We start from the raw sequence: 144179 nt of genomic DNA, 5'->3' as shown, positions 1-144179 counted from the left end.
GGAATCAAAGTCTCCTCATTCACAGATCATTTCACCCCACGCTGGTTCTCTTCGGAGCCACGTCAGGACGAGATTCTCCTAGGTTTCCCTTCAGAGTGAAGACACAGACAACAGCGGTTGCCTTGGAAACTCTGCCTGGTGAGCTGGTATCATGGGATTTCACTCGCCCTACCCTGTGGCTGACATCCAACCCTGACTAATTTAAGTTCTGGTTGGTTATGTCTTTGCTAAGGGGACACAGTGATGGGACCGGGGGAGAGAACAGGGGGACAAGCAAAAGTGAAACGACTACAGAAGGAGGTGTAGTTTTTTCACTGAAAGCAACTCAAGTAGTGACAAAAGAAATCACTAATGTATTTTAATAATTAAGATTCTCAATCAAACATTGGTGACCAGAGACGCTGTTAAATGCTCACACACCCATGTGTGAATCCTATTCAGGATTCCGTGAGCTGATTCAAGAATAGCTTCAAGACGCGCCAGCTGCCAGCCACCTACGACTGTCGATGCCCATCAGATTACAGACGCTTGGTATGGTTCTCTACCAGCTATTGATAGAGATAGCTGATAGCTATCAGTTTTCGATTTCAAATCAAGGCTTAATTAAAACAACAAAACTTCTGATTGCTTTCACTGGATTAATTAAAGGAGGAGACATATAGACCATTCTAGTTCTGCCTCCTCATTATACAGTTGAGGAAACCGAGGCTGGGAGATAGGAAGCCGAGGTCGCGAATTGCTCTGCTAGTTAGAGCACAGCAGGACCCACGCCCTAAGGCACCAGGCTTCCTAGTCTGGTCCGACCTCACAGCATTATTTGTTTGCCTCAGCTATATTCTGTTGAGCAAAATAATTTAATGCACGAGTATAAAAGAAACAATCTTCTGCTTCAGTGAATAGAAGTCTGATTCAAAATGGAATTGTCTGAATTTATTTAAGATGTTGGGAAATGTTTTAATATGAATAAAATGCTTTTGATGCCTCATCCTATAAAGAAATAATAGTGTCCCTTAATGTTTCCAAATGAATAAATGGTACTGATAGAGGCGAGGATTCCTGGGAAGTCTTGTGAGTCAGACACATGGGCCAGGTGATCAGAAATGTGCTTCCTTGGGAAGGCTGACACCCCTCTTGGCAATTCCAAAGGGAGCTGGCAAACACAGCATTAAGGTCTCAGAAGCACTGGGGGAGGGGACCTAGTAATGAACCTGAGTCATGGAAACATAAGAAATGACTGAAAGAGAAAACATCATTAACTTCCCAGTGTAAAATGTAAATCTCTTGGGGGAAAGCTTGTGGGAGTGTAGGTGTAGACAATTTCAGAATGAATGCTGCGTAACCCAAGCCCTTGGCACTGGTCGGGGGCTGGCGGGGAGAAGCCTTGCCCGTTACTTTAATTAAGGAGCTTGGTTACGAGAGCTGAGATGGATGGACTCCAGGTTGAGGCTCAGGGGCCTACTTCTGGGAAGCGGCTTCTGCAGCAACTCCGACTGCCGCTGTGGATGTGATCAGGCTGGACGCGATGAGTATTTATGTGGTGAAATGCGGCCCCTTGTGGTCTGATTAAGAAAAAAAAAAACCTCAAAGGCCGGAGAGTAATACTAACCTACTTTACAAGTGTCAAATGAGGCACTGAAAACATGACTATGGTGTTCAGAGGCATTAATAATCGTGACCAAACAGATGAGCCTACGAAAGGGGCGTTTATTCCCTGTCCTCTAAGCAGCGCATCTCAAATGTGAACGTGCATGTGGATTACCGGGGGTTTTGTTGAATTCGGGTTCTGGTTCATAGTGGGCCTGGTGGGGTCTGGGAAGCGATGCCCGTGCTGGGAGTGGCCAGGGGCTCGCGGGAAGGCCCCTTCCCTCTGGGTGAGCCAGGGCTGCTCCAACAGAGCCCTGCACTGTGGACCACAGGCGCCCTGGAGAGCAACCCCAGGGGTTACAACTCCTTCCCACACCCAGACACTAAGGAACCCAAATAACCACTTTTCTTTTGCCTCTTCAAGCTTAAGGGCCTCTCTCCCCAAGCTCTGAGACATCCTTTACTACCCGCAAAAAGAGTGTCTTGAGAAGGCAAAGGCCCTGACACCTTCCTACCCTATCAAGTACCTTCTCATGAGAGGAAGCAACAATTTCAGGTAACCATAGGGTGGATTTCCACGTTATTAAGAGCTGTGGTTTTCTCTCATGGCTTTCCTGATAGCTAAAAGCAGCAAGATATTTCCAATGCCATTTATTTCCAAACCTCCTCTTGCATATTTGAATGTGGCTTAAATGTCTATCTGCTTAGCTTCTGTCCCACACTGACTGCCCACGTGAGGCCCGTTTGCATCTTGCTTCAAGTGGCAGAGTTGCATCCACACCCCACCCCCAATTCCAAGAATTCATTGTATTTGGTTAGGGAAAAAAAATGATACAAAGTATTTTTAACTGGATGTGGGAGGAGAAAGATGGAATACATAAGACAGTGGAGTGATCACAGGTGGGTAATTACACACGTAAATGAGTTCAACTTGGTATTTTTCCCTTGAATTCCTATTTACATTGGTTAACAATGAATTTTCTAACCCCACACCACCACTGCATTTTGGGGCAGTTTCGTTTTAGTCTTATATGTCAGTTCTGAAATATTAAAAGCAATTCAGAAGGCTTGGGTATAAAATTTTTTCTCAGCTTAGACATTTTTCACATTTTTCCGTTTATCATCGTAACTGTACAAAGTAGACAAGGGATTAAAATTCTTCTCTTATTTAACAAGTATTAATTATCTCCAGCACACAAAGTCTCGTAACACATTGGGTCATGGGGGAAAAAAAAATCCTAGTCTTGCAGGAAAGTTTCCCACAAAATTATTATATGAAATCATATGAGGCAAGAAGAACATCCTGAAGTGATTCAGGAATGGTGAGGTGGGAGAAGTTACTTCTGACTGAGAAATCAGCAAGGGCTTCCTGGAAGAAGTGGCATTCAAGGAGGACCCCGAAGGACAGTAAGAACTCTATATAGAGAGAAAAAGGGCAGGGGTGAGACACAAGCGTGTTCTGGTTGACAAAAGCTTAGAGTGCCAGATAGGAAAAGTGGGCGATATAGCTGGGAAGCCATCTGGGGCCAGATCAGGAGAACTGGAGTCTCAGATTAAGAGAACTGTATTCCGTGTGCTATGATGTAATACCGAACGTGAGAAGATTCATTTGACAATGGTGAGTTCATTGGATCAGGGGGTAGGAATTAAAGCATGAAGACCAACTAAGCAATAATTCAGGCAAGAAATAATGAAGCCTGAATAAGGAGAAATGGTAACGGAGAAATGGGCAGGGAGGGGAAGAAGAGGCTTTGGGAAAGAAGAGAGGGCACCTGACAGTTGACTGGAGGAGGGGCAAGGAATGGCGAAGAGGCTGTGTGACTCTAGGGTTTTGCGACCAGGGCACAAGGAGGAGGACAATGTCACTGAGAACTCAGGAGGCATGGGAAGGGGACAGGGGTGTGCAGGGCCTTGAGAAAAAACGGCAGTTCCCATCAGAGCAAACATGCTGCATGCATCTGGAGGGCATGGGGCTAGGGTGGTGGAGGGATTCGGGTCATTGGGAATTCAGAGCAGGGCCTGGGGAGACAGTTCAGGGCTGTAGGAGTTAGAGACCCAGCACTGGCCACTGAGGTCATGGCAGGGTGGGAAGTATCCAAGAGAGGCTAGAGAGAGAAACAAAGGCAAGGGCAGAGGCAAGGGCAGAAGCAAAGGGAGGCAACAGGAAGGAGAGCGGCCGGAAAGGGCAGCAAGGAGGGCAGGTCAGATGCCGCTAAGGACGGAGCACGAGAGCATTTGTTTTTTGGTCTGACAAAAACTTTCACACAGGGACTTCCCTGGGGGCTCAGTAGTTAAGAATCCGCCTGCCAATGCAGGGGACAAGGGTTCGAGCCCTGGTCCGGGAAGATCCCACATGCCGCAGAGCAACTAAGCCCGTGCACCACAACTACTGAGCCTGCACTCTAGAGCCCGTGAGCCACAACCACTGAGCCCACGCGCCACAACTACTGAAGCCCGTATGCCTAGAGCCCGTGCTCCGCAACAAGAGAAGCCACCGCAATGAGATGCCTGCACACCACAACGAAGAGTAGCCCCTGCTCGATGCAACTAGAGAAAGCCCGCGCACAGCAACGAAGACCCAGTGCAGCCAAAAATAAATAAATAAATAAATTTATTTTAAAAACTTGCACACACACACAACAATAAAGATATAATGAAGCCCGATAGCCATGCAACCATGACCAGTGATCAAGCCATGCCCATGCGATCCCTCCCTCTTGCTGTATAGTTACTTTACTGAAAAGTTTTACAGTAAATCCCAGGCCTCATGGCATCTTGCCCCTGCATATTTCATCATGTGTCACTGACAAATACGGACAACTGAGAAGAGAATTTTAAAGGGGAGGACAATTTTAAATTGTTGGAAGTTTTAGGGCTTTCAGAGACAGTAGCACTTTGAAGGAGCTCCTTGGTGGCTTTCAAAAGAGTGGATTCAGTAATGCCCAGAGTGGAATACCACACAGGGTGGCGTGGGTACAGTTACAAGTAGGATAGCAGGGTCACAGGGAGGATGTTTGTCACCAAGAAGAGACCTGGGCATGCTTGCAGGGTGAGATTTGAGAAACCAGAGTGGACGGAGGCTGACAATGTGAGAAAATAGGTACGTATGCAGCAATATTCATGCAGTCCATTGAATAATAAATGAGCATTTACCACGTGGCTGCATTCCTTGCAGCACAAGCCAAAAGACAGATAAAATCACTGCCCTCATGGAGATAACACTCCAATAGAGAGACAGACATTAAACATACAAACATAAAATATGATGTTCGGTGTGTAAGTGCAGTAACATCAATGACACACAGAAGGTGGCTGCAAGGGAGACGTAAGATACATGGAAAGGTGAGAGCCTGAAACAGGCCAGCCAGCACCTCTGGGCAGAGCAGGGGAGAGGCCGGGAGATACAACAGCCAGAGAATCTCAACGTAGGGACAAAGGAAGGGAAGGCAACTCACATCAAGGGGGCTCAATCAGCTTCAATTATAAGAAAAAAACAAGGGAGAAGCTCATGACTTCTAAACCCTCTGGACACTAAATTGCTAACACTACAGTAACGGATATAGTTTCCCTTTATGTGTTTTACTGCTAGGAAGCAAGGAAGCACCACAAATGCACCCAGTGTAAAGAAGCAGCAGCATTGCACAGGAGGAAAGCCCAGGCTCCGTTCAGCAGCCGAGCAGGACTTCGGGCACTTTATTTAACTTCTCTGAGCCTCAGTTTCTGCATCTATAAAATGGGAATAAGGATTTCTATGAAAGACGGTTTTGTGAGAATGGGGTGAGACAAGCTAGGTGGAGCTCCGAGCACAGCCCTTGGTACACAGTAAATGATCACTAAATGCTGCCTAAGAACAGAAAGGTGACCCCCGGGGAGGCAACTGTGACAGTGAAAAGCAGCTGCCTGTCCCCTTCAGGGAAAACTCTTTGATGGCTTCATAAGATTTCTCTTCAAAATGGTCACACACTCTTGTATTTGCTTTGGAAAGTGTTACTCAATGGAACATACATCCTACTTTTGCAAAATTTCTATGATTCTCAAGAAGCCTCCGAAATTACAAGCCTGCAGCTGAGACACAAAGGTGACGGCGTTAAGAGAACTAAATTATCCTCAAGTCTTCGAACAGCTCCTGGATTCTCATTTCCTTCCTTTATTTCTGGTTTCCTTTCAGCTTACATGAGTTGTAAGGTCGAAAGGGCCCTTGATAAATTACCTTGTCCCCCTCTCCGCCTTAAAATTAAATAGAGGATCTAAAAACCACGGTGGTCATTGTTTAGGGGAAAAAAGTTATCGAGTTAATTAAATTTTGTCAAGCTCGCAGAAGTCAAGAGGGGGCTGATTTGAATGAAATGAGGCCAGTTCTCTTTGAAATCACATTTGGGCCAATAAAACTCCAGACTCCTGAACATCCCTTCCTCAGATCCCCTCACTTCACACTCTCTGCCTCTCAGATTATCATCACAAGATTTTTAGGCAAGTGTAAACACTCCAAAGAGACTACAGTTATATAGACTGGCCTTGACTGCACTCGGACCGTCGTGATCAGAGGCCTGGATAACAAAACACCCTACAGACGGAACCCAGCTCTCATTAAACAAAATTAACCATCAGTACCCAGAACATGTCTGGGTTGAAGAGTAAATTATCTTCCCTCAGTTCAAAAGTGATGGCAAACGAACTTTCTTTCCATGTTCCCAGGCAAGCAACTGCCCAGTAATTTATCTTATTCAGGAAGAACCAAAAAATGTGTGCAACATTGACTATATAAAATCTTAAGTCATTTGCTTTCAGGTATCTTACTTTTTCCTCAGAAGAGGTCAAGACTGTGACTACTGAATCACTGAGGCCTAAAGATACAGCATTTCATTTTAGATTTATTTAATAAAAAGATCTTAGGACTTGGTCTTCTGGGTGTTGAATAGAGAAGTCATTTTCTCTTCTCCAACTTCAAGTCAAACAGTATAGAGGGAGGTTCAAAATATACAGTAATGTGCTGGGAAACCAGCTCTTTGGGGGGAAGAAATCCTGATTTTTTTTAGCACTTGCAAAGTTCTCTGGTGTAAATATTCCTAATCGTGGCCAATTTGAAGCTACCAAGGATTGAACAACGGGCTCACAAATTCCTGAAATTTTAACCATTGGCTCTCAGCTCCTGCACACCCTGGCGTCAGACAAAGAGGTGACTGGTTGAAGATTTCTTTCATGTCTCCTCTCTTATTTGACAAGTAAACTCAATTGTTAAGCCACTAAACAGTGTGAATTTCATACCATAGGATCACTTTTAAACAGGTTTTAAAGTAGATATCTCATCCTAGGTAGTCATTAAAAATCAGGTTATAAAGGAATGTTTAATGATGCAGAAATGTTCAAAATATTTTTATTAAAAACAATATGACAAGAACAATTCCAAATTTGCATATAAAACAAGGATATACTCCAAAAAGTGAATAATTATTCTAGTTGTGAGATTGTGTGGGTTTTATTTTGTTCTTTGTACTATTGTTCTACTTTTCAAATTTTCTGCAATGTTCATGTATTTGTAATTAGAGAAAGAACTAAATCCAGTGTGTGTTTGTATATATATATATATATATATATATATATACATATACATATTTTAATATGGTGTTTCAGATTTTTTTCTTTTACATCCATACAATCTTATGGGTAGACTGGCTAGAAGACTAAACCAGATCCACCCTATTTAAACAAGGCTAAATCTTTGTCAGTTGTTTTTGGACGCTTTACAGTTTTCAAAGTACCATCATAAGCATTGTCTAATTTATCTGATGCAAGGGAAGCAGGTTATTATACTTCATTTTACAGAAGAGGAAAGAGGCTCAAAATGACTAAATGATTTGCCCAAGGTCACATGGCTAATAAAGCAATTAAAGGGGGGACTCTAGCCCAGGATTTCTGCTACCCCTGAGATTTCCCTCAGAATCTCATCACGTTGCTCATCAGGGGCCCCTCTCTCGAGAAGTTCCTACTGAACACCCAGACCCATCTCTGCAAGGAGGCACTCTCCTGGTTTTGCCCATTTTAAATTCCGGAAGCCTGACTAGAATCACCAGGGAGGGCGCGCTCCATTCAGGTATCAATCCTACACAAGCAACCCCCAGAGCAAGCGCTTCAGCTTGGAAGTTTATGAACATAACAGGATAGCTTGCTGAGAACAGCAGAACCCACGCTCTGGGATGAAAACCACGTACAATGTTCGACACACATGCATTTACAACGATCTGTAAATGTCATGTAACAGATCCTGATACTAGCCTCCACAGCTTCTCCCTAAAGGACTGGGTAGTACCCTTTCACAGAGATGGCTGAAGAAACAAATTCTGGGTAGATCCTATCTGAAGCCTCTTTGGTGAGTCCTGTGCAATTTGCACTGGAATGTCCATGTCTAGCTTCAGGACGCTTACTCCTGCTCATGGGCAGTGCTTTGCCAGGGCTTAGTAACCAGAAACAACAGCGCACAGCATTATTCAGTGATAAGGAATAGAAACAACTCATTCCTCAGGTCGTAGGTTTTAGTATGTGGCTATATAAGGCAAGTTTAAAAAAAAAAAAAAAGCATTCTGATGAGAGATCATGCAAAGCCAGAAAAGCCAGGCCACCAGCCTTCAGGGAACAGGTGGCCTCAGGAGAGGCTGGCCCGGAGTGTGGGAAAGGCCCGTCTCCTCCTAAGTGCCACAGAGCAGCACACAGGGAGGATGAAGCAGTCTCACGTGGACCCCTCGAGTAAGCAGTGTGGGAGCCTCAGAGCTCTCTCTCCCATGGTGATGGCAAGACCATCCCTTCAGTGACATCACAGGCAGAAGCCAGATACGGACTGTGCCTTACAAGGAGATATATATTTTATAAATATATATTATATATATATATATATATTTCCTGGGATTTGCTTTTAGATGCTTCAGCAAAGACCCTGTGATACGAACGTGTGCGATCTCTCCACCTGCACCCCAGGGACGGGTAGTTAACTTCATCTGAAGGACCCCAACTGGAGATAAAATTCCAGGGGTGGCGAATTTGCAGGGAAACACTAATGAAAGGCCCACACTTGGAGAAGCCACAAAGGCACTTGGGCTGTTTATTTCCCAAACCACCACAGAGGCTTGGTTAGCACTGTGGATATTAGAAATTACTCTTCATTGGTGAAATGAGTAGTTTTCAAGAGGTACGGATTAGCTAGAAATTCTGCCCCAGAATGAACAGGGTAAAAGGAATTAGGGAGCCAAACTGCCTACCTCTTTGGAATGGCCCTGAAAGTGACTGTTGGAGAATTCTGTTACCCGTGCAAGCAGAAAGTTAGCTGAATCTCGCTGTTAAAATACTCTCCCATCTGTTCTAAATGAACATCCACGCAAGTGCCACCGAAGCACCTAAAAGGACAGGCCCCTGGGACTTCCTCAAGCTTACTGAGGCAGGATGACTGTTTTGTTGCCAGCAGGTGTTGAGAAGAGACCTGGACGGCTCCCTAATTTCAAATTATTAGAGGCTGCTGACAGATACATCAAAAAAGAGCTCAATAATTGTGAATGATCAATGATCGAGTCAATTTGACTTGGGAACTTTTATATGACAACTTTAAGTCTCCTCAGACATAATCAGGGCAGTTCTCAAACATGCTGAGTACTAACATTATGTGGCCTCATGTCCACTCGAAAGCAGAGACGGCCTGGGGAAACGTGGGGTTACCCTGACGGTCCTAAGCTGGACCCTCACACTGCCATGCCCAGTAAATGTGTAGAGTTCATGACACCAGGATTTCTGAGCTCAGGTAAATAACTGTTTTGGAAAAATCAACTGTAAAGCACTTTGTTTTAATCTTTATTTTCTCCCTCATTATAAAAACAACATGTGCTTACTCTACGTCTTACATTATAGAAAACTGAAAACTTCCCCAGAACCCCACCCTCAGAAATGATTACTACTCTTTTTGGTAGATATTCTGCCAGGTTTTTTTGGCATATAGTAGTAAATAAACAGGATCAAGTGGAATTCTACCGCCACTAGAATACATGTTATTCTGCTCTTGTGTAAGGTTTTGAATAGTTCTGACAAATAACTCAACTAACCAGTTTCTCCACAGAGCAGTACGCATTAGTTTTCAGAGGAGATTCAACCACACAGTGGGTGGGAAAACTTCTAAGATTTTCTTACCACTCAATATTAAATATTGTTCGAAGTATTAAAGGTGAAATAAAGTTTTAAAAAAATAAGAAATAAAGAATAACAAATTTGGTACTGAGGAGAAAACCGTTCAGAAAATTACGGCGGTTTATCAAAATAAAAACTACTAAATTTCACTTCCAGGAAGTATCACGACTTTAAAATTGGAATTTAGGAAACAATCATCTTTTTACCATCAAATACAGCTGGAAAAGTAATTCTACAATTCTTCTCATTTGATCAGTTGATCAGTTCAAGAGAATGTAAAGTACATGACCATTTTGAATTCTTTCAGTTCTAAGTGAAGTAAGTTATAACAAGAATTGCTACATATGAAACAACTGTCCATCAGCGAAGGACTCCAGAATGGGAGACTTGGAACAGATTTCAGCTTTTGCAGCTGGTAAAGGGCAATTTTGATTCAACCTCCCAAAGCTTTGTTTGCAATGCTGTCAAAACATCTTCCATCTATTGAATTGAAATAAGAATATAAAAAAAAATACATGATTAAAATCATACATGGTTAAATATGATTAAAATATTCATCATTAATACAATTTCTGAATATGTTATGCATTACACACAGATAGTAAGTATTTAACAGAATTCCATTTAAATAAGACATAAGTTTATTAACAGTAGTTCTCAACCTCTAATCTGTAGCTTTTTTATACATTCATCACTATCTTGCCTATCTGTGAGAGGATGCTAACATTCAAAAACAAGGCTATTTTTACCGTGAAATAATGATTTAAGAAGATATATTTCTATTTTAATAGTTTTAGAATATATACTACTTTGATTTTAGTATGAAATGTCTTCTTTATTATTTTTTTGATATAGCTTTAGCTTAATTTGTAGTTTGGCTCCCCCCAAAATCAACTTTACTAACAACAGAAATAAATAAGTAAGAATAAAATAAAATAAGCACTCTCTTCCCATGAAAGTGCTAAGGTCAAAACAGAAAACACATTAAGGATTATTCGCGGAGGAGCACTTGATCACTGACTGGAAGTTGTTCATACAAAGATACAAAAAGTGCAGAACAAGATTACCTGCTTCAGAGATTTTTCTATTTCAACTCGGCTTTCAAGATTAAAAAGCTCTTTATCTTCTGACACAATTTGCTTTTCAGAGGACCCTAAAACATAACTGAAGTATAATAACAGTACAGAGTTAAAACATGAAAAGGGAGTAAATATAAAATTTACATGAATAATATTAAGGGAATTCCCTGGTGGTCCAATGGTTAGGGCTCTGCGCTTCCACTGTAGGGGACACAGGTTCGATCCCTGGTCGGGGAACTATGATCCCACATGCAGTGCAGCGCAGCCATAAGTAAGTAAGTAAATAAATAAATACAAAAAATAATGATATTAAAACTTGAATATGTATATCAAACTATATATTAGTACCAAGTAAACACATAAAACAACTACTTTTGTTAATAGCAACCTACATAGGAAGCTGAACTACATGAAATCATGTTTTTCTCCATAACAGCTTTGTCCGAGAGCCCTACATATTTCCCAATGTTATAAGTATTTTGTTATTGGAAATCAACTTGCTCTGTAGTAAGCTGGGTGGCAAAACATTACCACTCATGGTTCAAAATTCTATTTTAAAGTTTTAAAAGATCCTGAAGAAGCCACTGCTTTATATCACTTTTTTTTTTTTTTAATGTAACTTCTCAGGAACGTGTGCATTTTCAAGTTTGACTTTTAGTATATAATTTGTGTAGTCAACTCTTGATTACCTAGATTTGGGCAGCTTCAACAGTTATCCTGTAACTTATGTTTTGCTCCACTCTCTGGGGTGATGAGATGCTGTGGTTTAGAAAATACAAAGAACAGAAAAATTGGCCTGGTAATGGAAGGAAAAGAGGCCCAGCTTTGGTAACAAATAAATCTAAACAGTAGGGAAGGAGGTGCTGGTATTTCTCAAAGAAAGAAACTTGACTCTTTTTCGTTTCTTTAGTAGAAGTCTTTCCTTACATGTTAACAACTTCAATATGTCCCTTCTTTTGTCAAATAAGAACAGTCTTCTCTTGGAAACCCAAGATTAAATTGATTAAATTTCTGAAAAATGACATGGGAGGCAAAATTGCAGAAGGCAATTAATATCCTGTTTAGAAAAGAAAAATGAGATGGGGGGAAAAAATTAAACGGTATTGAGTAATTTATAACACTGTAAATAAACATTACAGAGGGCATCCACTTCTAAAACAAACCAGATTCCTCGTCATTAAAATTCTGCCCCAAGAGGTATTCAACTGCTCAGGAAAAAACAGCTTCAGTACTATGACCCTCTATGGAGAAATCTTCCACACATTTTCTCTTATACAGATATGCATCACTTTTAAAGTTTTGTACCAACCGTACTGAAGAGTTCACGTTGTTTATACCTGTACTCTCCCCCACATAATTCTCACAAATCTTAGTAGAGCTCTCATGGAGATTAAGGGAGCAGTTGTTTGGGCCTGGGTCTTCTATTTAAAACCAAAACAGATCAGATCCCTCTCTAGGCAGGCCTGCAAGCTTTACATCAATGAGCAGTGCTTGCTATACTATTCTCTTGTGTAAGGAATATAAAAAGTTTGCAGATTTTATCATTTTGACCTAAACCTGTCTAGTTTCAAAGAAGGTGGCAAAACTGCAGTCATCAAAAATAATTAAATGAAAAATTATAATTATAAGAAGAAGAATACTGTTTTAAATTCTTTAAAGAGAAACTCTAAGAAATTCAACCGGAGTGACGAAATACCTTGAGTAATGAAAGTGTAGGCATTTTTTTTTTTCTTCTTAAATTGTTCTTCTTTCCTGATACTTAAGGTTTCCTAGGCATCTTTAAAATCTTAAGGGTTACATCTTTTCCAGGATAAGTGAAAATACACTGGGGTCAACTGATTAATTGTTTCCTGTTTTAAAAAGGCTAGTGAATTAGAGGGCCATTAAGATATCTGTCATCAGACCCTAATTCACCTGGTCTCCTCACGCTTTTTAGAAGTCTTGAAAAATGAAGGTACTTCCTTGCATCTCTCAAAACAAGCAGACAATTATTTACCACCCTCAAGGAAATAGTTGGACTTTGTATTTCTACTTTTCCAGAACACCAAAGGGACTTCTTTCCTGACCATTTCTGTCCTATTTCTTTATGATATTCTAGGAGACTAAAAACTAGAGGGAAAAATAAAATGGACAAAATATATTGATCCACACAATGGCTTTTAAAAAAAATCCTATTAAACTAAATTCGATTGTTAAGAAAAACAACGTATTTTTACTCTGAAAAATGTTCTCAGTGTTTTCTCCTACAATTTAGAATGACAGATTTTTCCAATAGCAAATAAATCGGGTCCAAACAAAAAATCACTAGCGGGGCTTCCCTGGTGGTGCAGTGGTTGAGAGTCCGCCTGCCGATGCAGGGGACACGGGTTCGTGCCCCGGTCCGGGAAGATCCCACATGCCGCGGAGCGGCTGGGCCCGTGAGCCATGGCCGTTGAGCCTGCGCGTCCGGAGCCTGTGCTCCGTAACGGAAGAGGCCACAGCAGTGAGAGGCCCGCGTACCGCAAAAAAAAAAAAAAAAAAAAAAAAATCACTAGCTTTATTGTCAGAAGTTACTTAAAAATATATTTTAACCAGTGTTGATTTAGTTTCGATGTTTTCATACCAATTTCTCTGGAAGCAAGTTTCTGAGAATTCATTTATGAGCTATTCATTTATACATCAAACTTACCTTTCAATGGCTTCGACACTGAGACAGAACAAGTCCCTCTTGTAGTCTAGATTCTTGGGTGTGCACCTGTATACGTAGCCGAGGTTGAGGGAACATCCTGCGCAGTACAGAGTCTCCAGGATGCTGCAACAAGAAATGCCACTGCTTTAGCAACTGGTTATAACAAAAATCCCATTGTTGAGATCCATAAACACCTAAACATTTAAGTTGCTAAAGTATGTTATTCTGACCCTACTAAGTCATATGTACAGAAGAAGGAAAAAAATGATAGTAAGATGCTTACATCAGAAATGTAGACAGTCGCCTCCAGGCGGCACTGCCTTAAGTATCCAGTGACAAAGGGCATGTACAAAAGTGACGAGAACAGGGTGTACTAAGGTAGTGTTTTCCTAGAATGCAAATGCCTCAATTCAGTATTAAGAAAAATTAACTAAAATTTTGAAATAAGACAAAAAGATTCTACATGTCCTTGTAATGTTATATTGTCCACCAAGGATCATTAGCATTCTGGGGAAGGGATAGGCAAATTTTTTTCTGTAATGATCCAGAAAACAAATATTTTAGGCTCTCAGGCCATATGGTGTCTGTTGCAACTACCTGCCTCTACCACTGTTCGCACAGAAGCCGCCACAGATAATACATAACCGATCTGTGTTCCAATAACAATGTATTTACAAAAACAGGCGCTTGGGACTTCCCTGGCAGTCCAGTGGTTGAGACTTCGCCTTCCAGTGCAGGGGCTGCGGGTTTGATCCCTGGTGGGGGAACTAAGATCCCACATGCCTCGGGGCCAGAAAACCAAAACATAAAACACAAGCAATATTGTAACAAATTCAATAAAGACTTTAAAAATGGTCCACATCAAAAAAAAAAATCTTAAAAATAAAAACAAACAAACTGGTGGTTGGCCCATGGGCCATAGTTTGGCATAAAGGATGGGTTCAGGTGATACAAGTAAATAGGACTTAGAAACACTGGTTCAGAGCGAGAGTCAATTCCCTTTTCAATTCTCTAACAATCCTGATTATATATAAAGAGAAGAAAGTCTCAGTCTGCTGCTAGAATGTCTTTAACCTGCATCTCACAGTTGCAAATCTTTTAACAGTAGGAGAACAGACCTCAGGCTCAGAACCAGCCAGGCAATACTATCTCAGCTAGAATTTAATAACATGTGTTTTCAGTGTAATTATCTTCACAGTTACTTTCCAGTTACAGCAAATGACACATTTACGGCAGTAATATAAAGATTCCTTTTTAAATAAATTTAAATAAAAATTAGGAGTCAGTTTAATGAAAAATATTAAGTACATGATAGCACAGCTGTTACACGGATATGGCAAAAATGGTAAAGCTGACGTCAAAATGACCAGAGCTGGGAAGTAGAGTACACTCTGCAGGAAACAAAGAGAAATAACGAAGCATCATCCTCGCCCTTACTAATCAGTCCTGCATCCTGAGTGAAGCTGGAACCTCCTCAGGCCTTGCTTTCTTCATCTACAGAATGAGAAATGATCTAAGGCTGGGTTCTCCAAATTTTAATCACCAGAATGCCAACAGTACAATTTTTGTTATATCCACATACTACCTGTCCTATTATGAATTTAATTCTCCTTAAATAGAGTCATTTTTTAAATAAAAATACACTTCATTTGAATGGGACAATCTAACGTTACTAAAATTAAAAGCTAACATTTTAAAATAAAAAATATATATGATCATTAATTTCTGTTCAACTGCCTGTGTCCCACGTATTCATATACATCAGTATGACACGTTTCGGGCAACAATACTAGAAGGCAGAGCTTCCCATTCAGTTTGCTGAGGACGCCACTTGCAGCAGATGCGTGGCAGGTATAGCAAGATTCTGACCACTTCAACCATTGGAGTGGCAGCACAGGGCCTGCCAGTGCTGGAGGCCCCATGCTGCTGTTTCTGCAGCCCTGTCTGTTTACCTCAATAGGCCGTATATGTGTGTATGCATGACCTTAGCATTTTCTATGGGCGCCATGGCATGAAAAAGGTAGGGAGCGTTCATCTAAAGCATCCTTTGGCTTGGAGATTCCATGATACAGATATTTTCCTTTTCTATTTTTATTTTCGATTTTCTTCACAACAAGCGCAAACACCCAAAAAGGGAGTGTCAGAATGTGCCCTGAGAGGTTTAGAAACTCTTCCATCTCATGTCTAAAGGAGACCACCAGCACTCAAGAATTGGTATATTAGAATGACTGATTTTATACTGATTACCATGAAAAAAGTTTTATCCCAAATCTTACTGCTGATGGTCTCCTTAAAGACTTTTATTTGAAAAATAAACATTTTCGCTAATGTACATATTCACATAGATATAGCCTTACTCACCAACCATTTTCATTTTTACGTTTGGATAGTATCTGTTCCTTATCCACAGAAACATTACAGGAAACACCTAGAAAGAAGAAAGTAACAATAATTTCTTAATGCCGTTTGTTACAATACACACGCAGACATTGAGAGAACTTCTAATTCAACTTTTATTTTAGAACCCAGAAGGCCAGAAAAAAAAAAAAGGCTCAAAAGTCCCACACACGGGGTAGTTTAAGACTAAATGTACAGGGTCTTCTGGAAAAAGAGAGCAGAATAAGAGTTATTTCCTTCCATTCCCAGAAAACTCTGAAATTAACAAAGTGAATAAAATTAGGAAGAAAAAAATTCAACTGACAGTAAAATTTGGGACAATTAGAACCTCAAATCATGGACTATCAAGAATATCTGCCAGACACAGTAAAACTGGGATCAACCCAAGGAAGAGGATAAAAGCCTGTGCGTACATCTCCAGATCTCACACGCAGAGCTCGTTTCTCTAGAAGTAACTGAGAGGGTCCTCAGGAGCTCAGCCCAAAACCTTTTAGACCACAGCCCGGACAGGGGTCACAGCTGAACCCTAGAAGCAGCAGGAAACATTCCCGTTTCCCAAGTTCAGAACACACTAAAGGCGGCGGAATCGGGAGCAGAGGGACATGAAGAAAGGACATCAGACCTACAATGGCCAGAACAGACTCTCGATTTCACCTCCTCTACAGTCTACCTTAACTCAGTAAATTCCACTTCCATCTACCCATCGCTCAAATCAGAAACCGGTATCACCCCTGATTCACTGTCTCCTTGCACTTCTCCCCACAGAGACAGTCCACAGATAAACCCTGTCAGTTCTACCTCACAACCCTCACTCCAGCCCCCAGACCACCTCCACCTCCTCTGGCTGGACGGCTGCACTAGCTCCTCACTGACCTGCCCACTTCCATGCTGCTTCTTCTCTTCAGTGCATCCTCCAAAGAAAAGACTGGGTCATATCACTCTCCTGCTTAAACAACAACTCATGCACTAGAATAGATTCTCATTCCATAGAACAGCCTACAAGGCCCTAAATTTTCTGGCCCCTTCCTTCCTCCCTAAATCTTATCTTTAATCTACCATTCGGTCTCGCTAGCCTCAAGGCCCTTGCACTAGCTGCTCCCTGTGCCTGGAAAAAGCAAAGATCATGACACCAGAACTGAACATGCAGCCAAGTTGACATTCCTGTATAAAGACAACAGAAAGACATTCTCAAGCGCTCAAACTTGAAGTTTTCTTGGGGATGGGAAAACCACTGGTGAAGATTAATCAAATAAACAACACAGGAATGAGAAAGCTATTAATAAGCCTTCTCATTATTAATAAGAGTCCTGGACTTGAGAAATAAGTTCATAGAAACATTGTATTAAAGCTAAAGGACGATGCCATGGCTATGGAACAGTATGTAAATGTTATAAACCTTGACAAAGTAAAAACAATTAAACTAACTCCAATTGGAGCGGGGAGGGGAATGGAAATTAATCCAACGTTCATTTTCTAATCTTTCACTGGGAGGAAGGGGGGAGGGTGTTAAATCAATTTGTCTAAAGCTGATAAAAAAGGATATTTATATATACTTTTTAAATTTTAAAAACTACTGGTATAGACAAACTAAATAACAGAATAGTGTTTTCATAGATAATACAAAAGCGCCCACGTGATAAAGGAGAGAAAAGACGTAAAAACAGAAAGGATGGTAAAGATTTAGCACCAAACATATCAATATTATTTCTTAAAAATAACATAAATGTCAATGACATTTATGTCAATGACATAAACTCACCTACTAAAAGGAAGAGCTTCTCCTACTGTATCAAAATCAACCCAAATACATACATGTTGTTCTAATGGTGGCAACACTGGGAAAAAACCCAGACCTCTGTCAACAGGGGCAGACTGGGAGGATGAATGGCATCTCCATTAAAGATATCACTTACGTGGCGCTTCCTATGTCTTCTGAGCACATGACACACATCAACTCACTTAATCCTCCTAATCACCCCATTAAGTATTATCCCCATTTTTACAGAGGAGAAAACTGAGGCACAGAGAGACTAAGTAGCTTGCCCAAAAAGACACAGCTAGTAAGTGGCAGGCCAGGATTCAAACCCATGCAGTTGAGGGCCATGATCTATACTGCCTCTCAGCAGGGGTACAACAAGAAGCTATTAAAAACGTGAAGTATATCTATATGCACTAATATGGAAAAATACTCAGAATATATGTGCAGAATAAAAAAGTAAGGATGCTTAACAGTATAAATAATATAATCTCAAGTATGTTTTGAAAAATTTACATCTTTAGGGAATTCCAAAAAATTTACATATTTAAACATGCTCATACATGCACGGAGAGTATCTGGAAGTATAAATGAGAATAAAGCATGTTGAACTCTGGGGACATGAGAGTGTCAGCATTGGGGGATAAATCCTTTTGCATTGATTTTAATAGCTGCAAAGGGTTAATCTCAATGAATTGTATGGGAAATGTATGTTCTTAGGCTTTTGTTTAACAACTGAAAGGGACTATCGTTAATTGCATCCTTAAGGAAAAGAGGTTCCAAAAAGTTTCAGGTTAACAGGTGGACACTGCTGTCCTCCTTTCTTCCCAATATATCCCAGGAAGGAAAACATTCCACAAATGTCAACGAATCGGTGGTGAATTTCTGCCATAAAATATTTACAGAATTCAAATAGAGCATAAATTTCATCTTGAAAACCACAAGTCCAAAAAGAACATACATTTTTACACCAACTCAGAAAAAATATGTGAACCACTCCCCTATACAAATACTATGAAAACAACAAAACCAGGAAACGTTGGGGAAACATAAAGGTTTCAAAAGATACTGGCTCTACCAGTTACCTGTATGTTTACCACATCCTCCTTCCTCTCCAATTTTGATAGGATTGTTGGTGCTTTTACTGCAAGTCTCCTTTAATTTTTTTGATACCATTATGTTCTGTCAACTCTACGGTTGTTAACACTTCAGACGGTAAAGGTGTCCGCTGATACAACTATGAAAACTTGAGAAATCAACCCTGACATCCCCCGAAGGAAGCACGCAGCTGAAAAGCTTAATGTCCTAAACCATTAACAATACTATTTACCGATTAACAGCCCGCTAATTTCTATGAGGAGTAACACAGAATATCTACACCCTAAATGCTTACAACCTAGCTGGTCATTTTTTTCTAAGTAATGCTCACGACGACACTGATTCATCCACTGCTCTTCCGGGACGGGGGAACCTCAGAAAAGAACCTGTCACTCGTGAGTCCAAGGTGCAGGGATGACTCTCCTCCTCCCCTTTTTCTGGGACAGCTCACCGTCTCAGATTTTTCTGCTTTTAAAGACCCTGGGAGGGTCTTCCGTGGTGGCGCAGCGGTTAAGAATCTGCCTGCCAATGCAAGGGACTCGGGTTCGAGCCCTTGTCCGGGAAGATCCCACGTGCCGCGGAGCAACTAAGCCTGTGTGCCACAACTACTGAGCCTGCGCTCTGGAGCCCGCGAGCCACAACTACTGAACCCATATGCCACAACTACTGAAGACCGCGCGCCTAGAGCCCGTGCTCCGCAACAAGAGAAGCCCCTGCAATGAGAAGCCCGCGCACCGCAACAAAGAGTAGCCCCCGCTCGCCCCAACTAGAGAAAGCCCACGTGCAGCAACGAAAAACCCAACGCGGCCAAAAATAAATAAATTTATTAAAAATAAACAAATAAATATAAATAAAGACCCTGGGAGGCCCCGAAACACCTCCGCCTCCTCCGGGGCCGCCCAGGTGCGGCACACCCGGGAAGAAGGCGGTCCTAAGTCCTAAGGCCCCCGCCCGAACTGACAGCGCAGCAGGATGCAATTGGTGTCTTCCTGGCTCGTCACCCAGCTCAGCGAGTCGCCCAGCGGCCGCCGGCAACCAGAACACAGAAACACCAGCGGCCTGTCCTCCTCCTCCGCCGGCTCCGCAGCCTCCTCGCGCCGCGTCCTTTCCGTGCTGGCCACCGACGCGTCCCCGCTCACGCAGCTCCACATGCTCGCCCACTTCTGCAGCAGCTGGTGGCGGCTCGAGTCTTCTGAGAGCCGCTTGCCTAAGAGCGAGGAGTTGCTCCACTTGCCCTTGTCGCCACACGCACAGCTAGTAGAGGAGCATGTTTTGCAACAAGCCTGAGACCAAGGACCCGCCATTAGCTACAAATTGCCTGCGCCGCGGAGGGTCACGGGAAAAACGCCGTTGCGCGTGCGCGAGGCGGGGCGAGGCGGCGCAGGGGGAGGGGGGAGGGGCGGCAGGCAGCCTGGGAGCGCGCTTGCTCGCGGTGGAGCGGGGCCTGGCGGGGGAGTCACTGCGCCTGCGTCGCGCTTTCCAGCCTCAGGAAATTGAGGCTGACCGAGATCCGCTCGCTAGGCTGCCTGGGGAGAGAGTGCAGCCTCTCACATAGGAGGGGAAGCGTCTTTGAAAAAGTTAGTCCCACCGAACTACATTACCAGCCCTTCACGGAGACCTTGGCAATGGTTACGAAAGAGAATATGCCGTCTATACACCACTCAGAGATAGAGGAGTTGGGGCGCAGTCCTGCTTTCTCCGGCCTCCTCCCTCTATGTTTCTGTGGCTACAACCCCTCAAATTTAGCGTGCCTGAGAGTCACCTGGGAGCTGGATGGGACACAGATTTCTGAGCCCCACTGTGGACTGAAAAAACAATGCACGACTTAAAAGTTGAGAATTATGTTTTATGTGGTGGACTCGCTGAGGACTTCAGCCCAGGAGGCAGCCTGTCAGATAGTTGGGAGGGACTGCTCCAAAGAGGTAAGGAAGGAGCCAGGATACACGGGAGATTTTGGAAAAACAAACAAATCAACAACAACAACAAAAACAGGTAGTTGGAACATCAGACGATGTTGTCTTTTTAAATTTTTTTATTTTTTTATTATTTATTTTGGCTCTGCCGGGTCTTAGTTGCGGCACGCGGCACATGGGATCTTTAGTTGTGGCCTGAGACTGACCTTCATGGTTGTGGCTTTAGTTGTGGCATACGGACTCTTAAGTTGCGGCATGCGAACACTCAGTTGCGGCATGCATGCGGGATCTGGTTCCCTGACCAGGGATCAAACCCGGGCCCCCTGCACTGGGAGCGTGGAGTCTTACACACTGGACCACGAGGGAAGTCCCAAATGATCACTGTTAATTAAAGAAAACCAGACATCTGAAGTTAATGAATTTAGCGCTTTTTTGTATATGGGAAGATGCAAGAATCTGGGCTCATTGAAATCAGGGCTGCTACAGTGGCTGATGGCTCGATAGCCAAAACATCCTTTGTTTACTCATATGGCAGGCACCATTCTTTGTCCACACCCCCTTCACAGATTCTCCATCAATAGGTCAGGATGGGCCTGAGAATTTGCTTAACAGGCTCCTGGGTGATGCAGATGCTGTCAGTCGGGGCACCTCCACTTTTGGTTGCCACTGCTTTAGTTTGCCTAACTTCCTTGAGGTGGAGGAAGCAAGGGTTGTTGGGGAGCCACCCTGTCACATGTTCCTTTTATGCATTGTTATTGCTCTAACGAGACCCCGGAAAGGGCCCCAGATCACTCAGGCTAGCACTGCAAGGACAAGCTGGAAAGGTGGGTGTGGGCAGCAGTGGTGTCGCTGGAAAGCATGGAAGTGCCTCTGCTGTCTGGATCTGCGAGCCCCTCGCCCCTTGCACCAAGTGAGCATTCCTTCTGTCTGGTAAGGACAGCCTTCCTCAGCTGCCCCAGAAAGCCGGCCTCTGACTTTAAAGCACCACAGGTTAGGACAGGAAAGGATGGTGGGAAATGGACAGGCTGCATCATGGACAACCTGGCGGCATATCTGGGAAGAAAGGAACCCCCAAGGTCCTACGTCTGTTCTTAGAATCCTTTGGGTGTGTCCTAAGTCACTGCCCACTTTGCTTGGTCAGGTCAACTATCTACCAAAAAATTTGCTTCCAACTTTAGTGCCTCTGGCCACCAGCAACAAGCAAAAACTTTGGAGTCAAAAGCCTTGGGTTGACCTAACCCTTCAGGAGGTATAACCGTGTAGGAAACCGGAAAGGCTACTTGCCTTCCCTGAGTCTAATTTTTCATGGTTTACGTGGGTCAGTACTGCAGTGGGGTTGTTATGGGGATCGTGATATAATATGCATGAAAATACTTTATCTCTAGCAAACTGTGCCCATGTTCATTAGTCTCCAAGTGGGAGAAAATTCTTCAGATATTTTAGGCTTTTATTTCACCCGTGGAATTGCCTTCCCTCCTCTGCTTCTTTTGTGGAGGCAAGCCTGACCTCGCAGGACTGCTGTTTTCAAGCACAATATCTCTGGTACAAGTAAATGGGTAATAACCTTGGAATTCAAGGGATAATCTCTTTGCCTCAGACTTTGGGTTCCTACTGGCAACATTAAATACTGTGGGATATCCCAGTAAGGAAGGAATGCAGAGCAGGGCTGCCTGACGACTTTCAGCGGTCCTAGGAACTTGTGCCTTGCTGGGCCCATTCCTCCATTTAAATTTTAAAAACATTGTTTTAAAATAAATCATCATAATAATAATAGTTTACAACAGTATTGCTATAAAGATACATATGCAAATATTATACTTTAAAATATTTTCTTTGACCTAAAAGTTCATTTGTTTCCTGCTGACTTCAAAATTCAAACATTTTCATGGGGCCCTAAAAATATCACAGGCCCTCAGCTTTGTGTCTAATGGAAAAGTCGTCCCCAAGGCAAAATAAACGCCTTTTAGAGTCATGAGTATGTTTGTATTACGAATGTAAAATATTTAGATACCCACAAAATCACGTTTTATGTAGGGACAAAAAGAGATGCTTGGGTACGATGACCTTGCACTGGGTGGGTGTAATTTTTTTTTGTGTGTGTGTGTGGTATGCGGGCCTCTTACTGCTGTGGCCTCTCCCGTTGCGGAGCACAGGCTCCGGACGCGCAGGCTCAGCGGCCATGGCTCACGGCCCCAGCCGCTCCACGGCATGTGGGATCCTCCCGGACCGGGGCACGAACCCATGTCCCCTGCATCGGCAGGCAGACTCTCAACCACTGCGCCCCCAGGGAAGCCCTACCACCCTTCTTCTTAATTACACAACTAGGAGATGTGGATAAGGCTGAGTCTAAGCCCCATCACCACCATGACCATCACCACCAATTCCAAGAATGGGTCCCCAGAGGTTTAACCCAATGGGGAGAACCCACGTCTCTCCCACAGTTACTGAGCAGGGATGGCTCCTACCCCAGGCTTAAGCCAATTGGCACACGGTGCTCCCCTGGCTTTAGGAATTGACTCGGGATAAGAACTTGACCTACGTTGTCAAATTTTATCCAGTCAGAGTAAATCTCAAGACTCTTGTTTAGTGGTTGAGGGAAGAGATATCCTCTTTGTTCGCTGGAAGCACATACCCATGTTGTATGGCAACCACCTTGTAAACACAGATGGGCGGAACTGAGAGAATTACAGAGAAATGGAGCACATGATGGCAGGACTTCTTCAATTATGTGAACCAATAAATTCTCTTTATTGTGGAAGCCAGTCTGAACTGTTTTGTATCTTTTTACTACTAACTAAGAGCATGTGTAACAGTCTCTTACAGCCTGTTAAAATTGAGGTTTCGATGAGAGTCCAAGATGAGGTAAAGATGACTTACCAGAATGTGTGAGACCCATTGCTTCTCTCACCCCACGCCCTGGAGGAATGTTCAGAGCGGATATTGGAGAGCTAATTCACTCCTGCCCTTAAACCTCCTCCCACATTTGGGGAATATTAGAGACTGGAGTAAGTGGTGACAGGGATGACTTCCTGAGCGTTTCTTTGGAGACTGGCTGGGTTGTAAGCTCCAGTCCTCTTCCCCAGTAGACAGGGTGAAGGGTATCTGCCCACTTGCTTCAGTCTGGCTGAGAGGAGACTTCAAGGAACCATTCCCAGAGCCTGTGTGTCCCCAGATGTTTGCAGACACAGTGGCCCGCAGGAGAATTCGGCTGTTGAGTTGTTTTGGGGGCGTGGGGGGGGGCACACAACAAAGGTGAGCCAGATAGGGACTTCCCTGATGGCACAGTGGTTAGGAATCTGCCTGCCAATGCAGGGGTCACGGGTTCGAGCCCTGGTCCGGGAAGATCCTACATGCCACGGAGCAACTAAGCCCATGCGCCACAACTACTGAGACTGCGCTCTAGAGCCCGCAAGCCACAGCTACTGAGCCTGCGTGCCACAACTACTGAGCCCGCGCGCCTAGAGCCCGTGCTCCGCAACAAGAGAAGCCTCCGCACTGAGAAGCCTGCGCACTGCAGCAAAGAGTAGCGCCCGCTCGCCACAACTAGAGAAAGCCTGCGTGCAGCAACGAAGACCCAACGTGGCCAAAAATAAATTAATTAAATTAATTAAACATTAAACAAAAAAAAGGTGAGCCAGATAGATTGTCAACTAGATACGAATTTTGCTGGTGGGAAGGTCACCTAGAATTTTAAGTTCTGCCCAAGAAGATGACCTGGAAGGATGAAGATTCTCCAACAGGGAGCATTCACGTGTGAAAGGGCCCCTGGAGAACCAGGGGGGCAGCAGCCCAAGGGGAGACTCCCCGCTCATGGGTGTGCAGCTGGGGGGTGGGGTACAGGGAGTTTCTGAGGGACCAGGAGAGAGAGCTTGTTCTAATCATGCCAGGCCAGAGGGTGCAAAACCAGGTTATGACAGAACCAGTTCAAGTGAAACTGCCCTGTCCCCTTTGTCCCCCACTTCAATCTAGGAATGGGATCAGCAGGGGCCAGATGAGGTGTAAAAAGGAGCAGAGCCAGCCACGTGCCCTTCCCCCACTAGAGGCAGGAGCCCACTTGCACATCCTACCTGGGGGAGGGGGATGATTCTTATGCTAGAGTGAGGATTGCAGTGTTGATTAATATCTTGGACTGAATGCTGTCATTTCATCATTGAGATTCTGTTTGCAGCTAAAGTGGCTGCAGAATTGTTTACTCCCTAAGTGGGAGGGTGGGGGAGTACTCAAATTCCAACAACTTGGGGAGGGTTGCTTTACAAAGTGTCAAATAACAAAGGTGGAGACTGCATGGCAGGAGAAAACCTCAGGGATAGAAGGAACCTCGGTTAATAGCATTGGAACTGACACCACCCCTCCCTCAACCCACAGGTATGCAGGGAGGGAAACAGAGTTAGGAAGAGCAGACCACCTTGAGAGGCTCACCCTTCCATCAAGGGATACAGCCAGCTGGGCTGACCTCCCAGGGAGGGAGACTGGAAATGAAATTCCTTGACCATGTTCTCATCCCGCCCTCCAGTTTCCTGCTGGAGCTCCCCATTGCCCAAATCCAACTGGAACCCAGAGGGCACAAAGCATATTGATGTGATCCGTACACATCAAGGTAGAGTGGATCTGGAGGGGCAACTGGAAGGAAACCCACACACAGCCCACCTTTGCTCAGGAGCACGGGAAGTCCATCCTCGCCAGATAAGTTCTTAGGGCATAATAGGAAGCAAAGTTCAAAATAAGGTCTGTCTTGATTCTATCCTTCAGTCCATCTTTTTTTTTAAAAAAAATAATAAATTTATTTATTTTTACTGTATTTTTGCTGCGTTGTGTCTTTGTTGCTGCACACGGGCTTTCTCTCTTTGCTGTGAGCGGGGGCTACTCTTCGTTGTGGTGTGTGTGGGCTCCTCATTGCGGTGGCTTCTGTTGTTGCAAAGCATGGGCTCTAGGTGCGCAGGCTCAGTAGTTGTGGCTTGCGGGCTCTAGAGCGCAGGCTCAGTAACTGTGGTGCACAGGCTTAGTTGCTCTGCAACATGTGGGATCTTCCCAGACCAGGGCTCAAACCCATGTCCCCTGCATTGGCAGGCAGATTCTTAACCAATGTGCCACCAGGGAAGTCCCTATCCTTCAGTCCATCTTGCCCAACATACCAGTTACTTGGACTATCTGATTCAACCCTCATTTCTGGCTGGGTTTAAAAGACTTGGTGTAATTAACAGTCAAATGCTAGTCTAATTTAATATCTATGGCTAACATTAGAGAAAGAGAAAGAGGTGAAGCAAGAAACTATAACTGGGGTAGAGAAGGAGGAACAGGAAAAGTGGGAGAAGAAATGCATGAGACCTTGACAGTTTTGATGGAAAAAATTTGACTTTTTAAAAGTGCTCTGGCAATGGGGAAAATCAGAAATTAATGGCGTCTGATTACGATCAGAGACTAGATGTTAATTGCATGCACTTCCTTACACTTACACATAGAATGACAATGAGGTGTGTATTGTGAGATGATCACGGAAAAAAGAAAAAAAAAAAAGAATGATAAAGAGGTGTGATTACAGGTCATCCGAGTCAGCCAGCTAGCCCCGTTAGTATTTAGGGAACTGGCTGCAGCTGCATTTGAAGAGTGTTTGGTCCAGGTCTTACCGGTAGAGAGGTGTCTGGGAGCCAACTTGTACTGCCCTCCCCGACTGGCACCAAGAGAAAGCCATGCCACGTAGTCAGCCCCCAGGGACCTTCTGCCACAATCAGAGCCTCCTTAGGGCGATCAAATACACTGTGGGAAAAGGGTGGTTAGATATTTATATCTGTGTTCCAGGGGTGAAACAATAACTACAGGAATATGCTTCACCTTCTGAAAAATTCTCAGAGGCAGGATGTTCTTTAAATAGTTCTGTTTCCCTCTCCTAGTAAATGTGTGGAATCACGATTTTCCGGTCTTTAACAGAGATATTTAATTCTCATGCAAGTTAAAAAGGAATAAGGAGAAGAACTTGTGACTTTTCAGCAAAATCATGTGTTTGAGCTGGAAAAGAATCACAGAGATACTTCATCCTCATGAAGTATCCACAAATAGAAGAGTGAGATCTGGTTTGTCTCAGAAGTCATGGGTCTGGCTGGTGGAAGAGAACGGTAGACACCCGGGCTGTTAGATGTCCAGTGCTCTTCCCCTTTCTCGGGAAAACTGTTTCCCCTTCCCCCCCCAACAGCATGGTTGTGGTAGGGCTTCCCATCTTGAGGGTCTTACCCGACTCCTGCCCCATCCCAGAGGTGGGCTCTCACCGGTCTCAGCCACCACCTTCCTGGCCACAGAGATTGGCTCTCGGTGAGCAGGTGTGAGAGCTAGAGCCTGTCCAAGTCCATCCCTGGAACTTTTCATGTCAAAGCTTGAAGGGAGAGTCCTTTGCTCACCCTTTCCTCTTGACTCATGATCCCAGAACTGTCATCAGCCATGTCCCCAGCTAGGTGGAACAGCCTGGCACGACACTGACCGTCAGAGAGAAGCAAGGTGTGAGGTGGAGATCAAGAGTAACAGCAGTATCCCGGTTCCCACCACACTCCCCCCCAGTTCTACAGGCACCCCTCACAAAGTGTTCCCGTTAAAACCCACTGGTGTTTAAGCTAGTTAGAATCAGCTTTCTGTTGCTTACTACCAAGAGTTGTGACTAATACACAGATTCCAGTCTAGAACCTCAGTCTCTTGACCCTAAATACAGTGGTCATACCACTACACCAAATCGTTGAAATTCAACACCATACATTTGATAATGCCTTGTAGTTTTCAAAATATAGTCCCTCAAGGGGGCTAACTCTGGAGAATTACAATATCAGGTAAGGGAAGAATATATTTCCAGTATCAAATTCTTAAGTCAGTCCCTACTTTCTTTCCAAGCACCCCTTTGTTTCCCCCTAGTGCTTTTCATCTTTTTTTGTGTATAACCAGAGGAAGGTCTCAATTAGGGAACAGTTTATAACACCCATACCAAACACCTAAACTCAACACAGACTGATCCAAAAGTAAAGATTGTAACTCCTGGATCGGGAATAATACTAGAGAGACCTTAAGTATCAAAGATATAAATTATGTATCTCTAAAGAGATTTGAGGCAATGTTGCATCCATGGTAGAAGGACTGGAAGATAACATTGAAGAAAATTCACAGAAAATATAGTAAAATAACTAAGAAATATAAAAAGTGGGGAAAAAAGATGAGAGGCATAAGCTATCAGTCCAAGAGATCCAGCATCTGACTAACAGGTTGTTCAAACAGACAGGAAAGACAAAATAAAGGAGAACAAATAATCAAAGGAATAATACAATATAATTTCTCAGAGCTAAAAGATATCACTCTTCAGATAGAAAGGATATACCAACTGCCCAGCACAAAGAATGAAATAATCTCACACCCGGACTTAGCATTGTAAAATACCAGAACTCCGACCTTCAGAAAAGATTCCAAAGTTTCACAGAAAAAAGAGGTGCAAGAATCAGAATGGTGTTAGACTTCTCATCAGCAACTCAATTTCAGAAGCTAGAAAGTTCAAAGTTCAGAGGTCAAATAATATTTACATGGGAATTACCCACTTGAATCATGATCCATGTACTGTTGACATTTTCAGACATAACTGGACTTCAAAAATATTTCTTAAACATATCCTTTCTTATTCAAAAATGTGTTGCAACAGGAAATGTGAGAGCAAGGTCACAGTTAAAGAAAAGCAAATATTTAACATGTGAAGGGATTCTCCACCACCCTGATTTTTAAACTATACTGAAAACCAACAGCTCACCTATCAGTTTGATAAAATCCGCAAGTTTGACAACATAATCCGTTGCCCAGACTATTGTCCGGGAAAACAGGTAGTTTCCTACCTGATGAGAATGCAAGATATTATAACTTCTACAGAAAGGAATTGTCAATGTCTAACACAATTACATATGTATGTATCCCTTGAATTCTCACTTTCCGGAATCGATTCCAAAAATGCAATGACAAAAATATGATAAAAACATGAACCCAAGGTATCACAGCACTATCTGCAATAACAAAGACTGAAAACAACCCAAACAGCCACCAGCTGGAAACTGGATGGGTAAGTTGTCATATATCTACACAAGGGCAGCATTATGTATCTGTAAAAAAGAAAAAGTATCTCTACGTGCCACGGAGAGATAAATTAAGTGAAAAAAAAGCAAGATAAACAAAATGTAGTTTGCTACTGCACATCTAAAAAGGGAGAAAGGGAAAGGATGAATATATATACATATTTATTTATTTATTTTTAATTGAAGGATAAACCAAAAACAGTTTTTTCTAAAGTGCTTACTTGGGTGGAAAGTAACAGGAAGAGAGAAGAATAGAAGCTAGAGCTCTGTAGATACACCTTATTTTGTATATTTGATTTTGGAATCAGGTAAAAATTTTATAAATATTACATAATTATAAAACAAAATAAAAATTTAAAGTGATCTCTAAATATTGCAATATTTAATATATTTAGTGGTAGCATAACTTCATACAGAAGAACAATTTCAAGTGACTAAAACATGAAGTTGACTATACATATCTTGTAGGAGATACTCCAAGAACAGCAGCAACAGCAAAAAAAACCCTGCCCCGGGCTTCCCTGGTGGCGCAGTGGTTGAGAGTCCGCCTGCCGATGCAGGGGACGCAGATTCGTGCCCCGGTCCAGGAAGATCCCACATGCCGCAGAGTGGCTGGGCCCGTGAGCCATGACCGCTGGGCCTGCGCGTCCGGAGCCTGTGCTCCGCAACGGGAGAGGCCACGGCAGTGAGAGGCCCGCGTACCACAAAAAAAAAAAAAAAATACAACCCTGCCCCAATCCCCAAAAAGAGATCTAAAACTTTTCAGTAATCATGTTGTTGATATTAATATTATTATTCTGAGATTGTATGTGTATTGTATATTGAGTGATTATAATTATTTAGGGGAATAGGATTTGAAATTTTGGAAAAAAGAGATGCAGCTAAGAAAGTTAAAGTTAATTAAACCTCCATGGTGATGATTTTGAATTTAAAAGTATCAGTATGAGAGAAAAGAAAATAATTAAAAACAGGAAAACAAGCACAACAAACAAACAAAATATAAGTATGAACTCATGATATTTTTACCTTAAAAAATAAATGTTTCCTAGCTCTGTACATTGACTCGGCCTGAGCATTGTAACCAGTTCAGTAGCAATAAGCACCCTTAGCACCCAGATTATGATAGCTAAATATTTCCTACTGAAAGAAACCAGGAGTCCTTGCAGAAATGGCTGAATCCATAATCTGGGGTAAGAAATGAGCCTGGAACATCTTGTCATTCCAGAAAGCAAAGAAGCTATAAAAACCAAAACAAAGCAAACGACTAATGTAACCAACATGAAGAGGCTCTCACTGTCCAAATACTGTATGAGGTAATCTGTGCATCCGTAAAGATAATAGCTGTAATGGATTGGAACACACAGGTTTAATTGCACGAGTTCACAGTGATTCAGAATAAAAACGAAAACAAACAAACAAACAAAACCTCTCACTGTTCACTGCTAGAAGATGCTAGAAAATCCAACTATTATTTTGAAAACTGGCAAAATGAAAAAAAAGGAAAGAAGGAAACAAACAAGTAAATCAAATATTTGTCCCACCTTGATATGAACTGTACCTCGAGTAACCAAATAGTTCGTAAAGGAAGGGTTTCTTTGTTTGTTTTCTTTTTTGTTGTTGTTTCGTTTTGTTTTGTTTTTTTCAGAAGGATGGTAGCTAATAAGTGAAGAAGGAATAAAGAAATCACCATTTTTACAATGCTTAATGCGTTAAAGGATCTCACTGGCTGATCACATCACACAAAAAGACACAACTGGACACTGTGTCTCCTGAGTGTAGGACACCACACCACATATGACGTATTCTTGCCAAAAAAAAAAAAAAAATTGAACGTAAATCTGATCCAGCCTCCAGATCTAACTTCACTTTCCAGGAAATACAGGGAATGGGGAACATGACTAAACCCACATGGGATCCAACTGGCAAACTCTTCAGGGCAAATAACTCATTTCCTCAACAAATAAATTCCAAATTAAATTTTAAAAAGTAGGAGGGAGAGGAAGCCTACAAATTTAGCAAGAGACTTCAGAGTCATTTCAACCAATTGCAACACATGCAACTTATTTGCTCCTGATTTGAACAAATTAACTATAAAGAAATTATAAGACAAACTGGGAAAATCTTAACATTGACTAGATATTTGATGCAATTAACTACTATTCATTTTTAGTGGGATAACAGTATTACGGTTTTACTTAAAAAAAAATCCTCCTTCAGAGATACATACTAAAATATTTACAGATGAAATGATGTATTTAGGATTTGCTACACAATAGTCCAGAATCGGGGGAGTGGATGGAGCTACAGATGAAACTAAATTACCCACGACTTGATGGTTGTTGAAGTTGAGTGATGGTTCCACGGAGTTTTATAATACTATTCTTGCTGCTTTTGCAAAAGTTTGAAATTGTCTATGATAAAAATTTATTTCTTCAAAAAAGTCATGCAAAGTTTGTATTTACTCTGTTATATATCTATGCTTGTTTCAATATTAAAATGTAACTTTTTACCAGAAATCTTTGACAGCAATGGATACCCCAGAGAGAAGTGCTGTGTTTACCTTAAGAATTTGTACACCCACAACATGACATTCTCTGCCCCACGTGGCAGGCTGAATAATAGCCCCCCAAAACATCCACACCTAATGCCTGGAACCATGTGAATACTACTCTTTATGGCAAAAGGGACTTTGCAGATGTGACTGAATTAAGGATTTTGAGATGGAGAGATTATCCTGGATTGTCTGGGTGGACGCAATGTCATATGCATCTTCATAAGTAGGAAAAGAGAGATTTGACTACATGAGAAGAAGGTGATGTGACAAAGGAATCAAGAGGAAAAACTGTATGGCGGGAACACAAGCTGAGGAATGAGAACAGCCTCCAGAAGCTGAAAAAAGCAAGGAAACAGATTTCTCCAGAAAGGCCAGCAGAAGGAACCAGTCTTGGCAACACCTTGATTTTAGCCCCAGAACTCATTTTGAATTTCTGACTCCCAGGACTGTAAGGTAATAAATCTGTGTTGTTTTCAGCCACCATGTCTGTGGTAATCTGTCATGGCAGCCGTAGGACATGAATACACCCAGTTTGCAAGTCCAAGGTGTCCTGGGCAGAGCTTGCAGGCTGCCCTACCTGCCTGTATCCCAGAAAATGGGGCTCCCAACACCTGAGTAGTGTATTGTGAGAATCGCAGAAAACACGGAACACAGCGGCCAGCTTAGGTCATTGTCCAGTAAATGTTTGTTCCCTCCTTTCTTCTCTTCCTTTACCTTCTCCCCTGTACTCGATCTGTAATCAATCACAAGATAGTTAACAAGAATGCGCATTTCCTGTAAGAGAAAACATTGAAGGAGAAACAACTTTACCTTCAAGTTTGGGGTTATAAATTAAAGTGAGAAGAAAAACAATACCAAATGTCAAGGTCTTCGAGGTATTTGTTAATATAAACATGTCATTATTATCTCGGAGAGCTGACCTTGATGGGAGTATTAGTTCCTACTTATGTCAAAGGGGAAAAAAAATTTTTTTAATCTGTTTTTCTACCAGGGCACTTTCATGGGTGTTTAAAAGTCAAGATTATTACCAGACCAATAAATTCGTTTTTAACAATCTGAAGTGTGAATTCCAGTAATTTACAGATGTGATTCCTTTAGACAGAGGAAATTGACTTAAGTGGGTTTTCTTTTGTTGTTGTTGCTGTTGTTTTGAAATGGTCCTTTTAAAGATAATTTATTTTATTTACAGATCAGGTAAATTTTACGTACAGTGAAAAAGCATATATTATATCTTAAGTGCACAATTCAATGTTTTGAAAAGTGCATATGCTCATGTAACACATCTGTGTCAACAGAAAACAATCCTATCACACCCAGAAAGTTCCTTTGTGCCTCTTCCCAATCTCTCCCCAACTGCCATCCCCAGAAGCAACTAAAAAGATTTTTGGCATAGTTTTGCCCTTTTTTAGCATTTCACATATATGAAATATACTGGTTTTATTCGCATTTCCCTGATAGCTAATTCTATTAAGCACTTTTTAATGTGCTTATTGGCTATTCGCATATCTTTGTGCAATTCAAGTCTATTGCCAATTTTTTAATTGGTTTTTTTTTTATTATTGAGTATATATTCTGTATATAAATTCTTTATCAGATATATAACTTGTAAATGTTTTCTTCCAGTATGTGGCTTGCCTATTCATTTTCTGAATGGTCTTTTTTTTTTTTTTTTTTTTTTGCGGTATGCGGGCCTCTCCCGTTGCGGAGCACAGGCTCCGGACGCTCAGGCCCAGCGGCCATGGCTCACGGGCCCAGCCGCTCCGCGGCATGTGGGATCCTCCCGAACCGGGGCACGAACCCGTGTCCCCTGCATTGGCAGGCGGACTCTCAAGCACTGCGTCACCAGGGAAGCCCTGAATGGTCTTTTTTGATAAGTAGAATTTTTAAATTTTGGCAAAATACAATTTATCACTATGCCAATTTCTAGTTTTAAAAAAGCTACTGAGATTATGATTGGGATTGCATTGAATATATAAATCAATTTGGGGTCCATTGACATCTTAACAACACCAATGGGTGTGGTTTCCCCCGTAAGCATGGTTTCTGTCTCTAAGTTTTAGGTCTTATTTAATTTCTCTCAGCAATATTTTGCAGTTTTCAGCCTTGCCCATCTTCTGTTAATTTTATTCCTATGTAGTTATAGGGCTTATTTTTACATAACAGCAGACATTTTTAATAGTATCAGAAAGGATAAATTATACTTGAAAAGATGTATATTCTGCAACTGGAGGGTATAGTGTTCTATACAAACAATAAGGTCTAGATGATTGATCATTGTATGAGTTTGCTAGGGCTACCATAACAAAGTACCAAAGACTGGGTGGCTTAAGCAACAGAAATTTATTTTCTCACAATTTCAGAGGCAAGAAATCTGAGATCAAGGTGTCAGTAGTGTTGGTTTCATTCTGGGGCCTCTCTCCTTGGCTGTAGACAACCACCTTCTCGCTGTACCCTCACGTGGTCTTTCCTCTGTGTGTGTCTGTCCTACTCTCCTCTTTTTATGAGGTCACCAGTACATTGGACTAGGGCCCATTTTAACGGCCTCATTTGAACTTAATTACCTCTTTAAAGACCCTAACTTAAATCCCTAAATTTATGCTTTTTACTTGATTTAGGGAATTTTCAGCCATTACATTGTCAATATTATTTTTTTCTGTCCCATTCTCTCATTCTTGCTTTTTGGGGTACGATTTACCCATATGAAAGAATGCTTTACACTATCCCACATATCACAGAGTCTATTTTCTAAAATCTCTTTTCTCTTTGTTTTTCAGATAGAAAAAGTCCTGATTATCATTCCTCAAGCTCCCCAGCCTTGCCCACTACCATCTCCATTCTGTGTGAAGCCCATCCAGAGAATTTTTCATCACACATGGCGTACTTTTTCAGGTCTGGACTTTCCATTTGTGTTTTGTTTTTCTTTTCAGTTTCCCTTTCTTTGCTCAGATTCCCCCATTTGTTCATTCATTTTGGTTATATTTTCTTTTTAGACATTTGGACATATTTGTAATAGTTGCTTTAAGGTCCTTACCTGCTAATTCCAATATCTAGATGATCTCAGTGCTGGTTTCAATTGACTTCCTTTTCTTCAGACTAGAGAGAAGTTACGTCTTTCCTATGTCTTTGTAATTCTAGTGTTTCTATTGTATACTGAACATTGTGAATGACATGTTACGGAGACTCTGGATTCTATTATCAAACTCTACAGTGTTGATTTTTTTATCTACAGGCAGTTAACTTTGCTGGATTCAGACTCCAGACTCTGCTTCTCCTGAAATGAGAGGTAGCTGAAATCTCCATTCCGTTCTTTCAGCTTTTCAGTTGTTACTTGCCACCGGGCTCCTTTGACTCTCCCCTTGCACATATACAGCTCAGGAGTGACCCAAGGATTTTTTGTTAATTTATATTTTGAAATAATGTAAGACACACAGAGGTGTTCAAAAATAGTACAAAGAGCTCCCAGCATCAGCAAAACCAAGAAATTAACATTGGTGGAATACTATTAACGAAGCTATCGATTTTATATTGATCTCACCAGATTTCCCACTAATGTCCTTTTTAATTTTTAAAATATTTTTTTCCAGTTTTACCAAGATATATTTGACATACAACATGTGTACGTTTAAGGGGTACAACATAATAATGTCTTTTTTCTGATCCAGGAGCCAATTCAGAATGTTATGTCGCATTACTTGTTACGTCGCATTACTTGTTACGTTTCTTTAGTCTGCACCAATTTGTGATAGTTCCTCAATTTTTCCTTGACCTTCATCACCTTGACCGTTTTGAAGAAGACTGGTCAGTTATTTTGTAGAATGTCCTTCAATGTGGTGTTTCCTGTCATTTAATCATGATTAGATTGAGCTTAGATTGAGCTTATGCATTTTAGCAAGAATACTGCAGAGGTGATGTGCTCTCCTCAGTGGGTACATGATGTCCCTGTATCTTATAACTGATGATGGTAACTTGATCACTTGTGTAAGGTGTTATCTGCTGGATTTCTCATTGTAAAGTTATCGTTTTTATCTGTGTAACTAATAAATAATTTGGAGTACATATGTTTTAAACTATGCAACTGTAGTTTTTCTTCCAATACTTTCACCCACTAACTTCAGCATCCATCAGTGCATCTTGCCTGCCAACAGTTGCTACCATGGTGTTCTAGTGGTGGTTTTCTATTCCCATCCTTACTTCTCCATTTATTTATTATAATTCTTCTGTTAGGAAGGGCCATTCTTTCTCTACCATTTATTAAGTCATTTATTTATATCAGTGTGGGTTCATGGATATTTCGTTTATCCTATGGGTTATAATCCAACACTGTTGTTAACTATAGATTTTGCTCAAGTTGTTCCAGATTTGGCTATCATGATCGCTTTCAGGTTGGTTCTGTACCATAGCCAAGGATATGAGCAATGTTTACACACAGATTTGAGGGTTTATTCTTCTGTGACCCTGTACTTTCCTGGACTCCCCTCTTCCCACTTTCTGTAATATTTTTTTTAACTCTTTATTGGAGTATCATTGCTTTACAATGGTGTGTTAGTTTCTGCTTTATAACAAAGTGAATCAGTTATACATCTACATATGTTCCCATATCTCTTCCCTCTTGCGTCTCCCTCCCTCCCACCCTCCCTATCCCACCCCTCCAGGCGGTCACAAAGCACCGAGCTGATCTCCCTGTGCTATGCGGCTGCTTCCCACTAGCTATCTACCTTACATTTGGTAGTGTATATATGTCCATGCCACTCTCCCGCTTTGTCACAGCTTACCACTTTCCAATTACTCAGTCTGTTGCCCCAAGCTCTGTCCTCTGACTCCTCGAGCCAATGAAACTTTCATTTTCTGTTTGAGTTCAAGCTATTCCATGCTATGAGGAATGAGGAAACATACAAGCAGAGAAACTGCTGTATAAATACAAACGTCACCCAGTGCAGTTCCCTTTTTCAAGAGTTGGCTTCCCTTCAGTTTCTGCCTGCTCTCAGTCACTCTCCAGTGCCTCCAAATAGCTGCTTTATCATATCTCATCCAGATTTTATAATTGTTATCTGTGGGCTGGTTAGTGTGACACGCACCATGCCACAATCATTGAAAACTATTTGATTGGGTTTTAATTTCATAATTTCCTACTTCAAGAACCTGAATTGGCTGACAGCTGTTACATCGTTCTTTGCAGCCTTAAGATCTCTGGTTGTTAGGGATAAGTTTTGTTTATTTCATGGAAAGCTTTTAGTATGATTGATGCTATCAACAAATACTGATATTATAGTTATTGTGTAAAGCATGGTCTTTGTCTTCAAAAACTTTAAAAAGCAGTTAAGCAAGTAAGGGCATGTACGGAAGTGAATTTTAAAATGTGGTAGGTCCTTACCAGAGTATTTAAGCATTTGACACTAACAAAAGTTGGTGAAGATGTGGAGCAACTGGAAATCTCATATTTTATCAGTTACCTTTTTCTGTGTAACAAATCACCCCGAAATTAAAGGCTTAAAGGACAACCATTCACTTATGGTTACCAAAAGGGAGAGGGGCGGGAGGAGAGGGATAAATTAGAAGTTTGGGATTAACAGATACACACTATCTATATAAAATAGATAACCTACAAGGACCTACTGTATAGTACAGGGAACTATAGTCAATATCTTGTAATAACCTATAATGGAAAAGAACCTGAAAAATATACGTATTTTTTATATACAGTTATATATATATATATATGTATGTATGTATAACTGAATCACTTTTCTGTACACCTGAAACTACACAACATTGTAAATTAACTATACGTCAATAAAAAATTAAAAACAAACAAACAAAAAAGAACAACCGGGACTTCCCTGGTGGTTCAGTGGTTGGGAATCCGCCTGCCACTGCGGAGGACACGGGTTCGAGCCCTGGTCCGGGAGGATCCCACATGCTGTGGAGCGACTGGGCCCGTGTGCCACGGCTACTGAGCCTGCGCTCTAGAGTCCGCGAGCCACAGCTACTGAGTCCGCGCGCCTAGAGCCCGTGCTCTGCAACGGGAGAAGACACCACAAGGAGTGGCCCGCGCACCGCGACAAAGTGGCCCCCGCTCGCCGCAACCAGAGAAAGCCCGCGAGCAACAACAAAGACCCAATGCAGCCAAAAATAAATTAATTAAAAAAAAAAAAAAGAGCAACCATTCAACTAGCTCAAACACTCATGATTCTATTGATCGTCCATCTAAGTCAGGCTCAGCTGGGTGTTCTTTGGATTTTGGCTGTGCTCACCCAGGGGTCTGCAGTCAGCGGCTGGTCAGCTGGAGTGCTCCAGTCCTAGGCCTTAGCTGGCTGTTGACTGGGCAACATGTCTCTGATCACCCAGCAGGCTGGCTTCTGCTTATTCACAGAGTAACTGGGCAGGGGTCCGGGACAGTGGGCACATGGCCTTAAGGCCTAATATGTTGGCCTGAAACTTACAAAACTTAATAGTCCTATTTATTGGTCAAAGCCAAAACAAGTCACAAAATCAAAAAATGGAGAAATGTGCTTCATTTTTTGATGTGAAGAGAATATACAGTCACTGGGTGTATAAGGAAGAGGATTGTAGGCATTTTTGCAATACTCCATATATATACTTGTGAGCGTGTAAACTGGTATTGACACTTTTGAAAAATGTTTAGCTATACGTAGTAAAGCTATCCCCATCAGCTCCACTCCTGATATATACCTGATATATAAATTAGTACTTATGTCCACCACATATGTGAAAAAGAATGATGTTAGGGGCCTTCCCTGGTGGTGAAGTGGATAAGACTCCATGCTCCCAATGCAGGGGGCCCAGGTTCGATCCCTGGTCAGGGTACTAGATCCCATGTGCAGGCTGCAACTAAGAGTTCCATTGCCATAAGCAAGGAGACTGCATGCCGCAACCAAGGAGCCGGTGAGCTTCAACTTAGGAGCCCACCTCCTGCAACTAAGACCCGGTGCAACCAAATTAAATAAATAAATAAAATACTTTTTAAAAAAAGGAATGTTCATAGCCCATTTATTCATAATAGCCAAAAAAGCGAAAAGAACTCAAATGTTCATCAAGAGGAGAATGGATAAATAAATTACAGAATATTCATACAATGGAATACCACAGAGGAAAAAAAAGAACATGGTGAATAAAAGAAGTGAGACACAAAAGAGTCATGTTGTAGTGCATGATTAGATTTATATGAGGTTTGAAATGAAGCAAAACTAATCTGTGATGATAGAAATCAGAATAGCAGTTTCCTTGGTGTGTATGAAGAGTGGAGGCTGGTCATCCACCAGGAAGGATCCCGAGGGAACCTGCTGGGGCACTGGAAACCTTCTGTATCTTGATCTAGAGGACCCTCACGTGTGTGTATGTTTCTGTGTGTATAATAGTCCTCAAGATATATACATAAGGTGTTTGCATTTAATTATACATCAATTTTAAAATAGTCTTTTAAAGGGTGGTAGTGATGCCAAATACATGTGATTAGCGTTGAGGGGAGGAAAGTCACTGGGGCCCGGCAGGATCAGAGAAGTTGTCTTGCGCCGTGGGGAACTTGCACTTGAAGGAACCGAATAGGAGGAAGATCCAGGGATTGGCCGAGAAAGGGGCAAGCGCTCCCTCTTGACTCAGCTATTCTCACACTCTGCATCAGTCCACCTGCCAATTTTGCAAATCCCCTTGACTCCAACCTTCCAACCTCCTCAGTTTAAAATGAGAAAAGAAAAAATTATAGTGACTTGGACAGGTACGTGTTAAATTGCTTAAAAGTGTAAAAACATGTACGACCCCAATTAAGGTAGAGCTGGTAGCATAATTGTTTGTTTCAACACATCCTTAAAAGTCAGATATCCTCTTATTTACAAAGCAGAAATAGAGACACAGACATAGAGAACAAACGTATGGATACCAAAGGGGAAAGGTGGGGGTGGGATGAATTGGGAGATTAGGAGTGACATATATACACTATTGATACTATGTATAAAATAGATCACTGGACTTCCCTGGTGGCGCAGTGGTTAAGAATCCGCCTGCCAATGCAGGGGACACGGGTTCGAGCCCTGATCTGGGAAGATCCCACATGCCGTGGAGCAACTAAGCCCGTGCGCCACAACTACTGAGCCTGCGTTCTAGAGCCTGCAAGCCAAAACTACTGAGCCCACGTGCTGCAACTACTGAAGCCCGCGTGCCTAGAGCCCATGCTCTGCAATAAGAGAAGCCGCGGCAATGAGAAGCCCGCGTGCCGCAACAAAGACCCAATGCAGCTATAAATAAATAAACAAACAAACAAATAAATAAATTTACCCCAAAAAATCACTAATGAGAACCTACTGTATAGCACAGGGAACTCTACTCAGTGCTCTGTGGTGGCCTAAATGAGAATGAAATCCAAAAAAGAGGGGATATATGTACACATACAGCTGATTCACTTTGCTGTACAGTAGAAACTAACACAATATTGTAAAGCAACTATACTACAATAAAAAAGTAATTTAAAAAAAAGTCAGAGATCCTTTATCTTTATCTTTTTATCAACAAGATCTCACTCAGCCTTGAAATTGAACCGCTCTTTGGTCACATTTCTTTGCTGCTAATAGCCTAGGTCACCTCATTTGACCTTCAATTCCCAGCGGAGGAGTCCCTGTCTCTTCTCCCTCCCTGTATCCATGCCTGTGTCTTAAGAGCATGACGTTCTTTGTCAATTGCTTTTTGTAAGTCACGTCCATGAAGACTGCCTAGTGCCAAGGGGCGCTCAGCACACTGGGAGTTGGGAGACTCAGGTTCTTATCTAGACTCAATCACTAATTGGCTGGGTAAGCCTGAACATGTCACTTAACTTTCTGGAAAATACTATGTGTGTGTGTGTGTGTGTGTGCATGTGTGTATGTGTGTGCACGCGCGTGCACATGGGTGCGTGCTGGTGGATGATGATGGTAACCTGAGGTTGGGAAACTTTTTACCAGAGGTTCTCCTTAAAGGACAGGCAGAGAGCTGGAGACCGTGACTAGTTAAGGCAAGAAATAGAAGGAGTTCATCTGTATCCAAGGTTGGTGTTGTACACAGAAAGAGATGGACGGATTATGAGAGAGGGGGGTGAGAGTAGAGATGAAGAGGAGATGGACTCAATGGAGGATGAGAAATGAGAAAAGAAGCATGGTGGGGTGGGAGGAAAGGCCACATTCGCTGGCAGGTGACAACAACAGCTTATATTTACGGGCGCCTCCTACCGACAAGGCTGCTTAAGTCCCATGCCTGGCTGTGCCCATTCATACTTCCCAGCCCCGCCCCCCCCCCCCCCCGCCGCCGCCCCCTGCCCGGGAGACACATGCTGTGGTCATGCCCATTTCACGGATGAGGAAAGCCAGCTGCAGAGAGGTTAAGTCACTCATCCAGGGCCACACTGCTGGGAAGAGCTAGAGCTAGGATGCAAAGTGGGCAGCCTGGCTCCAGAATCCATGCTTGTGTCCCCTACACTCTACTGTCCCTTTAAGCAAGGACTCCCAGGAGGCACGTGCACAGCCGCGCGCACAGCAGCAGCTGGACGTACGTGCACAAGGACGTGCACGCTGTACGGAGTGTCTTTTCAAGTGGATCTTTCATCTCCTCACTTTGGAAACGCAGGAGCTCACTTCTCCCTTTCTAATCGACTGAACCACCGCGGTTCAGTTCAGGAGGAGGGGTCCCCGTGGAATGCTGCAGGCCCCCCAGGTGGGCCTGAAGTTATCCGGGTTCACCGTCTACACCATTAGTGCCCAGCTTTCCTCTGGCAGTGTAGACCTGAATCAAGAAGACTGGAAAGTTCATATACTGGAGGGAAAGTCCCCACCGTTCTGTGCATTTTGATTTTGTATCTAATTCTAGGGATCCTCTCACATTTAGAGCTTCTCATTCCCAGTACTTGGAATGAGAGAAAGAATGTTCCTTTTGACTGCATCTGTGCTCCTAGAAAAGTGAGTGTACAACTTGGAGTCAGGCCCTGACCAGCAGCATCCTTGTCCCATGTGTCGTCAGCAGAGGGCTGGTGAACCCTATTCACCCTGGGGCCCTATTTCCCAAGAGCACAGTCCATGTGGGATCTTGACACGAAAAACAGCCTGTCTGAACAGAGGCAATGTTTCTTGGGGGCTCAGATGCAAGCTGGGAAGTGTGCTCAATTGGAGAGGAGTGTTCTTTTCGTTTAATTAATTGCTGACGTGGACACGAGAGGTTGCAAGTTCAGGGTTGACATTACTCAGGCCCTCGGATAAGGAATCTAAGCCAGTGATTTGCTGGTTGCTTAATAGCACCAAGCACGGCCTTAATGCAAGTCAAGGGCACTGACAGGCTTTTGATTTGCTGATTAACTTTTTAGGTACTTAAGGTAGAAAGTGACTGTCCTTTCCAATCGTAGACCACATCTTGCCTTTCAAGGGGCCCTGGGGGATCTGTTTTCCTGTCCTGACGCTGAGGGCCAACCTGGAACTGCACTGGGACTGCAGGCTCCAGCCTTGTAGCTCTGTTTGTCTTGGAGTTCCGTCAAGCAGGGCAGGATGGAACGCTCTACTTGAACACTGAAGATGTCAGGCCCACCCCTCTGACCTTCCTCTGAGCCCAACGGCTCTGATAAGTGGGCAGGCCTTGAGCCTGGAGACCCACAGACACACTTGGATGATTTTACAGAAATCAGCCGGGCAACCTCCTGGTAGAGCTCTGAGCAGCTCCGGAGGGGCCACCTGCCAGCGCTGCAGGCATGGCCAACCGGACCAATGCCTCTACCGCATACGACAGCTACGAATACTACCTGGACTACTTGGACCTCATTCCCGTGGATGAGAAGAAGCTGAAGGCCAGCAAACGTGAGTCCCGAACTGGGAAAGCTGGCCAGGCAGAGGCTGGGGGTGAGTCCCGAACTGGGAAAGCTGGCCAGGCAGAGGCTGGGGGTGAGTCCCGAACTGGGAAAGCTGGCCGGGCAGAGGCTGGGGGTTGGCCCAAATGACTTTTCTCCGTTCACTTAAGAACTACAGCAGATGCCCCCGGGAAGCCAGAACATGACTTGAGCTCGTGGATATAAGGGAATGGCGGGGGGTGGCGGGTGTACCTGTTATCTTCTGTAATAAGTTTGGAACTAACCTCCTGAGAAGCTAAGACACTTTGGGAGCAGAATCTACTGGTAGGATAGATTTCTTGATAGAGTTAGATTTGTCTGGGGTTCCAATAAGCTAGATGAGTTTCTTCAAATTGCAGATTTCACGTTTTCTGTTGTCTCTATACAGATGTGGGAGAGAGTTACTGTGTCCACTCCTAAGATGTGTGACTTCCTAATTCTTATTAAAATACCCACCAGTGCTTCATCTTCACAGTCTCAGGAAGGACAACCAGACAAGTAAACATCCTTTTCCTCCTTGCCCAGCCTTTATCTCTTGCGTAACTTGGTACTTTGTCAGCGATCTCCTCTGATTATTCCAGCTAGTCAGTCAAGATAATGAGTTGACTGAGTGAATGAACATGAAAAACAAAACAAAACAAAAACAAAGTCTCAGTTTCAGGAGCCCATCCTCTCTGCCTATTCTGAAGTCCCTTGGGGTCCTTGGGATTTCACTACCATCACACACTATGTCCTTCAAAAAATGAACGCAGTCCTTCGAAGGAACCGGATGCTTCTCGTATGAAAAGAAAGATAGTCTGTTACACACCAGCTCGAAACTGAAATTCACTCGGATGGTATCATTTAATGAAAGGAGGCAGATCCCTGGCAGGGCCCTTGGGGGAAGTCCTATAGAATGTCTGGTTAGGAAGTGTTCCTGTTTCCTGTTTCATTTACAACTTGCAGAAGCTGAGGACTTCTGTTTCATGTTTGCTGAGGACATCCTGTATCCCTGGCACTGTAGCAGAACATTTGGGGGGAAAATGATTTGGCGTGTGTTTTCTGATACAAGGTATATAATCATGACATTAAAATGCAGATTTTTTTTCACCTACGACTCACAATAAGGAAGACATATAGTAATAGGGAGAAAGTGGCAGATTTGAAATCAAAGCCCACATAAGTATATTATCAAAAGTTCAGAGCTTCGGGATACATATTGATCTGGACAACATGTAGATCTGCATTCAGGAAAGACTTTTTAAAATTAACACAAATTAAATAAAATTCTGGCTCAGCTTCAGACACTCCTGTCCTCTCGTGTGCCAGACACCCCTCTCAGCCACCACGTGGGCTCCAAAGAGTCGCCCAGCTGCTTTGGGTGGGAGGACCGTTTGCAACTCTAGAATCTTAGAACACATGATCTCAGTCCTCTGCCCTTCCCCCCTTACCCACAAACAACTTCCATTTCTGATGAAAACGGCTGGTGTTCTCTAAATTGTGTATGAAGTTTGAGATGTTCTTTCTTGCACACTTGAACTAGAGTTGGAAGTTTACAGCCTGGGGAGCTAGAAATGAGATCAAATAAGAAATTCCTCCTCAAACTCCCAAACCCAGTAAAGTTTATCTCAGTGAGGAATCTCACCAGAGAGACAAGTCACCGCCTTGCCACCCCCCAGACAAGCTAGATGTTGGGGGCTTTTGACTCCTACAGGGGGAAGCCAGTTGCTGGGTCATCTCTCCCATGAAGAGTAAACATCGATTGGTATTTTCATAGCAAGGATTCAAGTTATGCATCTTAGGGGACTGACAAAATAACTCTCCCATATCTGCATACAGACAATAGGAAACATGATATCTACAATGTGAAGAAACTCACCCAGCTTATTGGAACCCCAAACAAATAAATTAAACTCTATCAAGAAATCCATCTTAAGGAAATTCCCTGGCGGTCCAGTGGTTAGGACTCGGCGCTTTCACTGCTGAGGGCGCCAGGTTCGATCCCTGGTCGGGGAACTAAGATCCCACAAGCCATGTGGTGGTGTGGCCAAAAATTAATTAACTAATTAAAAAAATAAAATAAGAAAAATTTTAAATCTCATTTATTTTTTTAAAAATCCATCTTAAAAGAATATTCTGTCTCAAAAGTATCCTAGTGTCTTAGAATGTTAACTCCAGATTTATTACAATGGATATCAGATACCATTTTATACCCAACCCCTAGATATCAGGAATCTTTGACACCCACAGGGAGAGGTGCTCCTTCTGGGATCCTTTATTCCTGTTTGCAGGTGGATTCCCAACCACTGCGCCACCAGGGAAGCCCTGACCACATTTTTTAAATGTATTTTTTAAAGGTTGATATGCTCCTTAGTAAATGACTTCACTCTACCAGTCAGAAAAAAATCAGTGTTAACGTTTTGGTGCCCAGCCAATTAGGGTTGTTCTGTGTCCGTATCCTCATGTGCACACAGGCACATACACATGTGCATGCCTGGACATACACACACACCTACACACCCACGTACAATTGCACTCCTACTTTGTGTGCTGTTTGGTAATGACTCCTGCCTGGAGCTGCTGAGGGGAAACCGAGAACTCCCTTGGGTGCCCTCTCTCCTCCCTGGGCCTGTCTGTAACTGTATGAGGCTGGGTCCAGTGGGTGCTCAGCAGAGCTCAGGTGGGAAGGACAGGCCACTGAGCTTGTGGGAAGTTGTGTTATCAGCTGGCGACAATGACTCCATTTTCTGGTCCCTTTGGAAAACATCAACCTACAAGCTTATCTCCTTCTGCCTCCTGGTTTCAGTCTCTCTCCATCTTCACTTCCATCTCCTCAATCTCTTCTTTCTCTTGCTGCCATACTGAGGGCAACCAACCTTCTAGGTTTGCCCAGGACTGTCCCATGGATGCATATTGAGAAACCCAGGCACATCGGATGGTCACCTTAATTCTCCTCTCCTTCCTCAAGCCCCACAAACATAGGAACAGGGCTGCCACTAACCCCCATGGTAGAGAAAAATTAGAAAAAAGCCTCCTCCTTTGGGCACACAGCTAATCACAACACATTCAGGTGGGGTCCCTTGAGCAGTGTGCAGCCTGTGTAACTGTTCACGGCGTCCCTGCATAGGAGGGACTCCAGGCTCAACCACGTGCCCTTTGCTCATTTCCCTGCCCCTGCCCTCCCCAATAGGTCTAAGCCCCCTTTTCCTCCTGGTAGTCCCTCTGAAATTAGGAACTGTCAATTTTGTTTTCAATCTTTTCAAAGACATCCACTTCCGCACCAGAAACACTCCATACCTTTTCCCACCTTCTGGCCATTGCTCATGATTAATTCAACAATCAAAATTCTGTACCATCCATTACGTGTCAGACAGTTGCACTGGGAGCTGGAGGTATAAAAGCAAATGGACTAAATCCATGTCCTCGATTATTTTTTTAACAACTTTTTTTTTTTTTTTTCCCGGTACGCAGGCCTCTCACTGTTGTGGCCTCTCCCGTTGTGGAGCATAGGCTCCGGACGCACAGGCTCAGCGGCCATGGCTCACAGGCCCAGCCACTCCGTAGCATGTGGGATCTTCCCGGACCGGGGCACAAACCCGTGTCCCCTGCGTCGGCAGGAGGACTCTCAACCACTGCGCCACCAGGGAAGCCCCACAACTATTTTATTTTATTACCATGTTGATCTATTTTGTGATGATGTATTTCCAAGTAGGTTACAGACCTCATGACACTCCTCCAGCAAATTTAGGAAACTATTAAAAGTTAGGACATCACAATACATCTAAACTCTTCAACAATTATTTCTTAGTATCATCTAATCTCCGGTCTATATTCAAATTTTCCCAGTTCCCCCCAAATGTGCATGAGAGCTATTTTGTCCACTCCATGCTGATGAGCTGCATCTGGTCCCTGGAGTCTCTCTTAGTCTAGACCAGACCCTTTTTGTAGATGACACTGGCTCGAGGAAGAGATCAAGCAGGTTACTCTGTTGATCCTCAACTGTCCCGTCAAGTGGGAGATACTGATCAGTAATAAACGTTTATTCAGTTAACAGTGTTAGGCTGGAGATTTGCGAAAGTTGCCCACAGAGCACAGGGAAGGACACCCCTGGGGAGAAGTAAGAGGTGAAGGAAGGCTTCCCAGGGAAGATGTGGCAAAGCTGAGTCCAAAAAATCGATTAGAATTTGCCTGCTACTCAGGGGGCTGGCGCGGGGTAGAGAACAGTTACACTCCTGTAGGTAAAAGATGTGTTTCCGGGACGGTGTTTTGGCAAGGGTGACAAAGGATGAGCTCCGGATCCCAGGGGGCCAGGTTCTTGCAGGCCAGCCTTGGAGGATCCCTGTAAACTGCAGGGAGTCATTTAAAATTGTAAGCAGGGAAGAGACAAGGGCCGATTTGCTTGCTAAGAAAATGGCTCTGGTGAACATATAAATGTGAGGGTCGGTAGGGTAGTGGTGACACGTGGGCAGGAAACAGCCATGTGCTGGGGCTGGAAGCATAAAGTTGAAAAGATCCCTACCCTTAGGAGTTCACAGTAGAGGAGGGAGCGGCCGCATAAATGAACGAATGAGCGTGCTCCGGTGTTACAGCCATGGGAATAGAAGGATGTGAGGCTCAGAGAGGCCAAGTGACTTACTTAATGTCACGCAGCTGACTAGTCACAGAGCCACGACCTAAATTCCAGCTCTGATGCCTCAGGACTCTTCCCAGGACACTCTTCATGATCAGGGGGCAGATTCTCACCAGGATGTCAGATCCAGCAGAGCAGGAACCTTTGTCCACCTCTCTCTCTCTCTCTCTCTCTCTTTCTCCCCCACGAGCTCCTAAATAGTGCCTAGCACACAGTAGGCACACAATAGCTGTTTGCTGAATAAATGAATAAACTAATGTGAAGTAGGCTGCTCTTGCACACATTATTAATTTTTATGATGAATATTTGCACCAATTATCAATTTATTGCCTCTCAGCTCTGAATGCGCCCTTCAAAATAAGCTCTGTGATCAACGATGGAATTTTCTTTAAAGTGAGCACGTGTTAGGCTTTCTCAGGAGAGGGCTCTGGAGGGCACCGCTGGAGCACCGGGGTTGGGGGTTCAGCAGTGAGGGCGTGGGGACGTCTGGGGGAACTAGCCCCGGTCCCTGGCCCAGAACACCGTCTCCCTGAGATCTTGCAGCCTCCGTGTGGCAATAACCTCTCTGCAGCCATGTAGACAAAGAAACCAAAGCCCCCGGGCAACCTGTGGTCGGTGGGGGAGGTGCCACAACTCCTCCATCTTCCTCTCTTCCCCCTCAACACCCCCACCCACCCACCAGGCCTCCAGAGGGCTCTCCATGGTGTGTCCAGCAGCTCCAGGCAAACTCAGGCCTGGCTGAATGACCCAACCCCTCTGCCATCCAGTGGCCAAACCACATCTCCTCCAGGGAGGTCTGAACCCCTTCCAAGTTTGTCCTTCCTGGGTGTTATAGGCTGAATTGTGTCCCCCGGCCCCCCACCAAATTCTTATGTTGAGGTTCTAACTCCCAGTACCCCAGAAGGTGACTGTATTTGGAGATAAGACCTTTACAGAGGTGATTAAGTTAAAATGAGGTCATTAGGCTGGGCCGTAATCCAGAGCAACTGGTGTCCTTGTAAGAAGAGATTAGAACACAGACACACACAGGGGGATGACCATGAGAGGACCCAGTGAAAGACAGGCCAAGGAGAGAGGCCCCAGAAGAAACCAACCCTGCTGACACTTTGGTCTTGGACCTCCAACCTCCGGAACTGTGAGAAAATTAATGTCTGTAGTTTAAGTTACCCCAGACATGGTACTTTGTTACAGCAGCCTGTATTAGTCCTTTCAGTCTGCTATAACAAAGTACTATAGACTGGGTGGATTATAAACAAAATAAATTTATTTCCCACAGATCTGCAGGCTGGGAAGTATGCAACAGACACATAGGGAATGCCCTGGCTCGTCTCCATGGACTCGAGGGCAGGGCACCCTCTCCTACAAGACGAGGGTCTTGGGGGACTCCTAATACTATCTACTGTCTCTGAAGAAAATTCCTCAGAGCTAAGCATCACCAAGTCAGATTTTAAGTAGTCAAGCCCTGTCTCAGTCTCCTTGGGCTGCTATAACAAAATATCACAGGCTGGGTGGCTTAAATAACAGATATTTATTTCTCACAGTTCTGGAGGCTGGAAGTCCAAGATCAATGTGGCAGTAGATTCTCTGTCTGGTGAGCACTTGCTTCCTGGCTTGTAGATGGCCACCTTCTCTTTGTCTGCTCACAAGGCCTTTCCTTGGTGCAAATGGTGAAAGAGTGTACGTGTGTCTCTTTCTCTTCTTATGAGGTCACTAATCCTAATAAGGGCTCCACCCTCATGACCTCATCTAACCCTAATTACCTCTCAAAGGCCCCACGTCCAAAAATCATCGCACTGGGGATTAGGGCTTCCACATATGAATGGTGGGTAGGAGACACAAACATTTAGTCTATAGTGACACCTTTGTCTTTGCCATCAGCTGAAGCAGACAGAGAGAATTCACTATGCACATCCTGTCTCCTAGATATATTTCAAATCAGATCTGGCTGTGTATGCTATTTTGTACCCTGCTCTTACTGACCTCACAGTATTTTCTTTTCCCATGTTGTTAAATATTCTTTCACAAAAATTTTGCAAATAACTGCATGGTGTTCTAGAAATATGTATCTTTGAACATATAGAATGTTTCCAGAATTTTGCTCTTATAAGCAGTGGCCTTGGGGAGAGAAGAACTTCTTCCACTGTTGTGTGTTAAGTAAAGATGTCTCGCCTATTTCTGTCCTTAGTATTTGAATTCAAAAAAGTTCACTAGAAAAGAAAAAGCCTAAAAAATGCAAAAGCAGCAATGTCCCTCGTCCAATCTCTGTGCTCCCGTTATCACTGTGTCACTTTTGTTTTCTGTGATGATCAGCAAAAGGCAGCATTGGGCAGTCTCAGGGATGCTCTGTTACTTGGCTTCGAAGGTACAGTAAGCTAAGCGTGAGTCCAGGTGAGGGTGGACAGAGGTCAACCACAGCAAGCAGGTGACCTCCTTTACTGACAGATGTGACTTTCTCTCCCTGCCAGTTCCTCTGGGCTGGATCGCCAACCCAGTCAAACAAATCAGAAGGCATCATATCCCAGGTCTCTGCAGGGGTACGCATCAAAGACAGAAAGATGCTGGGAATGCTTTGGGCAAAGAGGCAAAGCTCTCGCTCAGATCGTCTCACTAGAAGGTCACCTAGGGCAGCTGGTCGACATGGTGAAGTCCAGGCTGGGTTCAACTCCTGTGTCAAGTAGAGAAGACAAAAATAGAAGACAAAATCCCCGAGCTCATGTGTTAACCTAACAAGCAGGAAGGATTTTAAGATTTTTGTGTTCATGCCCAGACAGTGCAATTTATTCCATCATGGTTGGGCAGATAATTGGAAACGTCTAGGGATTTAGATATACTTTTATGAGCATTCAGTGCTGACTTGAAGGCTGTGGGTTGCCCTTTCCCAGGATGGCTTAAAATCTGGTGTGATTCTGTTACAGGGACGCCACAAGGATTGTTACCCTTGTGATTTTTCAGACGTGGCTTCTGTTTCACGGAAAGGTTAAGAATCTTCCCAACACTGTCAGAAAGGTGGAAGATGCAAATCTGTTTCCTGAGACCCTGCCTGAACAGACTGATTACACGTTTGATCTTCTATTTGTTCCCTTTTCAGCGGCTAAGCTTAGGAGAAAAAAACAGTCCCATATTCCAGTCTTATAGCAACCATACAGATTATTTTAATACCATGAGTCTCCAGATGCTACTCAAGTACTCCCTTGCAGGGAGGAGTGAGATGAGTTGATTTTCCTTGGGTAGTGTCTGGCTTTACGGCTGTATTATTTACCTCTCAGGTCAATATGTCTTCTTCCTTTAATTAGAGGTTAGGAAGAACTCGTCATGGCCCATATTGAGGTCTGCTGATGCACTGCTTCTGCCTTCAATAATAAGGCAGTCTGGTAAGCTGGGATGAAGTGAGAGAGTGGCATGGACATATAGACATCACCAAATGTAAAATAGGTAGCTAGTGGGAAGCAGCCTCATAGCAGAGGGAGATCAGCTCGGAGCTTTGTGACCACCTAGAGGGGTGGGATAGGGAGGGTGGGAGGGAGACGCAAGAGGGAGGAGATATGGGGATATATGAATATGTATAGCTGATTCACTTTGTTATACAGCAGAAACGAACACACCACTGTAAAGCAATTATACCCCAATAAAGATGTTAAAAAATAAATAATAATAAGGCAGTCTATTCATCTGCTTCTCTGACAGCTAGGAGAGGAAAAACACACCACTAACCAATCTCTTCTGAACACAATGCATAGACTTCAGGGTAAAGATTGAACAAAGGACCTCTATATAACTCTTCTCTTTGGGTCGCAGGGATCAAGTTCAGGTTACAACTTTAAGTATGACATTTAAGTCTTCAGCGAATGGTCAGTCCCATGGACATGATGTAAGCAGTGCAAGTGATTTTTAAACAAAGATATGAATATGTTCACCTTGGAACAAATTTCCCATCTGGCCAGCCCCATGTGGGGCTGCCAAACCTGAACGGATCTGTCATTGCTCAAAAACGGCTCGGAACTCTTACTTCGGAAATGACTCTGGTGGCCATGACACATTCTATGAAATGTCCACAGAGATAAATTAGGTATGTCTTTGGAGAGTGGATTTGCTTCTGAGAAATAGTTAAGAATCACCCAGAAACCAGTCAGGTGAATGGACTTAAGCTGATTGATACCAGCTGGGTGTCAAAAATAAAATATCTCATAAAGTAGCAAAATTGGTGTGTGTGGGTGTGTGTGTGTGTGTCCTTCAAGGTAATTGCAAAAGAAGGATTTATAAATGTTTGATCATCGTATGTATTTTAGGAAAATTTAGATGACTGTGGAAGAGAGCAGATGATTATTTTGAAGGTCCGCATTCATTTGGATTTGTCAGTTTTGATATGTTCATTTAAAAAGTCAATTTTTTTACAGATTCAATAGAGAAAATTGGTTAAATTAACAGAGTTCCAGATAAAACAGATGTTGATTTCTCTTTCATGTACAAGTTTGAAGGATGGGATGGTATGTCAGCTCCATGAAATCTTCAAGAAGTAGCTTTGTTCTAGCTCATATCTCTGCCATCCCTGCCATCCAAGCCTGGCTCTAGCCATCACATCCATGTTCTGGGCAACAAAATGGAGTAAGGGCATAAGAAGGGACATGGGTTTTAGAAATCCAGCCATCTCTGCAGAAGGACTCCTAGAAGCTGTCCTGTAACTGCTCCACTCACATCTCATTGGCCAGAACCTTGTCTCATGACCCTACTAACTGAAAGGGAGGCTGGGAAATGTAGTCTTCATGCCAGGAAGCCATGTGACCTGCTAAAGGAGGGGTTCTATTACTATGGAAGCATGTGAAAGCAAACATTAGGATTGACAGCCAGCAGTCTATGCTACAATTACCTTCACTCATAGCTTACATTTTAGTGAGCTTGACGGATACTGTGATATTACTTGCCACAAAGCCCTCGTAACTGAAATATTAGTTCTATTTATACATTGGTTCACGACCATTAAACAAGGAATCGTGCCGTGTACATTGCATATACATATTATTTTATTTAATTTGCCTAACAGCCAAAAAACACATACTATTATCCCCATTTAACAGATAAGGAGTTTATCTGTTAATAAATTTAGAGATGTAAAAAAGATTGCCTGAGATCAAACAGCTAGGAAATGACCAAGTCAGAATTTGTTAGCCTCCAGAGCCTAGGCCCTTAACCCCGTTATTATTCCCCAAGAAGGGAAAAACCTTGGGGTTAATTTTATTCTAGGGCCTTGGAGAAGAGGGAAGGGAAGGGGAGTTTTCCGCGGCTGGACCAGTTTCATTGTCAAGCCAGCCTAGTGCTCCTTGTGGTAAAGACAAGCCCATGGATGTTTAAACATTTCCAACACTGGGGAATGACAGCTCTCACCCTTGGTACAAAACGTTCTCTCAAGCACTTAGGCTGAACCTTCAGGAAGAAGAGGAAAAAACCCTATTTTCTTGGTTGTGTTTTTCAACAGAACACGATGAAATAGAATGTAGTACAGGAAACAGCTAGTGGCTACTGTTCGCCTTTTTGGTCTGGCGAAATGAAAATTTCACTTCTCTGAAGACGCTGTGTTCTGGGAGCGGTAACATCTCATTTCCTGCTCAGCGTCTGGAGATAATGACCAAGGGCTGGGACAGACAGCGTGAGCCTGGGGGAGGGGAGCCTGGGAGAGGGGAGGGGGCGTCTCAACTGCTCAGCTTTGGGGGCTGTTTTCTTAGAGGCTCTGACGGAACTTACGTAGGTGCCAAAGACCTCGAATCCTGCATTACTTTTATGAAAGTAAAAGAGCGTTAGTGTCTGCAGAAATCTGAAACTTCCTTATACAATAAAAATCCCAAACCGTATTTTCTGCAAACATACATACTCTTATACTTTGAGGGTTATACAATAAATTGGGACTCTTTGGGACAGGGTTGAACCGAAGCAGGTATTGTGGAATAATACACAGTGAGCCGGCAAGGAATACTAAGAAAGTCAGAGGCTTCTTTTTTTTTTTTTTTTTTGCGGTACGCGGGCCTCTCACTGTTGTGGCCTCTCCCGTTGCGGAGCACAGGCTCCGGACGCGCAGGCTCAGCGGCCATGGCTCACGTGCCCAGCCGCTCCGCGGCATGTGGGATCTTCCCGGACCGGGGCACGAACCCGTGTCCCCTGCATCGGCAGGCGGGCTCTCAACCACTGCGCCACCAGGGAAGCCCCAGAGGCTTCTTTTGATTGACGTATACACACTACTGTATATGAAATAGATAACTAATAAGAACCTACCGTACAGCACAGGAAACTCTACTCAATACTCTGTAATGGCCTATATGGGAAAAGAGTCTAAAAAAAAGAGTGGATATATGTATACGTATAACTGATTCACTTTGTTGTATACCTGAAACTAACACAACATTGTAAATCAACTATACTCCAATAAAAATTAAAAAAAAAATGTCCTTAAGCTTAAGACAGATGGCAACAACCTCATTTCCTGTTTCCCAGGAGCCCATACGTCCCCTACAGCAGTTTGTTGCTCTAGGGCACCCCCATCGGTTTCTCAGGTCAGGGACAGAAAGCAGAGAGGATGTGAGAGTCAGCCTGGGGGCTTTGCTGTCCTTGCAAAGCTTTGCTGTCCTTGTCCTCTCTTCAGCGTGAGTGCCAAGTTGCTGATGCGTTACTAGGTGGTGGAGGTCCATGATTCTTTTTGCAAATACTGCATCTGTTCCTTATTACCTGTTTTTGACACTTTTAGGACCTAAAATCGACTCTTTCAAAGTCTCAGTTTCTCCCTCTACCTGTCTTGGATCATAGAGGGCAGTGGTAACGATCTTTACTAAATTACTATTATTTACCCCACAAATGACTCATAGATCTCTAATCCTCCATTCAGTTATTTGTTCATTTGTTCACCCATTTATAAACATCTTTTCATTTGAATCCATCACAAAAACAGCTTTTGTTTGAACAGAACCCAACAGAAGGCAGGGCACGGCTGGCACAGGCAGTGCAGCAGGAGTGCCGAGGATGCTGGGGGAGAGATGCAGCATCCTGAAGGGGGTCAGCGATTTCTGGTGGGCAGGTTGGCCCCCTCTGAATCCTTAACAGCCCCCAGCAAAGCCTGGCTCCTGTACGTGCTTAATACATGCCTGTTGATTACTATCCTTCAGTGGCTTCCTTTGGTCACACATGTAGGTGCCTAGCATATCCTGGTCTGGGGCATCTTGTCCTGGGGGCATGAGTGTGTCTGGGAGAAGATACTTGCAGACACTAATTATGAGCCTGGTCCTCTGTGCCCAGAGCCAAAGACAACCCCCAGGAGAAACTATACCCCTGCAGTTCCCTAGCAACTTGCCGAAAGTTCCAGACCCAGAGTCTCAGAGAAAGGAACCTCCTGACCTGCCAGGATCTACCCAGGGCCCAGAAGAGACTAAGCATCTTTCCCATTTTCCCCGCGTCCTTTCACCTCCGGCCACAGATACAGCCAGAGTAGTGGCTGCAGTAGTGCTCTTTCCTCCTGCCACTGCCCCGCAGCTGGGCCTGTCCCTCGGAAAGAAAGGGACCGGCTCTTTCCACCTCTAGCAGGCTGGCCGTGGCAGGCCTCGGGTGACAACTCCACAGCGGGAAGGGCCTGGCCCTTCCTGCGGCAGGCTGGCACAGTTGCCTAGCGCACATCTTTTTTTCTAAGTCTCTGATCTTGGGGTCTTTGAAGCTGTCCCTAACCAGGCTGGTAGGGGCTGCAGCCCTCACAGGGGAGGGGAGGCCGTCTTGCCACGAGAAGTTGCTCACAGCTCTTTCTTCTCCCTCCCGAGAGGAAGGGAGGAGGGGAAATCCATTCTCTGATCATCAGTAGCAGCTGAAAAAGCAAACCCATGAGGTGTCACCCAACTTCATTTACTGTTTTTTCCCCTCAATAAGCCCCCTAAACTCACCCAGAGGCACGTGGCCCTGGGAAAAGCGTCAGGTCCCTGCTGCTGCCCGTTTCCTTCCCAAGGTTATCATTAATGGAAAAATCTGCCCCCGTACCTCCACCCCCCATCACAGCCGAGAAGACTTAGCCCCAGAGCCCCATCCCCACAGCACATGGGGACCCTCGCTTCCCAGCCGTGGGCCCTGTGACATCACACTGACGTGGAGACACGTGTCTGCCTCCCACAGATTCGATCGTCATCGCCTTCTGGGTGAGCCTGGCAGCTTTCGTGGTCTTCCTGTTCCTGCTGCTTCTGTCCATGTCCTGGCCAGCCTCCCCGCAGACGAGGAAAGTAAGGACAGGCGGAGGTATGTGGTAAGTGGCCACGTGAGGGGCTAAATAGGGGGTACCCGTATGTCCCCGGTAGAATATTATTTGGCCATAAAAAGGAATAAAGCCCTGATTCATGCCACAACGTGGATGACCCCTGGAAACACTGTGCTACGTGAAAGAGGTGAGGCACTGAAGACCACACGTGGTGTGATTCCCTGGATGTGAAATGTCTAGAAGAGGCAAACCCACAGACAGGAAGCAGATTAGCGGTTGCCCAGGGCTGGGAGAAGGCAGAGTAAGTGGGGCTGACTGCTAAGGGGCACAGGGTTTCTTTGGGGCACGAGGTAACTATTCCAACATAGATTGTGGTGATGGTCGCACAACTCAGGGAACGTACTAAAGACCATTGAATTATAAACTTTAGACGGGTGAACTTTGTGGTGTGTAGACCATAACTCAGTGAAGCTGTTGCAGACCACGAAGCGGAAGTTAAATTGGAGGCACAATCCATGCGTTCCAAGTAGCAACTAGAGGCGAGCTCGTTGTATGTTAATTCTCCTGTGCTACGCAACTGGCCTCCCGCACCCAACTTTCCCTTCCAGCTGAATCCGCCCAACACAGCCACCGCTGTCCCAAGGACGATGCTTACAAGGGGCCCTATACCCCCTCTCTCCCTGCCATAGCTCCTGGGACCAGGGGTGGGCAACCAACCCCGAGAGGGCTGGTCCAGGGCTGGCCACTGCCCCTAGAAACACATGGCCTGGCAGGCGAGCTGGGGCCACGAGGCACTGAGGGGGCCAGAGGAAGATGGTGGCTGGGTACCATGATGGACCAAGAACTCCTGGGATGTGGGAACCGTGAGTCAGCACAGGCAGCTGGGAGCAGGGAGAGGTGGGCAGAGCTGTTCTGAGAGGAGGGCAAGAGGAGCCTCCCAGCCCCTGAAAGAATCAGAGGGCAGCCCCCCTGCCTGATGGGGTCCCCCTGCCAGTTCCCCGAGGGCCTGTGATCTGCGGATTCACAGACCTGCCTGGAGGGCCTCTGTCTCTCCTACCCCCTCGTCCACCCGCCCTGTCCATAGTGTCTCATGCACCGGGTCTACACACACCAGGTCATTCTTGTTCCCTTGGTCACATGTGGGAGGCGGGGACCAGCTTTCGAGCAATGAAGAAATCCATTCTTTCAGTTTTCAGAACTCACGTTGAAGCTAAGCAGATTTTTACCCCCAAGAGATCCCCGAGGGACAAACTAATGAAATTGACTTTCTTTTCTACTCTTCTGCGGTGACTTGGAGCGAGCCCTGTGCTAGGGACAGTTTGCGAGGATACTCAGCTACCTCCCAGCGGAAGGTTCCCCAGCCTGGTGGGCACAGGGGTTTTGCGCATCTTCTGGGCTACAGTTTTACCACAGGGCAAAATAATGACGCTCTTTGTCCTGACTGGCCGCATACCTTACTACAGAAAATGCTCTCCAGGAACTTTGTGACAAGGAATGCTCAGGACTGCCAAATAGATCCTTAGTTAGACTTAGGAAAGAGAATGCTGAGCTGCTTCCCAAAGAGTCGTTCTTTCCATGATGGAAAAAAAAAAAAAGGATTGTGCTAGCATCATTTGAGTCATCTGGAAGGAGGGCTTAGCTCCCTCGTGCTCCCTTCCTGGCCTTCTTCATTCACGTTCCAATTATAACCACATTTGAACTAGTTCTCTAGCTTAGACAGCTATCGGTACATGGCCTCATCCCATCCTGATACCCACAAGGCAGTTATCATCCCACTTCACTAATGAAACTAAAGGCAGGCGGGATGTGTCCTGTGCCCCTAGCACCTCGAGTGCAGGAGGGTCCATCCAGGGAGGATGGATTTCTGGCTCAGATACAAGTTGGCATGAGGTACGGACACGAGATGAGCTACACTCAAACACGTGGATGGACGGAAGGTCAACCTCCCCCCCTCCCATCCCCCCACCCCTGCCTCCACCAGCTGTGAATCTGTGACATGAGGTCAGAGGGAAAGCCCCAAGGTCAGGGTCACCATCGAGCACTTCCTCTTCTCTTCCATTTCTCCACTGTGGTAGCCTTGGTGAGCCAGGCTGAGCCCCACCCCCAGCCCTGGGCCTGCTTCCCCAGCAGAGGGGCTCTCGCCCTGTGACTCTCCCCTGCAGGCTTTGGCCAGGCAGGAGGGTGCAGCAGGGAGTCCCCTCCCCAACCCGGGGAAGGACAGTTCTCTGGGCAGCTTGGACGCTTCCTTCCCTCTGCTCTGTCCGCAGGAACAATGCCCAGCACCACCCAACGTGCCCCTGGAGTCTCGGCCTCAACCTCCCCTTCTGTGTCTGGAAGCAACCCCAGCACCATGGGGCCCCCCAGGGGACCCCGCTGCCTCTACCGAGCTCGGTCGAGGAACCAGGTGGCAGAGCGTCGGGCCCCGTCCAGCAGCTGCAGCAGGAGAGTCCCTCCACCTCGGCCCCCTTCCACCCCCCAGGGCCACCCTGCTCTCCTCTGGGAACTGGCCCTCGATGGGGACCCGCATGGCACCAGCTGATGTCAGGAACTTCAAGCCCAGTGAGCCTCCCCTGCAGACAGAACCTCTCGATGGTAGAACCAACAACCCAAACCAGGGCCATTGCTGAGTGAGCCGGGGAACTCAAACCAACCTGGACACACACGTGCCCTCTGAAAGCCTGGTTACAGGTAGCACGATGTGCAACTAGGTCAAGAATGACTGTACAAGGGGGCGCATGTATGCATTTACCCAAGGCTGGCAACAGCCCATCTGGCCGAGGGAGGAGGCCCCAAATATTGCTCATTTCCTTTAGTGCACTTAACCTGCCTATTTACTGCTCATGCTTCTTTGGGAAGGATAGAAAAGTAAACTATGTATGAATTAAGATTAAAAAATATTCACTGATCTCTACCATGTCACTTCATAGTTTCCGCTATTACTTCTGCAATGTTTTTTAATCAACTCTGAGTTCGCTGGCTGATCTGCACCTTCTTTAGGACGCCCAGGGAGTGCCTGCCAGGTCCCCCTCCATCCCCTGCTGACATCCACTGTCACTAAGATGGGGCAGTGTGTGCCCGGCCAGACTCGCTGACTGTGGTCAGGGGAACTGAGCCACACCTCCGACCTCCCCCAGGCCTTTCACAGACAGAGCCCAGGGCGGCGTCCCCCCGGACAGGGCAGTCGGGCGCAGCAGGCAAGGCTTAAGCCCGAGTGGCAGGAGGATCCCGTGCTGTGTGACTTCGTGTGACGTCTGATCCGAGACCCCCGATGGACCTAGTTCTCTAGTGCCCGACAGCCTGCCCCTGGCAGGGTGCCAGCACCATACCACAAAGCCCATACACCTCACCGCCCCCCCATCCCAGGTGACTGAAAAATAATCCTGTAAGGTGAGGGCCAGGCCTGGCCTCGCCAGCCCGGGGGACAGCGGGTTAGAAGGGAAGATGGGCGAAGGGAGACTGATGGGCTCCAGAGATGCAGAAAGAGGGCAGAAAGGACCACATGGGCTTTCCAACTTGAATCTAAACGTAGGATTCTGGCTTCACGACATTCTAAGAATACTGTTGTGGGTGTTTTGCAGGCGAGGGAATAGGGGAGGCAAATGCTCCTTGTCTTCTAGACGATGAGCCCCACCGTGGGAAGGGGGCAAATGCACAGAAGCGTCACTCTTGACTTGGTAAAAATCTTCAGTCATTAAAAAACCAGAAAAGGGCTTCCCTGGCGGCGCAGTGGCTGAGAGTCCGCCTGCCGATGCAGGGGACACGGGTTCGTGCCCCGGTCCGGGAGGATCCCGCGTGCCGCGGAGCGGCTGGGCCCGTGAGCCGTGGCCGCTGAGCCTGCGCGTCCGGAGCCCGTGCTCTGCAGTGGGAGAGGCCACAACAGTGAGAGGCCCGCGTACCGCAAAAAACAAACAAACAAACCTGAAAAGAGTCTAAACAACACTGGAAGGAGACAAAAGTGTAAATGTTTAAGCTGAAACCAAGCCATTGCCAGTGCAATAAACATCATATGGGCAAATAAGCAGCCACCTCCCAGGCGGCAGACAGGGAATGCGTGTGCTGACGTGGCACGAGGGCCCAGCAGACCCCTGGGCACCTACCTGGGTGTGCAGGAGGGTACATGCAGAGCTTTAAATGATCAGCACCAAATTTTATCTGGGAAACCATGAAACGTCATATTCAACGTTCGTCAGCTACAATATCAGTTAATGTAGGAATCTTACAAGTCAAATCCTGACCTCTGAAATGCAGGTCTCTGTAGAATAAAAATAGCCTGTGATCAAATCAATTAAACAAAACACAAAAACCTAACAAAAATAGACGTTTATTAACAAGTTATAAAATTCTAAATCCCCCTTTGAAGCAGAAGTTTAAAAAATATAGGCTGTCTTTCCAAAGCAGAAGTCAAAACAATTCCATACTTTAAGGATTTAGTGTAACATCCTTTTTATTTACTAAAATAACTTAACACAACACTGGCAGGGCTTATTTATTCAGAAAGTTCCACAGCTTTGTTTTAAAGCCTTAAGGCAACTTTACGCGTCTCTCTTCTTGCTCTTCTGCCTGATATATCTCTGGACACTTCGGCTTTAAAGCCCACGAATCCCTTACGCACTCAGAAGCGCCACCTCGATTTGTGGTATTTCTTTGAGGAACAATGAGCCCCTAAGAGGAAGGGGCTTCGCTGACTGGGGCTCACGGCCCGAAGGTCCCCAAGCCCACTGTAACCCTGACCGCTTCGCACACGTGGTCCCTTGAGCTTATTATTTATCAGTCAGTTAAATGAAGCCAACTTTTCCTGTCAGGACACCTGGTCAACATTCAGAGCTCGTCATCTCGCAGGCCTTCCATGGAAACCCTTGACTCAACCTGACTCCTAGAGCCTGGAGCCGGAAGCGCCAGCCGCAGGGGGTTAAGTGTCAGGGATCGCGGCCGCGATGTCCTTGCAGAGCCTGACGACGGCCTCCTCGTCACCACCTTCCACGTCCTCCGAGGCGTCGAGGACCATCCGGACGTGGGTCAAGAGGGTGTCTGGCCGCTGGGCCCCCAGCCAGACGTCCTTAATGTACAGAGACACCAGGAACGCAGCAGTGGCTGAGGAAAGGGACGAGGCCATTAGAACGCAATCCGGTCAGTCGGAAAACAAGTCACCCGCCCACACGCACAGGGGCCCAGGGCTGTGCGAAGCCCCAGACGGCAGTGAGCGCGCACTGCCATAAATTAACTCCACCTTGCTTGACTAAGTCGACCTCTCTTGTTCATTTTAAAATTATCTTTTCATGCGATGAATGAATGTGTGTGAAATGTAAAAAAAAGTTACTACAAGTCAAGCCTCTTCCTTGGTGCTGACCGCCCAGGCCAAGAACCACAACGGAAGTTGGGGAGGAGCGGCCCGGAGTCACTTCCCATCATCCCCTCAGTGGCACAGGTGAGAAGGTTTACAGGCCCAGATTCAATTCCCCGACTGCGGCCACGGGAGAGGGCAGGGCACCCCGGCTACCAGGTGAGCTCACCTGCTGTGCTATGAGCCCGCCCCCCTCCCTGCTCCCCCTCGTGTCCCTCATCCCCCAGTGAAGGGTCCACCCTCCCGGATGGAGGAGTCACCTGCACATGGTCACAGCCTCCCTCCTGTCCTCCTACAGCCTCTGCTGTGCCCTCGTCTGTACAGTCACACCTTTATTAAGAACCTGCTAAGCGCCAAGCACATAAATTGTGTGACTTGTGTGTTTGTGTGCGCATGTGTGTGCTCTTGTGCACGTGTGCTCGAATGTACACACACACACACACACACCTGGCCGTGACATGAAACGTAACTCTTCACGTGGGTAATAACGATAGAAACTTAGGGAAGCCGCTGCTCTGCAATAGCGCGTCCCGGTGGGACACGAGGCTGTGATGTGAGCACCTTTCTCCACTGTAAGCAAAACCATCACTAAAGGTTTCTTTCACCTGAAGACAAAGGCAGAGATTTCCTCTCCCCCTGCACTCAGGGCCCCGTCGCCCTCTCCGCGATCCTCAGAACCGTGGAGAGGGGCCCCCAAAGGCTTACGACAGGCTCTAAGGAACAGGAGATGCTCCCCACCCCAGGCCCACTCCCGCGTTTCTTCAGCCTCCGACCTGAGCACCAGGCTTACCTCGCGTGGCTGCATCCTCCGCGTTCAGAGAAGAGAGGTGGACGGCCTCGAGTATCGGCCGGTAGGGGCTCCCGGCGGGGCCGCGGGCCGCCCCCAGCTGCAGCATGACGGCGTTGAAGAGGCTGGCCGCGCTCTGCTCGGGCCCCGCCAGCCCCTCGGCGCCGCAGAACCTGCTATACAGCCTGAACATGCCGCTCGCCACAGCGCTGTCCTGAAGGAGGTCGGCCACTACCGCTGGCCGCGGCAAGACGCGGTTCCTGAGCCAGCCCAGGAGGCCCGCCGTCTCCACCCGGCCGAGCGGGCTCGCGGCCGCGGAGCGCAGCACCCAGCCGGCCACCAGGACGGTGACGGCGCCCACGGGGCCTAGGCCTTCGCTCTCAGGTTCGGGGTCAGGAAACACGGGCCCCCAGTGGGTCAGGATGGACCTCAGGAGGCCCCTGCACGCCTCCAAGGTGGACGCCGGCAGCTCGGGGTCCACCGCCTCCTCGGCCTCCCCAGGCCTCCGCTTCCGGCCCCGGAGGCCTTTGGCTCGGGCTGGCCCAGCTGGCTTGTTCTTATCCTTGAGCATTTCTGTCTCACACACACACACGCACGCACACACACATACATACACACACACCACACACACCACACACATACATGCACACACACACACCACACACACGCACACACACACACCACACACACACCACACACGCACACACACCACACACACGCACAACACGCACACACACCACACACACCACACACGCGCACACACACACATACACAACACACACCACACACACATACACGTACACACATATACGCGTGCACACACGGACACATACACACACATACACACACATACACACACAACACACACACGTACACACATACGCGCGCACACACGGACACATACACGCACACACACACGTACAACACACACATACACACACACACACACACACACACACACACACACACAGGAAAGAGAAAAGGCAGTGAGACTCGTGTTCTGCCCACCCCCTAACACACACACAGATGCAGATGGTGGGGCGGCCCACGGGCTATGCCCTCCCGGGACGCGTCCCCACGCTTGGAGCACAGCGAGTGCTCAGTGCTTCCCTGTGACCCGTCGTTACTGCTATCGTAGCAGCTGAGCGCTGGTTAGCGGCAGAGCTGGGACTCAAAGCCGGCCCCCTGCTCCCTCTCGGGCTATGAAGACGGACAGGCCCTGTCTCTAAGCTGCAGACATGCCGCTCAGGGACGGTAAGACGCCGGCTGCTCCGCGGGGCAGCGAGCACAGCTTGGGGAGCGGTTCCGACTCACTCAGCAGCTCCCTGACTTGGCATCTCTCCGCGGCTGCTCTCAGGTCCTCCTGGAGCCTGACGTCTCTCTCGACGAGGCTCCACTGGTGCAGGAGGACGAGGGCATCCCTGGTGGACAGCACAGTCTCGTTCACGGTGAAGCGGTTCATGTCCCTGAAGGCCTGCAGCACGGTGGCCCGGTACCTCAGCACGGAGTCGAGTGCCCCGAAGAAGCTGGTGAGCTGGGTGGAGGCCAAGGCGGGCCTGTGGGAGCCAACGCCACAGACTGAGCCAGGGCCACCTCCTTGTCTGGCAGCCCAGGACCTCGTCCTGCAGCTCAGCACACCGTCCACTCACAGCCCGGGCGACCCTTCACAACAGACAAGAGCGTGGAGCCCAGCACACAGCGCAGTAAACAGGGAGCCCCTCCAGGGGAGGCAGAATGGGGCCCGGAGTCTGAGCTCCACCCTGGAGGCACAGAAAGCGCTCTGGAAACCGGGAGAGCTGGGCAGAAACCCTGCGGTGAGGGTGCCCGCTGCCACGCTAAACAGCTCCAGGACCGCCAGTTCCTCTCCGACTCAGGAACTCTCAGCCTTGAGGGAAAAGGCTCGGCAAAGCCCGGGGACGGCACCACCCACGGCCAAACCTGACGGTGGGTGCTGCGGGGACGCACGTCCCTCCGAGTTCTAAGGAATTTAAAATTCAAAACCATCTGCCTTCCACAATTTTAACATTTACGATCAGTATTCTGAATAACAATCGGTTCTCAGAGACCAACGTGTCTCGGGACAACCTCAAAATAAGAAACGGGCGCTCTGGCATGAATCCAACAATTGAATTCCGAACAACAGAAAATCAAATGCCCGGTTCTTTATCAAGAAAGTTTCATTCTGAGATGACAGTCCATTGGCTATCGATCCTCTGGTTTCAATCAGCATACTCCTGTTCCCAAGTCAGAAATCTGAGGGCACACAGTGTATTTTCTCTAACACAGTAGAATCTGAGAAGAACTGAGCTCTCCTGAGGAAACCAAGAGTGTAATTCCAAGGGGAAAATACTGAAATTTTCAAGGAATTCATGGATAAGGGAGCCCATAGGCTAATGAAAGCGGAGGTGAGTTTGGGAGCAGCTTAACTTTCCTAGGCCTAGATCATGGAAAATATGTTCCTTCTATAAAACATTTTGAGTGCTTCGATCCAAAAGTCCACTAGATGGTTTGCTGCTAAAAATGATCTGGAATGACAGGCTTTTCGAGTGTGCTAAGTTCTCAGGGCCTTGAAAGGAACCTCCTGAAGTTGACGTGGAAAGAAGAGCAGCTGAAGTAGGTTTCCTGACGTCACCGAAGGGATGGCAGCCTCCGCCCAGAGCCTACCTGTGGAGCCGTGACCTCCAAGGGGTCATGGCCAGTGGGGAGGGGCTTACCTCAGGTGCTTCGTGAGCACAAGGAGAACGTAGAGGAACTCGTCGACCAAGTGCAGGGCGAGCAGCTTCGGGGGCTCCTGGGACCCAGGCTTGCAAGGAGGCTGCTCCCCTGCCTCCACGCCTCTGTCCCCCAGGGTGGTCACCCACAGCGTGTGCAGCAGGGAGATGAGGTTGGAGAGCAGCCGAGTCTCCAGGAACCTGAAATCAAATGTGGGAAAGTCTGTCACATCCTCTCCTCCCAGTGACATCTCCTGGAGGGAGTGGGCGGCAACCATGGAAGACACTGCGACGGTGGTGACCATCCCAAGTGGCAGACTCCTCCCCTCTCCCCCAACCATCTATCCTCACACCTCCCGCTGCAGCCCCCAAAGAGGGGGACACAGCATCTAAGTGAACACAGGATGTCTGCTACAGAAACGCAGCTCCACCCCAGGGCGAGGCCCCAACCCTCCTTTCTAGACAGCCAACCACCTCAGTCCCCACTGAGGGACATTCTGGAGCCGCTGCGGCACCGTAAGAAGAGGCTTCCCGCCCACGAGAACAACTCAACCCTAAAGCATAAAGGACAGCCAGGAACAGGTAATCAGCCAATGCTGCCTTCAGATATAAGACATTACTTTCTTTCAGAGAAAAATCTTTTAATTCTTTTTAAAAAATGCACAAAAGGAAAAAAAAATGCATGAAAGAGCCTGGATATCCCCAGGCTTATCATCATAGGTAGCTGTTTGAAAGAAAGATCCCTGCCACCAAGGGCTGTCTGCTGAGACAAGGTCTTCATCTTTTCACACAGCCGCAAACTTAGGAGAGTGTAAGGAATCAAACAGGTCACACTATGGACTGAACCGTGTCCCCCGCCCCATTCAGATGCTGAAGCCCTAACCCCAGTGGGACTATATTTGGAGGTGGGGCCTTTGGGAAGCCATTAGGTTTAGAAGTCATGAGGATGGAGCCCCCATGATGGGATTAATGTCCTGTAAGAAGAGAAAGAGACCAGAGCTCTCTCATTCTCTCTCCCTGGTCATGTGAGGACACAGTCGGCAGTGTGTTTGCCAGGAAACGAGCTCCCACCAAACCCAACCATGCTGGCCCCCTGATCTCAGACTTCCAGCCTCCAGAAGGCGAGAAAATGAAACTGTGTCATTTGAGCCACCTGGTGACAGCAGCCCCAGTAACAAGACAAACACCCACTCCAGCCCTCGACGCTGCTCTGGCACCGGCTCTTCGCCGAGCACCTTGACCCTGGGCGGGAGTGGAGTGCGAACCCACATCACCGCATGAGCGTTCCTGAAACAGGAGCTCCCTGTTTCTGCCTCAGGAAGGGCAGAGATCTTGAAACCTCAGATGGGGGACCCCACTCCAGGGGAGGAGCCTGGACCTGGCACAAGAGACGGAAAGGTGGTGTAGAGGATGCTGTTTCGGGAACACAGATTCTCCGGGACACTTCCAGCAGACACGAGAGATGGCAGGAGGTGCCACGGTCTCCATGTCACCTCCTTCTGCTTGACGCACAGCACACACACTCTCTCGCTCTCACACACACACAGACACAGACACACACACAGACACAGTCACACACACACACAGACACACACACAGATACACAGACACAGACATACAGACACACACAAAGACACAGACAGTCACACACACACAGACACACATACACAGACACACACACATACAGACACACACAGTCACACACACACACAGACACACATACACAGATACACAGACACAGACAGTCACACACAGACACACATACACAGATACACAGACACACAGACACACACACAGACACACACAGAGATACACAGACACACACACACACACATACAGACACACACAGACACAGATACACACACAGTCACACACACACACAGACACACAGACACAGACAGACACACACACATACAGACACACACACACAGACACAGTCACACACACACAGATACACAGACACACACACATACAGACACACACACACAGACACAGTTACACAGACACAGATACACACACACACACAGACACACACAAACACACACGGTGCTTACTTGCTCTCCAGGATGTGTAGGACCCATGTTAAGAGGCTGTAATCCCGCAGGATCTCATAGGCAGATTTGGCATCCCGGGCAGCGTTCTGCAGAATTTCCAAAACCCAATTCTGCAAACCCAGAACAGAAAGTTACTCTTCAGTGGGAAAACCTGACTTACGTGATCCAGGGAATACTTTAAAAAACAGAATGCTATGTTCCAGTTACAGGCGGGGGCTGCACGTACCACCTGCTAAGTCCGTAAGGGTGGTGGCCGCGTGGGACCACCCTTCCCCACAGTGACGGCCAGAGCACACAGACGGCCACAGCGAGCTCGGGCCCGGGGCCGCCCACCCGCTAGTCCACCACAAGCAGAGACGCAGCACGGAAGCCACACGGCCCGCATCTGGGGCAGCCTGAGTGGGGAGGAGGGTGGACCCGTTTCTAGCCCAGCCATGGACTGCGGGCGGCTCATTCATTGCCTTGATTTCACCCCCTGGAGGGGACGGAACGGTGGGACTCCTGCTGGAGCTGTTAACTGGGTGCTTCAGAGCTCTCACATGCTGTAAGAAATAGAAATCTACCGCACTCGAATTCGGGTTATTCAAACTCACTCCTATTTACCCACATTTTACACGATACCACAAGCAGAAGCTGACCCGGCTAGAAATCAATCAAAACACTGATGATTCTCCCAGTTATGTCTCACACGACATGAGCTCTGGCTCCAGGGGCAGAGCTAACGTGCAGACTCCCTCGTCAGCTGTGAGGCAGGCAGGTTCGACTCCCGACTCATCTTCCCAGCCAAGTTTTGAGAACCTGCAGCTTCTGTGCATCGTGAGACATCCTGGTGGCTCGGGTGTGTCTCCAAGCACCTCAGTCATTTATGGGGTGACGAGTTTCTAGAGCTTTCAGCCGTTCCAGAGCCACCTGGGTACTCATCACCCCCCTCCCTCTCCACAGGCCCTGCCCCCAGGCCAGGGCACCGGAGGCTAACGTAGAATCGGGAGGCCAGGCTGGGTGAGACTCCACGGGGACTTGGCTGGCAGATGGAACCCCATGCAAGGGCCCAGGCCTCAGCCCCCCAGGAGCGCGGGCCGCCTACCTGGGCCACGTCGTCGCAGAGCGGGCTGCTGAAGAAGGACAGGATGACGTGGAGGACGCCCCGCCTGGCGCAGAGCTCGTAGCAGTACTTGTCCCGCATCCCCTGGCGCAGAAGCCCAAACATCCACTCCCGCTCCGTCTTCTGCTGTAACCCAAGCAACCAAGAAACGATTGTGAAATAAGTGAAGGCCTTTTCCCCTGAAAACTCTTCCAACGCCAGTACTTTCAACTGGGGGCAAAGGCTGCAGCACAGCCGCCCCCACCCTCCGTTTCTGGGTATGTTATTAAAAACCCTGCATCTCCTCTCTGCTTCCATTTCTCCAGGTCAGGAATAAGGGACCAAGTCAAGTTTATACAGTGAACTGTGCTTACTCACAGGGGGTGTTCTGTAAAAGCACATTAGTATTCAACCCAGGGCTTCACCAAGAAAATACAACGAGGAGGCCACGACTCGAGGCCTCTGGAGCAGTCTGTGAGGTCTGAGAAGACACCCAAGAATCAAGGTGTGGAATGGGAAGCGTTTCCACACACAGGCCCGCCTGGCCCCGAGCTCCACCCCAGCCTGTGCTCTGCAGCTGACAGTCTCCTCGGGGAAACGTCAGCGCAGTGGCTGAGCACCCCATTTAGGAGTCTTTCCAGGACCCCGAGACCTCAGAGCCTTACCTCGAAGTCTGAGCTGTAGAAGAACTGGTAGAAGCCTGGAACTTTGTTCATGTTCAGGTGCTCGTGGGACAGCAGGAACTTGTTGACCTTCAAATACATGTGCTCCTCTGCAAACACAAGCAGACAGTCACTCACCACAGAGCCAACAGGACACCCCGTGGCCGGCTGCAGTAGGGGAGCAGGGCCCTGGGGGGCGGTCAGACATAAATCCCTGCCCCCTCGGGGCTTTCCAATCCTTATCCAGGTTATTAGTTCTCAAGAATTAAAACGCAGTTAAGACACCTTAGTTCTACACAGCACACGGGCTTCTCTTGCGGCCCAGGAACCACGTAAGGATGTCCAGTCCTTCGGAGACGTCACCCCTCCCCAGGCATCAGCCCACTGCCTAAACTCTAATCAGCTGGTGGGGAGAGTGGGGCCTGGCCACACTTCAGACAGCACAGGGCTAACACCCAGCCCATCGGCCTCCCACTGAGGAAACCGCCACAGCAAAGGGGGCTCACACGCGCCCTGGGTCACTTGGTCCTTGAATGCAACGGGGCCGACATCTCCTCCCCCGGTCTCAACCCTGGACCACTGATGCTGCCCTGTGCTCCAACACCGACAGGAGGTCTGATGTGGGACAGCTTGCCTGGGGGGCACAGACTGGATGGGAGGCCAAGGCCATCCACCGTGACCTCTGCTGGGGTATTTTCACAGAAGAGTTTGTTCCTTTGGAGTCTAAATGGCTAATTACCTTCTTTCCTCCCGTAATTTCTAAGGTAAAGAAAAAAAAACATGTAATAAAAATGATACAGGGAACAACAACAACAAAAAAATGATACAGGGGGACTTCCCTGGTGGCACAGTGGTTAAGAATCCGCCTGCCAACACAGGGGACACAGGCTCAAGCCCTGGTCCGGGAAGATCCCACATGCCGTAGAGCAACTAAGCCCGTGTGCCACAACTACTGAGCCTGCGCTCTGGACCCCGCGAGCCACAACTCCTGAAGCCCGAGTGCCTAGAGCCCGTGCTCTGAAACAGGAGAAGCCACCGCAATGAGAAGTCCGTGCACCGCAATGAAGAGCAGCCCCCGCTCGCCACAACTAGAGAAAGCCCGTGCGCAGCAACAAAGACCCAACGCAGCCAAAAATAAAGATACGGAGGACATGAAAATCAAATCTGAATTCTAACAGCAACTTGACTACAGGTTGATTGTGGGGCCTTGAACAAGCTATTTAACCTTGGGGGCCCCAGCTGGGAGGCTGTCTCCTCATCTAAAAACAACCATGTTACCTCCAAAGAACCCTGTGGTCCCTAACGTTATCAACATTCTACGACTTTTCACTAATTACAAAAAAAAAAAAAGGTCCTATGATAGACTGACTTGTGCTCACACTACCTCGGCGCTGCCCCGCTGTGAGGAACAAAGTGGAGTGTTTCGTGTTCCATGCCCTGGGTGACACCTGCACGGGACCCACAGGCCGCTTGTCCTCTAGCTGGTGAGCTACACTGACGCTGACCCCCGAGCTCAGAGCGGCACTGCCAACACGGACGGGCCTCCGTGTCAGGTCCCTCTAAGCGCCCGCGTCCAGATCCGTGACGCCCCCGAGCAGCCCTTTGGTGGGAGCTGTGATTTGCTTTACCACAGCTTTACACCCCTACAGGCAAACAGGAACACATCATCTCCCCCCATCGTACACACTCTTCTGCGCCGTGCATGTGTGACCCTGATCCGTCTCCCTCACCTGTGTGGTGGACTGGTTACGCCTGCGGGATGAACGCCTCCAAGTGGCCTTGCTCAGCCTCAAACTTTCCACCTCACCCCAACCTGATTCTGTCAGTGGTACCTGGTTTCAAAATTTGCAAGGCTGCTTTGGCGATGAAGAGAGCCAAGGTGAAGGTGAGTCTCATGTTCTTAGTTCGGATCCCGTTCCGGACTACGTCCAACAGGTACAGTACCTTCAAACCAGGAAAAAGGGGCGGAAAAAAAACAGAATTTGCAGAACGTCTGTGATCAGCCTTATCTTGTACAGCCTAAACCACGGCTTTGCAGAGTGGCCTGCTCCTCGCACCCCAGGGACCACCCAAGGTGACGCCTGTCCCCACCACCTCAGGGCGCAGCTTCTGAGGCTCTGTGTTTCCTGGGTGACAGCTGCCGTCACCCCTGAGTTCAACAGAAATTAGAACTGCTCTGCCCACCGCGACACAAGAAGACCACTTGTAAGGGGAGACCTGTCTCCATCTCCCAGGGCTGAGGACCCGAGACAGCCTCAGGCATCAACCCCCCCCAGCAGGGGACAGACTTTGTCCTGTATGAGTCTCCCGGCAACACCTCTGATCTCCTTAGGAAATCCTTCCACCAGGCCGGGCGGAGAGCCATCCCCGCAGCCCCGCTCACCTGGGGCTGCTCCCGGAAGCGTGCCCCCTCCAGTTGTGAGTAGTAGGCTGCCAGCACGGAGTAGGCCGCGGCTCGCATCAGGGGGTCGTAGCTGCTGAGGGCTGTGACAGTTAGGCCCAGAGCATTTGAATCCACAAATTTCCGACAATCCACCACAAATTCTGAGGGAAATAAAATACAGCCTTAACTACACACACACATACACACACACACGCTATGATTCTGTGACACTCGTGCAACACAGAGAATTCCATTTGCTCTCGCATCTTACCACCGTCAGCTATGAGTGCGTGCTAGGTACAAGAAATGCAAGTCTTCCTCCTGCACTCCTTAACTTCTGCTGAAGCCGGGCAAAAGACTCTCTCCCCTTCCGTGGCAATAATCACATGCCTTCAGTTTCTAAGATGCTTGTAATCCCAAGAATCCCAGGAATCTTTCATTACTTCTCACAAATACCCAGTGAACCAGAGATCAGAGGTGACATTCGGACCCGCCACTGAGATCCCAGCAGGCGGAGGCCTGGGGGACACAACCGGAGGGTCAGCAGAGAAAGCCGGCTCTCGGGTCTGCCGTGCTCAGCCCTCGGCCTCTGAGTTCCCACCTACAAACACAGCCAAGGAAAATACGTAAGGCGGCGATGCTGGGAGATACAGCCAATGCGAACTGGTCTGAGCTGGACTATCGATTTTACGAAGGATTAACTTATATCCACTCTGCAACCCTAGTTCTTTCTTCAAACAAATGACAGAAATCTCACAGAAGAGCGGCTCACCAAGCCTGAACAAAAGCTACAGCCCAGAGCTGGCTGGCTGATATTCTCTCCTCACCTGTGAGGCCCTGAAAAACTCACGTTACTCCAGGAGAGGATGTGACGGGAGAGAAGGTCGGATACACGAGGGGACCCACTTGATCACACCTGCAATTCAGGACACTTCCAATCCTCTTTAACAAAAACCCAGGCCTTTTTACAATATAAACATTGTCAAGAAAAACCTCAGAACAGGGATAGGTCACCTGGGGAGGGTGAGATGAATTGGGAGATTAGGTTTGACATAAGTACACTGTAAATCAACTATACTTCAATAAAACAAGAGACCAAACAAACAAAAAAGAAAAATGCACTAATCTGATCAGCAGATTAGACATTGAAGAAAAAAAGAACAGTGAACCTGAAGACAGCAACAGAATCTAACCAAACTGAAACACAGAGAGAAAGAAGAATTTTAAAAGCATGAGCATCACTGAGCTGTGGGACAACTTCAAGCAGGCTAATGCATGTATAACTGGAGTCCCTAAAAATGAAGAAATAATGGCCAAAACTTTTCCAAATTTGACAAAACCACAGACCTACAGGCCCAAGAAGCTCAATGAACACCCCAAACACAAAAAACATAAAGAAAATTACACCCAGCCTTATCATAATCGAATTGCTTGAAACTGGTGATTAAAAAAATCTTAAAAGTGGTCACAAAACATAGAGCGGAACAAAGATAAGAACACTGTTTCTTGTTAGAAACAATGCAATCCAGAATCAAGGTGACAACGTCTTTAAAGTACAATGACAAAAAAACTTGTCAACCAAGAATTTCCTACTCCATGAAAATCTTTCAAAAGTTAAGACTGAAAAGCTGAAAGAATTGATCACCAACAGACTTGAACTATAAGAATTCTTAAAAGTATTTTGATGAGAAGGAAAATGATAGAAGATGGAAATCTGAATCTACACAAAGGAATGAAGAGAACAAGGAATGATAACTATGGGGTAAACAAAATATTTAAATCCCTTGAAAAGGTAATTGACAGTCTGAAGCAAAAACAACCACGTATTTGTAGGCTTTTTAACATTTATCAACAGATGGAAAATGTATGATAATTATAGCGCAAAGCCAGGAGGGGAGAGATATATATTATTGTAAGGTGCTTCTACTATCCATGAAGTGGTATAATCTCACTTGAAAGTAAACCACAATAAATTGAAGATGTATACCATAAACCCTAAAGCAACCAACACACACATACACACAAAAACACATATACACACACACACGTACATATGCTGACAAACACACACACACAAATTATAGCTAAAAGCCAAAAAAGCAGATAAAGTGGAATCAGATTGATAATCACATTAAATGTAAATGGTGTATACATTCCAATTAAAAGGCAGAGACGGTCAGATTGGATATAAAAACAAAACCCAAGTATACGCTGTCTACAAGAAACCACTTTTAACCTCAAGATGCAGATTTTAAGTAAAAGGATAGAGTGGTGATTATTTTGAAATGTAGAGAAATAGGTAATCACTATGTTATGCACCAGGAACTAACAGTGTTGTAGGTCAACTATACTTGAAAACAACAAACAAACAAACCCACAGGAAAAGAGATCAGATCTGTGGTCACCAGAGGCAGGAGGTAGGAGGAGGCAAAATGGATGAAGGCGGTCAAAAGGCACAAACTTCCAGTTATAAGATAACTAAGTATGAGGGATGCAATGTACAACATGGTAAATATAATCAACACTGCCATATGTTATATATGAAAGTTGTTAAGAGAGGAAATGCTGAGTTCTCATCACAAGGAAAAAAATTTTTTATATTTCTTTAATTTTATATGTATATGAGATGAGAGATGTTCACTAAACTTACTGTGGTAATCGCTGCATGACGTATGTTAAGTCAAGTCACTATGTTGCACACCTTAAACTTATACAGTGCTGTATGCCAATTATATCTCAATAAAACTGGAAGGAAAGAAAAAGTAAAAGGATGGAAAAAGAATAATTAGAAGACCCTTGGGCTCTAACAGCTTATGGACTAAATTTTCTCATTTCTAACAAGTGACTACTTTTGATGGGAAGGGGAAAAAATGCCAAATGCTGTACAAAGCATCAAACTGAGGGATAAAATTATATTGTTTTGGAAAAGATGAGATATGTTTAAGATACCTCCATACCTACGTAACAAACACACATAAATGGAATAAATCTGGAAAAGAGAACACTCTAAACATTTAATATTACACTCACTAAAAATAGCTAGTACTCAGCAGGGATATTTTTAGTAATCACTGACACTCTCTAAGACAAAAGGATTTTCCACGTGTCCGTGAGGAAAAGTCAATTTCATGTTCTGTGGTCATCTCTGTTATTCTCCGGAAGTCTTGGCTTTGTAACATGTATGGAAAAGAGCTTCCCTTGAGTGTTGAAAACATAATAGGCTATCAAAAAATAGTTATAAATACCATTCTCTTTGTTTTAAGAACTTCATAAATAGAGATTCGGCCTTGTGATAACAGATTTTCAAACCAAAATGGCTTAACCAGGACAATTATCAAGGATTAAAAGAAAAAGCACCCCACGTTTTATGGGCCTTGGTGGCAGTGCAGCTGTGCTGTCGGAGCATAAAGAGCTGTTCATCACGCCTCCTCCCACACCATCTCCTAGAGGTGGCCTGGCCAGGAAGCCTCGTCACAGGGAGCGGTCCATGGAGCCTGTGTCCAGTGGTCTGGTGAGAACCGCACGTGGGCCTCCCTGTTCTGTGAATTAGGAGCCAAAGAGTTCAGCCCGGTTCTCTTGAGGACAAGACTTTGCTGTGGAAAAAGCATTTGTCACTGCCATTGCTAACAGCCTTGGCTGGCCCTGCTTCCCAGCCAAGGACTCACAGAAAAGCAGCAGTGAGGTTAAGAAAACAGGTTCCATCTTCAGCAAAGGCAGTGAGACGAGTTCCTCTGAAGCCTGGCCACCACGCATACACACTAATCAGATTTGTGGTCACCAGAGGCAGGAGGTAGGAGGAGGTGACCCAATTGAGGACTGCAGAATGTTGAGCAACACTTGGACCCGGGTGCCACTGCAGGAAGTAAAAACATGCTGTGGAGAACCTGTGCTACACACAGCATGGATGAATCTCACAAATATAACGTAGATAAATGAAGCTCATACAAAAGAATAGAAAGTGTTTAATGCCATTTACATAAAGTTCAAATACAGGACACCGGTCCCTACTGGGGAGGAAGGGGCCTGGCCAGGAAGGGGCCCGAGGAGGAGCTGCCGATTCTGTTCTGTTCCTATCTGGCCAGTGGTTTCACCAAAACTTGAGCCACACATATATGATTTGCACTGGTGTCTATATATCACACTTCAATAAAAGTTTACTTAAAACATTGTTCATGTTTAGTGATCCACCAGGGCAACAGTAAATGGAATGGTAACTTTTTAAAAAGTAATAAAACGAAAAAACAGATTCGTGACAATTCAACCACAGTAAACCTTTGGCCATTATCCTGTTCACAGATTTCTGTTCTGTTCAACTTATCATTTCACTGCTAGGAATTTTCCTCTCCTGTTGAACTGGTATTACTTCCTTTTATCAGATGATGAAATTTGTTTAAAATATTATGCTTCCATTTTTTTTGTTGTTCTGGATTATAAGTAGCCCAGAGCAAAATTTAATGAACCTAGTTTTTCTTGGTTTGCTTATTTGTTTTGCATAACTATTTCCCTATCCACTTATATGCTTTTTAAAATGTTCTACTTCAACATGAATGATTTTGGTATAAGCAGTATTTTAAGCTACTGCAAGTCCTTTCTGGGTAGACATGCTCTGCGAATTTTTCTACCTATATTATACCAATAAAATGTAAAAGCGGCTGTATTTGGAGATTTCCCTAACTTGAAAGAGCATTTACTAGTTACCTCTCTTCACAAAAGGCCTTCCAGATCCTGTCCTTCCCCCTTCCCCCCACTATCCAAGATTCTGGGAAAAACACTGCCCTGATTTTTACTATTTCTCTACTGTTTTCCAAGCCTTTGCCTTCTGTCTCCTAAAAGCTCTCCTGAAAGAGCAACAGACTAAATGATTTGTTATAATTCACTCAAGTTGCATCATATTTTTAGACTGTGGAAAATCTATTTTCATGTTTGATGAGAAACAGACTTAGCCAGCACTGCCAAGACCTGGGGGGAATCAAAGAGCGTAGTAGATGTGCCTCACTTGGCTGCTGCTAAAAGCCACCAGGGCAGTTAAGATATCTGCTGGCCATCATCATCATCTGACATGTGCATGAAAGAAAATGCCCCTGCTCTCTTGCAAAGAAACTCTAGCTCAGCCACAGAACCCAGTGCTCATGGAGAGGCTAGTCTCTGAGAACACAGCCCTCTCATCTTTCTGTTAGGAACTACGGGCAGTGGTAGAGGATCAGCAAATCCATAAGGAAGAGCATTTGAGTATAAAAAGACCATCAAGTTTATAAGGGGAGAAAACAGGGCAATCAGTGAGGCATGGTTTCCTGGTGCAACTAATCTACACGGCCATTACAACCAGGAGGGAGGAGTGAGGGAGCCCCTCAGGCTTCATGCTGGCTGGTCCCCACTGGGCATCGGAGGGACCCTAATACAGAGGAAGGACGAGGCTCCCGCTTGGTGCCAGTGGAGGCCACGTGAGGAGCAGTAATGGCCACTCCTGCCCTCCCAGCCAGGAAGTGTCAATGGAGGGGCGTCGGGACTCCCCAGCCCGGCAGTAACCAGGAGGAAGGGCGAGGAGGACAGATGGAGGACCGACAAGTGGGGACGGGATCGGAACACCCACAGGCGAAAAAACGAAGCTGGACCTAAACTTCACACCTTATACAAAAATTAACTCAAAATAGGCCACAGACTTAAATGTAGAACCTACAACTATAAAACTTTCAGAAATAAACATGGGAGAAATTCTTTAGGATGCAGCGAAGGGCAAAGAGTTCTTAAGACTTGACACCAAAGCATGACCCATAAAAGGAAGAACTGATAAACTGGACTTCATCAAAATTGCAAACTGCTGCTCTTTGAAAAACTCTGTTAAGAAGGTGAAAAGATAAGCTACACAGTGGGAGAAAATATTTGCAAATCACATATCAAACAAAGGACTAATAGGTACAATATATAAAGAACCCTCAAAGCTCAACAGTAAAAACAAACAAACAAAACCCATTAGAATAAAAGGGCAAAAGACGTGAACTGATGCTTTACCAAAGAGGATTACAGATGGTACATAAGCCACAAGATGTTCATCATCATTAGCCATTAAGAAAACGCAAATTCAGGGCTTCCCCGGTGGCGCAGTGGTTGAGAGTCCGCCTGCCGATGCGGGGGACACGGGTTCGTGCCCCGGTCCGGGAAGATCCCACATGCCGCGGAGCGGCTGGGCCTGTGAGCCATGGCCGCTGAGCCTGCGCGTCCGGAGCCTGTGCTCCGCAACGGGAGAGGCCAAAGCAGTGAGAGGCCCACGTACCGCAAAAAAAATACACACCAATCACCGACAAAATGCCCCAAACCAACAGACCTGACAGGCCTGGGAATCAGACGCTGGCCTTTACCAGCATGTACTGATACACATTTCTGTTCTTTCTGTCTCTCCGAAGCATTCACCCACAAAGATTACCACCCTCAGGGTAGTAGACACAAAATACAATTTCAAAAATATACTTAAACCAAGAAAAAGCCAACCTTAGCAGGCTCTCACTCATTGTCAAAGACAAAGTCTCTCATTTCTGCTGGTATGTGACCACTATTCAGTGAAAATTCAGAAAATGCTCTTGTCATTAAAATTAGGAAAACATCAAAGACAAAGGGACACTCCCAGATTTTAAAATTATAGTTAAAAAAAAATCACTGTGGATTCAAAACATTAACTGTTACTCTGCTGAAAATCACTGGAATGGAAAGGCGAGAAGGCAGCTGAAGATCCTTCAAGAATTATTTTCAAGATTAAGGTCCTAATTTGGTAATTATGGTAATAATCATGCCCCCTCAACCCACCCGGAAGGCTGCAATTACCTGGCCTGGTCAATTCACTGAAGAGGTGAAGGAGGAAACAGGGGTCATAAAGGTCACTGAGATCCATCGTACTCCTGTCTTTAAATATCGGTTCCTGTGTGTCCTGAAATAGCCCGAGACAAACAGAAACGTGTGGTGCAACTGCCTAAGCGTAACACCATGTGAATGTTTACCCACTATTACCTAGAGTTCAAATTATTATGAATATCCAAGCCCATTAAAAAATGGTTCTATTAAAAAAAAACAACAGTGCTTGTACATGAAATTATACCTTTGATATTTGCTTTGGTGGAAAGAAGTTATAAGAGAAACAAGTATGGTCCGTGCTGATAAGTTCTGAAGCTGGGTGGTGGGGACATGGGTCCTGTCTCTGTACCTTTGCATATGGTTGGAATTTTACTTATAAAAAGTTAACAAATCACAAGAAAAGCAGTGCTTGTATTTTATAGCAGCTAAAACCTGACGGCTCCCCCCTGGGCCCCCCGCACCTCGGGGGGCAGCAGTCTCCGGTTCTGGGGGAAGTGGAGGACAGTCTTCATCATGCGGTCCGGATCCAGCAGGCGGAGGATGTCCCCGACGCTCGGCTGCTGCCACAGGGACTTGCCCAGGCTCTGGCACGTCTTCTGATGCTCCACGGCCGCTGGGCCCCAGGTTAGCAGCCTAGAGCCGGATGGGAGAGCAGACTGGTCACAGGGCCCCATCGGGAACAGGGGTGACGATGGTGATGACGGCACTGCAGGCAGCTTTGTCGAGCAGCTAGCACGCCAGGCACTGAGTACATGTCCTGTGTTGTATCATTTAATCCCCAGCATAACTTAGGGGGAAGGTGGGAGTGATGGAGAGGTTGACAATGATGAGGGTGGTGTGACAGTGTCGGGGATGATGGAGGCCAACACTTACAGAGAGTTTATGATGTGCCAGGCACTACTGTAAGCCTTTCATGTGTATTCATTTCACTTAATCTACACGGCTATCCCATAAGGTACGTACTAGTGTCATCCTTATTTTGCAAATGCGGGAAGAGAGACACAGAGAGGATCTGGAACGCTGCTCAGCTGGTCCCCTGCCCAGCTGGTAAGTGGCAGAACAGGTATTCACATTTGGGGAGTCTGGCTCCAGTGTGTGCTGGGCACAGCGGCAGAACCCTGGCAGCTCAATGATGCTCTACTGATACAAGCCTTTCCTCGTTGCCACGGGGCCGTGAGCGGACCAGGTCCACCGCACAGCCTTGGCGCCGTCCCCAGCTCTACCTTTCGCACCACCAGTCCCCATGGCAGCCGCCCAGAGAGGTCACCTTGCCTTCCTCCTGGAAAGCGACTGAACCCGTCTGCGCCCAGGGCGCCCTCGTGTGACTTCCATTAACCGGAGAGGGGGTTCTGAGGCTGCGGGGGTTGGGGGGGTTCTGAGGCTGCGGGGGTTGGGGGGGTTCTGAGGCTGGGGGGTTGGGGGGTTCTGAGGCTGCAGGGGTTGGGGGGGTTCTGAGGCTGTGGGGTTGGGCAGGACGGCTCGCTCTTCACTGTGAGCGAGACTGCTTCTGTTTTGTCTCCTCTCCCTCGTGTACACAGGGGCTGTTTATTCCAGAAAGAATACAACTGACGCAGCACCACCTCCAAGGCAGTAAGTGGGTGAGGCCACGAGGGGAAGGGAGAGACAATGTTTATTCATGACCTGGACTCTTTTAAGAGGCAGAAAATGGTTCTCTTTACTGTTTTTTTTTTGGGGGGGGGGGCTTCTAGGCTAATACAGCTTTAATCTTTAAAAAAAAAAAAAAGAATTCTACAAGGGAAATATATTTTTCCCTTCCCTGCAGAGTTCTCCTGAACTATTTTTCTTGGCCCAGTAAGCTTACTTCCTGTCTCAGCGCACAAAGCTCTTCTTATGTACTGGGCAGATGCTGGGGTGCTGGTCCCAAATTAAGGAGAAAAGAAACTAGGGCAGCAAAGAGAATCTCAGATGCTGTCTATGAATAGCTTAACCCCGGCCCTTGCAGAGCTCAGGCAGGGCCCAAAGGGAGAGGCATCAGCCCAGCCCCTAAGGGCCCAAAGCCGTGCTGGCCAAGGAGCAAGCGGCCCCTGGGGACCCAGGAGAGACAGACAGACAGACACAGAGACAGACAGACAGGAAAGAGACAAATCCAGGGACAGACACTGCGCGCGCGTGCACACACACGCACGCACGCACAGACAAGGAAGAGGGCGGAATTAACATCCAGCCAGCGCTCCTCAGTCTTTTCCCAGATCCCCACCTAAGTCGCTCCCACCTAAAGGAAGGCACCAAGAGAAAGGTTTTCAGAAGAATCAACTAAATGACCCCCAGGTCAGGAGTGAGTCCGAGGGCAGGTCTGTGACAGACACACACTGTCAACCAGAGAGGTGGCCCAGCCCAGACAGGCCCGGCCATCGGGGACCATCCTCACAGTGAGAGGCCAGAGCAGCCCACGCTGGCAATGGTGTGTGAGCCGAGGGGTCCACCCAGCCCCCCTTTTCCCTGGGGGAGCTCACTGGGTGGGGCCTTCAAGACCTGCCGTTCTCACCTCCAGGCCCAGCGCTCACCTGAAGTTGACCAGGCTATGGTTGTTCTGTTCGTAGGCCCGCAGGAGAAGTAAGATCTTCTGGTCTAAAGTCAGTTGAGGGTCAGTTTAGAAAGCTTCCTGGTGACCCGCGAGACCTCATACGCTCTGATCACACCGCCCGGTCCCCGCACCCTCACCCAGGACGCTGAGAGAGGCTCCGTAGGCCCCGAGGAGCACCGCGAAGTGGCTGCTCTCGCAGACAGAGGGGCACAGCCTCACTGCCACCGACATTAGGTCCACCAGCGCTTCTGGAAGAAAAGGACGCTGAGATGCCCGGCAATGCAGGGGGATGGGCACGTGCAGAGTAAAAGTGGAGAAGGAAGCACTGCAGCTAACACAAATGCCTGAGATAGCCTTCTCTAGACAACACTGGTCTGAGGACTGCACCTGGTCCCTTCCCTGCTTTTTCCTTTTCTAAAATAAACACAACTTCGACGAGGCTGCCATCAGCCTCTCCAAGCCCCCTCCCAAACTTTAAGGCAACAAAGATTTTTAAACCTAAGCATTTCTCTCCATGATTATGTTACCAAAATCTCTAATATTTCTACTCCTGCCTGAAAGCGGGCAGCCTTTCTACTTTTTCTACTGCCTGTACCAGGAACTTGGGTAAGGGTTCTCTCCAGCTTAGCAGTTTATTACAGACCAGCTCGGCAGTGATTCCTAACAGTTTGGGGATGTCAATTTTGTCTCTAAACAGGGTATGGCTTCGGGAGGGCAGGACCCCTCAGACCTCTGCCATCTCCCACAGTGTTCGCCATGCTAACGTAAACGCTCACCGAACCGACGAGGGAAGAAGCCTGGGCTGTACGAGTCCCTAGCAGGGACCCACCGACAGGGACCTTCGAACCCTTTGCCCTTGATAAAAGTTTCAATCACCCCATTAAGACATTTAACGCAACTAAACAATTTCTCCCAGGTGAGAAACGCCCCCCTCCTAACTCCCCCTAACTCACTCCCAGGTTTTAACGCTCGCCCACGATACAGCAGAGCACCTTAAATCTGGCTTCTGAAGAGAGGTCTGCGTTTGCTGTGTGACCCCAAGTCAGAGGAAACATTTCTTGAGCTTGGATTTGACAGACATGAAATATTCAGATACCGTTTGGGTAATGCTTCCTTAGCTCTGAGAACACGTGAAATCCAGGAATAAGCTCTGCGTCTGAAGTGGGAGGTGGGGTAAGGAATCACCTCTGACGGGACTGCCTGGGGGTTCCTCCTCTCCAGCCGTCAGCAAAGTGGGCAGGAACAGGGAGTGCTGGGTGAGCATCGCGTGGACCACCGAGAGCTGAGTGAGCCGCGAGCGTGCGGCGCTTTCCGGGAGATACAGGAGCTGGATGGCAGCACAAAGGGCCTTTAAAAATGCATGGTCCTGATACCGAAATCTAGGAGGCAAGAATCAAAGGGAAAACTAGCTTCATAAACAATAGAAAACCTTTTTTCTCGACATTTTATCAAGGAAAACTTCCAACACGCCACACAGGTGAGAATCCTGGAGTGCACAGTCATACACCCATCACCCAAACTACCCATGCTGCTGCAGCACACCTGCAGCATCACATACCTAGTCGCCCACCCATCACAGGGAGCACTTCTGACCTGGCCTACCTGCCAGGTCAGCTTCCCTCCTTCCTTCCTTTCAGCTACTCAAAATACCCCTCTAACGGTTCAGAAGCCTTCTCATCTTAAATCCCTTTAGAACCCACTAAAGAAATGAAAACATCATGCTCTGGAGAAAAAAGTTTTTAGTCATATGTGAATATTGTTAAGAATCACTGAGCACACAGGGAACATTCTAGAAACGCAAATTAACCAAAGACTCAAAGAAATGTCGTCATGTCACGAAGGTAATCCTCGGTTGCCATTTACCTCTGACTCACCTTCACTTATTTCTCTCTCTTGGGTATTTTTCTCAGTTTCACACTGATGAATAACCAGGGAAATGAAAATTACAGGTGCAATGAAATACCGTTTCATGACTACCTGACTGCCAAGAAGAAAGAGTCTGACCACATCAACTGCTGGTGAGGAAGCGAGGACAAAACGAACTCCCACACCACGTTACGCTAGCTTGGAGAACCAACCAAAAAATCTAGTAAAACTGGAGCTGTGCCCACATTAAGAGCCAGCAAGGGACCCTCCCCCGGAAAATCTGGCACCTGGGCACGAAGAGACATGCAACGTTCACTGCAGGGGAGGGAGGGAGGGAGGGAGGAAAGAAGGGAGGTCCTGTCCACCAGTAGGACACCGGCTACGTGAACTGGGGCACGGTCGTCAGACAGAATGCCCCACAGCAGTAAAAAGCAATGACTTGGATCGCCATGTACCAACATGGGTAACTCAAAAACTGCTGAGTGCAAAAGAGGGACAATAAAGTGATACATCTGTATACAATGTCAAACTCAATAACACTGTGGTTTATTGTTTAGAGACATACTGACATGCAACCAAAGTGTTCAACACACAGGGCCATGACAAAACTCAACCTCAGAAGAGTGACACTTTGGGACAAGGGAAGGAAAGGACGCAATTAGGGCAAATAGAGAAAACTGTCAGCATTGATTAAATCTGGGTGCTCCTGTGTTGTTCTCTGCACATTTCTGGCTTTTAAAAAATATTTCAGTAAAAAAATTTATTTATTATTATTTTTTTTGGCCGTGCTGTGTGGCTTGTGGGATCTTAGTTCCCTGACCAGGGATCGAACCCGGGTCCTTGGCAGTGGGAGCGCAGAGTCCTAACCACTGGACCACCAGGGAATTCCCAAAAAATATTTCATTTTTTAAAGGCTGCTTCTCTCATCGCTGTTAGAAGTACACACATGTCAACGGGCAAATCATTTTCCCTCCCCAACACTGCTGTCTCGTGTCGTCTGCCCAAAATGGGAGCAGCATCTTCTCCACCACGTCCTTTACACTAATAACAAGCTACACCACTGGCCCTGCACCAGCAAAGACACTCGCCGCCTTACTGAACAGCACCAAGAAAATAAATTCAACTTACTTGAGTCCTGTCTTCACAAATTTCTGCCAGTCACCAGGATCAACTTCATTAAGTGAATTCTAGGAATAAAGAAAGCAAGAAATATATGTGGAATATCCAAATTAATTTAAAATAGAGGACACAGAATTTAAATTACCGCCCTACAGTAAATATGGAATATAGTTATCTAAGCAATTCGCAAAAGCTTGTAGTTGCTTCTTACTTTGATTTTTTTTTAATTGTTTTGTTATTTCCACTAGTAGCTCTGTCTTAGCATACCTATGATCACCAAGTGACCAAAAGAAAATTCCCAAGTAGTAGTGTAACTTTCCCCTTTGTCCACCATTCTGAATAGCACTGACTGATCTGCGACACACAGAGGTGCAGCCACATGTGACTGTTTAAACACATGAGAGAACATCTACCCAGAGCAAGACCACTGCGCCCTAACAGGGCCAACGTAGGTCCACAGTCCCTGACGTGGAGAAACATCTCCAAAAGTGGTGCATTATGTTACATCGAAGAGTGGCTGCTCTGGGGGGAAGGGGACCAACTGGGTGAAAGCACAAGAGAGCTTTCTGGAATGATAAAAATCTTGGATAGCACTGTGGGCACAGGGGTACGTGTATCTGTCAGCACTACACTGCACACTTAAGACCTCATATTCCACGAGATGAAAACCACACCTCAATTACAAGGAAAGGGCTGCTGGAGATGCTGACGGTGAGGAAGCTGTGCACGTGTGGGGAAGGGGGCACGTGGAAACTCTGAGTTTCCGCCCAACTTTGCTGTGAACCTAAAACTGCTCTAAAAAGTTAAGTCTGTTAAAAGGGCGGGGGGGGGGGGCAAGAGCGAGAGAGAGGGAAAGAAAACAGCCAAGTGGGGTAAGGAGGGAGGCCTGTCCCAAGAACACAAATCCCTAGAAGAGCAGAGTCCAGCACCCCCGGCTCCACAGCTCGACTCCCTTACATCCCAGGAATGCTTCTCCTCCTCTTCCCTAGCTCTACTGGGTCAGGTTCCTACATGCCTTAAGTTCACAATCCTGTAACACAACACATTAAGTTCTTCAGGAAGCTAATCATCTCTGTGCAAAAATGTAAGATTAAAAACAAAAGAAAATAAAGGCCCAAAACAGCTAAATATTTCCAAATTTTACGAAAGCTCTAAACTCACAGAGCCAGGAAGCTCGCTGAACCCAAAGCACAGAAAACCTGAAGAAACGACGCTCAGGCATATCGCTATCATGCTGTTTAAGCAACGTAAAGAAAAAAATCCTCAAAGCAGCTGGAGAAAAAAGGCATCACGTAAAGAGATATACAGATAAGAATGAGATTTCTTATCAGAAACAATGCACACCGCAAGACAGTAAAGCAACATCTTTAAAATGCCTGAAGAAAATAAAAACTGTTAGCCTGGAATTTTGTACCCAGTGAAACTCTTCCTAACTCAACCTGAGGCCAGTATTACCTGATCCTAAAGCCAGACAAGGACACTGCAAGAAAATACAGTTATAAGCTAATACCCCTCAGGCACACAGATACAAAATTTCTTGGTAAAATGTCAGCAAATCAAATCCAACACTATATAAAAATGAGAACACATCATGACCAAGTAGGTTTATTCTAGGAATGCAAGGCTGGTTTAACGTTCAAAAATCAGTTAATATAATTCACCCCATTAACAGTCAAAACAAAAAACAATACCATATAACCATCTCAGGAGATGCAACCAAAAAGCACTCTGACAAATTCCTGCAACCATTCCTGATAAAAGATGGCTCATCGTTTCAAAGTTTGCCCTCCACCTGCCCGTCGCCTCCTAGACATGGCTCCTCTCATCCCCCACCAGGTCGAATTCACGCCACCCGGCTTGAATGTATCTGCAAACCTGGGTTTGTCTATCTCACTCTTTCTCTTAAAAATTTAACCAGGGGCTCTAATAAGAGACACCTACCAACAGTTCGTTTAATCTTAGCAGCATCTGCTTCTCTCGATCCTGGGTGCCATCATCTTGCTGGCCGCCGCTAAAGGACGCGATCAACCACTGTACACAGGCCTCCAGCAGAGTCTTTTTCCAAGCACGCAGCTCTTCTGCCGACCCTTCCAGGACAGCCAGGACAGAGTCAGCCACGACCCAACTGCGGCAGAAGACAAAACTCAAGAGTTACAGGCATGGCCCAAATCCCTCTAGCTTTAAGTATATATAATCCAACATCACAATGGACCGTATGAGGCAGATGCCCTGAGCCCTGGTCCCTACACTAACTACCCAAGCACGGAGATCACAGGCCTCCCCTGCCCCTTACGCGAACTTCAAAGACGTACCAGAACTTTTACGACTAGGGGAAACACTATTAGCACACCAGAAAAAGGATATATTGTCCAGACTTTGTCTAAATCAGGCTATCTCAGCCTCAGCACTCCTGACATTTTGGGCCAGATAATTCTCTCTTCGGGGGGAGGGGAGGGGGCCTGTCCTATGCATTACAGGATATCTAGCAGCACCCTTGGCCTCCACCCTCTAGCAGCCAGAAGCAACAAGCCCCCCATGCCCATATCGTGACAGTAGAAGGTGTCAGGCGTTGCCAACTGTTCCCTGGAGCGGGCAAAATCGCCCCTGGTTGACGACCACGGCTCTGAGGGAATCAGAACCACCCACTTACGGAGATGAACTTGCTCCAGCCAGGATGAAGCAGAGTTCTCGGAGGAACTGCCTTCTCCCCAGCTGCGCAACAGCAGTGCAGCGAGTTCCACTGCTCTATAACCACTACAGGGAAAAGGGAAGCTGAGACAGGGAGAGCCATTAAACAACCCGAGCCTTCATACCTCTTGTGACTGCCTGGAGTCTGAAGCAAGCGGGGCAATCGGTCCATGAGGACACGGAGGGCCTTTGCTCTTGCAAATGGGACCAGCTGGGCCAGGATCTCCTGATGCAGCCCAGACTCCAGGGGCCCGTCAGCACTGAGAAGCCTGGTCTGCAGCGGCCTCCACAGGGCCTTCCTCAGGACAGGAATGACAGCAGAGGACACTGGGGCAGACACAAGCAGGAGAGAGAGGTGAGCGCCATGGAGCATGACAGCCGGCTCACAAGGGCTGGTGGCTCTGTTTCAGGAAACCTGTGACCTGGGTGATGTCACACTGGTAGCACGAGACTGACCACGGCAGGAGCTGTGATGCCACGGAAGTCGGCAAATGCTACAAATCAGTCTCCCCCAAGAGCCAGTGGTTAAAACATTTACCAGCACGCCACCGGTCACCTCTCATCACTCAACCCTAACAGTCCCGCAGGCCCTGGGCATAGCCCCGGCTCGAGGGTCATGACGAGCCGGTGAGCACCCAGGTCCTGAACTCACTGGGGAACGAGAAGAGCACTGAGAACCACTGGCCGGAAGACGCCCTCCTGCAGGGGCGCTCTTACTTTTTAAAAACATCTGTTATTGATGATATGAAGCTATGCAGCACAGAGGCAAAGCAGTGAGTGAAAAATCATTCGTACACACGATAAAAATGAATTAAATTGAATTGGAGGTAATCAGGAAGTGCCTTGGACCTGAAACCCAATGGGTGGAGAGAGAAGAGAGAGCGGGGCCCAGCCGAGTGCCTCGGCTCAGCACGGACCCACCAACGCTCCCAACGGTGGGGAGAGGGGGACGGGGCAAAGGACCATCACCCGCGCCACTCCCTCAACCTAACAAGACCCAGCCGGGGCCGCTCCTTCCTTGGCCCCCAACGGCCATAGCTACTGCCCACTGCCGGCCCCAGCTTCCCGTGGGTAACTCGAGGTCGATGGGAGCTCCATCCTCAGAGCTGGGTCAGACATCGGAGGAGAAACAGAACTAAATGATACCTCCAGAACGAGAAGTCCCAGGGCTTAAGGGTGGACACACAGTTCTCAGCCCTCCTGGCTGCCCAAACCCACCCTTCCTGTACCTGCTGCGGGGCGCGTGAAGTGTTCCCGGGTCCTGCACTGGAGGTACACGCGGACGACAGGGAGGAAGTCGTCCAGGGCCTCCTGCAGGCAGAGCCCCAGGCTGGCCCGCCTGCACCACCGCTCAAAGCGCAGCAGGTGGGGACGGCTGTGCTGCAGGAGCAGGGCCGCGGTGCCCAGGGCCACCGGCGTCCGCCGGGCCAGGCAGTAGTCGAGCAGAGCGACCCCGACTGCGGGGGCCAGAGCCGGCTCTCTCTGCAGAGCCTGGAGGAGCACGGCGTCCAGCTCGTCCACGGCCAGCGCGGGCAGCAAAGCCCCCAGGCCTCTCACGTACTCGGAGGCCTGGAGGAGCTCGCCGCTCTGCAGCTGCTCCTGGGGGCGGCTGGTCAGCAGCTGGACCAGGGTCTCCCCGAGAGCGTTCAGATGTCTCTCCTTCTGGCGGGACTTGGTGGATCGCTGGGCCACCAGGTGGGCCTCGGGCAGGCTCAGCAGGGCTAGGGTGACCTCCCGGAGCTGGGAGCCCTCCATGTATGGGTGCAGCCCCTGCAGGGCTTCAAGCTGAGGAAGGGTCTTTGGCATCAGCGTGGCTGCGCAGGCCCTCCGGTTCCGCAGTTCCTTCAGGACACTCTGGGTGATGGCCTCTGAGTACCTGGCCAGGAGCCCCAGCTGACCAAGGCTCTGGAGGACGGGGGCACTCGCCAGCAGCAGCGGAAGGACCCCCGCGCTGAGGTGGGCCGCCAGGAGCTTCACGAGGACGGGACTGAGGGTGTGCGGGGGGAGCGCCTGCTGCTCCAGGGCCAGGTACCAGCCCTCCAGCGTGGGATGCTTGAGGATGGCCACGAGCACCTCCTCCAGCGTCTGAAACACAGTGACAGGGCACAGGCCTCACCCACGGCCCAGCCAGCGGCGGCCACTGAGGAGGACGGAGAGCAGAAAGAGCTTTCCTAAGCCACTCCACCCTCAAGCCCAAGCCCCAGTGCCCCTCTCAGGGGTGCCCGCAGCACCCCAACCCAAGCCCAAAGCTCTTCCCCCATCATAACGCACCTCCTCCCCTGTACAACGACGGGGCCTGGACTGTGACTCGGTCAGTGACCCCCAGACCAGCAGGAAGCTGACGAATGCAGCCTGAATGAATTGACCGTGCAGTAAAACTGCTCTGCACAGTCACTCAGGCAGGGCCGGGCCACGCAGAAATGCCAAAATGGGATGACGATCAATTGTCTCCTGGTTTCTCCCTAGCAGCCCTGCCCTCCTAAATAAATCTGGTTGAGGGACGTGGGTACCACCCGGCCACCAGGGCAGGGCTACCCTGGCTTCGGAGAGGCTCTGTGGCTGGGGAAGATGGGTAGGGGTTAAACGATCCAGAACTGAAGGTGAAACTGCGTCCACTTCCAGAAGGAGGCTGGGCCTCGAGTGACCCCCTGAGGAACTAGCTCTGACCCCAAGACTAGTTTAAACCACTGAGCAGAGAGCAGCTGAGTGTGCTTTGCTGGATTAGATGATGACTTGATACAGCCTCGCTGAACACGATTCCTAGTCAATGAAGTCACCCAGTCCCCGGAGACAGAAATAAATTTTTTTCCTTATTTATTCTTCAGGAAGGAAAGAGGAGCCTATCACACTTTCCAACTGAGCTTTCCCAAACAGAAAGAAAAACAGAAAAGCACACATCAGGAGTGCTTTGCCCAATGACTGGCTAACAGGTGGTCTTGCATCAACAAATGCCCCCCCAAGAAAGCCCCCTTGGAGATCAAAGGAAGGGAGCCATGTGTTCGACTGTGAACTGAGGAACACGCCTGCACCCAAACCCAGTACAACAGGTCAAATGGCAAATGGTGAGAAAGATTCGGCCTGGCCCCAGTTCAAAAGCTGACTCACGAGACTGCCAGCAGGAGAGGAAGGCTCCCTCTTCCCCAGGCAGTGTGGTCGCTGTGTGTGTTCACGAGGAAGGGCCCCGCCCACTGCCCAGCCTTCGCTCAACACGGGCTGCAACGCTTTAAGAGGAAAACACGCAGTCCGAGTTCTCAGGACGCTCACGGCACAGTGGGAGGGAAAGTGCTCGCAGCAGGGCAAGTGTGAGCAGAGAAGTGACTGGAAAGATGAACGCCCCAAGTAAACTGTGCTTCTCTCGAGGTGGGCGGGGGATGGTGCTCAGGGCCTCCTTTGGAGTTCTCTGCATCTCCCTACTTCCCTGCAATGAACACGTACTTGCTTTTAACCAGAACGGAGGGAAAGCCAGTGGCTGTGACCTCACAGGAAAAGGCGAACCGGAAGGAGACCCAGGGAGGAAGGGCGGCGGTACCTTGTCATCGGCCAACTCCAGCGAGGCCATGGACTCCACGTCCAAAAAGAGGTCGGACTCAGCCTGGGCGGCCTGGCGCTTCTGCTGGTTCTGAGCGTCCAGCTGCTGACAGTGGATGACCAGGTGCCTGAGGAGGTCCAGGAGGAACTGCAGCAGGGGAGGCCCCGTCCTCCTGCCCAGCTGTGAGGACCAGACACACACGACCCTCAGGCCCAGGAAGGGCTGACAGTCACCAGAACACTGACTGCCGCGTCCCCCCAGGGCCAGAAGGGGAGAGTTGCCAGAAACAAGAATCAAGGAGGGAAGCAGGCTAAAATGGCAACTCCCGGTAAACTGCCAACAACCTCAAAGTCATTTCTTTTTCTTATAGAAGTTTTTAAAATTTATTTATTTATTTTTGGCTGCGTTCGGCCTTCGTTGCTGCACACGGACTTTCTCTAGTTGCGGCAAGCGAGGGCTACTCTTTGTTGCAGTGCGCAGGCTTCTCACTGCGCTGGCTTCTCTTGTTGCGGAGCACAGGCTCTAGGCACATGGGCTCAGCAGTTGTGGCACATGGGTTCAGTAGTTGTGGCACGTGGGCTCAGTAGTTGTGGCTCGCAGGCTCTAGAGCGCAGGCTCAGTAGTTGTGGCACACGGGCTTAGTTGCTCTGCGGCACGTGGGATCTTCCCGGAACAGGGCTCGAACCCGTGTCCCCTGCATTGGCAGGCGGACTCTTAACCACTGCGCCACCAGGGAAGCCCTCAAAGTCATTTCTTAATAAGACTTGTCCTCCTAAATCTTGATGAAACACACAGATTTATTTTGACCAAGATGAGGGGGAAAAGCCCACCTCAGAACCTAAACCAAGGGACTTCCCTGGTGGTCCAGTAGCTAAGACTGCGCTCCCCATGCAGGGGTCCCAGGTACAATCCCTGGTCAGGGAACTAGATCCCACATGCCGCACCTAAGAGTTCACCTGCCGCAACTAAAAAGATCCCGCACGCGGCAACTAAGACCAGGAGCAGCCAAATAAATAAATACTAAAACAACAACAGCAACAAACCTAAACTAAAAATCCGTAAACCACCTCAGGGACAGAAGGCCCAACAACGAGCCGCCCAATTAAAACTTATAAAGGCAGAGGGGACGCCTGGTCGTGCCGCGGACCCGCTCAGCCGGGGGAAGGGCCCCGCCCGGCCTCAGCTGCCCCAGCGACCACGTTTAGCTGCGCGTGGCTCCCGGTCTGAGATCTGCGCCTCTGCCCCAGGGAGAGGGCACAGCACCCGGAGTCGAGGCTCCCAAACCGCGGCCCGCTCGGGGCCCTGCACACTGGCCACTGCCCTCCCCGTGTGCGGACAAACGGGGCGACAGGGGGGCCCCAGGCCTCCATCCACACCGTCACTCAGTGTGGACCCGACCGGCAGAAGGCCACACTCTCTGCAGGTGGTGAAGCCAGGGAGCGGGGGCAGCGCTGACCTGGCCGAAGTTCTCCACGGTGCTCTTGAGGTACAGCAGCAGGTGTCTGGCGGAGCGCAGGGCCTGGTGCGTCGGGAGGTGCAGGAGGGCAGCCCGCAGCCGCCCCTGGACCCCCTCGTCCAGGAGCGGGAATGCGCCCGGGCCCTGGCCCTGACCTTGGCCCTGGCCCGTGTAGGCCATCTGCAGCAGGGCACTGAAAGAGGAGGCTGGGGGGTCCGGCGGAGCAGGGCTGCCCGACGTCTGCAGCGCCTGGGAGACAGCAGGGGAGGAAAGAGAAAAGACAGATCGGCACCAGGGGCAAAGGGCACAGGGAGCTAAAACAGGGACAGGGCGACACGCACACAGAGGGACGTTTCACAAAAATCACCTACTGATACTACATCTAGGTGACCCTGTGGCATTTTATTCAAGTAAAGTCCCAACACGCTCAGTTCCACGTATTTTCCTAGCGTGTGTCCACGTGAGGGCACTGAGCCGGGGAGGTATTTACACGCTCTGGAGAACAGGAGTCACGCGGCACAGAGACAGGATTTTACTCACAGGAGTCACTGTGATTAATCCCTGGAAACTGGGAAATGCCACCCTGGGAAGGAGCCGGCTGGGTGAGCTGCATGCCTTTCAAAGGCCTCCCCCGGGAGGACGGGAGGATGTGGCCGGACGGTAGATACGTTCCTGAAGTCATTCCGTCTCCAAGTGGGTCATTTCTTCTTAGTTCCCAAACTGCCTTCTTTATTCACCCCACATGGCTTTTCTTGTTGTAACTCCAAACACTGTTTCCTAAGGCCAGTACAACTAGGCTGCGTGGTGCCCTGAAACTCAGCGGGGCTCGACCCTGGACCAGCAACAGCATGACCCGGGAACTTGCTAGAAATGCAAACTCCCAGGCCCGCCCCAGACCTGCTGAATCACACGCCCAGCGACCACGTCTGAATGAGCGTCTGGGGGATCCTGACGCGCCCTCACGGGTGAGAACCGCCAAGTGCCTGACTCCACGGAGTGGACGCCTACACTTGGAGCACCGTGCAGCACAGCACGGACTGCTAACACCCACGGAAGCTGCTGTGTGGCTCTGACCACCTCCTGACCACGACCTGTCAGGTGGGGAAGGCGGCGATAACTGTGATGGGCCTGGGCTCTGGAGCCCAGAGGCCTGCCTGGATCCTGAGTCTACCACTGCCTGGGGGCGGAACTGCTCTGAACCTCAGTTTCCCCACGTGTACAAGGAGGATAGTTAAGTCCAGACCCCTCTCCGAGTTGTGAGGATTAAACGGCGTAAAATACGTGTGATACACTTAGGGATGAGGCCCTAACAGACCGTGAACGTGCAATCAACACAGGCTCCTGCTACCAAGTTCATAAGAGGAAGAGGTCCTCCTTAGCTGCCTGCTTTTTCAAGCGCGGCCACAACTGAGCGAACACACAAAAGCGCACAACGCAAAGTGAATTTCTTGCTCCACCCAGCGATCTTAAGCACGCTGCATCAGAGCCAGACCTGCAGCGCCCCTTTTAAGAATGCAGTCCCCACCGGGAGAAAACCATTTCTTTCTTTCTTTTTTCACTTTCCCGTCTAGCAGAGCGTAGCCTGCTAGCGGCCTTCAGGTCTAACCGCTGAGCACGCCAAGTCTAGGGGCCGCTGAGGTGTGCAGACGAGGGCCGTGAGGCGAGCGCGCACAGACCACTCCGGAAGGGAGGAGGAGGCCCCGCCCCCAACCCCAGCCTCAAAGCCCAAACGTGCAGCCAGCGGCGAATTCGGTTCTGCTGCATCGCGGAGCCCCTCGGGGTCTCGTCACACTAGCTGAGCGGCAGAGACACCACGTGCCTTCCTCTCCTACTCTGGGGAAACGAGAAGGTGATGAGCGTTCACCCTGTTAAGCTGTGAAAGCTACACAGCTGGGGTACAGCCCGCTGCGACCCACAGGGAGGAACCTCCGGGGGTTTCTAGGTTTCCGCAGGAGTGGTGGTCGCCGCAGCTCACCAAGGCCTCTCGGGCTGGCTCCGGGATCCAGAGGCTGTAGTATCTGTTGAACCTGGACAGCTGACGGCAGCAAGGTGGGAGCGGAGGCTCCAACTTGTCGTAAGACTGAAGCAGAAGACACAGAGCCAGAGGGTCTCTCTGGGTGTGGAGGAGGTCCGTCAACACCCCTGTCAGATACGCCACGATGCTTTCTCCTGCAAAGGAGGGAGACACGGCAGGGAGACGCTTGCTGGGACCGCCCTTCTGTGACCCATCAATAACACCAACTCCCACCCATATTCAAGACCCAGAAAGAGTCATAACCATTCTGCAGGCGATCACACAACCACGCTGGAAGGCAGATGCTACCACTGCAGACCATGCCAGACTTTTATTAAACATACAGCACACAGTCAGACTTCGGGTGCTGAGGCCCAGAAGTGGAGACCCAGGCACTGAAGAGGTGAGGCCAAGGCCACCCGGGACAGGGACTTGCTTGGTGCAAACCAATCCATTTCCACTTCCTTGGCACACAAGCCTCCCTTGCAGTTAGGCTGGGACCACGCAACTCGCTCAGCCACTTCCAGGCCTGGCCAGAACACCCCTGCTTGACTGTCCACTCTCTCTGCCTCTTCCACAGTGGCCTGGGAAGCCATATGTTGAGATGGCACAGCTACAGGACGGGAGCAGCCGGGACCCCTGAGCTACCTCCTGGACAACAGCCACCCAGGAGAGCACCTGACCTGTCCTGGACCATGACACAGTCGAGAGAGAGACCTTTGCTCCTTAAGCCACTGACGCATTGGGGCGTATGTGTTACTGCAACAAAGCCTGAGCAATCCTGACTAATTACACCACTGCGACCTGTGAGTGCTTTCCTGGGTCTGTGTTGCCTGGATACCCAGTAAGGATGAAGGACTTGTACCTTAGCATCAAGATATCAAGAATAAATACTGAAGAGAAAATACCGGTGTTACAGCAGGTGTCTGTGCAGCCACACAAACACATTATTTCAGACTCATCCGTCAAACGCCCCATTTCCCAACAGCCTAGCCAGCCTTTAGATTCCTACCCCTGTACACTTAGTTCTACCAGCTGTGCAGCTATCACTTTGGTGGGTCTGAACCCCTGCTGCCTTGGGTTTTCAGCAATTATTTCCAAAGCCCTTGGAATCCCACCTCCTACCCCACAGAGACCCAGCTGGCCTGATGCAGCCACAACATTCTCACTACGCACAGGTACCTGCTTCACTTTCTGTTCCGAGGAGCAACTTATTCCTGGCTTCCAGGGCAGCGGGGACCACAGCACTGAACGGGAACGTGAGCACGATCATGTCTTCATTCAGTAAGAATCCAACCTCCTCATCCAAGCCTTCGCTGCCCTCCACCAGGACATCCACCATGTCGAGAACATCTGAGGCAGAAAGATGGGAATCAGGGCCAGGCAAGAGGTGGCGAAGGAGTCTACTGCAAGAATCCCACAGGTAGGGCAAGCAAGAGAACGTTTGCAAAGGAGGAAAAAATAAGAGCTAAACTTCTCTTGGGGGAAAATGCTTAGTGTAATGTTTGATTCTAAACAAATAAGGGCATTATCTATAAAATCTTAAGACCTCTGCCAGACAAAATGCAGGACTATCCTCAGGTAGTAACAGGTTGAAGTTTCCTCGCGTGACACTGAGAAGCCCAGAAACTTTAACCTGGATAGTCATGGAAATAAGCCAGAATCTGAGAAGCCACAGAGCATAAGGGCTGATGCACAGACTAGGGCCAGAGTGTCTGAAGTCAAATTCTGACTTTGCTACATCCTCGCTGTGTGAGGCTGAGCAGATCGCTTAACCTCTCTGTGCCTCAGCTGCCTTGTCAATACATAAAATGAGGATAACCGCCCCCCCCCCAACTTGGGGTTGTTTATGAGGTTACATGAGTTAGGATTTATTAAGAGCTTAGAGCATCACCTGGCACAAAGTAAACACTGCACAAATAACAACAACGCAGCAAATAAGCCCTGCACCTATTTCCTGTTACATAAGCAAATAAAGGGATTTCCAATTCCAGAGGCGGCTGATCTCTGAAGCAAAGAAATGGGACGTCTGCCCTCCGCACAAGGCTTCGGTGCAATTCTGTTTTGCCTCTAATATGCCACCGTGGCTGGCTCTTCAGAAGCCCGAGGAGCGCAGGGAGCGGCACCCACCGTCAATGTGGGAGATGGGAATGCTGACATCATCGGCGTCCTGTCGCGTCACGGAGGCCTGCAGGGCACTGGCTTCCTGGACAAAGTCAGACGCTTTGTCCGTGTATGAATAGGGATTCGCCACCAATGTCAGGAGAACCTGAGCATTAAAGAGTCAAGTGGGAAATATTTAGATGGTCACACGTGAAATGAAAAATGCCCCCAAATGTCGCAGGTAAAATAAAGGGAAGAGCGAAAATCTTAACAGGCCTTCAAAGAAAAATAGTTTTTCTGCAAAGTTTTTTAAAAAAGAACTTTTTGTTGTAGATTTTTTTAAAATATCTCCTTTTCACATCAGACTATTGCTTTTAATACCGCTCTTAGTGTATCACTAATCCCTCCTACAAAAACAAACGCCCAAAAGGAAGTTAACAGCACACAGTGATATAGTCCCATTTTACAGATTCTAAAACTAAATCGTTCTGACATCTCAGCAAGAATTAGGAAGTGAGTCAGGAGGAGAGGCCTCTGGGCTCTGGCACATCAGAAATGCCTTAACCATACTGAGGGTCACTTAGTACGCCGTCCTGAACGTGCTTCTTTACGTGGGAAATACGTGCTCACGCGTTCCAAAAACTGAATCACGGCCTCCTTGTTCTCCTGCTCGGTGTCATCCAGGTGTTCCAGCCACAGCTCCAGCTCCTGCCAGGTGTGCTCAAACACCCCTGTGTCCCGCAGGATCTGAAAAATCAGGGAAGGACCCGCTTTCCGTGGGTCCTCTGAGACCCACGGAGCACAGAGGGCGTAAAAGTCCCATCCAGTTTTATCCTAAAAGCTGCGCTTCAGAACAGCCCCCACGGTCGAGGGAAACGAGGAAAAGAGGCCGCTCTGGGCTCGGTCAAGGAGAACACTGTCCCTCGTCTCACTGCTGCTTATTCCTCTCCTTCAACTCCTAAATAATAGAAAGGGAAAATATCCCACTGCTACTTGAAAGTCTGCTTTCCAACCTGGGACTTGACTCCTCCCAGCCACTCAGCCCTCAGCCTGCATGAAATTCTCCAGGACAGTGGCCCAGTCAGGCCGAGTCATCTCAACGTGGCTTCTCGAGACCCAGGCCTGGGCCAGAAGCACCACCTTACTTCTGTTCTAAGGGAGCAGAACTCGTTACGAGGCAGGACTTGGTTCAATGACATCCCCAAATGGCCCGATGACAGAACTTGGGGTCTCAGCAGCCCCTCGGCACGAGCCCTGCACAGAGTGCTCTGAGGGAGAGCCTGACGTGCCATTCCACCCACATGCAGGGAGTGATCATGAAATCACACCTGCACAACCTTGCAGAGGTCACGACCTAGACTTTCGCATCCTCCACGCAGCTCAGGCGAGGTTGAAGGGTGGCAAGACTACTGGCACTTCAAAGGTGAAATCTCTGTGCCCTGAATACAATGAATGTGATTCTTCTAGCAACCTGCCCGGCCCCGGCCCTGACCAGGATGTCTGCTGCCCAGTGGAACCAAGGAACTAGATTTCCTAGTGCCAGCAAGACCTGACGTAGCCCTGGAAAATGAGTTCAAGTGTAAGAACGAAGAGACACCAACAAACTCCTCATTCCCTTCCGCTGACTCTGGCGACACCTGTGCTGTGGGTGACGGCTGCGGTCAATCGCCAGGGTCCTGGAGGAGGCTGAGTCTGGAGCTGAGGGAAGAGGCATCGCCTATTAAATTGTTCCCCAGAGGGACGAAACCTAATGTTTACTGAGTCTAGAATGTGCCAGGCATGGTCTCCTATTTGATCACACGTAACCTCCCTTGCAATCCTACGGTTTTGTTATTCCCGTTCACCACGAAAAAGCTAAGTTCAGAGAGGTTAAGCAATTTGTCCAGTGCCACCCAGGAACAGCAGAACCAGGACTCAAATCTTGGAACAGGACTTCAAAGCGCCCGCTTTTCCCATTTCATCAGGTTGCCTCTTGGGAACACAGCCAGGTTAAGACAGAATACATTAAAACTGCCATAAAACCTTCTGTTTTTAAATTGTAACAGTCTTAATACATCCTTAATTCAACAACTGTTGACTAAGCATCTACTATAAGCAAGATTGTACAAAACGCTTCTAGAACTAGGAACTGGTAGAAAAGGCTCACCTTCACAATCAGAAGTTTGGTTGATGACTTGAGATGCGAATGGCTACTGGTCACAAACATCTTCATCAGTAAGTAAAACACGGATCGCTTTCCTCCAATAATTTCTGCATCTGGGCCTTCCTGGAGTTTGAACAATAGAATATTATAAACGTAACAAAGGCCACTGCTTGCTGAGCAAACAGGTACTGCATGCCCAGTGTTCTTCCCGGCCTCTCATCTCATCTCATTTTAACCACCACTCGGCAAGCCTGCCGGGATGCTATACACGAGGAACCTCAGGAGTTAGGAGCGCCTCCCACAGCCCCGAAAGCAGCTGTAGTTAACAGCAGTCACCGCAGGAAGCACGGGGGCCCTTCAGGTGCTTCACATACACCGACTCACTTTGTCCTCCCAACAAGCCTGCGGTGGGGACAACCGTCATCCCCATTTCACATGTGCAGACACTGAGGCACAAGGAGGTAATGGCCGTTTAATGACCGAGGTGGGACTCAAGCCCAGGAGCCCTGGCGCAGACACAGCACTGGCTGGCGGCGGGTGGCTGGCGGGAAAACACACCACCCAGGGCTGCCTGACTCCATCCAACGCCAGGCTTGCTGCATTTCAGCAAGATGCCGGCGCGGACATAATCGGTTCCTTACACGCAAGCAAGCCTCTTAACAAAGGCTTCTGGGCTTTGAACACATGGTGCTCCAGATTCCCAGCCCAGACTCCGATGCATCTGTGTCTCCCTGGAGCGTCCCCGCAGCCCTGATCTGAGCACATGAGGGCTATTGTTCCCAAAGCCCAGCAGACCCATCTTACGAGCAAGAAATGAAGCATGGGCTATAAACTAATATGTTGATACCAGTTCTTTCAAGGTAAGAGGCCTCTGTTCCCTTCCCAACTAAATCCTCAAGACCGCAATGGCCCAGTTCAGCTGGGGTAAAAAATTAAACACCCCAGACTCATCCTCCATCTCACTGGGGTCCTGGCAGTGACCTCACGAGGGTTGTCAAGTTGAGAGCAGGGTCTGGGCAACGCTGCCTGGGTCCAATCCTGGATCCCCTACTTGCGGCCGGGACCCCACGGAAGCCTCCTAACCACTCTGCGCTCCAGCTGTCTCGTCTGTAAGTGGTGATAAATGAGACGATACAAGGCACACTCGTGCCGAGCCTGGCATTCGCTAAGTTCTCAGTGAGAACCGTCCTCAACCATGAGGCAGGCGAGCCTCGGAAGGAGGACTGAGGGGAGCACAGGGATCCCAGGGCCACGGTGTTCTTCCACCCTCTGGAAACAGCACCTCTGAGAGCGCCAGGGTACGTTTCCGCACTCCTGGCTCCATACAAGGACTCAAAGAAGACGGCAAGCCATTAAAACAAGTCCTCTGAGCTACTCAGAGACACACGCAGACGAGGCTTCATTTGGCCTGGTCACTTTCCCTCTTTGGATAGAAGTGACATGGCGTCCTGTGTTTAAATACAGAGGTAAATATCTGTTACATCTTGAGTTCCCTTTACGATTCAACATTATGTTCTCCAGAAATCCTAGAAGACGTTAGCAAAGACACAGAAAACAACGCCAGCAATCTTTACTGATTTTTCCACCAGCCTCAACCCTCTCGTGGCTTGGAGTCTATTCCCATCTCTGTCTTAAGTCCTTCCAGGATGAGGACAAAGGAGAAGGAAATGTATTTTGTTTATTTCCAAAAGGGCTTTTAAAGGACAAGAAGAATGTAAAAGAGTCAAGAGAAAAAAGGAAAAAAATTCCCAACACCCAGCAATGATATCTTTTCAGTAAGGATAGCTAAGCACCTTACTTTGCAAAGCAAAGAGATTACTGGTTCACAAATCAGGACCTGGCCTCCGCTCTAGAGGCTTCTCTCTAAAAGAAGAACCGTCAACGTCTTCCTTCGCAACCAGCAGTCAGGGTTCTGATGCAGCTAGAGATTCCCAGGCCAGAAAGCCGAGGAGCCTGCAGGTGAGCTAACAACAGAGGCGGGGTCACGGCCTCCTACCTGGGCCTTTAACCACAGAAACTTGCTGGCGGGCAGTGCCAGGGCCACCTTGAGAACAAGGTGCTGCAGGGTGACAGGCACCTCCTCACGCAGGCCCTCCTCTGAGATGACGCCTGTGGGTGGGAAAGAGGAAGACAGATGAGACATCGGAGGTGGGGGGCGGGCGCGGGGGCCCAGCTACTGCCGCCCTGGCCACGAGGATGGGACAGGGAACTGTCCAGGGAACTAGGCAGAAGATGTGGGGGTTCCGCCCGTCCTTGTCCTGTGGTCACCCTGACACAGGCTGTGCCCAGTCTCCTGCCTACACACCTCACTGACACATCCCCCCCGTCCCAAGGTCTATCCAAATCCTTCACCAAAGAGTGGGGGTGCTGTCTGCCCTTCCCTGCACTCGGCCCACATTGACCTCTTTCTACAGCTCAAAGCCCCCAGTGCACACTGCCCTCCAGGTACAGTCTCTCGTGAGTGTGACCCCTGGTGCGGGGCACAGGCCTTGCTCCCTAGACGGCAAGCATCTTGTGCACAGCCTGCGGCCGCCTGGGTCTGACACAGGGTCCTCAGTCTCTGGCCTGATTTCTGGGTTAATCCTTTGCTCGGGAAGGACGTGGTACCAGATGTTAAATGGCCACTTTATAGTAAATCTCATATTCTCACAGCAAGAGAACTTTTTGCCTTTAAACCATCAAAAAGTTAACTACAGCTTTTTGAATAGGATTATTTCAGTAGCTTATATAAATTCCAAGAATGACATTTCCGCAAGTCTTCCTCCGTAGGCCCAATTACAAAGTCAGTTCTATTAGACAAACTTTTCCATCAAGGAAACGTGGCCAGACAAGCATAACGTTACTTTTACAAGATGCGGTTTGAACTTCACTGGGTAAAATACGAGTAACATGTCAGAAGTGCCTGTGCGTGAACGGGACCTCCTTCTAAGGGGCTTCATTCCTGCACCCCTCTTCCTTTGCAAAGAGGCTTTAGAATTAACATCACATAATCTCATCTGTCTATCACCCACGGCAGGCAACTCAGCCTGGCTGGCTTCTCCCTTCTCCCTTGAGGCTGCCAAGTGTTCATCTGATATCTCCTTAAGGAAGACCAGCTATTTAAAACACATTGGTCCAGATGAAAACAGCCAGGCTGGTGGATCACACACGCCGGCCTCAGTGCCCAGCAGCCTTCCTGGTCCTCGGCGCCGGAGCCTCTGCTCCAGGTTATCCACTTCCTTCCTTCACCCCCACTGGCAGGACCAGCGGAGGGGCGCCCACCATCCCTCGAGACGCACCTTTCAGGAGCTTGCTGAAGTCAAAGTTGTACTGCATGACCACGTGCGGGACCACCTTCTGGTAGAGGCAGATGACCTGGAGCAGGGCGGCTTTCAGAAGAATGGTTTCTGCATCATCTGAACCAGAATTAAACAGCTTGAATCAGGAAACACGCTTGTTCTCTGTCCTCAATCAGTGAGCGATCGAACCACCCGTGACCCATCACGGTCAACTGTATGTGGAACACTGAGGCTGCAGACAGATCCCCATAGAGCGAGGTTTAAGGAGTCAACGTGGTAAAAGTCAAAGCTGTTCAAACAGGCTGGGTCTAAATCCCGATTTCACAGCTGTGAACTCGGACAGGGTAAAGCTACTCTGTCTCTCTGCTTCAGCGTCCTCGTCTGAAAAATGGGGACACGCAGCAGTGCCTACCCCTACAGGGCTGCGCAAGGATGAAACAGGACAGAGATGTAAGACGTGAAGCCCACCGCTTCACCAGTGACAAGGTCTCAGTCAACACATCTTATTTCCAGGGGGACCATGTAGCCCACCGCTATCCGCAGAGCAAAAGAGAGGCCTCCTCCCTCACGGAAAGGCCAGAGCACATCGCACTCATCACACAAGTTTTTAGAGAGACACAGTGCTTGCATAAATCTTGGGCACATTTCTAACAGATGCTAAAACTCAATGTACAAAAACAAAACACAAAAAACTCAATGTACAATGCCATGCTCATTCTTCTCCCTAAGCAAAGAAGGACACAGGATTCATTCAGAGCCAGAGAGGCCTTCACAAGTCCCTCTAGATCAGCCCCTCTGGACAGGAGGCTCCCAGGCTGCCTGTGTCAGGTATCTGCAAACAGAAGAGGCCCCTCACCGCTCTGGGGAGCCACGCAGGTAGCAGGGGTCTTGTTGCCCCTTTTCTTTGCTTTCTCGTCATCCTGTTCTGTCTCCTGCTTCCTAAGTGACTGCCAGACCCACACGACGGCATTCAGATCTGGTAAAATCTAAAAGGGAAAACAAAGAAACAAAAGATCAGTCACCTTTAAAAGGAAGAGAAACAAATGAACTGAACCTACTAACAAGGAGAAGCAAAGAACAGAGGAGAGGGGCCCGCACGTGCAAGTGTGTGTGTGTGACCGAAAGAGATCCCAGCCTTTGGGAGCTCTGGTTTGGGGTATAATTCCCAGAACTGAACACTGTAAGAATTTGGTGAAAACACAGCACCAATCATTAAAACAAACCCCTGAAGACTTGTCCACCGGAGCCAGACACTGGGAACCAAGAAACTCATCCTTACGTCCGGCTGGGGGTACCCAGCCCAGCAAGCCCCTGGCTCTTCCGGGCAGCCACCCAGTCTGCGGACGCCTGGGCTCCCTGCTCACCAGACCGAGCCCCAGGGAGGAAGGAGCAGGCCTCCCATCACTGCAGCCCCAGTCCTTATGGGACCTGAGTCCCAGGAGCGCCCCAACCCCTTCCCTTCACTTCGCACCCGCCCTCTGGGCCCCCAAGCTCGCCTTTTCCCTCTGGTGTGCTCGCCTGTGACCCTGTAAGCAAAGCCCAGGCCTGGCTCCCGGGCCTACCTTGCTCAGGGCTTCTCTGAAGAGCCGCACAAAGTCCTCCATCATCGCGGCCGTGTACACGCCCGACTCCTGCCAGGCCCCTGTATTCAGGCAGTAGTCAATGGTCTTTAAGGCTCTCTCCAAAATGACGGAAATAAGGGACAAAGCTGTGTGTTTCACTGATTTGCTGTCCAGCTGGGAAGAAGAAGAGGTAAATCCACAAGTGTCTTCGGGCCGCGCTGGTGGACACGGAGCGCCCAGGCCCTGGCCCTCCCCAGGAGCCCGCCGGACCTCTGCGCTGTGCAGAGGTGGCCCGGGAACCCTGCCCACTTCACCTCCTGCAGATGTGACCTCAGCAGGTGCCGGGAGCACAGTTACTAAAGGTGGCGTCCGATGGTTATTCTTAACTGCTGTTCCACAGTCTGTTTTTGGTAAAGTCTTCCCTGACCACCACTCGGCTCCACAGATTACCTGCCTCGACAACAGCCGAGATCCCACCGGGACCTGACCGGCCTCTCCACTTATCGTCAGGTGGAGAGATGATGGGCAAGGGCACCAGGTACCCGAGTCTGGCCAGCCACCTCTAGGCGCACAGCCTCCACCCCAGGCCCCCCACATCCAGACTCTCTACCTGGATTCAGACAGCCAGGAGGGCCTTCAAAACCCTCACTCGCTGAAGAGGTTCAAGAACCTGTGCTATTACCACAGAGGGGGAAAGGCTAGGCCCCGGCCGGTGGCAGTATGTCCCTGGGCCAGCAGCAGCGAGGATGGGCACTCGGGAGACACGTTCGATCTCAGGCCCAGCCCAGCCCAATGCCATCAGCCCCGGGTGACTCCCAAGTACAGAGAAGTCCAGGGAGCACAAGCTGGGATGCTGAAGCTTTACAGTCTGGTAGAAACAAGACAGTTTTCTGACGGGCCTTCAGTGTAATAACACCCCAGCACTCCAGCTGGCTGGCGTCTCATTTTACATGGACGTTGTACGCTAAAGCAGCGCTACGTTAAATGTTAAATGTCTTAAACCAATAACCACACCCACCCCATCATCACTTCAAAGGCAGGACCCAAAGGAGTGTTACACCCACCAGCTTGGAGCGCAAAGCTCAGTCAACAGCCTGAGACCCTGTCTCCAAACACGTTCTTGTTTCCTGTTTCTAAAACAAGCTCACTCTTTTCTTTCTGATCTAAAATATACGCCATTAAAATTCTGCAGATAACACCGTGAAGAATACAAGAAAAACGTCATTAAAAAACCCCACGCACTCCTAAGTCCACCCCCCAGACACACCTGTCTCTGGTGTCACTTGTACGAACACACTGTCACAGCTCAGAAAGCGCCAGTGGCGAGAAGGCGAAGCTGTGGCTTCCCCTCCGCTGGCCCTGGGCCTGCACAGGACGGCAGCCTCGGCAGGAGAGGAGGCCATGTGCTCTCCCCGCCCCATGGCCACCCCGTCCGGCGGATGCAACACCCCCTAGGGGCACAACCCCTCTCTCCTGAAACAGCGTGACAGGGAGCGAGACAGCCTTTTATATCCCAGACTGGGGTATGTACCGGGGTCAGCTCAAGGGGGAGTGTAAATGCAGCCGGCCGGATTGAAACTGTCTTCTACCCGTGAAGAGGCAGCATCAAGACACCTTCCTTTCAATTCTACTTTGCAAGTCCCTGGAATAAGATATCTTGTGCCTCTCACAAAACAGATGGGCAAGCTGGCTGGGTCCTCACCTTGATTCTATGATTTGGCAACCACAGCAAAAGGCCTTCCTGGCTGGTCCCACCCAGGCCTCTTCCTCTTTACTCCAGCGCCTCCCCACGGCCCCCTGGCCACTCTCAGCACAGTCCCTGGATGGGTATCAAGAAATGCTCAATCCCACCGCACAGTCCAGTGAGTCTTCGCCAATTTACGGTACCTGCCCCACCACCACCGGAGCCGACCCACCACGGCAGACCCTGGTCCTGCTGTGTTCAGGTAACAACCCAGCCTGTCTGAAGGATGGGGACTCCACCCACACCGAGGAAAGCCCAGGCCCTGCACTCCCCTGAGCACCTGGTCTCCCCCAGGCAGGTCTCGAGGCAACCTGGGTTTAGGAGGGGCTGGCTGGCCTAGGACCCGTGTATGCCAACAATTCATGGCTGTTCACCTAAGGCCATGATTTATGGTGAAAAATGCATGGGTCCCTCTGGTTTCTGATGGGACTTGGGAACCTTTATAATAAATAATGACATGGACTTGAAGTATCAATTTTTTCCTTGAACATGTCCTCCCCAAACTCCTGCAACAGCTGGTCCTCAAAGTAAATGTTCCCCAGAAAACTTAACACTATTCATTTAACCCACAAAAGAAAGGATTTGCTGGGCAAATTTCAGTCCTGCCCTAACCAGAGCCCCTAAATTGTGAGACTTTAACACATGACATTAGGCTGTAGCTGAGCACGCTTCCCCTCCCACCCTTGGGAAGGCCCAGAGCCATGGAGGGGTCCTGCCGACCCGGCTCTGTGCTGGAGCAGGGCAGGCACGTGCCTCGGGCCCCAGGGCACCGTCCGCGGGCGAGGGGACACATGGAAAGCCTCAGAGGCTCTGACAAAACACGAACCAGTACATGCAGCCCGGTATTCTCAGCACAGTCCCCAGCACGGCCGGTGGGGCAAGCGGGAAAGAGTCTGGAGGCAGGGTCCCCACTCACGTTCAGTGCTTGGGTGAACATTATCTTATTGCACACCAGGGGCACGGTGGTCACCATCACCATGGCCAGGAGCCGGGGAAGCGGGATGAACTCTCTGGTCTGAAAGGCCCGGGAGATGTCTGGCTGGGCAGCGTAGATCTAGGGAAGGGAGAACAGAGAATGAGCTGGTGGCGGAGGTTAGCTTTCAAGCCTGAGTCTGTCTAATTGCAGGCACCCAACAGTAAAGCCGCTGCAGTGAAACAACTACAGTAATAAAGGTCCAAGGCTCGCCACAAGGAACAAGGTCTGGAATATTAACCCCAAAATCCACTTGTTAGAGACAAGTCGGGTCATGAGACTGTTACTGGGGACAGCGACCTTCAAAGGAGAGCCTGGTCTGTGGTCTGGGGAGCCTCTTAAAACCTCTGATGGCAAACAAGTCACTGCTAGAACTCACAACCAGATTATCTACTCACCAGTTACTGCACTTGGCAGGCACCTAACAAAGTATGTCATCTTTTCAACACTTCATGACAACACTTTGGGGTAGGGATATTTTCTATCAAGATAAAACATGTTTACAGATGACAAAACTGGACCTCGATGAGTCTAAGTAATTTCCTAGGGCCATGAGGCTAGAAGACAGAGAAGCAAGGACTCCCATCCTGCCCTGTGACGGCCGTGCACCTGCCCCTGCCCCTCCGGAGAGCAGCGGCAGGGCAGCTCCCGACAGGGGTGGTGGCCACAGGGATACCGTCACCAAAGTGGGGGGCAGAGTGCCTCCTTCTTGTCCCAAATACACACGGGGAGGGAATTCCCTGGTGGTCCAATGGTTAGGACTCAGCGCTTTCACTGCCAAGGGTGCAGGTTCGATCCCTGGTAGGGAACTAAGATCCCGCAAGCCACGTGGTGTGGCCATAAAAAGAAAAAAAGCGAACACCCAAATACACGCTGGGACCACCGCATACACAGGCATTCAAGGAAAATGAGGGACTATGTGAATAAAAGTTTGTTTTACAGGTAACCCCATGCCCAGGTCAAAGCACAAGAAAATAATCCCAGGTGTGTCACCATTAGGCAGTCCATAAATCAGAGAGAGAGAGAGAGAGAGACAGAGAGACAGAGAGAGAGACAGAGAGAGAGAGACAGAGAGAGAGAGACAGACAGAGAGAGAGAGACAGAGAGAGAGAGAGAGACAGAGAGAGAGACAGAGAGACAGAGACAGAGACAGAGAGAGAGACAGAGAGAGAGACAGAGAGAGGTGAAGCGAGCCGGGCAGTGCTGCCTAAGAATCTGTAGCAGACACTTCCTTTGGTAGATGAGGGGAGGTTGACACCCACGATCAGATGGAAATGAATTCATATCCACTTGAACAGACCACCAATTCACAGCTTATTTCAACTTGTTCTAAGTACTTGAAATGGCAATCCTTAAAAACTATTGTACAGTTCAGACATTTCACTAATTCCAGCCCAACTGTACCGAAACTCATCAAGATCTCACTCTGAGCAAAATCTGGTTGAAGAAGATGAAACTGGCTCAACCGATTCAAAAGCATAAACCTCAAAATTCAGCTCAGTGAAAAGTCAAATGTCCTTAGAGGATAAAGACACCAAATTAGCATCATCTAAAATACGCCCCGAAGAACGGCTGAAAGAAGTTCCTCACCCTGCAGAGCTTATCAGAACGTCACTCACCCCTCACCGCCACCAACTCCTCACACCCACCCGCCCACGACCCCATCTAGCAGACTTCGAAATGCCCACGGCCTTCACCTTGTTTAGCAGTTTGATGTTACTGGACCAAGTGGACTGCACCCTTGGGAGAAAGGAAAACGTCACTTCCTTGAAGTACTTGTTCAGTAAGTCCGGGCACACTTTCAGGATGTTCACCACAAGTTCAGCGACCAGCTCATCGTCTGCTGCAGTTTTCAAACCCAGCAGGAAGTGCAGGAGAGTCAGGTTTCCTCCTCTGCCAGGGAGAGAGAGAAGAGAGAGGGGTGAGCAGGGAGTCTTCACAAAGCACTGAGAGCTCAGGATGACAGGGGTAGCTCCGCTCAGTAAACACGGCTGTGACACAGTGATGGGCAAATTTCATTTCTGGTGAATTTCCCTCCCAGCAGAAAGTGAGATGTTTTCATGGTCTGTAGGGCTCCCACTCTCCACCAGAGGGCCTGAACTTCACCCCTCTACTTCTGAGTGGCTGAAAAAGTCTCTCCCTTGTTCTGTTTCCCACCTCTCCTTCCCTCCCTCGAGTTCCAGCTGACTTTTAAAGAAGAGGAAATTTTAGAATTTTCTTTTGTGATTTTACTGACCACTTCCCTCCAACCACACACAAAAAAGCACATATGTAAAGATGTACGTGTGCGTTAAGTATAAAAATACAGAGAACGCATTTTTCTTTTAAAAGGATTACGGTTGGGCTTCCCTGGTGGCACAGTGGTTGAGAGTCCGCCTGCCGATGCAGGGGACATGGGTTCGTGCCCCGGTCCGGGAAGATCCCACGTGCCGCGGAGCGGCTGGGCCCGTGAGCCATGGTCGCTGAGCCTGCGCGTCCGGAGCCTGTGCTCTGCAATGGGAGAGGCCACAACAGTGAGAGGCCCGCGTACCGAAAAAAAAAAAAAAAAAAAAAAAATTGAATTTAGAGTATAATTTTGATCAGAAAGCTATCCTTTAAAAAGCTTACAATTCTTAATAGGAAAATCTCATGAGCAAAACACAGTTTGTGCTTTCAAATGCATGGAATGTTAAATTTGCAAAGAGTGGGACTTCCCCGGGGGTCCAGTGGTAAAGAATCCACCTTACAGTGCAGTGGACATGGGTTCGATCCCTGGTCAGGGAACTTAGATCCCACATGTCACGGGGCAACTAAGCCCATGTGCCACAACTACTGAGCTCACATGCCTCAACTAGAGAGCTCACGTGCCGCAAACTACAGAGCCCACGTGCCCTGGAGCCTGTGCCACAACTAGAGAAGAGAAAACCCAGACACCGCAACTAGAGAAAAGCCCGCGTGCAGCAATGAAAGATCCTGCGTGCCGCAACTAAGACCTGACGCAGCCAAAAATAAATTAAAAAAAAAAGGTTTACCTAGAAACTTAAAATAATTTGCGCAGAGTGCCAAAAATACTAGACACACACACAATTTTAATGAACGATGTAATAAAATGAATAGCATTTAATTCAGCGTTTGCAACACGTGCCAGGCACTGCTCGAGGCAGTTACCCCACACTGCCTCTCTCTGAGGTGGGCACTAATTGTATTTCCTTTGTACAGATGAGGCAACATTGGCAGAGAGGAGTAGTAACCCGCTGAGGTCTCAGAGGCACTCCAGAAACTGTTCTCTGAACCTCCACAGTAAGGCTCAGCAAGCTCTGGCCCACCACCTGCCTTTGTCAATAAAGCTTTATTGGAACACAGTTACACCCATTTGTTTATTTATAGCATGGCTGCTTGGGTACCACAATGGCACGGCTGAGTGGCCACACTAGGGGCCGTATGGCACACTAACCCTAAAATACTTACTATCTGGACCTTTAGAGAAAAAGTTTGCCAACCCTCGCCTACACTGTGATGCCTCACTTTCAATGCCTACTACGTGCCAGGCAGGCACATAGGGATTCAAAACAGACTAGTCGTAGGCTCTGGGGATTCAAAACAGACTAGTCTCTGTTCTCACCAATTCTTGCCTATTGGGTAATGAACAAGCAAATAAGTAAATATGCAAGATGGTGATAAGTCACCATCAGAAGCAAGGGCCAGGCGAAAGGACAGTGACAGCGGAAGGACTATCTCAGAAGAGGGCTGCCAGGGAAGGCCTCTCTGACGTGGCGACATCTGCACGGAGACCTGCAGGAAACGCGGGAGCTTTACGACCACTGGGAAAGGAGGCGTTTCAATTTTCTCAAAGCTTTCCATTAACACCCCACAAACAAAACTCCCTTCCTCTCTCCTAAGCACAAACATTTGTCTTTTGCCCGTGGCTGAAAAAACTTTACATAAACCATAGCTTATTTAAACACACCCACAACCACTAGTTGATTCAATATGCTCATTAAATGATCATCTATTTTATGGGTCTCCTCAATAAGGAAAAAGAGCCTTTTTAGCATGGTGTTGTATTACATTAAGACTCAAAAAGTCTGCTCTTACGTTTCAGCAAGAAAACAAGCTTACTCTCACTGATGAGAGAAAAGCTACAACATCACCAAAACAAAATTAAAAGAAAAAGGAATGACATGGCAAGTTAACTCATAATCATCACAGAATCAAAACAAGTTCAAAGCCACAAGCAGGGAAAAAAATTCCCACCAAATTAATCCCATTATGAGGGATCAGTCATCTTCTGGCTGGTTGAAACCGAATCAAACCATCTCTATCCTTATAATAAAATGTCAAGGGGGTAAAACTAAGGGTCATTCATAATGACCAGAAAATATGTCCCATGTTCTTAATTGTCAAATGGGCAAAAAGCAGGTTAATGAACAATATATCTAACAGTAGGCTGTTGTGGTTTAAATATTAATAACGTGGATATGTATTATAGGTCTATGACTCTAAAGAGAAAGTCCAAAAGAACATAATCTAAATCATTAGCTGTGGACTTTGTTTCCTTACTGATGAAATGTTATCATAATGGCGAAATATGAAATAAAACGTAAAAACAAAACTGTGAAATCCCAACTCATCAGCAGCTGACCCCGAGGAGACGAGGGTTGTGTAGCTGTCACGAGTGTGGGCTGGGAACCAGATCTCCTAGGTTCCAGTCTGAGCTCTGCCACTTTCAGGGTGAGTGGCCTGCCCTCTGTGGGCCCATTTTCCTCATCTGCAAAACTGGGGTAGCAACGGTACCCACCTAGGACTGCGGTGAGGCATGAGAGGGCACCCCATCTCTGGGAAGGAGGAGGTAACAGAATTATTCTCAGATCCAGCTGACACCTAGTTGCCGGGTGAACACACACAGCACCTTCCCGGGTGAGACACCTCACACTGTGTGCCTGAGACTCTGCCCCGAGGGCACACAACGAACGGGAGCCTCTGGGTCCTATTCTGAGTTCATCCCTAAAGTGAGTCAGATAACGCCTAAAATGCTAGTTCTCACCCACTGCAGTTCCGTTATTTAACAGATTTCCACTGTAAGTCACGTATGTGATGACCTCTGAGAACTCACACTCGGGATTCACACGGGCATCGCACTTTACCTGCCGAAGGTACCAAGAGACGCGTCATAAAAATTAATCCCATGCTTGAGCGAACAGCAGAGATCCATCAGGAAGTTATGAACAAGCTCCCTCACCATGGTTTTCCCTGCGTCTTCAGCAGAAGTCTACGAGGGTTTCAAAGAAATTCAGTGAAAATCCCAAGTTCATAAGTCTTACGAACAACTACAGGGTAAAAACTGGACAATATCACATGCCTAATGGCAACTTAGAAAACATTTGAAGTTGAACATTTGGTGTAATTCAAAAACAAAAAACCCCACCAAAAAACAGAAACACCAATCAAAATTTAAAAATACTCTTGTATGTGGAATCTAAACAAAATAAATAAATAAAACAATAACAATTTTCTAAAAAAGCTCACAGATACAGAGAGCAGATTAGTGGCTGCCAGAAGTGGGGGTCAAGGGGGTGGGAAAAACGGGTCAACTGCGGTTTTCTGTTTGTTTGTTCTTTACTTTAAATACATTGAATTTAAAATGTTCTTTTTAAAGTTGAACAAACAGGGAGTTGCTGGAACAAGAAACTACAGATAACTTGAGATTTTCTGTCATCTGTTACTGTTTCCAAGCACTTCACAATAATTCTTACAGCAGCCCCGTGAGGCTGGCAGGGCAAACATGATGACACCCATCTCACGAATGAGCAAACTGTGGATGAGACAGCTGAAGTCATCACTGAGTCAGGAGGTACACAGCACATCAGTATTAGGATCCCCAGCACTAAAGAGTCTCTGTTTACAGCATATGCTTTAAATAGAACATTTTTTCTAAGCTTTTTCTTGCTTCTGCATTGTGATACTGCGACAGAAGAAATAAATATTTGGTCATCGTCTCCAGTTCCTGGCACAGAGCTCCTAAATCCCTCAGAATCTCCTAGGTGATAGGGGCATCCTTCATTCTAATGAGGCGACTCTTAATGGGCCCCAGGAGAGCTTCAGGATGGGGTCTGGATGCCAGAGTGTAACCCGTAATGAGAGCATCACTTAATTCCCTGATTCTGAATGTCCTCACCTATAAAATAGAACCATTAAAAAAAAAAAAAAAAAACTCGGGACTTCCCTGGCGCTCCAGTGGTTAGGACTCCGCGCTTTCACTGCCTTGGGCCCGGCTTCCGTCCCGGGTCGGAGAACTAAGATCCCACAAGCCACGTGGCATGGCCAAAAAAAACAAAAAAAAAACTCTTAAGAGGGGCAAGTTTAAACCTGTATTTTTAAACAAGCTTATGAATGACTTAATTTCTCTTGCTCTTTTGAATGAAATTCCACATTTGGGAGTGTTTTTATTAAGCCCCTGAGGCTTCCTGGTTATAGAACGTACAAAACGTGTCCAAAACAAGAGGACATAGGCAAGTCGTGGAGATAAAAGGAAGCAAAACAGTGGGCTCTTGAGAGGTAAAGTATCATAGAGTTAACAGGAAGCCTGAGCCTTCATGACTCTGGCCAAGTCCATGTTCAGAAACACCCTGAGGAAACTCAAAATGAGGAGAATTAAAAAGTTCACTGGCTTTGGGTCCATGTGAGAGCAACTGTTCTAATTTAGCACTTGTTACAAAGTCAACTCCACATGTCAGTAGGTGAGGAGACTGAGGCTCCCTAGGGACTTAGGATCCTGAAGTAGAAGCAACAGGCCTTGAAACTCCAACTGCTGGAAAAGTGTGAGAAGAGTGGATGGGAGAGGAGAGGTAAGTGAGGCAGGAGAGGTAGCAGGGATCAACCCTGTACGTCTACCGTGCAAGCTGCAGGGAAAATTCAGATGCCACACAGCTAAAGGGAATGATGGTTTTCACATTTAAAAAAAAAGTTTAATATCATGATACCTCAGAGATTAGAAAAAAATCTTACTGTAAAAAAAGAAAACTTTTTTTTAAATCATATTGCATCTGAGTTGGGAATTAACATAACCACAAGCCAAAAGAAACATCAAATGGGGGGACTTTCTTGAAGGCAGGCGTATGTGTAGATTCTTCAGTGTCCCGGCTCTGGGTATCACACACTAACAGTGAGGCCAAGCGAGAGCCAAAAACGACTGTACCTCAACATTCTCCAGGCTCACGTCGACAATCCCCTTCCAGCTGTACAGAGACGCGATGTGGTTCAGTACTTGCCCGGTAAAGAAATGCACTTTCTGGGTTTTTGTGATATTTTTATTGTGAACTACCTAAAAACAAAAAAACAAATGAATTTCAAGGCAGTTGATTTTTAAAATCGTGTTTATTGGATTTCGTCATTATAAAAATAATGTAGGCCTGTGGCAAAATATTTAGCCAGAAAAAGAAAGAACGTAAAGAGAAAATTTCACCAGTATTGCCACCACCCGAGGATACTCACAGCCCACATTTGGGTACATTTCCTTTCCGCCTCCCTGTCCCCATCAACCACACAAAGCATACGTGCGTATGTATTAGGTTCTTGCTGGGGTGGGGTTTTTTTGGCTTCTTTGAGAATATACTTAATTATAGTTTTGTGCCTGCTTCTACTTAATGCAGCATGGGCTGTCTCCACATCATTAAAAATTCCTTTAGAACATCACTTTGGGGGGCTGAACATCATTCTATCCTATGAGCGACTATAACTTATTTAACCATTTCCCAGGTGTGTATAATTAGGTTGCTTCCAAACTCTGGCTATGATTAGCAGCATCCTTGTACAAAGCCTGCCCTGCATCCCTGACTCTGGACTTGGAATTGCGGCATCAGTTCTCAGCTCCACACAAACCCACCCCCCCAGCTCATATCTCTGAGGGTTTATGTATTTCAAATACGTTCCCCGGGTGATTCTGTGGCAATCCCATCTCTCACTCCAGGTGTACAAACATGTTTAAAACCTCTGACACATACTGCTAGACCTGCTGTCTTCCAGAGCGGTTGCAGCACTTCCTCCAGGAAAGTACCTGACTCAAAGCGTCTTTGCTGGCACTGAATATCATTGTTTTGAAAAGTCAATGCCAATTTGGTAGGTGCAAAGACCTGTACCTCATTACTTGCACTGCTTTGAATCAGGGTTTCTCAACCTCAGCACTACTGACATTTTGGGCCAAATAACTGTTGTGAGGGGCTGTCTTGCGCACTGTAGGATGTTGAGCAGTATCCCTGGTCTCTACTCACCAGATGTCAGTTGCATTTCTCCAGTTATGGCAACCAAAAATTGCCAAATGGCCCGTGGAGGGTAGAACCGCGCCCGGCTGAGAAGCACTAAATACTATGCTGCTTAGCCATTTTTACGTGGGCTGCCAGTTCACGGCCTTTTGACAACTATTTATGTTGGGAGGATCATTGAGTTTTTCTAACTGATCATTTAAGGGGCTTCTGTATCAAAGACAGTTATCCTTTTAGCAAGTTTTAACATTTCTGTAAGATGCATGTAAAAGGCAGAACATGCAAGATGACACAAAATAACATTTTGCCAGGTGAGTAAATGAAGAAGAGTTGTATTTACAGCTCAGTTACCCCAGTGGCTTCCTGTGAAACAGCGGGGAGCAGGGAGCAGCTTTTCTCCTGTTGCGATGAAATAGCTGCCTCGCCTGAACTGAAGTGGTGGCTTCAGTGCCTGTACCCTTCAGGACTGGCTCATCACCACCAAGTTTCTGCTTAAGAAACGGCTTCCCATTCAACCTATACAACAACCCATATAACCTACGATGTTATAGCTCTAAAGTCCTGTAAACACTGGAGCGAACAAATGATAGGAACGTTGATCACCAAAAACGTACCTTCGTTTTCAGTGTGGATAACAAAATATTGATGGTAGAGATCCTATCTTCCTTCATGCCTGAGCTAAAGATGCAAGGAATAAATTCTGAAAGTAAAAGTTTCAAAGCATTAGACTCAAAACTACTTTGAATGAGAACCGATGAGAGAACATTACTGCTTAAAATGTTTGTTTGCTGTACCATTCTTAAAATGGTACAGCAAACGATGCCATTTACTTGCCTTTTTTGTTTGTTTTTTAAGTTTTGTCTTTTTTCATTATACAAGTTCACAGTAGGAAAAACTATTTTTGTGTCATAGGAAATAAATATCTGAAGGCAAAACAATGACTGAACCATTAAAGTTCAATAGTTCCTTTAGTTCTGTTTTACTTTCCTTTTCTCATTAACTTTGGTAAAGTTAATTTAATACTGACGGTTCCAAAGAGGACGTATGTACGGTACGATTACAGTTTTCCAAAGTTTCTCTCTTCGCTTACACTTGCTCAGAGATGTATTTAAAGTGACGGTCGTCACTTTACTGATTGGTGGTAGGACTTGCTTTCTCTTCATACTTGTGGGATCACCAAGGACTCAGCCTCCACGGCTTGAAGCTGTATCATTACTAACATACTGGTGAAAAGCAGCAAAGCAATTACAATTTCTCTTCCTCCATACATGCTTAATGGGCACACGTAATTTCTACAAAAGCAAATGCATTATTCTTAAAAAAAAAATCATAAAATACCAGACAGAAATTTAAGATCAACCATAACTCCACTACCCAAAAGTTAACACTGTTGATGTCTGGGTTACCAGTTAACTGTTAACCTTCTGACATATCCATATTCTGTTAAATTTAACTTTTAGTAAAACGGGATCATACTTTACCAGTTTTATAACTGAGTTTACACCCAATCCTATATCCTTAAAAAATCTGACATATATACATATATGTCTACATCACTGTTAATAGCTGCATTCCTCCTTGTGACCAGTCCTCAATTTGCTCAACCCCTTGCTGGTGGGTAGTTAGGAGGAGTCCAATTTTCAGCTAATAAGAAAAAATGTCCCCTAACAAAACCTCTGCCCACATCCTTAACTATTTCCTTAGTATAAATGACTAGATGCGGAATGGCTGGACCAGCCCAACTGCCCTGCAGGAACTTTAACAGAAGTGCATCCCTGCCCCTTTAGCAGCATGGATGGATAACCCCAAATTAGTGTCCTTTATTTAATAAATGGCCAGACGCCGAGAAGACCCAGAAGGATTCTGAAGAAACGCCCAGCCCTGGTTGCAGAGGGCATCCCACACGGGCCCGGCAACGAGCAGGACGTGTCCACTACACCACGCAAAGGAAGCATCGCCTCCAAGGGGCCGCTGCCCAGACCAGGGCGATGACACCCTGGGAGCAGGACCCGCACCTGCTCGTAAATGGTCTCTGCAGCTCGTTCCGGAGGGGGCTCTGGGCTCCCTCGCTGGGGGAGGTGGGGGAAGGGCTGGCGGCCCCACGCTGTCCCTCCCCCGACAAGTGCCTGGGTCCCAGCCGGGACACCAGCTCCTCATCCCAGACAGGGCTTGATCCCGGGGGATCTTACTGGACAACTGCCCTCTCCGCGCTGCCATTCACAGTCTTGATAAAACACAAGTAGCCCTAATAGATTAAACTACGCCAAGCCTTGCTCTAGAGACACTGGCATCAGAAGGTGGTACTGTTGGAATTCTCTGAAGCTCTACTACTAATATTCTGGTAACACTAGGCATTTTTTAAAAACACAATTACTAAGAAACGCAGGGTAGCCACGGCTATGAAACCATGTACTTTCTGGAACCATAAAGCCTCCTTTGTCTGCATGAGTCTCTGAAGTGTGCACGTCTCCTTTGTTAGGCCCGCTCAGCAGCCAGCTAGCGAAACAGGGATATCTCTGTCCGCACTGACCAGCGGTATCAGAACCGCACTGACCAAAGTCTTGCGCCACACACACCCTTTACCCTAGTGTACACGGCAGCTGCAAAGGCTGCAGACTTTTATTAACCTGCAAAATGCTCTGTGGTAGGTTTTTCAAAACAATCACAAGCAGGCTGTGCCCCGAGACAAAGAGACACACCTACCTTTCAACTCCAGCACTTGTGCGATTGTGCTATCATCGCCTGCGATCAAGAAGGAAAGAGCGAACTGAATGTAGGCCAGCCGGACGTCGTGCACTCCCTGGGGGCAAAGGAGACCCGCATGTCACGTGCATATCCACACACACACACACACACACACACACACACCCAGGGAAGTAGGGACACGCAGCAGACACGCCCCGCCCGTCCCAGTATCACAGAGGCCTCCCGGGCTTGTGCCATTAGCGGGTCTAAGTCTAAAACCACTGGTCATCTCTTTATGTAAACAAAGGGTTTTTTTCTTTGCTCTTTCCCCTCAATCTTCTACTCTATTTCTCCTTCTCTTTCAAACTCTCTGTAAATACAAAAGTATAGGTCTCCCCTTCCCCGACTGTAATATATACACATTTTTAGTTCATGGATCACTTTGGTATAGAGCAGAAGACTCTCAGCCTGTCTGGATACGACCTACTCTTGTGTAATGAAACAATACATCTATGTTTCTGAAAATCCAGAGATAATGGAAAGGCTAGTGCTGATTCTGATGAGACATCAATGAGGTGACGTCTGGCTTTTATATTATAAATTTATATTATAAATTACAGATGCTGTCTCATTACAAACCCACCATGGCCTTCCCAGGACTGCAATCTGCACTGTCCCGCAGGCATCAGCCACTACCCAGGAGAGCATCCTCAGTGAGGGCCCAAAGGCCATGACCAACAGACAACACCTCAGGGGAAACCACTAGGGCCACCTGATCAGTTTTCCCTCCCAGTAACTTTATGACAAACCTGTGTCTCACATTCCTTTTTTACATCCAAAGAACCCACAGCATGCAGGTCTCGTCAGCTGGACCAGAACTAGCACATATGCTCAGATCCTCCACTGCTTACACCGAAAACTTTTCCCTATTTCAGTTATTCCAAAGGTACTTTAATTTGATGACAAGAAGTAAGTGAACAACACGGAGAATCACTGCCCTGAATGCCTGAAAAAATTAAGAAGGAGTCTCCGCCTTCCAAGAGTCCCATTCCACTTAGTAGTGGCAGCAGAGGTGGGGGCAGTAGTGATGATGATGATGGTGATGGTGATGGTGGTGATGATGGTGATGATAGTGATGATGATGGTGATGATATCAATAACGTTCACTGAGCACTTACTATGTGCCAGATACTATGTCAGACGCTACACATCTGTTATCTCATTTACTCCTTATAACGATCTGAGGTACAGATGCCCACAATACCCATTTTACAGATGGGAAAACTGAGGTTTTAAAAACTTCATTTAAGGTTACATAACTACTAATTGAGTAAGTACTGGAACTGGAATGATACGAAATACCTGTACAAACACACTGCTTCATGCCCAACTTCACATCTGCCTACAGAGAAGTTCCTTCTTCTCGGGGGGTCCCATGGCATTTTTGTTCCACTTTTTCTCAAGGTGCAAGGACCGTAGTTGGCACCATTTAGGCCTCTATGTATTTAATTAATTCTGTCTTGTTTTATTGGATATGTTTCTTCTGGAGAAAAGAACGAGCACCCGACCCCTGGTCTGTAACATCTGGGTGGAGGCCTTGCTCGTTCCTCGTACTGATGGAGTTTATCTCCAACCACGCCACAGAACACACGTCAGCAAGACCTTACAAGATCAATGCTGCTTTATTCCAAATACACTAAGAGCCCCAAACTACCCTCCTGCTCTGGGGACCAGCCTGTGGGCCTCTTCACAATATGGACTTTGGGTACAATGATGGCTAAAGTCTTGAAAGTGAGCTGCACTCCTCATTGTCAGCAACGCTCCAGTGCTTCACTCACCAACTCGATGTTAGTAAAACACCATTTACACTCAAGATGCCATAACTCAGGCTGAGAGGATGCAAAGGTGACTCAGACACTGCCCCTGTCCTCAGGAAGCTTAAAGTAACAACTGCTCCCAAGCCATCCAGACGTCTCACCGTTCAAACAGACGTGTCACCTAATTCAAGCACAGTTAACTTGTTATCCTGGTCTACGTACACCTTACATTTCAAAAGAATTCTGGCAAAATGCTAAAACTTGCCTTATAAAATTAAATTAGGTTTTATCCTTTCCCAGAGAGTAGGAAAGGTTCCACAAGTTTTAGGGTTTTTTTCCTCTACTGAAGTACTGGGAGTCAGGGCCCTGGAATGTTGGCCCCAACCTGTCCTTGCAGGTCTTTCTGTCCTGCGCAAACACAGCAGAGTTGGACCAGATCCTCTCAGGGGGCCTCCAGCGATGGATTCTGAACTGAAACAGAGGTTAGTTCTCACCTGCTGGCATCCATCTCGTATATCCCAGAGAACCCCAAATTTCAGATTCCTGACATTGTGGAGAACAAAACCCCCGAGACATAGCCCCTGCCCCTCTCCAGCAGCCACCACCAGGCCTCTCCACCTGACCACAGCCCCTCACTGCCCCGGAGCCTCCACCTTCCACCTCCAGCAAACTCCATCAAAGGCAAGAAGACCACACGCCTACTCTTCATTCCTACCCTGTGAATTCACAGGGTGATTATCCCAGGAAGGAAACATCCTGAACTCTATGGCTTGTTCTGCAAAACACTGTCTAAAATAGACCAAAACATATTTGGTAAAACTGTTCTTGGCACAGGACTTTTAACAATGCTTTCTTTGGATGAAAAAATATTCCTAATCCTCTTTCTTCATGAAGCTTTAATAAGTCCCTCCGAAATGTTAAAAACACTCAAAAAAATTTATCTCCCAGCTTCTTCAATAACTAAATGGCATTAAAAAAAAAAAAAAGAAAAAGGTGGGGAAGAGGCAGAAAACTCAAAGAAATGAAGAGATTTAAGAAGGATATCAACCAACACAACATGCAGCTCTTGTTTGGACCCTGATTGGAACCACGAAGTGTAAAGACGTTTCTGAGATAGTCGGGGGAAGCTGAGGCCAGCCTGCGCACTAGATGATGTTGAGAAACTATTAATGGTGTTAGGTACAATGACAGCACCGTGGTTCTGTTGTCTAAAATGTTCTTTCTGTTAGAGACACACACTGAAATATTGGCGGTGAAATATATGTGGGATGTGCTGTAACAGACTGCCCCCAAACAACCCAAAGGTGGGAGGGGCGGCAGCGTGCGAAGCTGGGCGGCAGGTGCGTGGGATATCAAGTATCTTAGATATCAAGTATCTAAGATACTTGATAAAGGAAGTAAAAACACCTTCATTTCAACAACTCCCGTTTCACAGATCAAGAGAGATGTAAAATAACTTGCGAGGCCCTGAGATGAAGCAGCACATGTGCCGTCCTGCAGCTGGATCCAGGCCGGGAAGCCCAGCTTGGGTTCTCCCACACTGTGTCCTGGCGACTGGCCTGTCCACTGACATGTACTTTACTTAGATGGCTGGGCTGGCTGAGGTCAAGACACGGGGTGGGAAAGGGAAGGGATTCTGACAGGTAATTACTGCCAGGCTGATTGCCAGGGAAGACCAAAGAGCCATGATATCTGCCCTAGCGTGCAAACAGCACACACATTCCTTTTATTAGATACGCACTTGGACGCCAGGAGCCATCACTCATTAAATGGAACTTCTGACACATTAATCGTAGTATCCATGAAACCTGGAATTTTTTCCTCAGAGAAAACCTTATTCATAACCGAGGAAAACCCTCAGCACTGTTGTTACCATGATTAACCTTCAGTCCACTACCTGGCAATGCAGAAACTCTTAACCCCCGGGAAGCGCTGGAGAACAAGGTGACGCCTGGCTGCAGGTCACTTATTCTAACGTGGCTCCTCCACCTGGGCAGACAGGGGTGGGCCTCTGTGGCCTGGTCCTGGTGCTCAGGAAGGGGGCGTGCAGCACGGAGCCCGGGCGGCTGTGGCACTGCCACCGGGGCACCCGCGGGGAGAGTGGACGCACAGACGGAAGAGGCGCTTCGGCAGCCTACAGCTGGCACACGTCGGGAGAATGCCCTTGCACCAGCCTACGATTCCTGAAACGCGTACTTTTTCCTCAAGAACCTTTCCAAACCCAAGTGAAACTTCTGGAGCCACCAGGAAACTTTTTAACAGCTCTCCTGAAAACCAAGCATTCTCTTCGGCACAAGCCAGCCCCTACTCATTATAAGACTTATAATTGGGAGACGCAAAAAACGTAGTAAAAAGCCATAAATGTCGTCTTTGATGAGGTCACTGCCTTGGCCTCCCAAGGCTTTTCTACAAAGTGGATGGAACCCGCATGGGAGGACCAGGCCACCACCAGGGCCTCACCACGAGGCACACGGAGACCGTTTCCACTGCTCTGTGAAGATGCTCACAAGCTACATCACCCTCACAGGCCAGGAAGGCACTGCGATGCTGAGCCCCCAGAGAAGATGGTGTCGGACGTCCCTGTCACTCGGGCTCTGCAGGCGACCGGACCCTCACCGCCAGCCAGGAGGGAGGCCTCCCGCCCCATCTACGCGAGGACCAAGGCCAGAGAGGAGGACACGTGAAACACTTCGGCCCCCTCAAAGGGAAAGGACGCTCGGCACTCCTCACCTTTGAATCCCTCTTGGTCACCAGCGTGTACAAGGTCTTTTTATTCAAATCGAAATGGCTGCAGACGTCCCTGGCAGCCTCTGGACCCTGGGTCACCATGGCGGCCATCAGGTTCAGGCAGGCTCGAGCCATCCTGTTCAGAGACAAGAAGGAAAGCAGGAGTGTCAGGACAGCAGAAACACAAAGCCACCCCCCGAGAAGCAGCTGCACACTTGGCTGTATGGTCTGCTACCCCCAAACCAGAAAACGGAAGGAAGGAGACATGCAGACACACTCTTTCTTTAAAAAAAAACCCTCAGGAAATCTTCAAAGAAAGCTAAAAATCTGAGTTTGAGTAGGATCTAAGAACACAAAAGGCAAGGTCAGAAGAAGATGGCCGCGTCTGTGTCCAGTCAATGGTCATGTATCCGGACCCACATCACCCCTGCCTTTGCAGGGCACGGCGAACACTTCCGCACAGTGGGCATCCCCAAATGCGAGCTCCTGGCTGCCTTCCCATCCGCAGTTACTCCAAATTCACGGTTACTGAGCACCTACTACATACTAGGCACCGTTTAGGTGCGGGGAGGATGGCGTTTTACAGGACGGTCAAGGCCTCCACCTGCAGGTACCCAGAATTCTAGGGGAGGGAGACAGCGAGTCGAGACGTCGATTACGGCACACGTATAGCTGTGGATGCGGCGGCCAGAGAGGGCCTCCCTGAGACGACACCTCTGCAAAGCCCTGAAGGCGGAGAGGGAGGGTGCCCGTGAGGACCTCGGGGAAGAGCTGTCGGGACAAAAGAACAGGCAGCTTGAAGGAGGTCTGAAGTGTTCCCAAGACAGCAGGGAGAGCAGCAGGGCAGGAGGAGAGGGCCCGGTCAACAGAAGGAGGGGCAGAGCCTCGGAAGCTGCTCCGCTCTGTTTGTGAGTGGAGGAAAGGTCAAGGGCACCTGTGGGGCGCGGAAGGCAGACCAAGCCCAGGGCTAGTCCTGCCACGGAAAGGCGGGCAACTCACCTGTAACCCGAGGCATACAGGGACTCACAGATGAGCTTCATGTGGTTATTCATTAGCTTTTTCACGATGTTGGTTCCCACCACGTGAAAATGGGAAAGGTCACTGGCTGTCCGCAATAATATGGCCTCGAAAACTTGAAATATTAAGAGCATCTGCAAAGACAGAACCGAAATGCTTACGCACCATCTCCTTTCTTTTCCTCTTCTACCTATGTTTTCCTCTAGTCTTAGCCACAGCCACCTGCAGGTTTAAAACCTTCAACTTGCAGGATGACGCCTACCCAGATCCCAAGGCAAACGCAGGGATCTGCCAGGCCCCAGGCTCTGGAGTCAGTCTTGTTCCAATAGTCTAGCTAAATAGAGAGAAGCTTGCTTACAATTAAACCAAATGAAATTCAAAGAGAAATTTCTGCTACTGATTCAGCCTCACTGCTTTGGGGATATTCAGGTCTACAGCCTTACAGCAATAATCCTGAGATTTCAACAGGTTCATAAATATCCCAAGTTTTGAACCTCTTTGGAACCAGAAAACAACAGCTCAATATACGTCTGTACCTGCGACACACAGTCTTTACCTATTTCCCTTTTGTTAAAGCAAACCACGGTGAGACTAAGTGGATCTAGATTAAGAATCTATGATCTTTCCTTCTGGTATTATTCACCACTAACAAGTTACTATTTTCCACTAAAATGCTTTCAAAGGTTATAATGCAAAAATGAATGTATCCCTACAGCACAGGCACAGAGTATCATTTTCTGTAGAAAGCTGGTAATGTCTTGGAAATTTATATCACATTTCTCTTCATCAGGCTTAACACAACAGTAGCATTAACTTTTTCTTCTCTCCATCAGGCCAGGTCAGAAATAGCATACTTCACTTTCAGGGTGCTTCTCCCCACTCAGGAGCTGGAAAATCTCTGCACACTCAACAGAAATCTTTATGTACCCCTCCACGACATCATACACATCTTCTCGTGGCAGCTTCTTGGCCGCAGAAACAAAGGCTTCCAAGGCTGAAATGAGAGTTAGGATCAAATGTGAACGAGGACAGTCTAGAAACAATCTCAGCCGCTACTGCAACACAGGGAGATTTCAGCAGGAACATCCAGGTGACTGGAAGTGCCACTTACTGAGATGGAGAACAGAGGAGCAGGGAGGAGACGGGGAGATCAAGAGTTAGGACACGGTCTTTCCTCCATCACCACTAAGTCATAGGCAACATCTTTCAAGGGCACTGGTTTAGAGCAGAACGCTTCCTCATGCAGGTATCCTCCCCGATGTTGATACTCATCCACTCCTGAGCACCCTCTGGGCCTTTATCAATCTAACCCTGCTCTCCCCTCCTACCCACCCCTCCCCCACCACCATGAAGGGACTATATAATGGATAGAGAAAATGTGGGATATCTATACCTATATACAGAAATATATACAATGGAATATTATGCAGCCTTTAAAAAAGAAGGAAACTCTGCCTTTTGAGACAACATGTATGGACCCTGAGGGCATTAAGTGAAATAAGTCAGACAGGGAAAGACGAACACTGTATGTTCTCACTTACATGTGGAATCTAAAAAAGCCAAACTCATAGAAATAGAGAGTAGAATGGAGGTTGCCAGGGACTGGGGGATGGGTAAAATGAGGAGATGTTGGTCAAAGGGTATAAACTTATAGCTATAAGACGCATAAGTTCCAACGAATCTAATGTACAGCATTGTGACTATAGTTAACAACACTGTATCATATACTTCAAAGTTATTAAGAGAGTAGATCTTAAATGCTATCACCACAAAAAGTGGTAATTATATGAGGGGATGGAAGTGTTGACTAACCTTATTTGGGTAATGATTCCACGCTATACATGTGCATCAACTCACCACATTGTACACCTGAAACTTACATATGCTATATGTTAATAATATCTCAATAAAGCTGGAAAAAACAAAACAAAACACAACAGAAAGAAAACCTTCCCTAACACCTGGATGAAAACAAAACCCTCTAACTTTGATCAAATCCACTTCTCTGATGGTCCAGTGAGGTGATCCTACCACAGAAAGTTACGAGAACATATCAGAAGGGAGGGAGAATCTGAGACCAGATTCAAACACAAATCCAACAGAGCCTCACACAAGGGATTCACACTTTCATCCACTGCCTTCAGCCCCGCCACACCTCCCAACTCCTTCACCTGCACCCAGCACCTGTCAACCCTGGTTTCCTTCTGAAACCAGTTCAAATGCAGTGCCCAAAAGTACAGAGCTCTGGGCAAAACCGCGAACGTGTCTAAGGTTACAATCCTTCAAATAATTAAACATGCTCTTTCTTCCACCAGAAAGTCTCCTATCCCTGTCCTTTAGAGGACTTGTGCTGGAACAGTCTGTACATGATTTTACGGATTGACATCTGCCTTTCCACTTGATCGTTCATAAGCTTCACGGTGGCAGGGCCCACGTGATTCTTACTCACCATTTTATCTCTACCCTAGCAAATAACAACCCCTTGTAAATAATGAACAAATGAATGTATGAAATGTATAATTCTGTGCTACAGCAGGTATCATCTTCCTAGGACTGGCTAGCAGTTGCAGGTATCAAACGTTTAAAAACAAAATCTGTGGGGCTTCCGTGGTGGCGCAGTGGTTGAAGAGTCCACCTGCCGATGCAGGGGACACGGGTTCGTGCCCCGGTCCGGGAAGATCCCATATGTCGCGGAGCGGCTGGGCCCGTGAGCCATGGCCGCTGAGCCTGTGCGTCCGGAGCCTGTGCTCCGCAACGGGAGAGGCCACAACAGCGAGAGGCCCGCGTACCGCAAAAAAAAAAAAAAAAAAAAAAAATCTGTGGACGACAAACTGGAAACTGAGGGTATTCTGGCCATTAACTTAATAATTTTTCAGTTGAGAGAAACACTGTCACTGTTTCATTTTGACACAGTGCCAGTGTTCCACATACTAGCATATTCAATTGTGTTTTGTCCTTGTAAATTAAATACTTTCTAACGGATTACAAGGAGTTGTGATGGGTGGTCACACTTTTCAAAAAATGAAATTATAGAGTCTGCTTTGTATCAGTCACTAGTCTAATCCGGGTCAACTGACAAGTCCGGTGGTGGCTTCATGTGATAGCTTATTACCTGTTATCGGGTCAGTGTGAGCGTTGGAGAATCAGAGCTACGGAAAACAGAGCTGACAGCCATGGTAGTAGCAAACGTGCTCACTGAACAGCCCCGAGATGACTCACCGGCAGGACTCCACAAATAATCTGCTGTGTGAATGAGTACTACAGTTATTCACTTTCCTAGCAGTTGCAGTAAAGAATTTTAGAGCTTGCTGAGGGATGCTGTCCAGGAAAGGGAAGCATACAGTCGCAGGGAACTGTCACAATCAAGCAAGTCGGGGCCCTGGACTCCAAAGCACCCGGGTCTCGGTTTCCCGACTGCAAATCGGGAGACTGGTCTCTGCAGAAAGGAGCGGCTGTGTCTGCACACGGAGGCCCCACCCAGACCGAAGCCGGGAGGCAGCCTCGCACGCTCGCACTCTCTTCCCCGAGCCCCACACTCACCCGGCCCAGCGCCCTGCGGGTCCCTCAGCTGAGCCTTGAAGCGCACGCCCGTGAGCTCTTCGGTGCGGGCCCGCTTGGCTGCGCCCGCTGGGGGAGCCGCGCCGTCCTGGCCGCCCGGGGCCTTCCTCTTGGGGCGCCCCATGGCCGAGAAGGCGGGGGCGCACCGGGATCCACACACCCGGGGTCCTGACAACAGGACACACGCGGACAACCAACGCGTGTCTCGGGCCAACACGTGGGCTGAAAGGGGCGGGGCTGGCGGAAGAGGCAGGACCTCCGGAGGGAGGTCGGCGGAAGGGGCGGGACCTCTGAGAAGGGCTGTCCGACGGGAAGCAGGTAGTGAAGGTGCGGGAACCCGGCGTCCTGGGTTCCTCCTTGGTGCTAATGATCCAGCTGGCTTGCTGGCGGCCCGGGGCAAGCCGACAGTCCACGACACCCCCGCTCGGCCGCGGCGGGGAGAGGCCCATCGGCGGCCTTCTCGAGCGTTCTTGGAAGGAAGAATCCCCAGGTCCTTCACTCCCGGAGGGCCCGAGCCCAGACGCGTGGTAGCAGCACAGTCAGATCAGTTCTTGACCTGAGGGCGCTCTGATGAAGCCTCTTGAACTTGATTGACATGCAGCGGGATTCGATACTTTGCCTATTCGAGGCCCTGCGGGTTGGCCGGGAGGGTGGATGCCCCTGGCTAAATGCCAGGCGGGCTTCTGCGGGGAGGTCCTTGGTCAGACACCCGGTCCGAAGTCGTGTGGATTCCCCTAACCCTGACCCATAGCGTATCTCACATCTCGGACCAAGACCAGCTTGTTTGGTGGGATGTCGCCCCAGACTGACTTCCACTTCCCCCAAACTAATGGGAGGACGGGCACCCTTCCGGCCGTGCAGGGTGGGAGGAAAGGATCAAATGAAGTAACGTCTGTGAAAACCCTTTGTGGACAGCACGGCAGCCTCGGCATCTAAGCCACCATCATTAAAATGGAGACAGCAAAGCCAGCTGTCCTGAGCGGAGAAAATGATGCAATGCATGAAAAACTGCTCTGATGGGAAAAAAAGTACTGTGTGTTTTTGTAAGATGTTATTAATTGGCTTGAGAGTCACATTAAATGTTCTGAAATAAAATGGAGGCATAAATAAATAAGTAAAAACAGGCTGGTGCATTTTTAAATACAACTTCATCAATACTTGGTTATGTGTTCAAATAAATCATGATCCATTAGATGAGTAATTTGGTGATTGCAGGAATTGTCTGTCAGCTTGTCCTTTAGTTTCAGGAAGTACCCTCCTGTGTTCTGTAAGCAGATCTGTAGTGAGCATCTGAGAACGTGGTTTTTTTGTGGCCTGTTGGAGTTTCAGAGTCTCTTATAGAAAAAGTCTATGGGGTTGACCCTGAGTCCCTCACCTGACAAGACTATTGTGCCTGTGGAAATGTCTACCTTGTAGGCAAGTCAGAAGGAGTGGCCTGAAAAGGTCTGAGCTCTTGCAGCGGTACTAAGAGAAAGGGATATGCCCAAAATTCAGGCTGTAAAGGGCGATACTCTTGTTAGCAAAGACAGACTTAATTCTGACTAATTGTCCACATGGGTTCTCTTCTGTGGTTAATTGCCAACCACCAAGTTTGTTTTCAACCAGGGTGGACCTGACCAAAGAGACAGCAGGGAGAGGTAGGAAACACTCAAAAACTATTCAGTTTCTGCCTGTGTGGCCTTGGGCAAACAAAGACAGAGAGAGTGGGAGAACTTGGCGGTACTACCCAGCTGATAAGTAGTGGACCACTCACCCTGTGTGTCCTAACCTCAATTTAAAAACCAAGAAACAGGGGACTTCCCCGGTGGCAAAGTGGTTAAGAATCCGCCTGCCAATGCAGGGGACACGGGTTTGAGCCCGGGAAGATCCCACATGGCGTGGAGCAACTAAGCCTGTGCACCACAACTACTGAACCCGTGCGCCTAGAGCCCGTGCTCCACCAGAGAAGCCACCACAATGAGAAGCCTGTGCACTACAATGAAGAGTGGCCCCCGCTTGCCGCAACTAGAGAAAGCCCACGTGCAGCAATGAAGACCCAACGCAGTCAAAAAAAAATAAGTGTCTATATAAATGAATACAGAGACCTGGGCCTTGAGCTTGGTTAATGTCAATCTATCCTAAAAGGCAAGTTGACTAAGTATGCTGTCAAAAAGCCTTAGGATGCAGGTTTTCAAATCTACAAGCTTATGAACTGGTCCTTGGACTGTGGTGAATTAGCCAAGGGAAGAGTCCAGCCTCCAATAGACAGCCAGTTCATCTCCACTGGCCATATTTCTCATTCACATCTGTTAAGTGAGTGTGTTTATTTATTCCCATTTCAATCTTACAAGGTTAAGTTCAAGTTCTGGAAATGGATAAAAGGAGAAGCTCAATCAAAGACTGTACCAAGTTCATATTAAAGCATGTTTATCATGGACTCTCAGGATGTGAGAATGATATATTGTTGTACACAAGCTGAGAGTTTACCCTGCATTATTTCTTCTGGTTAAACGCTTGTTAATGCAATCACATTATAGAGAGGAGAGGTATGGAATTCCTTTCTCTATTCTGATACAAGTTTTAGTCTCTTTAGCGACGAATGTTTTAATATGACACTTACCTGCAATCAAAACTGTTCCATTATCTGCTTGTTTAGCAGTGGGAAGAATGAAGCATTCTTTCAAAAACAGTCACTATGAACTCCAGTGAAAGATAGTGTCCATAGGCTAGAAGAGATAAGTAAACCTACAGCAGTATTTGCTATGTGCATTACATTATACAACCAGCCATAATAGATTCCAGAAAGTATTACATGGTAGACTTACCCTCAAGAGATTTACACTATCACTGGGATGATAAGTATCATTGTGATAACCTGATAAGTTCAATCACAGTAAAGAATTTAACCAAGAACCCGAGATGACATGAGATGCTACAAGGCCATGTAATAATTATCAAATGAATTATTTGAGCAATAGATACATCACATTTGTATGATCCAGGCTAGGTTGTTGTGAGTTTCTTACCGAAATGAGAGTAAAGCAGAGAAGAAAACGGAAGCATCGTATTTGTCTTTTTTTTCCTCCTCTGAGACAAAGTTGAAGAAAAGCAGAAAATGTTCCCCTCTTGTCCAATACGGAACTAGCCAAAGTGTGAGGCCAGTCGATAAAAATCATGACATAGATGATGCTTGTCTTCTTAAATTTCCCCAAGTCCACTCTCTGCTCACCTCCCCACACATGCACACACAGCACCTTCTTGCTGCCCCCATCTTCCCAAAGCCCCAGTTGTTGCAGCTTTCCCAGAACTTATATCCCAGGACAATGCTTCCTCCAGAATTATTCATTTTTCTGCCTCCCTCCCTATGCTAAGTCCCCCTTCTTCCCCACACTTTCTCCTTAACCTGTTTCCTTACGAAAGCTGTTTTTAGCTAGCTATCAGAAGATAGAGAAATTTGGTGAATTTACCATAAGGTGTTGGAGAATAATATCAACTTGCAGCCAACCCATGAATATTTTTACACTTTAAAAGAGGGCATTTGGAGATCACAACTCCCCCAGTGAATTTCTAGTAGTTGCGTTTTAGTCACTGTGACATTGAATGGGGTCTGGAGCTGGGGTATGAACAGGCAGGTCATGGGCCAGGAGGCAAAGAGCTTCTGAACATTCTGCGTGAATCTGCCTGTGAATTCCAGCCATTATCCCATATTTTATAGTTGGGGGGGTATGCCCTCGTGTTTAAAAATATACTTTCAAATCCATTCAGGAAGTATGCACTCATCCTACTAGTACAATTCCCGTAAGAGTCATAGCCACAATAAATACGTATTGTGTTGATGACCAGGGTTTCAGATCAGACTTCTCAAAAATACTAGGTTATTGAGTTGATGGCCCTAATCTTTGAACAGTGAAATGTAGCAAAATCCATACCCAATTAAGAGATTAAAATATCAACGATAAATTTCAAAGCTATTGTGAAAACTGGTCTAACATCTTAGTCATTGGACAGAAATATGAGAAAATATAGAAAATTTAAATAACAATGTATTCAAACTAATACCTGGCATGAGAACTTTATACACACAAACAGAATACATGTTCTTCTTAAATAACAGGGAACAGTCATTAAAATTGACTACCTCCTAGGCCACAAAGGAGGCCCTAATAAATTTCAAAAAAAAAATCAACATCATACAGACCATGTTCTCTGACCATCAGGCAATAAAATTTGACTTGATAATAAGAAGATAGGTTTTTAAAAATCCCATAAGGGGCTTCCCTGGTGGCGCAGTGGTTAAGAATCCACCTGCCAATGCAGGGGACACAGTTTCAAGCCCTGGTCTGGGAAGATCTCACATGCTGCAGAGCAACGAAGCCCATGCACCACAACTACTGAGCCTGCACTCTAGAGCCCACGAGCCACAACTACTGAACCCACGTGCCACAACTACTGAAGTCCTTGCACCTAGAGCCTGTGCTCCACATCAAGAGAAGCCACCGCAATGAGACGCTCGCGCACCGCAACGAAGAGTAACCCCCGGGCTCGCCACAACTAGAGGAAGCCCGTGTGCAGCAATGAAAACCCAACACAGCCAAAAAAAAAAAAAAAAAAAGTCATGTAATTAAAAAAAAAAATCCCATAAGCCTGGGAGAGGGAAAACAAAAACAAAAACAAAACTTCTAAGTAATCCTTGGGAAGCATTAGGGAAATTATGAAAGACTTGGAATGCAATAAAACGAACACTTTACATTGCTTAGTCTGTGGGACACAGGTCTTAGAGGAAAATTTATAGCTGTAAGTACATTTATCAGAAAGCAAGAAAGGTTGAAAACAAATGAACTGAAAATACATATTCAAATCAAGAAATTGGAAAAGGTACAATAGAATCAACCCAAAGAAGTAAGAAGAAAAAAGTAGCAAAGATAAGGAGAGAAACCAGTTATAAAGAAATTGAGAAAAACAATAAATAATATTCACAAACCAAAAGCTGATTGTTTTTTAGATTAAGTAAACAAACCTGTGGCAAGACAAATGAGGAAGGGAAAAGAAAAACTGCAGAACAAGACACAGGAGTAAAGGGGGAAAACAGGATACAAACATAGGTTTTTAATAGTAAATATTTAAATGTATTTAGAAACAACTATTCACAAAAACTTTCAAAACTCCAAGAAGTTAACAAATGACCCTCCTGGAAAAGGATAAGAATCCCAAAACTGACACAAAAAAACACTAGAAAATTTGGATAGACCAATAATTGTTAAATAAAATGACATGATAACCAAACCTTTCCCAAGGTACAGGTGATTTTCAGATAAGTTCTTGCAATCTTTTAAGAAACAGATAATCCCTACCTTATTCAGTTTGCTTCATAAAACAAAAAAGAAGGAAAGATTCCCAACATCTTTTATGAGGCTAATCTAACCTTAAACAGAAAACTAACCATAGATAATACAAAGTAAGAAAATGATGGGCTTATTTCACTTATGGACATAGATGTGTGTAAAGAAAATATTAACTAACCTAATCCGACACTGCACTTAAAAAAAAAAGACACAAAATACAAGGATGGTTTGATGTCACGTCTATGTAATGCACCACATTAACGGATTAAAGGAGAAAAATAAATTATCTCAATAGATGGAAAAATGCATTTGAAAAAATACCTAGTCATGATTTTTTAAATTCATATAAAATGAGGAATAGAAGGAACTTCTTTAACTTAATAAAGATTATATGTACCTAAAACCTACAGTCACCATTTTACATAATGGAAAGATTTTAGATGCATTTGAATTATGACTGGGAACAATAGGAAAGACACAGATGAATTCACACTCTGCTGCTCTCTATTACTAGAGGTCCTGGTTAATGAAATAAGGTAAGACAAAGAAACAAGATATGGAAGAATTAGAACAGACAAAACTGTCATCTACTTATAAAATTCAACAGAAATACAAACTAAATAAAAGTTTAGCCAGGTTGTCAGATATAGGATCAAGTTACCAAAATTGGTATCATTACCGCTACACTAGCAATAACTAATTTAAAAATGTAGCAGAAAACAAGACACCATCACAAAGGAAAAAAACCTGTAACTTATTTCAGAATTAAACTAAAATGACTACACAACATCTTTAAGGAGAAAATTGTAGAAGAAGATCTGACTAAACAGACAATAAAATGTTCATGGAAGAATGTCTTCACAGTGTACATTTGTTAGTTAATTCTTCCTAAATTAAGCTATAAAACAAATTATTGCCATTCCAGTCAAAATTAAGAAACTCAAAAAAAATCATGATAAATTTGTGTGGAAAAATAAAGGCCTATGAGTAGCTGAGTCCAAAATACTTCCTTATCATGCATGAAGACATATCTTAAAATTATAATAGTCAAATTAGAATGGTAGTGGTAAAAAAAATAGACAGACTGGCGTAACAGAATATAGACTCAAAAACAGACCTGTGTCATGGAGGTATAGGTTAACAACTCTGAAACTGCTTTTATGCATCCTGGAGTTAAACGAATAAGCAAATGGATGGAAAATGACAGGGCTCAGGTTTCTCACTGTTGAAGAGGGCAGTTACTAAACAACAAGGTAAGGCTAGAATGAACCCTGTGGGACTGATAAGAGTTGGAGATATCACTATGATCTCATATTTAACTTAATATAAACAGAGATAGATTGATACAGAAATAAGTATAGATATGTATTATACCTGGGTTTGTACGCATGCATATATTTCCTAGCTCTTTTCACTGACAGAACCTAGAAGCAGTGACACCCCAGTAGCAATGAGCACAACCAGTGCCCACATCTTGATTTCTAATACCATTACCAAATAAAAGGAACCAGGACACTTTGGAGAAATGGCAAATTCTAAGGCTGGGACAGAGTACGTATTAAACAAGCCCTGAGCATCTTGTAGTACCAGAAAGTAAGACATGTTTCCCCAAAACTGGAGGATATGTCAAAGGGGCACAGGAACCAACTTGAAATAATTCCCAATGGAACAATTGGAGTGACAAAATAATTAACATACTGTTGGATTATAATCCCAGGTATAAAATAAATGTACATATCTATACAGATATTAAATGATTGTATAAATAAATAAATGGGGAGAAGACCTTTCTTACAAGGTAAGATTCCTTACAAACCTTCTTACAAAAGTAATCCAGGGCTTTCCTGGTGGTGCAGTGGTTGGGAGTCCGCCTGCCGATGCGGGGGACGCGGGTTCGTGCCCCGGTCCGGGGGGGATCCCACGTGCCGCGGAGCAGCTGCGCCCGTGAGCTGTGGCCGCCGGGCCTGCGCGTCCGGGGCCTGTGTTCCGCGGCGGGAGGGGCCGCAGCGGTGAGGGGCCTGCGTACCGCAAAAAAAAAAAAAGTAATCCAAGCAATATATGTAGTTACTTCCTGCTCCAAGAGATGGAGCTTAGTTCATACACTCTCTCCCCACCTCCTCCAGTGTAGGCTTAGTGACCAACTTCCAAAGATTAGAGTATGGAAAAGGAAAAACTATAACTTTATAGTGGAGAAACATGACAAACATTACCTTAACCAAGTGATCAAGGTTAACATCACCAGTGGTAAGTGCTGTTGCTATCAGGTACCCTTGACATGATGTGATGAGAAGGGCATTTCACGTCTATAGCATCCTTCCCCAAACCCATAACCCCAGCCCAATCATGTGAAAGACGTCAGACAAATCTAAATTGAGGGAGTCTAAAAAATACATCACCTGTACCCTTTAAAATTGTCAAGATCATGAAAAACAAGGAAAAACTGGGAAACTGTCAAAGATCAGATGAGACTGGGGAGACATGACAACTAAATGCACTGTGATGTCCTGGACTCGATCCTGGGACGGGAGAAGGACACTAGGGGAAAAGTTGGTAAAATACGAATAAAGTCTGGAGTTTAGTTAACAGCAATGTACCAAAGTTGGTTTCTTACTTTTAACAAAAGTACCAAATAAACATGAAAAATATGGATATTAGATGAAACTGGATGAGGGTGTATGGAATTCCTCTTTTCAACTTTTCTGCAAATCTAGCATTATTCCAAAATTAAAACTTTATTCAAAAGAAAACAAAGATCGTTGCATATACAGGAGCTTGATATATGATAAAGGTAGCACTACGTTTTTCACAACGGGTTTTCCACCAGAACACAGCTGTCATGAAACCCACGGCTGAATCTAAGCCAAAATGGGAAAGGAAAAGACTCATATCAACATTGTCATCACTGGACCTTAGATTCAAGCAAGTCTACCATTAATGGCCATCTGATCTACGAATATGGTGGGACTGACCAAAAAAAACATCAAAAAATTTGAGAAGGAGGCTGTTGAGATGGGAAGGGGCTCATTCAAGGATGCCTGGGTCATGGACAAAGTGAAAGATGAATGTAAGTGTGACATCACCATTGATATGTTGTATCACCATCAATATCTCCCTGTGGAAATTCAAGATCACCAAGTATTATGTGACCATCATTGATGCCAGAGGACACAGAGACTTTATCAAAAACATGATCAGAGGCACTTCTCAGCCAGACTGTGCTGTCTTTTTTTTTTTTCTTTTTTTTCTGGTACGCAGGCCTCTCACTGCTGTGGCCTCTCTCGCTGCGAAGCACAGGCTCCGGACGCGCAGGCTCAGCTGCCATGGCTCACGGGCCCAGCCGCTCCGCGGCATGTGGGATCTTCCAGGACCGGGGCACGAACCCACGTCCTCTGCATCGGCAAGCGGACTCTCAACCACTGCGCCACCAGGGAAGCCCTGTGCTGTCTTGATTGTTGCCGGTGGTGTTGGTGAATTTGCAGCAAGTGTTCCAAGAACAAGCAGACCCATGAGTGTGCCCTTCTGGCTTACACACTAGGTGTGAAGCAGTTAATTGTTGGTGTTAACAAAAGGGATTCCTACAACCGGAAAGAGATACAAGGAAATCATTCAGGAAGTCAGGACCTACATTAAGAAAATTGGCTATAACACTGACACAGTAGCATTTTTGCCATTTCTGGTTGGAATGGTGACAACATGCTGGAGCCATGGAAGGTCATCCATAAAGAAGGCAATGCCCGGCACTTCCCTGGTGGTGCAGTGGTTGGGAGTCCGCCTGCCGATGCAGGGGACACGGGTTCGTGCCCTGGTCCGGGAGGATCCCACATGCCGCGGAGCGGCTGGGCCCGTGAGCCATGGCAGCTGAGTCTGCGCGTCCGGAGCCTGTGCTCCGCAACGGGAGAGGCCACAACAGTGAGAGGCCCGCGAACCACACACACACACACACACACACACACACACACACACACACACACACACACAAAGGCAATGCCAGTGGAACCACACCGCCTGAAGCTCTGGATTGTATTCTGCCACCAACTCATCCAACTGACAAACTCATTTGTCTGTCCCCCCAGAACATCTACAAAACTGACGGAATTGATACTGTCCCTGTGGAGCCGGGTGTTCTCAAACCCAGCATGGTGGTCACATGGGCTCCAGTCAACGTTATAATTGAAGCCAAGTCTGATGAAATGCACCATGAAGCTCTGAGTGAGGCTCTTCCGGGGGATTCTGTGGGCTTCAACATCGAAAAGGTGTCTGTCAAAGATATTCACCATGGCAATGTGGGTGGTGCCAGCAAAAATGACCCACCAATGGAAGCAGCTGACTTCCGGACTGTCCTCAACTATCCAGGCCAAATCAGTGCTGGCTGTGCACCTGTGTGGGACTGTCACCCAGCTCACATTGCTTGCAAATTTGCTGAGCTGAAGGAGGTTGATTGCCGTTCTGAGAAGAAGCCAGAAGATGGCCCCAGATTCTTGAAATCTTGTGAGGCTGCCATGGTTGATACGGTTCCTGTAAGCCCGTGTGTGTTGAGAGCTTCTCTGATCCCCCTTTGGGTCGTTGACTGTTCGTGACATGAGACACACAGTTGCTATGGATGTCATCAAAACAGTGACCAAGGGCTTCCCTGGTGGCGCAGTGGTTGAGGGTCTGCCTGCAGATGCAGGGGACGCGGGTTCGTGCCCCGGTCCGGGAAGATCCCACATGCCGCGGAGCGGCTGGGCCCATGAGCCATGGCCGCTGAGCCTGCGCGTCCGGAGCCTGTGCTCCGCAACGGGAGAGGCCACAACAGTGAGAGGCCCGCATACCGCAAAAAAAAAAAAAAAAACAGTGACCAAGAAGGCTGCTGGAGCTAGCAAGGTCACCAAGTCTGCCCAGAAAGCTCAGAAGGCTAAATTAATATGATCCCCAATACCTGCCACCCCCATCTTAACCGGTGGTAAGAGAATGATCTCAGCCCTGTTTGTCTCAATTGGCCATTTAAACTGGTTACTAATATCAGTGTATCATAAAAACCTTCAGCAGGAAAGAGAATGAATGGCACGTGCGCATGTGTGTGTGTGTGTGTCAGTTTTAAGTTATTAGTTTTTAAAATCAGCACTTTTTAATGGAAACAACTTGACCAAAAATCTGGCACAGAATTTTGAGACCCCTTAAAACAAAGTTTAATGAGAAAAAAGAAAAAAAAAAAACCCAAAAACGATGGCACCAAAGATCAATGGGAAAGAGATGGTGTGGTACATTGCAAAGCTCATGCACAAATCTCTCCCAGCCTGGAGTGCAAGCCTCTTGGCAGTGAGACTTCGCAGTTCCTTCCTCCGGAGGGGGAGGTGTTTCTTCACCCATCCAGGAACAGTTTGGATTCAGAGGTCTCCGCAGCCAAGTACCACTGCCACCGTAGAGTATTCCTGGCATTGCTAGTTTAACTTATGACAGTTCTGTGCATTTTCATTATTTCCTTTACTATCTTTAGTCTTTATTCTTCAGTTTACTTGTTTTGGTGTTTGTTAACATTTTCACTACATCAACACTGCAACTTTACTTTGCTGCTGTTGAAGTAATCCTGGACCACTAATTCCAAATGTAATTATATTTTCAAAGAGGTTTTGTGTGGGGCAAATCACCCCTGAAAGTGCAGAATGGTAGGCAGGTCAACTTGAGCGTTCTGGAGATGAGTAAAGCCTTGGGGCGGGGGGATGGTGACTGGTGTACACAGGGACCAGCGGACAGCCCTGAGTGAGTGAGGGTGGCAACCCATGGGGGAAGAGCATTCCAAGTAGGAGTTACAGCAAATGCAAAGGCACTGAGGGGACTTCCCTGGTGGTCCAGTGGTTAAGAATACCCCTTCCAATGCAGAGGACAAGGGTTCGATCCCTGGTTGTGTAACTAAGATCCCAAAGATCCCAAGATCCCAAAGATCCCACGTGCCACAGGGCAACTAAGTCCGAGCCGCAACTACTGAGCCCAGGCTCTCTGGAGCCTGTGCGCCACAACTAGAGAGATGCCCACGTGCTGCAACGAAAAGATCCGCATGCCACAACGCATGACCCAACGCAACCAAATAAATAAATATATATATATATATTTTTTAAATGCAAAGCCACTGAGGTAGCAAGGTAATCAGAGAGTTCAGGAAACAGCAAAAGGGCCATTGTGTCTGCAAGGGAGGGAGGGCCAGAGTGGTAAAAATGAGGTCAGTTGGAGAGTCAGCCAGGCACAGTTTATGCAGTTCTTGTTGACAAAGTAAGGTCTTCATAATATTTGGATTGTCTAGATTTGCAGTTCCCAAACTGGGCACCAAACTGCCCAGAGTACCGCAAGAAACTCACATATTGGAAGGTTTTTATAAGTTGAGGGAAATACAGCAATTCCTGACATCTATTGCAAACCATGAACTCAAGGTAGTTCATAACTTCAACATTTAGATTGTGCTACTTTTCCTTTTTTTTTCCTGCCTCTGCAGTCACATTGTGTTCTCTTTTTAAATTTTTATTTATTTATTTACTTATTTTTGGCTGTGTTGGGTCTTCGATGCTGCATGCGGGCTTTCTCTCGTTGCTGCGAGCAGGGGCTACTCTTTGCTGCAGTGCACGGGCTTCTCATTGCGGTGGCTTCTCTTGTTGTGGAGCATGGTCTCTAGGTGCAAGGGCTTCAGTAGTTGTGGCACGCGGACTCAGTATTTGTGGATCGCAGGCTCTACGGCGCAGTAGTTGTGGCACACGGGCTTAGCTGCTCCATGGCATGTGGGATCTTCCCGGACCAGGGATCAAACCCATGTTCCCCCTGCATTGGCAGGCAGATTCTTAACCACTGTGCCACTGGGAAGTCCCTGTGCTACTTTTTTTTCTTTCTTCTTCTCTTCTTCTTTTTTTTTTTTTGTGCTATTTTTCTATCAAAGATGTCAGAGCTTCACAAAGCTGGGATTTCAGTAGTTACTGTGATAAAAAGCAAGTACCAAGCAAAATCTACATGAAACAGAAAATAAGGGTGGCAGTGTCCAATCTGATTTCAAGGTTGGAGAGATAGCGATGTGACTAATGGGTGTGCATACCCCCTTAGTAAATAACTGCGGTTATTTAAGAATAAAATAAAAACTATTTTTTCTTTTACATAATATACATTTTCCCCAAATAGCTACTTAATTAATTGTTAGAACATAAATACTTGCTAAGTTGTTTGGATCTAGTTATTTAATAAATTTTTAACAGTTCAATAATTTTTTTTGGCCTAGGGGCCCTGCAAAAACTCACTGGGACAATAAGGGCACCATGAACTGAGAAACTCTGGGAACCTCTGCTCTATACCCTTAAATGGAATTCAGTTTCATTGGTTCTGAATTCCTGTTAATGGACTTTAATTTGTTTTTTTTTTTTTTGGTTTTTGGTTTTTGTTTTTTTTGGTAGTTTTAAGCTTCCCCTTGGGAATGATCATTTAAATTAAAATTTTCTTTTTTTTGTTTACCCAGGTTTCTAGCTGTATCATTCACAATAGCCAAGACGTGGACGCAACCCAAGTGTCCATCCAAAGATAAATGGATAAACAAAATGTGGTGTATACATGCAATGGAATATTATCTAGCCTTAAAAAGGAAGGAAATTCTGTGTCATGCTACAACATGGATGAAACTTGGAGACATCAGGCTCCGTGAAAGAAGCCAGACACAAAAGGACAAATGCTGTATGATTACACTTAGGTGAGGGACCTAGAGTAGTTAGATTCATAGAGACAGAAGGTAGAATGTTGGTTACCAGGGTCTAGAGAAAGAGGAGAATGGAGAGTTCTTGTATCATGGGAACAGAGTTTCAGTTTTTGAAGATGAAGAATGTTCTGGAGATGGACGGAAGTAATGGCTGTACGACAATGTGCATGTACTGAATACTACTAAACTGCACACTTAAAATGGTAAATATTAGGTTATGTGTGTTTCCCCACAATAAAAAAAAATGATTTATGAAATTCATGGACCGCAGTTATTATTCCTAAGGCAAATTAAGATTCTCACCTACAGAGGGCGCCCTTGTCAGTTCCTAGTACCTTTCCTTGGTGGGTTGCAGAAACTGTACTGTCTGAAGCTGCAGGTTTCTCCTCTCCCAGCACCTGTGCAGCAGTCCTCTCCCTTCCAGCCTCTCCCTCACCCTTCTGAGGATTTTGCTAAAGGAGTTTTACTGCTGTTGACCAAAGGGAAACAGACTTGGCTTATACATGACCACCCTTCTCTTTTCCTTCTTCTCGGAGAGACACAGTTACGAGAGGCACCAATATGGTCTATATATTCACCACTTAAAAATGGTGAACATGCACCAGTCAGAATGGCCATCATCAAAAAGTCTACGAACAATAAATGCTGGAGAGGGTGCGGAGAAAAGGGAACCCTCTTGCACTGTTGGTGGGAATGTAAATGGATTCAGCCACTATGGAGAACAGTATGGAGGTTCCTTAAAAAACTAAAAATAGAACTACCATATGACCCAGCAATCCCACTACTGGGCATATACCCTGAGAAATCCATAATTCAAAAAGAGTCATGTACCACAATGTTCACTGCAGCTCTATTTACAATAGCCAGGACATGGAAGCAACCTAAGTGTCCATCAACAGATGAATGGATAAAGAAGATGTGACACATATATACAATGGAATATTACTCAGCCATAAAAAGGAACAAAACTGAGTTATCTGTAGTGAGGTAGATGGACCTAGAGTCTGTCATACAGAGTGAAGTAAGTCATAAAGAGAAAAATACCGTATGCTAACACATATATATGGAATCTAAAAAAAATGGTCATGAAGAACGTAGGGGCAAGACGGGAATAAAGACACAGACCTACTAGAGAATGGACTTGAGGATACGGGGAGGGGGAAGGGTAAGCTGGGACGAAGTGAGAGAGTGGCATGGACATATATACACTACCAAACATAAAATAGATAGCTAGTGGGAAGCAGCCGCATAGCACAGGGAGATCAGCTCCGTGCTTTGTGACCACCTGGAGGGGTGGGATAGGGAGGGTGGGAGGGAGGGAGACGCAAGAGGGAAGAGATATGGGGACATATGTATATGTATAACTGATTCACTTTGTTATAAAGCAGAAACTAACACACCATTGTAAAGCAAATATACTCCAATAAAGATGTTAAAAAAGTGGTGAAGATGCTACATTGTATGTTATGTATATTTTACCACAGTAAAAACTAATTTTAAAAGAAAAGAAAGGTTATATAGTGTCAGGCCTTTGAGGATTGGAAGAACTGATGTCAGATTCAACCAGTATTTTGTAGGGAAACGAGATCCCAAGAACTCAGGTATGTCACAGAGGGCTGGGAGACAGGGATGCTTCCGGGCAGAGGAAGAGCGTGGAGGCTGACAGAGTGGGCCAGAGGTGGGGAGAAAAAGGGGCATTCAGAAACCAGAGTCAGGGAGAATTCACAGAAAGAAAAAAAATTCTGGTGAAAAAGCCCAGCCTGGTTTCCTGACAGGGGACCAGGGCCACTGTCGTCCAGAGGAACAAGTCGGAAACTATTACATTTCCATCATTACCTAACGAGGCAAAGGGCATTTGATCACAAAGACATCCCTAGGGGTTTGAATGGAAAGCAAACACTGTCTTATGCTCAAGCAATAATAATACACTAAGGCCATGAGATGGTTATGTTTATTACCGTGTATGGGGCTTCTGCTCTGACTTGCCTCTCAGCTAGGTCCGCTCTAAACTGTACCACCATCCACAACTCAAGTACCAAGAGTGGCAGAGCTGGGATTCGAACCCTTGAGCTCTGACCATGGAGGCCATACAATTACCCACTGCCACACGCTGTGTCATCTGGCAGGACAAGCTTGGTAGTTCAGAGCTAGATGTGTTTCTCCCAAACCAACTATAGAACATCCTTCCATCAGCACAATTTCCCTTCTGATGGCACAGAACGAGGTAGGAAGAGTAGGGGGTTGTGATCTCTGGAGAAAACTTCCCTGCTCTCAGGTGCGGTCCAGGCAGGCTGGATTCCCCGCAGCATTTGCTGTGTCACTGGCAGCAGGGAGGAGCCTCAGGGCTTCTGTGGGAACAGCACTTTCCAGCCTCAGAGGGGAAAAGGGTGTCTGCTCCTTCCAGGATGGAGACGTGCTCTCCTCCAGAAACGGAGTTTACCACCTTGAATACTTGGGAATGTTTACGCTGAAAACTCCCAAGAATCAGAATTCAATCATTCACAATGCTTCAGGAATCCCCCCCCCCCAAGTTTGCTCAGGCTACATTCTTCTTCTATAAAGAGAAAAATACGAACAACATAAAAATAAACTGAGAGAAATGAAAATATGTATTTAAGAAAACATTAAGGAATGTCTTGGAACCAGTATCGATTTAGCCCAATTTCCTGAAATCCTACATCTAATTTAAATAGGCTGTGGGCTTTTAGAGCCAAAATGGACTTTTTGAGTCCACCATTTTCATTTTGCAGACGAAAGTCTGGGAGGTCCAACGCCTCCGTCAGTGGCTGTCTGTCGGGGGCAGAGTACAGGCTATGGCACTTGAAGCCTTTGACCTTGGACGGACACCAGTTTTGAGCCCATATTCTTAAAGGTTTCCTTCCATAGGCTTTTGGGCCAAACATTCCCCCCACCGCCTCTCAAGTGCATCCCAGCCTTCACAGTCTTCAGCAAGCAGCCCTTTGCTATCGATGTGGCTCTTTCGTGCCAGCTCTAGGAACAAACCACCGTTTGTTGCTTTTTAAAAATAAGGCTTTTTAGCTCTGGACAACGTTCGGCCTCAGTATCCTGAGCTGAAAGGTTGGTTTCTTTGCAGCTGACAAATGATGGCTTATGTCTTCTCAGAACGGCTGCAGCCCATCTTTGGTGAAAGCCCCAGAGCCTTACTTTGATAGCCCAGTAAGAGCACAGGTTCAGGCTGGAGTTTAAGTGCCCAGCACACAAACATCCTCCAAAGCAGCTTTGGCTATGTGGGGAGGGGAGTAGCCAGGATCTCAAGGAAGGAGGAAAATAGAGATGTAACTTAGAGCTGGAAAGGAGGCACAGAGTTGCTTCAAAAGGAAGGGAAAAAAAGGCAGGAATCAAGGTATGTAATTTACAGTATCCTGCAAGGATCCTCTTACACACAGAACGAAAGCTCCAGGTACAGAGGCACTTCTCAGACTCACATGCGGGCAGGGGCAAGATAGCCAATGGTACCATCACATAGAAAGGAACGCTCTTAGTTAACTCCATGTTGACATTCATCCCCTAATTTCTGCACCTTTGCAGTTTAAGAGGACTTCAAATTCTGCCACAGATGAGCTGTGAGGGTCGTGCTGTCGGTTTCCATATCTGAGACAGGAGATACTGGTAGTGCCTGGGCCAGCTTCATGGGTATGTGGCCTGTGTAGTAACTCAGGACCCTGTGCTCAGAGCCCACGCTGGGTTTAATGCCCTGCTATCACTATCTTGAAATTCGGGATAATTTTTCTACAAGGAGCTATGCGTTTTCATTTTGCACTGGGCCAGTGAATTCTGGAGCTGGTCCTGGTTAGTACCCCATTGTTTAGGTATTTGATTGAATAATATTTTCAGAGAGGGAAATGGGGGCGGGGAGTAACTGGCTTCCCTTTTGTTGGGGGCACACAAAGTATGAGGACCAGAGGGGAAAATAAATGGAATTCTTTAATTTTCTTGCAAGATTCCAAAATTCTTAAAGACATCAGGTTAGGAGTAAGATGATTTAACAGGGCGCGGCTGAGGGGCACAGCAGAGGGCAGGGAGGGACCTGTCCTCCAGCCTCGTCACTCGCATCCCACAAGCACCCAGGCACACTGCGCTCTCCATCCTTCCCGAACACCTTTCCAATCTGGCCACTCCTCCCTTCTCTCTGGACCTGCAAAGCGCCAGCCGGATGCTCAGTCACAGCCTCCAGGCTCCCCTCCCCTCCAGACCATCTCCCTGGACCCACTTTGCGGTCTTTGTTTGATCTTTTAAAAAAATGGCTTTATAAACAACAAGGTTCTATTGTATAGCACAGGGAACTATATTCAAGAGCCTGTAATAGGGCTTCCCTGGTGGCGCAGTGGTTGAGAGTCCGCCTGCCGATGCAGGGGACACGGGTTCGTGCTCGGTTTGGGAAGATCCCACATGCCGCGGAGCGGCTGGGCCCGTGAGCCATGGCCGCTGAGCCTGCATGTCCGGAGCCTGTGCTCTGCAACGGGAGAGGCCACAACAGTGAGAGGCCTGCATACCGCAAAAAAGTATATGAAAAGTATATGCAAAAAAGTATATGAAAAGTATATGAAAAAGAAAAGAAATTTTTAAAAGAATATATATATAGTATATATACATATACATATAACTGAGTCACTTTGTTGTACAGCAGTAATTAACACAACATTGTAAATCAACTATACTTCAATAAAAAATTTAAACGAAAAAACAGTTTTATGGGGGAATTCCCTGGCGGTCCAGGGGTTAAGACTCTGCGCTTCCACTGCAGGGGGCACGGGTTCGATCCTTGGTTAAGGAGCTAAGATCCCGCATGCCGCTCTGTGAAGCCAAAGAAACAAACAAAACCACCCCAGCTTTACGGAGATATAATCCGCACGCCGCACAACTCACCCATTTACGGTTCAGCGGGCTTTGGCCTATTACATCGTTCATTTTTTTGAAGTTGTGGTAACTACATGACATAAAAATTGCAATTTTAAGTGTACAATCAAGTGGCCCTAATTACATCCACAGTGTCATACCGCCATCACCACCACCTATTTCTCAACTCTTGGAAACCTCTAATCTATTTTCTGTTTCTACAAATTTGTGTATTCTAGATATTTCATGTAAGTGGAACTATGCAATATTTATCATTTCTTATCTCACCTAGCATAATGTTTTTAAGGTGCCTCCATGCTGTAGCATGTATCAGTTCATTCCTTTCTATGACTGGATCATAGTCCACATTTTGTTTATCCATTCATCCATTGATGGACACTTGGGTTGCTTCCACCTTTTGGCTGTTATGAATAATGCTGCTATGAACACGAGTGTACAAATATCTCTTGGAGTCCCTGCTTCCAATTCTTAGGAGTATAATCCCTGGACCCACTGTTGACCCCTCCAGTCCAGTTGCATTCAGAAGCCAGAGTCATCTTTTACCAACACACACCTGATTGCATCACTCATCTGCTTACAACCCTTTGCTGGCTTAAGACGGAAGTGCTCACAAGGGCTTAGGATAAAGATGGAAGTGTTCTGGGGCTTCCCTGGCGTTCCAGTGGGTAGGACTCCTCACTTTCACTGCCAGGGGCCCGGGTTCAATCCCTGGTTGGGGAACTAAAATCCCACAACCTCTGCATTGTGGCCAAAAAAAAAAAAAAAAAAAAAAAAAAAAAAAAAAAAAAGATGGAAGCGTTCACCAAGGTCTCTGGGTCCCTGAGCTCTGGCAGCTGACCTCTCCACATCACCCTGCCCTGCCCTTTTCTCTCTGCTCCATGTCCTGCACGCATTTCTGGAGCCATGCTTCTTTGGGATTTCACATATGCTGATCCCTTTTCCTAAGATGTTCATCCTCCCCAAATATTGATACCTAGCTTTTGCTTGGCCAACTCTTCCCATCTTTCTCACCCATCTTGTCTTAAAAAGGTCCCTAACACCTCCTTCCCTTCCTCCTTCCCTCCCTGGGTCTCGTTCCCATGGCTCCTTGGCATTACCTGTTCAATGTCTGTCTTCCTCACTGTACCAATGACTAATACTAACTGAGTACTTACTCGTTCCAGGCCTTGTCCTACCCATGTCACCTGTTTCAACTCATTCAGTTCTCACAATAAGCCTGATGCCTTTACAGGTAAGGAGATCTGGGGATGCCGTCACACCTAGTAGCAGTGTCCACACTGGCAACTGGAAACCAGCACATCCCTACGGGACAGTGGTGGCAGCCACCAGCCCTGAGGGAGCATGGTTCCCTTCCTGTGTTAGGAGTGTCCCCAGGTACGTAGGTACCTAATTCATATCTAAAGTAGATGGATGAATGGAATGGAAAGAACATCAGGGAACCGAGTTTTAAGCAAACGTCTCTTACTGAATGGCTGCTAAGTGCTGGGCATCCTTACCCACCCTCCCTGCCTCAGTTTCCCCAGCCTAGAAGTGCACAAGAATACTTAGGTCCAAGGGTTATTGAGAAGGTTGAATATTTTAATGTAAATTTTAAAAATCATTGTGCCTGGTAGACGGGGTCCCACTAACAAATATTGATGTTTGCATTTGCCCCTCTCACCCCTAGCCCAAGACAGGGAGGTAATGGCCGGAATCCGAGTTCTCCTGGCCCTGCCCCTGCCGGAGCACGGTGTGAGATGCAGTGACATCCAGCTCGCCGGGATCCTTGTAGCCCACCTCTAAGAGGTTCCCCCAGGTAGGCCAGCGAGCCTCGGTTTTCTCTGTCCAGGCCTCCCCGCCGCACTCTGCGGCGTGCGCGGTGCAGTTCAGAGCCGGCCGGCGCAGGGCGCCCGGGCCCGCCCTTGGGCCTCATGATCTACATTTCCGCGTCAGGCCCGCCGCGAACTTGGCATGCCCTCCCGCGGTGTTCGGGAACACTTTGTGCCGAGAGCCCGCCCGCCCGGCCCTCCTCCTTCCCGCCGGCGCCGCCTGGCCCGGACGCCCAGCGCAGTCCGCGGGATTTGGGTTCCTGGACCCCAGGTACCCCACCCGGCGCGCGGCCACGGAGCCCCCAAGTACTTGTCCTCGGTTCCCCCGAGCCCGAGCCGTGCAGCCCGCTCCTCGCGCACGGGCTGGGCGTCCAAACGTAGGTTGCACCGCGCGTAATCGAGAGATTCAGAAAGATGCTGTGGCCCATTTTAAAACAAAGCCCATTTATTGCGTTCGGCGGCTGTTTGTGCCGGTCCAGGGTCAGATCCTCTGAGCGCGGCGGACAACCAGGACCCAAAGGAAACGTAGTCGCAGCGAAAAGAAACCGGCTCTGGAGCCATCTGATCCGTTTTCAGCACAA

At 47.1% G+C, this 144179-nt stretch overlaps 3 protein-coding genes and 1 pseudogene across 4 annotated transcripts; 2 read left to right on the top strand and 2 right to left on the bottom strand.

Moving 5' to 3' along the window:
- Nucleotides 1-10146: 10146 nt before the first annotated feature.
- Nucleotides 10147-20049, bottom strand: MIS18A (MIS18 kinetochore protein A; the record flags this gene model as incomplete). The annotated part of the gene is made up of 5 exons (XM_082839112.1): nt 10147-10227; nt 10815-10911; nt 13495-13617; nt 15856-15922; nt 19707-20049. 5 exons carry the CDS (start codon nt 20047-20049, stop codon nt 10147-10149), a joined length of 711 nt encoding a protein of 236 aa, XP_082695238.1.
- A 21961-nt stretch (nt 20050-42010) lies between these two features.
- On the top strand, nt 42011-58214 carry MRAP (melanocortin 2 receptor accessory protein; the record flags this gene model as incomplete). Its single annotated transcript, XM_082840419.1, has 4 exons — nt 42011-42116; nt 54888-54991; nt 57247-57525; nt 58101-58214. The coding sequence occupies 4 exons, from the start codon at nt 42011-42013 to the stop codon at nt 58212-58214; spliced, it is 603 nt and encodes a 200-aa protein (XP_082696545.1).
- A 1063-nt stretch (nt 58215-59277) lies between these two features.
- On the bottom strand, nt 59278-124062 carry URB1 (URB1 ribosome biogenesis homolog). Its single transcript, XM_082840236.1, has 39 exons — nt 123872-124062; nt 121186-121325; nt 120314-120465; nt 119318-119450; nt 114789-114885; nt 112700-112785; nt 111023-111148; nt 108972-109096; nt 105546-105741; nt 103792-103929; nt 101132-101305; nt 100426-100555; nt 99570-99686; nt 98288-98400; nt 96295-96414; nt 94779-94895; nt 94176-94314; nt 93228-93398; nt 92007-92200; nt 90032-90280; nt 88576-88755; nt 86276-87131; nt 85172-85373; nt 84300-84483; nt 82368-82426; nt 80559-80752; nt 79511-79621; nt 79354-79417; nt 77290-77461; nt 76802-76904; nt 69986-70146; nt 69435-69546; nt 67606-67712; nt 66944-67087; nt 65860-65969; nt 63809-64006; nt 62409-62650; nt 61098-61667; nt 59278-60057 (listed from the first exon to the last, which is right to left on the bottom strand). Exons 1-39 carry the CDS (start codon nt 124011-124013, stop codon nt 59876-59878), a joined length of 6810 nt encoding a protein of 2269 aa, XP_082696362.1. The 5' UTR covers nt 124014-124062; the 3' UTR covers nt 59278-59875.
- Nucleotides 124063-132075: 8013 nt separating this feature from the next.
- On the top strand, nt 132076-134118 carry LOC309962562 (elongation factor 1-alpha 1-like; annotated as a pseudogene). The gene is made up of 4 exons: nt 132076-132425; nt 132639-132961; nt 133192-133843; nt 134045-134118. The product of its transcript is annotated as an elongation factor 1-alpha 1-like (transcript).
- Nucleotides 134119-144179: the final 10061 nt, after the last annotated feature.

The sequence above is a fragment of the Leucopleurus acutus genome, assembly GCF_964270905.1.
Source record: "Leucopleurus acutus genome assembly, chromosome: 5".
In the NCBI taxonomy this organism is placed as follows: domain Eukaryota; kingdom Metazoa; phylum Chordata; class Mammalia; order Artiodactyla; family Delphinidae; genus Leucopleurus; species Leucopleurus acutus.
Note: the sequence above shows the minus strand (reverse complement) of the source record. Positions and strands in the feature narration are given on the sequence as shown.

Coding starts and splice junctions, on each gene's coding strand:
- URB1 (XM_082840236.1), bottom strand. CDS start 124,013: ATGGGGCGCCCCAAGAGGAAGGCCCCGGGCGGCCAGGACGGCGCGGCT. Junction 103,930..105,545: donor ACATCAAACTGCTAAACAAG/GTGAAGGCCGTG, acceptor TCCCTTCCCTAG/ATCTACGCTGCCCAGCCAGA. Junction 92,201..93,227: donor CGGAACAGAAAGTGAAGCAG/GTACCTGTGCGT, acceptor CCTCCTTTGCAG/GAGAAAGCATCGTGGCGTAT.